The 144,179-nt window shown below is 33.3% G+C and overlaps 1 protein-coding gene and 1 pseudogene across 1 annotated transcript; one reads left to right on the forward strand and one right to left on the reverse strand.

The window, feature by feature from the left end:
- Positions 1–49,912: 49,912 nt before the first annotated feature.
- Positions 49,913–103,311, forward strand: LOC149545067 (uncharacterized). Its single transcript, XM_089796039.1, has 7 exons — positions 49,913–49,977; positions 50,164–50,218; positions 100,488–100,600; positions 100,727–100,802; positions 101,001–101,363; positions 101,567–101,788; positions 103,003–103,311. Exons 1-7 carry the CDS (start codon positions 49,913–49,915, stop codon positions 103,264–103,266), a joined length of 1,158 nt encoding a protein of 385 aa, XP_089652165.1. The 3' UTR covers positions 103,267–103,311.
- Positions 103,312–112,859: 9,548 nt separating this feature from the next.
- Positions 112,860–113,943, reverse strand: LOC149545068 (ATP-dependent zinc metalloprotease FTSH 3, mitochondrial pseudogene; annotated as a pseudogene).
- Positions 113,944–144,179: the final 30,236 nt, after the last annotated feature.

Here is a 144,179-nt window from a genome sequence, read left to right on the forward strand (position 1 = left end):
AATCTTTTTTTTTTGTTCCACTAGGTATACATGTCCACTATAACATAGTTCAAAATTAGACCAAAATGTGATCATTTGCATATTTTTGTTTGGTGGGAACGAAACTCCATATTTTTAGCTTTTTTAAAAAATTAGAAAATATACTTTAAAAATTAAAAAAGTGATAAAATTTTCACTCAATTAAAAAAAAAAAAAATATCACAGGTATAAACTTCATCAAATTTTACACATTTCATTAGTTTACATCATCTTCAAATTCTAAACACAAATGTCCCTTTTTTGTCATTAAAGTTGAATAGTTTAAGTTTTGATATCCTTTTCCTTTGTAAATGGTGACACAGTTTTGCAATTTTGTCCAAGTGTTCAAAGTTGAACTTAACATAAATTGACAGTTTTTTTTTCCTACCAAATATTTTCTATCAAATCTACATATTTAAAAATAAATAAATTACATATTCTTGAAGATGACTCTCTCCTCTAGATGTACACATAAAGTAACTTTTATTTTTTGAACATAACTTACTATTTTTTTCTTTTCTTGAATATACATCTTCTTGAATCTTAAAAGACTTAATTGTAATATTTTATAAATATAACATATTATAAATAATCAAAATACTACAAAATTTCTAAGACTATAATCTTGACTCCGAGATCTACAAAATGGTATTTTTAGTTTTTGAAAAAACTTTGTTTTGTATGGACAAATTAGTATTGAAAGTGAAAAGTTTGGAGAAATTGCATCTTTTTCTTGTGTGGCTCCCACTTAGGATGACACATAGACAATTATAGTAGAAACCCTTTCATCCATAACAGTTTTAGTCGTAACCCCTGTCAGCTCAAAAAACTTGCTAGCAGTTACATTGGTGATTTCATATAAAATAATTTATTTTTTATTTCAATTTATAATACATGTATAGTAAATTGTGAAATTCAAAGGAGAATTTTCAGAAATAAATACTTTTTGAAGTTGTATTCATCAATTGTTTCGTGGAGTTTAATGACAATTACAAAGGATCGTCAATAAGGTATTTTTTCACCTAGTTATTTTTATGTACTATATATTGAAGTATTGAATTACACTTCTAGTGGAATCTAAATTAAAATATTTTCTTGTAGGTCAAAGTATTAAATGGGTAATAAAAAGGCTAGATCGAGGAAATATGATAGAATAAGAGATGACAAAATGAAAGTTCATACAAAACATAATCAAAACCAATCTACTAAAGTTAATGAAGAAGATGAGATTCATGAAGAGGACGAGATTCATGAAGAGGGTGAGATTCAAGAAGATGAACAAATTGGTAGTTCTAATGATAGAAACATATTATTAGGTGTAAGAAATTTGATGGAATTGGATGAGGACCTACTTTTTAGTCAAATTCCATCTACACAAATGGTAAAAGAGAATACTATGAAAAAGAATTGCCAAAAAATGTGGGATGAATATTTCAAAAACAAAAGTATATTTTGAAAGGCACAATTATTTGTCAAGTTATTTAGGAGAAAAGATATGAGGCCTATTTTGGATTTGTTGGGTGTTGATAATAGGAAAAACCATGCGCATAATGTTAATAAAACAATAGTTGAAAATTTGCAAACTGTTTCTAACAAAATTGACAATCCAACTCAAGGAGGTGATTTGAGCATTGGACGTGGAGCATTGATGACTACTATATCTAGTACAAAGTTGACACAAAAAATAAGTACATGAAATTTTTGATTTACTACATATATCTAGAAGAATTGTTCAAAGATACATTAGGAGGAGAAATATGCTAGATGAAAACATTGAGAATAATTGGGTGAATATTTGCAAAGTTCCTCGAAAAGATATAATTTATGGAGATGTAAAAAGATAGGTTATTGAGTTTTGGACCACATCATCTCGTGTTTCTTCTAATAGATTTGATACTATAAAAATTAAAGATCAAGAGACAGGGGTAAAACTTGAATATCCACAACATTTTATAGATATAACACAAAGTAAATTATTTCAAACATTCAAGCAAGAATTCTAAAATGTGAAAATATGTCAAAGAATGTTTGAGAGCCTATCTCCTTCCTTTGTACACATAAATAAGATATGTGAAACTTCTTGTTGTCGAAACCATGTTGAATTTGGTCTATACTTGCAATCATATAAAAACGTTATGGCAGTACTTTATCCAAATTTGGTCATGCCTAGTAGTATGCCACAATTTGTGAAGTCTATATTATGTGATAAATTAGAAGATTCAGATGAGTTCAAAGTAGAATGAATCATAAATCAATGTCTAGATTGTGGAGATTTATGTAAATTTCTACTACAATTTGAGAATGTTGATGAATCAACACCAATTTCATGGATGAGATATGAATATAAGACATACCAAAATAGGACAAGAGTTGAATACAAAAAAATTGTATTGAAGGAGAGTGAATTGTGGTATGATTAGTCCAGAGATATCATACCCTTTGAAACATTTGAAAATATGAGAGTTTTCTGGTGAATGAATAATCATTAGTAAAAACTAACAAGCGGGAAATAAATTTTGAAAATTTCATGACATTTGGAGAGATCACCTATGTTCAGGTCCATAAGTAGTGACAATTCAATTTCCCTATGAAGACCTGCTCTTGCTATGGTTATGGTGGGTTCCCTTAATCAAGCCACTACTATTGACATTATAGTCAAGTTTTTTATTAGTGACACACACACACTTATTCAGCTAGTAAGTAGCTACTAAGCTTATTGTATAGTTAACAATGTTAACCAAGTAATCTAGACTCTATTGAGTTCTATAGTTGCTACTAAGTTCAAGGAATATCATTGAGTTTTCATCGAGTAGCTTCTACCAGGTTGGTGATTATCAGTGTAAATTGAGCTTCTAAGTGTTTACTAAGTTTCTAAGTGTAAATTGAGTTCTATAGTGGTTACCAAGTTCAAAATTACAGTGATGTGAATCGAATGTTGATTGAGCCACACAGTATCAACCAAGTGATTTAGTTTATACTAAGCTCATAGTGATAGCATTGATTGAGATATGTAGTGTGAATCAAGTGATTCAGTTTATATACTAAGTTTCTCAGTATTCACTGAGTCACTAGTGCAGATCAAGTTTAGACTACTTGGAAGTGATTAGTATGGACTGAGCTTCTACATCTACCAAGTGCATGACAATGTTGAGCATTGACAATGGATGTCAAGTATCTCAACCTCATTGAATTTTTCTTTAGAACTTGAGTTCTTGTATTGTAGTCAATTATGATGAACTGTAAATTGGATTGGTATATATGTAATGTATTGTATCACATCCAAAGAACATATAAAGTATTAAGAAGACACACTAAAGAGAAAAAGTGTGAATTAAAAGGCTACAACAGTATCAGGAGAAACAAAGATTTATCTATCACAACAAGGTGATCATTACACTCAAAGGAGTCTCATTGTAGATCAATGATCAACCATTGGTTCATCCTAATAGGTGGAATAGTTAAATCCTTTCACAAGGTAGACTTAACAATCGTTTGTAAATCTCTTTATCAAGTGCATACTTCATTGTATGTTTGTAAATCCTTTTCCAAGGTGGACCTAACAATCCTTATTTCTCCTAATAGGGTAGATCATTAGAAGTGGTCATTTTAAGCCTTAACAGGCCAACTTTACACTGAAGTACTAAAACTTGTGGGTATCATCAATACCCAAGTTTTACTTTCTATTTGGAGGGTTTCTAGGTCAGCATATTGTGTGTCAAAGTGTCATGAATGTTTTAATGTTTCTAGTTTTTCATGCATGCAATTATATCAGAATACACATGAAGGATTGATTGGTAAATAAATATTAAGTTTTATTGGTTATTGATTCACCCCTCCCCTCTCAGTAACTTAGCCTATCATATATTTCCAACAACTACTTATAATTTGCCGACTCATTCTTCAATAGGCATGTGGTCAGCTACTGCTTGATTCAATTTCTGTCAAACAAAACAATTTTCTACATTTCATGTTCGTTGTTTCTTCTAGACAAGTGCATTCATTTTTTATTTTGTTGTTTCTGTCAAACAAGGAATCAAAGCAGGTCAACTCCTCCCACTGCTTAAAAGCATTACAGTTTCATATTCTATTTCAATCCCCATTGGGGGTTCTTTTCACCTTTCCCTCACGGTACTATTTTTCTATCGGTCACCCAGGAGTATTTAGCCTTGCAAGGTGGGTTCTTTTTGATTCACAAGGGATTCCACATGTCCCATCCTACTCGGGTTAGAGCATAATTTATGACCAAGTTCTATCCTTTTATATATCCACATATCCAACATTATCATGGTGCATGATGACAAGCTAAACAATTTTATGATTCAAAAAATTGTTTTCCACCTGGTTGTATTCTTTCAGTTGTAGATTTCTCTGAGAACTATACATTTTCACCTCAAGCAGAGCTTCAAGGGAAATATTTTCATTCTAAACAAGTTGCAATATTTGTGCAAGTGACTTATAGACATGCACAATTTGCGGTGGATGAGATAGAAAGTTTAGTGGAAAATGAACACATTATATCAAGGAGGTTCACTTCTATATTAGTGTTGATAGAGTTCATGATAGGAGCTATGTTGCTCATTGTTTTACAATGTTCTCTAAAGATCTTATAAATCATGGAATAAATGATTTAGAGCAATGGATCTAGTCTGATGGTTGTGCAGGTTAGTGTACATGTGTACATTTTTATTTAACTTTATTTAAAACTTATATTTATTTGTACACGTATTTCAATTTGATGTATATAATTATTTTTAATCTCATTTCATGAACTCATAGGACAATTTAATTCTGTAAAAGCATTTAATTGGTTAGCCATGCAACATGTTAGAAGAAATGTTAGGTTTTTGTGGAACTTCTTTGAAAGTGGACATGGAAAAGGAGAGCGTGATGGAGTAGGAGTATGTATAAAGTGCACACTTCGACAACATGAACTTGTAGGTACATATGTACATACATTTAGTGTCTTCTTGATCTACTTATAACATATATATGTATAGATTCTCTCTAGAGATCCACACACACACACACAGATTTAGTGTATTTTAAATTATATATACATTCATGTTACACATTTAGGTAATAGGATAGAGAGTGTGAATGAAATTATTGAATTGTGCAAAGATCATTTTGCTACTTGAGATACTAAATACAATAAGTGTTATTTCTGGGAAGTGAAAGGTGAATATTATATATATTTGATATAACACACATGTGTACATTCTTATAATTCAAGTTTTTAATTATATATTAATTCTGAAACATGATCATTAATTAAACTATCCATATTTGTAACAGATATAGATCGATCTAATCCTTACAATTGCCAAACAATTTTTGGTCTTAGAAGTTTACATCAAGTGGTGGCTACAAGACACCACAAACCTCCAGTGATTGAAGTACGAGTGAAATCATATTTTTGTGATGATTGCATGAAGGACAATCCAATGAGTGTATGTGAAAATATTGTGAATGGATATGTTTCACATTGGGATTTGAAAGACATAGTCAGAAAGCCTCCTTTTGAAGATGCTGACATTGACATTGATATTCATGATCCTATATATTTAGCCAATTATGAGTGCGTTTCTTATTTAGTTATGGCAAGTTTGTGGCATATGTACATATATATGACACACATTTATATTCATTAAAGTAAAGTTATATATATTTAATTTTTTACTTTATAAACATGTCTATTTTTATATACATGTAGGAGATATTTTTGTTGTCCAAGCCTTAGTATATAATGTAGAAAATGCAGACTATTATCTTCTAAGATGCACAAAATCAAAACACAAGTTGCTAGAAGGAACTATAGATGTTGATGGACAGTCATATCAAATTGGATCAATTGTTGTTGAAGGAACATATTATCAACAAAATAGGATAACCAACAATGGTATTGAATTTATTGAATACATGCCTGGAGAAAAAGTTTTACAATATAGTAACCATGTTATAGCAACAAAGTTTCAATTTGATGCAATACAAAGAAGAGGACATCGTGGAAATTGTCTATTGAAGAACATGAAAATATTCTAGAGATAATAAAAAAGAGAGAGAATCATAATAATACAATGTTTGTGGGGCTCTAGTTTAGCTATTTGTAGTTATTTTCTATACATCTCTCGTACTTTCATATTTACTACATACACATCATTTTGGATATATGTTTTATAAATTTATATACATTTGATCATGGATCTTGGATATATGGTAGAAATTATGAACATGTATTGTTATTTATATTTTGTGTATGGTTTGATGTATATATGTATTTTGGAAGATGTTAAATTTATGCTTTAATATTTAATGTTTTTATGTACATGCTCTGCTAGGACAACCTCTTATGACTTCCCCTTAAGACAACCCCTTAAGACATCCCATTATTACTTCCATTAGGACCTCCCTTTAAGACTTCCCCTTAAGACAACCCCTTAAGACATCCCATTAGAACTTCCCCTTAGGACCTCCCCATAAGACATCCCATTAGGTCTTCCCCCTAGGACATCCCCTTAAGACAACCACTTATGACATCCCATTAGGACAACCCCTTTACTGATTAAATGAACTCTTATTAGATTCTATAGCATGTATTACATTCTTTATGTTCATATGTATTCTTTGTGTTCTTATATGTATTAAATTTAATGATTAAATGTTGTAACACATGTATTCTTTACTAGTACTCTTTATTTTCTTAAATATATACTAAATTTATTGATTAAATGTTGTAACACATGTATTCTTTACTAGTACTCTTTATGTTCTTAAATATGTATTAAATTTATTGATTAAATGTTGTAACACATGCACAAAATAACCCATGATCTATGAAATTAAAATATGAATATTGAAAACATACATACATTCTATTGGAATTACAATAGGAAAGGTAAACTTCTAAGAGGTGGGGGGGTGGGGTTGGGTGAATCAACAGTTAAAACTTGAACCCATAAAACTTTCACTACACATCCATCTCATGCATTCAATAGATAAATTGAAATAACATGTAAAGCACATACATATAAATCATGTAAACACATAAGCAATCACACACATAACACCAGATATGATTACCCAAAAACCCTCCAAGTGAGAAGGTAGAACTGGGGTGGGGATGACACCCACAAATCTTCACTATTGTAGTTGTAAAGTGTATCCAATTTAAGTTACAACGTTTTGACCATGAATCATGATCTACCCTGTGAAAGGTCTGCCCTATTAAAGGATTATAGAGACTGTTAGGTCTCAACTTGTTAGAGGATTTCAACACCCTATTGGAAGTGTGCCTTGTTAGAGGACTTCAACTTACAGCTAAGTAAGGACCCTGTTAAAGGATTTCATACAACTTGCTAGGACTACTCTATTAAGAGATTTGACTGAAATTACCTGTTAAAATGTCTCAGCATAGATCCTGTGATTGGCACTTGTTTGCCTAATGAGAAATCACCTCTAAACACTTATCTTCTTTATCCTTCTCGATTAGATGTCTCAATGTTGTATCCTTCTCTCTATCCTCTGTTCTTTTGTAACTAATTCTACAATTCACTCTTTCTTCATAACTTCTAAGTCTCCATGAATGCTCTATTTTTGCATGCAAACTTCTCTATACTCCCCTTAAATTCCTTACACACTCATTCAACATTCATATGAAGTTTAGGGTTTTTTCCTCCTTAAGAAGACTAGGAGACTTAGGGTTAGGTATGAATATAAGATTGAGAATTATCCATATTGCCATTAAACCTTCCCATTTTCTAGTTGGATGCATGTAATTGCATAAGGAATCCAAATAGAGATTCGTCCTTATCTCGAAAAGATCATAATTTATCCTTAAGTCAACTCAAAAATGGTTTACATAGTTGTTTGTGCCATTACAAACAAATATGTCCAAACTGTGTGACTTGGCATATGAAGTCTTTGATGCTCGACATGCATTGTATTTTTGCTCTGACTTGACACTTGCACTTCTTGGCATCCATTGTTTACTCAGCTCTTGAATCACCTGGCATCCACTGTTCTCAAGATCTGAGAAAGGATTATGACTCACCACTTTGAATTGGCTATTGTCATCTGAGTCAATCTTCTATTCATCAAAATCTGGCTATGCCACATACTTCCTTCTTTGTTTCTTTTGTTCTTGGCCTCCTTGATCTGTTATCTTTTTCTTTTCCTTGACCTTATGAGTAGTTGCTCATGTGTTGGCTCTAGTGGTAGGAGAGTGGGCTTGGCTGGGTGAGATTTTACAATCTTCTTTTCCCTTGCCACTAGCTATGCCTTAGCCTTCCTTTTCTTTGGCTTGGCAGGAGTAGGTGCTTCCTCGACTTCTTCTCCCTCGAAACCTTCAGTTTCATCCTCTTCCTTGCCTTCTCCCATGCCTTCAGTCAATGCAAGAGGTGCCTATGTTTGTGTTTCTTCTTACTCTTCATCCTCTTCTTCTTCTTCCTCTTCCTCCTTGGCACCTTCTCAGAATTTGGCTTTAAGCTTCTTCACTATCTTGTCCTTCTTCTTAATAGCTAATGCAATTTTCACTTCTATGGTAATCTTTGGCTTTACCATCTCATAGTTTCCAAAAACTTTTGCAGTCTTATCTATTTCCTCTACTAGTAGTGTTGTTATAGCTGTTGATGCTTCATCTACATTAATTTCATACCCAAGTGGTCTCAACCATCTTACCCTTGGTGTGGTAGCTTGCACAAAAGTGTAATCAACATCAACAAGAAAATATATATCATTATAATGTTTCTCAACTAAAGAAATAGGTATCCTCATTCTTTCCTTCATTGATTTCTTGAAATCTTCAAAGTAATTTATCATCAAGGTTTCAAATTTTTCTCCCATCTACTCAATGTACTCATTGATCTGCACTACAATTGATCTATAGGTCTTCCATCCTATAGTATCAAATGAGGGCAATGTGTTTTGCACATAAAAGAATATACAAACCAATATAGAACCAAACTTGCATTGTGCACTCTTCCTTTTCCTGATTGTTGCAAGCTTCTCCATCAATTGTTGCAATTATAGCTCTACCAGATCATATGTATGATCTTTCTTTATAATCTTGTACCCAACATCCATAACTATACAGGGTACACTATTCAATCTGCTAGATTGATAGAATTTACGTGAGATTACCCTTATAACAAAGTCTAGCAATGGATCAGTGATTGTGTCTATAGTCATGCCTCTCTTATTCTATTTTGCTTTAGTGTGCTTCTCAATTACTTCCTTGAAATCACTTATGAGTGTCTTTGGCCAATATAGGGTTGGGTAACTAGTAACCCTATGAATTATTCTCTTGGATATTTTGATAGGTCCTCCATCTAGCCATAAGGAACCATCATGAATTTGGCTCAACACAATTTGTATCCACTCAATTTTGAATACATTAGGAAAATCTAGGGCTCATGTTAAACCCTTTCTCTCTACAATTTGGAATTTTTCCTTTAAAACACCATTTACTTTTGGATGTTGATATAATGGAGTTGGTATATGATGCAACTATGTTTTTTGAAGTTAATATATTAGTTTGCTATGTTTTGATTGATAAATGTGAAGATAGGTCTATATTGCAGAGTTTAGAATATGAGATAGAGATCAAGCATTTTGGCCCAAGGAATTGAATTGTCTTGTCAATTAAATTGATTGGCAATGTGGGGATGACATCATAGATGTTAACCCTTAGTTAGCAAGTTTTGGTATTAAGTTTTGGATAAGTGTTTACACCTTTCATCTCTAAGGCCGACTAAATAACATAACTAAAAGGGTATATAATAAGGACAACTTGGTGATGCAAAGTGTCAAGTGTGTATGCACGTGTTATTCAAACTTTATGTATGATGCTATGATGCTATTTTATTGGTCAGATGTGATCAATTGTTGCATCGACAAAATCATATGCAAGATATACAAATGACTAATCAAATATAAAACACATCGGTACAATCATTTTGGTATAGTATCTATTGCTTGTTGTATAGATCTAATATCCTTGTAAGAGTAGTAAGTCCATTGTATTACAACTCCTAAGAGGGTTGAGAACTCTAACAAGGTCTAATCCTTTAACAATGAAATGTATGTAAACACTCCTAAGAGGGTCAAATCTCCTGACATAGAACTTTCAGATTACATTGTTGTAGGTACCATCCCTACCAGAGTTTTCTCTTGGCCAAGGAAAATAAATCATGGGGTTATGAATTTTTTATTGTCGCGTAGCTTACTTTTTAGTTTATTTATTTTTGGATGCATATGATTAAGTCTTGAAATATTTAGTAGTTGTGAAAGTGTTGGATTCCCAAATATTATCTACTTTTTAAAATACACAACTTATATTAATACTAGTCATGTTAAAATACAATTAATTTTTTTAACATATTGATTCAAAATATATTTTTATGCTTAAAATATTTTAACAATCTTAACAATAGTTAATTATGAATTTTGGCTTTAGCTATATAGTCCAATCCTCCAACTCTAATTATTTTAAAACAACTTACTTGCCTTCAACAAATTATATAAATTACAATCAATAACTTAATTACTAAAAATGAATTTATACAAATTTTATATAAAACTATGTAACATATTTTCAAATTTTTGGAAAATTGTCATCTACAAATTTAAAAATTCAAATAATTCACATTTACTGTACTAGTATTCCGGCACCAATTATGCTGTAAGCTTTTGAACGATGTGAGAAGTTTCCGCGGAAACAGATGGTTAATTTGAGGAACATTTTGAAATTTATTAGCTCCGGATTTTTCTTTCTATAGTCGGAGCGCTCTTTTGGGAGACAGCTCTGATTTCCACAGCCGATTTCTATTTTCATTCCGAAAACGGCTACATTTTTTTGGAAACATTTCGGTCAATTTTTTTGGAAAGATGTATAGCTTTAAAGTTCGATTTGAATTTGATCAGGTTCAGTAAACAATTACAATTTGTTTTAAATCTAGTCCGAAAAATTCAGGCGTCTTTGTTTTGTATTCGTAGTATTGTTGAAGCTTTCCGGTTCATCATGGAGAATATTTTGCAGGATTATTTTGACGCGGCTCTGTGGATTTTACTGGTTAGCTTCATTTGTCAAACAAGAAAAAAAAATGGAATTTTATGTTCTTAGGTTTTAGCTTCATATTATTTGCATTTTGAGCCATTTTAAGCCGCATATTTACATGCCCTAGAATAAATCTTGAAGAAGATCATACAGGGTAACACGTTTGTTAATTTTACGTTAGAAAATGACACCAAATTTTTATTTATTTTACAGATGATTGGTAGTGTTGCGGCGATGAGGAAGTTATTTCCGTTGAAAGCAGTCTCTACACAGGGCAAGGTACCTGAAGAAACAGGGAACTTAGCACTTAGGGTTTCTTCTGAAAGATCTTTAAGGTTAAACAGGGGAGAGATGGAATCTCACATAGAGATGTTGGAGAACGAGAAGTATACTTTGCAGGAAGCATTAGAAAAGGAAATAGACAGGCGGTCGAATGAATGGGCGTCTATGCTGGAGAAAATTAGGTCTGAGGAGAGGAGAATGAGAGAGAGGGCCAGAGATCTTGCAAAGAAAAATGTAGAACTGCAAAGAGAAGTTTCATCTCTAAATAACCAGAAAATTCATGTAAAATCTCAGGTGAGGGAATCTCAACAACGTATTTATTTCTCTTGCTGATGCTATAAATTTTGATGATTTGCATTTTTATTTGGAAGTTCACAGATTTTTTAGTGGATGATATAAATCCAACAGTTTTTTCCTGAAAAAATACGTATTGAAATATCTTTTGTATGCATTTACATGCTTTGGTTATCAACTAATATTCTGCATTGCTGTTTCAGAGTGAGGAGGATTTCAAACAAATGCAACAAGAATTTAAAGCCGAAACTTTACTTGTCAAGATTCTACTGGATAAATTAACCTCTAGTGAGGCTGATTTAGAACAACTTGAGGAAGAAGTTGCAGATTTGGTAAGGAGTCAAGATGTTTTGACAAGTAACATTGAAAGTCTACAGGGCAGGCTGAGTAGCTCAAGCCTAAAAGAGAGAGAGTTGGAGCTTCTGGTATGTATCTTTTACATTTTAGGACGTCAAAGTTCAGTTGCAAGATGACATTTACTTTTTGTTTTCGGGATTGCATTGTGTATCAGTAAATGATTCATCAGAAAAATTCAAATTGCAGATTATGTCTTATAAAAGCAATCAAGATAAAAGAAAAATATTTTTTTTAAAATCAAAATTTAGAAAAGAATCCCAATGAGGGAAAATTTTTAAATCAAAATTTAGAAAAGAATCCCAATGAGGAAAAATGAAAAGTTCTAAAATGCATAAAAAAATCATTTTGAAACTCTTCTCATTGGCTCATTGCCTTTTAACTTATTTCCATTGCTTGAATGATTTTTAGTTTTTCTTTTAATTGTATTGATTCTTCTTTTGATTCTATCTTTTAGAAGGCTTAATTTCTCATATTAAGCTGGAGTCCTATGGAAGGCACTTCCTTAAAAATAGAGTGGGTAGCTATTGAGAATTTTAGGAATATTAAAGGGGAATAGTTTCATGTTTTTTCTTAATCTTTTTTAAGCTTAAAAATTTTAGCTCCTAAATTTGAGGAAGCTAGTTGGAATATTATTTGAAGAATTTAAATTTATGATATCATTATTTTATTACTATAATAATTAAATTATTAGAATAATTAATAAATTGTTGACATGTGGCAAAAAAAAATATTTGGTTTAAAAACAGCCCTACTCCATTTTCACCATTTCAAATTGAAATGGGTAAAAAGTCCAAGCTCCTATTTTGTAAGAAATAATTCTAATTAAACCTTTAGCCCCCTCCAAAAAATTATCATGGAAGTACTCGTTGAAATGGAGCCCAAGCCCTTCCCATGGGATCCTTGCTCTATTCTTTCTGTTGATGATCATTAGTATGATTGGAAACTTAGAACAAATAATCATACAAAGTCAAATCCTAAAAGAAATTACATTCTGATTCATAGGTTTAAAAAAAATAATTCTATAGACTATTATTAGTGTTGTCACTTTTGAATTTGATTTCATTAGTGTTGTTACTTTTGAATTTGATTTCATGATTTTTAGATTAATATTTCCAGATTTGATTTCATGACTCTTGCATTAACATTTGCTTTCATATTACAATAGATTTGATTTCGTAATTTTTTAATTAAGATTTTCTTTCAAATCATATTTTATCTACAACTTTATTATATTATTTGTGTTGTGGCTTCTAAATTTGATTTTGCATTAACATTTCCTTTCAAAACACAAGCACTAATGTTATGATATTTATTTTATCTACAGCTTGGAGGGAAGGAGAATACCATCAGATGTCTACAAGCTGACTTACAAGAATGCCTCGAAGAACTGACATTGTTAAGAGTTGAAATGCCCAAAGTTTTAGAAGAAAGGGATGGCTTTCAGCAAGATGCAAAACGACTTTCTCATCAAAACATGAAACTAATTGGTGAAGTGGAAATGCTTAAAATGAGAGCAGAGAAACTTGAAGAGGATTTACTAGTTAGGGAGGGACAGTTATCAATTTTATAGGAAAGCCTTAATACATAATTTTGTAGAAAATATAGTAGTGCCTGGTTTCATCCCTTTTTTTGATATGCATTTTCAACATTCCTGTTACTTCTCCTTATCACAAATGTAACATAGCTGATTCTTTCACATAGTTTTACATGTCAAAGGTGTTGAGCAATTCCAATACAACAATTAAGAAATAATGGAATACACATACAGAAGAAATTATGTGGTTCACCATTGTACGACCACAGAAATAGAAATGTAACACGATGTTTTCAAATAGTTTTACATATCAAAGGTGTGGAGCAATTCAAATACAACAATAAAACTGAACAAGAATTAAGAAATAATGGAATACACAGAAGATATTATGTGGTTCATCATTGTATGGCTATATCAATAAGAAAAATAGCCCAATTTTGTTCAGTAAGTGTTACAACAGATGCATAGTCTTTTTTCATCTCTTATACAAATGCATTTTATTTTTCAAATATGAAGAGACATCAAGTAAACGAAAGAGCAAGGAGAAGAGTAATGGTTCCATATCTGTTGTGGACTTCACACACTTAACAAAAGGGATATAGAGTACAAGTAGTGGGGAATTAATTGACACCTACAAAAAACATTTCCTTGACAGTTTTAAGAGCCATTTTAACAATTTTATCATGTGCTACTCCTGTGATCATTGCATATCATGAGATGAAATACTCCATTTGTATTTTATATGCAATTTAATTGGAGAATCCTAAAATCATAGCATTACATGAGATAGTGCCTCTTGAGGCAAGCTTGTCAAATAGTGCTGCTCTATATCTTTTATTTACTTTCACATTTGTCATGACATTACATAATAGTTATTGAAATGTTTTCAACTATTATCCAATCATTTCTTTGGGTCACTAAGACTTGATTCTTGGTGAGCTATTTGTGAGCTATTCAACTTCACCAGCAGACCAAGGGCCCATTGAGTTTGTTGAAAATTTTGAAAACATTGCTAAAGTTGCTTTGTTTTGCATAGTGACAATTATAATTACACTAATAGACAATAGGCAAGAGCATATGTTATGATGAATATTGTTGTGAAGATTGTGGAATTTTTCTTTTCTATTAGTAATTGCATTCTCTCAAGAAATTTCCAAGTCCTTTTCATTAATACATTCAATGAATATCTTGTAATCATTTCCAAACATAAGATCAAGTTCCCTTCAATGCAATCATATGAATTATGTACACGGATTTTCTAGAATCCTACATTTCTCTCAAGCATTTCAACAAACATCTACATGCCATGTTTGCACTTCACAATTTACATGCATATCTACAATTAAACTTAATCTTTGAGTTTTGAGCAGTATTAATTAAGTACATTTCCAATTCTTTTGTTTGAGTGTTCAATTTTCAAAAATTCAAAATTAGTTTGATTTTGCTGGTTCAAATTTTTAGCATTTCAACCCTTTTGGTTGTGTGTGCTTAATTTTTGAGCATTTCTAACTTAGATATTACAGTTTCAAGATTTTTTAGCTCTTTGATTGGGAGAAGATAACTCCAAGAACTTCAAAACTTTTTCCTAACAAAAACATGTTTAATGTGAAATAATTAAGAATAAAATGCAATTTTTAAAAATTATTTGGAAAACTAGTTTTAATTATTTGTCATTGAAAGCAAATAATCCTTGTTTGAGTGAGCTTAAGGAAAAATAGGAATGTATGAGAACACCTATTATAGAGTTCACAAATGGGCTTTGGGTCATTAATTTGTGTATACACATCACATGCTTTCTAAAATAAGGCTTTAAATTTGGCATAATTTAAAAAAAAAATCAAGTTAATAAAAGTTCGGGCAATACTTTGTTAGTGAAAAAAAATCTAAAAAATAATATTCAAGATATAAATAATGAATCTAATTGTTAACATGTAAAGATAAATGATGGTTTGTTCTTCATGGGTAAGTTCCTTTTTTTTTGGTTGCTTTTAATTTCAAAAACATATAAAGATAAAAATTATGGAACCAAATTATGTCTCTACGATAATAAAAGAAAGCTAATATAAAATGAATATGACATTGAAAAGCCATCATTGAACACATGGAAAACCTAAAAAGTAAGGTGTGTATTGGTATGACCTAAGTTTTCTCACCAAGGAGATATGTAGTTGAAAGTGTAAGAATTTGGCTTACGCTAGAATTCACCCAAGAACTAAGGAACTCAACACAAGCACACAGTAGACTAAAATAGATAGAGTATGATCATAATGATGATATTCATCAATATTCAACATAGCCAACTTGAGAGTGCACTAGGAGTTCCTGTATATAAAGGCCTCAGGAGAGCTTGTAGAATGCATAGAAGTCAACAACATGATAAGTCATACAACCAGGCACATGTCCACTAGATATGGGTTATCCTCCATTGAGCACGAGATTAAGTGTGATGATGTGAGGATAAGCCTACAATGGTGTAGCATGCAAATTAGTGGTGTAGACAACATGTGCTAAATAAGGAGTGCGGATAACTATGTTGTTATCATGAGAATTGAGTGAATGATGCATACTCCTGTGTTGTAGACAACATGTGCATAATTAGAGTTGTGTAACTCAATGAGAGTACACAAACTCCTAAGTGTCTGACCTCAAATAATAATAAAATAATGCAAAATAATTAAATAATGCATTAACTTAAGTAAACTTAAGTAAGTGTAATAAGTAAATACTTATTTACACCAACAAAAAGAATGGATATATAGGCTTCTTTTGGAGATTGTATTATAGATAATGCAATGGACTAGTAATGATGATTATGTTGTGTACTTTTTGGCAAATCATATATATTATTGCAGGGGACAACTTCCACAACCCTAAAAAATTCCAAACAACTCTACCCTCCAGATGATAGGAACTAGAATATAATAATAAAGAAACATAAAAACACAATGATCATTTTATTTTCAATTCAAATGGTCTCTAGTCTATAATATAATCCAAACTACTTTAGATAGTAACATGTCAATTAACAAGGGGATGAGGAGCGCCCATTGCACTTGTCAAAAGCAATGAAGGTTATATCCTCGAATGTCAAAGGCATTAACACCTTTGAAAAATGTGCTTACACCAAGAAACAACTTGATGTTAATGGAGCAGATGTTGGTTTATTGCAAGACTAAATTGTCACAACAAACATTTACTAGCCCAATCGCAAAATGGTAGAGATGGAACTCTTTACATGTACCTTCTTTGGGTGCTTTGGGGGTCTTTCTATTTTATGGAATAAAAAATTTGTCAATCTATCTCTAGTAAAAAGTGAATTAAACTCTGTCATGCCCAAAAATCTAGGCAAAACCACAACAACAATTATTTTTTAAAAGTTAAATAACACAATATTTAACTGATACAAATTTGAATACGCTACAAAATTTTTAAATGGGATAGAAGTGAGTTTCAGTTGTAATTCATCATGATGTAGAGTCAACATTTTGACCCTACTGCACCATGACAAAACCTTAGGTTATGTTGCTACAAGTACACGTAATTTAGGTTACACAATTCGGTTCGATAAAACTCTAGTTAAAGTGTGGCATCATATTTGAGAAAACATTAGGGTTCCATGGTTCCTAAAAGTTGAATTAATATGTTTGACTAATTACATAAGATACATTAGGTTTGTTATGACTCCATATGTTCATTTGTTAAGTCAGACAATTTCCTTAGGTGATCTAGTTATGCACCTCCTAGGAGGTGATTCAAAACTTAAAAACTCGATCTTGTTTAGATTCATACTTTAATTTAACTTATTGATTCATTATTTAATTACTTTTTACATTCATATTATATCTACGAAACATTCTTATTTCACTAACGGGTCACCTACTTAAGACCTCTTCATTTTTCTTTTGATTCCTATGATCTTAACTATTCAAGTTAAATAACCCATAATTAAACATTATAAAATATTAAATAAAATAAGATACTACAATTATTCACCTAATTAACATTATATAACTTCCTTGATAAAATGACTTGCCTAATACTCTAATATAAGAAATATAAATTTAACACCTAAATAATCCTATAAAAAAAACTCTTTAAGTATAATCTCTTTCTTTTATCTCACAACCTATAATAACATTACTAACTTTAATATTTAAAACCTAAACCCACTTAACTATTAACTAAAACCATTTACCTTTATTACAACTAAAATCTATCTAAATATTATAACTAATCCTAAACTACCCCTAACATTACCCACTTGCCAAGTGGGCAAGTGGTTTCACCTACTTATTACACACTACCCTAAGCCCTCCTTGCATTCCCCAAGGTATTCTCATGCTTACCCAAGGAGTATGCACGTTACCTAAGTCTCTCTATCCCATAAAAGGGTGAGGTACACATGAGGTCGAGTAAGGTGGAAAGGGGGAGTAGTAATTTTCTTTAAAAACAAGTAACATTTAACTTTCCCTGCCCTCATGTAAGACATTCGAATATGTTCTTCAAATCAACACTTTAGCTCATGTGGGAAGTGGAAATGGAAGGGAAGGATGGGTGGGGTGGAGTCCACTCATCCCTATTCATGTGTAAGTTAATACATAAATTTTGGGGCATAATTTGATCAATTTGAAATCTTCTTGGTTCTCCATTAATGTTTTAAGTTGACTTTGCCTCTTTCCCATGGAGGGCTGCGTGAGTTTTGGGGGATGATTCAGTGAGTGGAGAGTTGCGTCCAATGCATAGGGATTTGGGGAGTAGTTATGTTATAAAGACTTATAGGTGTGGGTTGTGAGAGAGATGAGTGAAGAATAAATTTGATTTTTATTATTTTATATATATTTTTTTGTATTTACTTTTCTTTTCTTTGAATTTTTTAAAAGAATTTAAGAGAGTATCTTTAAGTAATATTCTTTGTTATTTTTTCTTTGAAAAGATTTTGTCATACAATTTTTCTAGAGAGCATTTTGGTTCTCTTAAATAGATAAAGTTCATAAGTTCTCTTTTCTCCTTCAAAGTGCTAGGTTTCCCATAGGAATTTTAATAGTGGCATAGTTTAATAATGTTTAGTCATATTATTGAGTGGATTTGAAAATGCAATATTGATATAAATTTTATATCAAGTTAGGAGTGAGTTTAGATGGTTTATATATATTACAACATAAGGTAAAATTCATTGATTTGAATAAATTTATACAAGCTAAGGTTTTAAGATGCAATTAAGATGATCGTATCTAAATCGAACATTGATTTTATCACATGATCTAAAGGATGACCTATTGCATCTATCTATTAAATGAATCATATATCCATATTCTATAATAAGAACTTTCAAATACAATGAATTAAAGAAAATATTTCATAATTGAATTTTTAATTTATCAATATTGAAATTATAACATTAAATCCATTTCTTTCATGGTCATTCTCAACTTGGAGATACAATACAACAGGTGGTAGTACAGTGGAGAAACCTCCAATAGCATGACAACAAGAACAACATTAGTGCCCCAAGAGAACTGGGATTGCTCCACCATGAGAACCTATCTTGACAATCTACAAAATACAAAGAATGACCATGGAGAACTCACTTTCAATCCTAGGCCTCAAAAGAGCACCCACTGATCTAGGAAAACCAATAATATGACCAAGTGAAAAATTCAAAATCCAAACACAATGACACAACTCAACATATAATTCCCATCCAAGGTATGCACAACAGGTTTCAAAATGAGCCTATGCCTAGGGAGAAGGTGGTTTTTTTCAGGTAGGAGAGGTCAATCAAGAACACAAATCATATGGCTCTTCCAAGACTACCAAATCACATAAACTTCCATTTATTTCTCTCCCTATTTCCCCAAAACAAACTTAGTTTTGCATTGACAAACAAGGGCCCATAACACGTTGCTTTCTCCCTCTCAACATGAGAAGAGACTTTGCATTGACCTAGAGTCCAACTAAATCCCTTCTCCCATACATGGCCATTTCTTCCCTATTCGAAGGTGAATAATGCCAACACTCTCCCTTCATAGTTTCCCCAAAAAAACAAAGAAAAGAAACATGAAAATAAAGCAAATAAAACTCATAATTGTAAGAAAACTTGCAACAAAGAATATAATTGTTTCCACATAACCAATAATAGATCTGAAATGAATATGCAATTGAAATCCACATACAAGAGAAAAGACAACATATCCACAAAAATGTGACACAAGATATACCCTGGGAAACTTTTATTGAGGGAAAAAACCTAGCCTTCAAAAACATCAATCACCATGTATTATTTAGCAAAAATACCATTTCAATACAACCATGGAAGCCTTAAAAGCCATAGCCATAACCAAGCAATCCATGTGAACAAGCATGAATCGACACATCCCATGTCAAGCTTCCAACCTTCACAAATGCTTCCTTGGGTAAACTATCAATCCTTGTCCTGCTTGACTCTTTCCCTTTTTACCTTCTTTCTTGTCACACCAACAATTACCCATGTGGTTGCTTATGTAGTAGCAAGTCCCACAAAACTACCAAGTGGTATTACATAAGCCATGTGCTACCTAACCCATTGACCCCACATTTAATATTGAAATTTTAATTCTTTTCCCCAATATTAAATAATTACATGAAATATTGTCACAATGTTACAATACAACTCATCGGGTATATCCTATGGGAATCTTTACATTTTGCACATCCATCTAGGTGCAACATTACATAATAAAATAAAATAATACAATATAACAATATTATACAATGTGTGCAACACCCATTATCTCAACAATCTCCCACTTGTTGTATACATTGCATAGAGTCAACTTGTAGCCACATAAATGAACAAGGGAACAATCCCTCCTAGCATATCCACCATCATGGATCAAAGTACACCATGTGCTCCATCCTAGTACCCACAACAAAATCAAAGTATCCAGCATCTCAAACATGAATGATCTCACCTCCTATTATGCCACTACCACCGAACATACATAGAAGCCATACAAAGAGAAAACCACCCAACCCGTCACATTAGAAGATCATAAAATCTTATACCAACTGAAATGCCAAGCACCAAAACTTGATCCAAAGGTAATCACATGTATCCATAGTTATCAAAATATCCATAGCTGAAATAACACCCACAACAAGTGCCAAACCCATCCAACTATCCATGCCTCCAAAGGTATACCAAGTGAATTTCACATCATCAACATATCCAATTTGTAACCTGCAATCATAAGCCTCAAGAGCAATATCTACCACATATATACCAAAAAGCTTCCACTATGAAAGGTAAGGTCAAATCTATAATCAATCCACTCACAAAATCTCAAAGGAGTTGTTAGAAGTTGTAATCTTTCCTTGGTGTATTTATAAACCAAGGTTAGACCTCCTTTATTTATTATTATAATATATTAGGATATAAGCCATGGTATCCTAATATATTTCTTTTTTGTCCTTTTTCCACTACATCTTATTTTGTCATCTAGTGGAATATGTGAGGATAAACATGTATTGTAATTTCTAATTTTAGATTATTCCTCCTTAAGAGGAATCTCACACTTGGCCTCACACACATATGAATGGTGGCATTCATAGACATGGGAGTTAAATTCTAACTCCTCTCTCTCATCTCTATTTAAGAGATGACCCTCTTCTCTTATTTAACAATGAGGTTTCTTCCTCTTCTCAATTATTGTATGAGCAATTGCTCTCTTGCTCTCTCTCTTTTTCTTCTTAGGCTTTTCATGCCTCATTCATAATGTCACAAGGGGTTTTCTTTGCTTTCCCCTTTCCAAATATCTTGTCTCATGGTGTTGGAGCTTGAAGCTTTCTCTCTCCTATTTTATGGTAATATCTTTTCATGCATTTACTCACTTAGATTCTTTCCTGGTGTTGCTTATTTACGGATTTCTTTTTCCATTTCTAACATGGTATCAGAGCAGTTTAATCTTTTTTTTGAGTGTTTACATGAAGGTACGATTCGAAGGAGACTCTTGAGAGAGATTTCACTAGTTTCTTCTTTAATCTTCTTAAGATGGAATAAATTGAATTTTTTTTGAGTTTGGCTGGTTTACCGCCAAACCCGATTAACTTCTGTTTGCTCTAATTTGTGCAGGTTACTTCTTATTTTCTATTAGTTTTCATCTAACTCCTTTGGAAGGCTTGCCGCCAAAGCGTTCACAGTTTGTTTTCTAAAATTTTTTTTTGCTTAAGAAATGGCTCTCTGACTATATATCGTGCTTCTATGTTTTTTTTTGTCTTTTTTTTTTCATGAACTACTCAACTGGATGCTGGTTTTATCTATTTGGAGGAAGCACTAAGCTCGCTTGTGCATTATATTCTAATCTTCATCTCTTCTTGGAATTTAGAATATATCTCTTTTAAAATTAAAAAATTTATTTGAACCATCCGCAAAAAATTTCTACAGAAAGCTTGTTGTTTGTTTCTGTTGGAGGGCTTCTAGTAAATATTGTCGGGTTGGTGTTTTTTTTTTCACAAGGTGCACCATCATGCCCATGGTAGCAGTAGTTGTTCTCATTCTTATGGTAATATCTCTCTCCTATTCTAATATTCTCTCCATCGTGCCTGCCCTCTCCGGAAAATGCATCTCCAATAATATTAGTGGGTTCCGTGCCGAGACCCAAAGCCGAGTTTACGAAGGGAGATTTCACAAGGAGATTCATGCGTTGTTCGAAAGATGAGAAAATCATGTACATTTGTGAATCCAGCATTCTTAGCCAGATGCAATATTGGTCCTGTGACTTCAAGGCCTTGTCCCTTGCACATATGATAGGCCATCTATTTGCACATATGATAGGCCATCTAATCTTACATTGTCTATAAATAATTTGTAGTCCTCATCCTCCATTTCATATTCAACTTTTATTCTAGTACCACATATTTTTGATTGAATGCTTTCAGAGTCAGTTTGAAATATTAATGGAACCTCAAATTCTTTACACTTGGGCCAAACAGTATCGTTGGCATCTCTGCTATATGCATTACGTAAAGGTTGAGCCTCTACTTTCACCACATTTCTAGAACCTAACATAGAAGAATCTACATTAGCCAAGTTCACAGAACCTGAAAAAGTAAAATCCATAATAAGTTCACAGAACCTGAAAAAGTAGAATCCATAATAACTTCAGATTGAGTTTCTACTTTCACTGAATCTATATTCACAGTAGGTAGTGAGTCTGAAAGGGGGCCATTGCCTTTACATTACCTATTTTTTCCTTTTCATTGAGAACTTATGGTAGGTGTTTTTTTTAGCTAGATATGATTTTATTTGGTTTCATCAATCTATTCCTAAAATCTATTATTTTTAGTAACTTTTTCTTGTCTTTTCATGCAAGATTCTTTTTCTTTTTTGAGCTCTTGACAGAGGCATCATTTGCTTTTATCATTGCCTTTTGTCAACCTATTTTTGGCATGAAATCATTCATTGTCAGAAAAGTGCAATATTCTATTTTAAATCTCTCTTACTCATTACAAGCTTTTATTCAAACTTTGTTAAGAAAAGTTTCTTAACTCTTTTTAGCATATTCTTATCTGCCAGATCCTCCTTGCATTCTTCACCCAAAGTAAAAAGGTGATCCAAGAATCAATGCTGTAGGTGCAAATCTTAATAGCTCTTGGTACCAAACCATTTCTGAAACATATGTTACAGGAATATAATCATGAGGATCAGTGCCTAATTTTTCTTGTGCATCCTCCAACTTCTCCTCAAAGGATTCAACACTACCAATATTAAAATAGTACTTATATTGGCCACCAACACCAGAGGTCATTCGGCGAGGATGTATACCACCATCCTGGCTGTCACTTTGCGTAGCGGTATCGACTGAATTTTGAACATAAACCTTTGCAACATACTATTTTGAAACTATAATATGATCCACAAGCCCAGGTTCCAAAAGCTTATTTTTGAATTCTTGAAAGCTTATCTGCTGCTTTTGATCTCGAGGGATCAATGAAAAAGATAGAATTTTTCAAAACTTTTCTTCTTTGGAGCTTCACTACTGAAGAGCCAGACCCTAGATTTCCTTGGCAAGACCTTTGATAAGCAATAATTATGAATTAACATTTCATTTGGCCTTATGCCATGCAAGTATCTCTTTAGAAATTCTGCTTGAAAGAAACTAGCTGAACAAACATTGTAGGAAGCAGGTAATGATTTCGAGGAACACAAAACATGGGATACTTCACCAACCAAGCCAGGATTTGAAAGATGTGATACATCTGTGTAAACATTTTGCAAGCATCTGCCTTGACTTCGCTTTTTTTTTGCAAGGCTATTTCCAATTCTAGCAAGAAGCATCCTTAGTATCTGGTGTGTGTCCCTTGTTGGTCTCCCGCAGTTGGCTTACAATTAAAATCACAATTATACAATATTAGATAATATTATGTGCAGTTATTCGATAATATCTAGGATCAAGGTATCTGACGCATAGAAACGCAATGCGTATATGTCACTTTTCTAAATACATATCGTTCGTCTGCTAGTAGGCGCGCAAGAAATATAAGCCAATATGATGGTTTTGCAGCAGTTTTATTACTATAAGGCTTTGTCATTTCACAAGAATCCTTATTTTGAGGAAATGACAGAAGCCCAATTTTCTCACTAAACCCATACAGGGCAACTTGTGCATATGTCATCTTTGTTACCTTCTCCCTCCCCAACACCTTTACTCTCAAAGCCCTTTTTTGAAATGGTCATAATTGGTTGGCTCACTAGACTTGAATGGTCTCTCTCCAAGCAGTTGAACTAAGTCTTCTTGATATAATACCTCTTTCTCAAGCAGAAATTTTGCCATCTGTTCCACATTTTCCTTGTTCTTTTTGATTAGCTCCAAAGTCGTTCTATATGCTTTATTTACCAGGTCTCTGACTTCATTATCAATTACTAAGTTTTTTTTAGTTTTTTTTCAAATTTTTTTTTTTTGAATCACTTCCAATCTTGAAGGCATAGTATGAGAAAAATGGGGAGATCTTTTCTTTTCCCATGACTTTATGTTCTTATTACTTTGAGGTTATATTTTTGAACCAAGGTAAATATTGTGACTTTCCAAAATATTAAGTATGGAAAGGTGCTTATTTTCTTTAACCAATCCATTTTCGTATATTTATTTGAGTATATATGGGGGCCCACATATATGCCCAGATAAATATATAATTTATGACTATAATATTTCAAAAATTAATATATACCTTTACAAAATGAATTTCATACCCATGTTTACCCTCAATGGTGTTTTATACCTGATATCTATATTTAGTTGATCTTCCTTAAATCATTTTACTTAATTGGATTATGAGTAATCTTACACATTTGCCTTCATTTTGATGTGCATATAGTTGCACTTTTATGCTTTTATAGCATCATTCTATACCCATGTTGGCACTTTATGGTTTTATACCATTGATATACGTGATTTATATGATATTTGTTTTGAGTTGCATAGGGAGCAAATTTTTTCAAGGATAACTATGTAGGTCCCCTTAGTATAACTGATACATAGTTTCCTTATCTTTTCCATGGAGTATCCCTCCATCCTATATTGGTATGCACTCATTTTTTATGGAGTTTCCCTCCATGTTGTTCCATTTTTGCTCCTTAATGAAGAGGATGCTATTATTGGAGTTTCCCCTCCAAATTTAGATAATTTGATCCAATTTGAAGGCAATATGTTGGTATATCCTCATAATCCATTCTTTTGATTATCCTAACAAATCATGATAATTCTAATTTGATCAGCATGTCTCTCTTTTACTTTATTTTCATATATTAATGTGATAATGATCTGCATACTTTATTGCTTAGATCATGAGTCATGCATGTTATGGATTGTTCGCCCATTAACTTGCAGTGGGATGATTCATTAAGTGGACTGTCTATATCCATATGATTGATGCAATGTTGATGCACGTATCATTAGTTGACCTTGTCTGTGGTCATTTGTGCATTAGTATAATATTCTTTTCATGAGAGCATTGATCAAGCTTTTTACTCAATTTGTCCTTGTTGACAATTTTTTGAGCATATAATTTATCTTGATATCAGGTTATCTCCATTTTTTTGTGGTAACATGTTTTACTCATTGTTTCTCTATGAGAATTTTATTATCCTTATTCAAAAGGATTTCTAATTTGACTATAAGATGAAATACTTCTTGTGGATTGTTGTCTTGTTCTCTATTTTTTTTCAGGTGATCCATCAAAGAACCTTCTTGAAGATGTGTCTATGCTTCCACATTCAAAGGACTCATGTGCTTCTCTTGGCCCTAAAAATGTACCATATGGCTTGAAGACAATCAAATTACTTCATATTGAAGATTAAGTTGCACATTTTTGTAAATTATGGGTTTAATACCCTTTGATGTAATTACCCCAAGTAAAGATTAAAGGGGGGTGTTAGAAGTTGTAATCTTTCCTTGGTGTATTTATAAACCAAGGTTAGACCTTATTTATTTATTATTATAATATATTAGGATATAAGCCAAGGTATCCTAATATATTTCTTTTTTGTCCTTTTTCCACTACATCTTATTTTGTCATCTAGTGGAATATGTGAGGATAAATATGTATTGTAATTTCTAATTTTAGATTATTCCTCCTTAAGAGGAATCTCACACTTGGCCTCACACACATATGAATGGTGGCATTCATAGACATGGGAGTTACATTCTAACTCCTCTCTCTCATCTCTATTTAAGAGATGACCCTCTTCTCTCATTTAACAATGAGGTTTCTTCCTCTTCTCAATTATTGTATGAGCAATTGCTCTCTTGCTCTCTCTCTTTTTCTTCTTAGGCTTTTCATTCCTCATTCATAATGTCACAAGGGGTTTTCTTTGCTTTCCCCTTTTCAAATATCTTGTCTCATGGTGTTGGAGCTTGAAGCTTTCTCTCTCCTATTTTATGGTAATATCTTTTCATGAATTTACTCACTTAGATTCTTTCTTGGTGTTGCTTATTTACAGATTTTTTTTTCCATTTCTAACAGAAGTGAATCCATGTATGTTGAGATAATGGGTGTTGCACACATTGCATAATATTGTTATATTTTATTCTTATATTTTATTATGTAATGTTGTGCCTAGATGGACGTGCAACATGTAAAGATTCCCATGGAATATTCTTGATGAGTTGCATTGTAACATTGTGAAAAATATTTCATGTAATTATTTAATATTGTGGAAAAGAATTAAATGCCCAACATTAAATGTGGGTTCAGTGGGTTAGGTAGCACATGGTTTATGTAATACTGCTTAGTGGTTTTGTGGGACTTTCTACTGTATAAGTAGCCACAAGGGTAGTTGTTGTAGAGAAAGAGTGAAAAAGGCAAGAGTCAAGCAGGACAAGGCTTGACAGGTTAGCTAAGGAAGCATTTGTGAAGGTTGGAAGCATGGCATGGGATGTGTGTATTAATGCTTGTTCACATGGATTGCTTGGTGGCGGCTATGGCTATGAAGGCTTCCATGGTTGTATTGCAATGGTGTTTTTTGCTAAATAATACATGGTGATGGATGCTTTTGGAGGCTAGGTTTTTTCCCTCAATGAGGGTTTCCTAGGGTATATGTTGTGTCACAATTTTGTGAGTATGTTGTCTATTCTCTTGCATGTGGATTTGAATTCCATATTTATTTTAAATCTATGAGATGGGTTATGTGGAAATTTTTATTTTTCATGTTGTCAAGTTTCCTTACAAGTGGTATTAGAGCTATGGTTGTGTTGTTGTAACCCTAGATTGAATCCATGGGAATGCAAGAGAGGATAAAAGAAAGGGCAAGATATATGAATGATTTATTGCAAATCAAAGGGTTTTGGATTTGCTGTTATGATGGGATGTTAAAAGATTTGGGCATCTGAAATTTTTTGGACAAAAGGATTTTTTGGATGTTTCATTTAAAATGAGAGTTTTAGGGGGAGCTTGTAGAATGACCTCCTGGGTAAAAATAGACCTCATCATTGGATCTAGGTCGACATTTCCATAAATTTTGATATATAATATGCCCTAGTTTGGCCATGTTCAGAGGAAATGAAAGAGTTTTTTGGTTTCAGCCCATGATGGCCATCATATTTAATCGCGTTGGAACTTTTGTCACAAAAAAAATAAAAAATAAAAAAATCATAGTGAAAATGGAAAAAAGACTGTCTTAGTAAAATGGCCATAACTTTCTCTTAGAATATTGGATTTCAATGTTCTTATAGGCATTGGAAAGCTAATTCATAGCAGTACAACTTGGTGTAAGTTTGGTTCTATGATTTTGATATTTTTCAAGTTTTAAGAGCCATAAAGGAAGATGTTGTTTATTTTGAGCATGGATTAGGGCATAACTTGGGCATACAAAGTTGGATTTTGGATTTCGAGTAGTCAATGGAAAGCTCTTGGAGAGCTCTACACATTGGTTTAGATCTGGTGCAAGTTTGACATGATTTATTTGTTGATATATTTATCTGAACAGTTTATAGATATATTTTGACTATGGTAACATTGTGAGTTTATGGCATTGGAGATTTAAGATTTGATGTCATTGTATACTCAATTCATATTTCAGATTGGTCTCATGATGATATGGTTATTAATGTTTGGTTTGGAAATGTATGATGACTTGTTGGATCTACAAGTTGTGTAGTGTTGTAAGTGGTCCATACCTATAGGTTGCATTTATAGCTTGGTTATGGGTTGTCTTTTCCCATTGATCTTTCATTATTGATGTATATTAAGATTGGTGACTTGGATTTGGGTTGTCTATGGCCTAAGTCACATGATTTACTATTTTCTTCATTTAGAAGGGATGAGATGTTGTTACTAGGTACAATCATGGTAGAGAATTGCGATTGACTATTTTATGCTAATAGGTTAGACATATTGAGAGCCAGATGCTCGGTTCATGGATGTGATCATGGTGTCATAGATTTTGGCATGATATGATTGGATATAGAGGTACTTCTTTGATATTCATTAACTTGGATTTTTTAATTCAGTTATGGTGGTATATCTTCTTGGTTGAGGATCATGGTTATTTGGTTTCTTTTGAGGAGCTCATGATGTGCACTTTGAGTTCTTTGATGGTTTGATGACTTGGTTGATTCTCATGGTTAGAGGATGAATTTTTTCATCATGATGTCATGGATAGCTTGGATATACAGTTTAGTGGGAGTTTGTGACAGTGATAGTGTAGGATTAGTTCCTAGTTTGGTTTGGATCTTCATATAGGAGATGGATTTTATGATGCTATCCGTGACTTGGTACCACGGTTGAGTGGGAGTTGTTGGCATTGATATATTTATTGAGTGGTTGCAGATGTTGGAAGTTTGTCTTAGATGTTGTTGCTATAGAAGCATCTTCGACATTTTCATGGTGCACTTGTTATCTTTATGGTGTGTGGAGATGGTTCTTCCTGGTATGAAGAGATGGTTTTTTTCATGATGTATAGAGATGGTTACATCTTGAGGACTTATGGAGTTCTTGGTAAAGGTGCGATTTATGCTTTTATTCGGCATGTTATCCTTGGTATGAGGATGGTTTCATTATTATGTCATGGTGTACTCTTGATACATTTTTAGAGTTGTGACATGTTATAGTATGTTCATGTGGAGCATGCTATCTCTTTGGTTGACATGGTTAGATCATGTTGTCATGTTTATGTTCTTGAGGCCATGGTTGGAAGTTTGACATTGATCTTAGTTTAGTTTCTTGGTATTAAGTACACTAATCATAAGCTAGATACTTCATGATATTGCTATGTTGCATTTGGAGTTGGCATGGATTGATTGGTTATAGGTGCTTATGGATACTTAGAGACCATGGTGATGCTGATTTATCTTGAATTAGAGAACTATTTGTTGGGATGGTTGATGGTTTCAGCAAGAAGTCCAAGGGATAGTCACCTGATGTGGACTTGAGAGGAGATTGTTCTTAGATGAGTCTTGCTTGGAGACTTGGGTATCTTGATGAGCATTCTCATTCCTCACTCTTGGTCTACTCAGCGGCTTTCTACTTGAGAGGTATAGGCCATTGTTTCTCTCAGTCACATTATATTTATGCTTATCTTTCATGGATATGGATCTTGAGCTATGGTACACGAGTTAGTTTTGGAGGGTTCATTTGAGAGTTGGTTTAGCATTGGTTATCTCCACATGCATATGTTGTTATGTTGGTTGAGTTTGGGAGATGGTTTTATATTGAGCATTTTCCTTGGATTAGGAATGGTTTTATGAGTTTGATCTTCTTGTGAGAGGCTTACATACATGATTAGTGATATGGTATGGTTTGGGTGTTGTTGAGGCTTCTTGTTGGGGTTTTATAGAGGAGATCATACTTGCACAGTTTACATCTAGAGGTGTGTGTAGAAGGACATGATATAGGTTATGATTTGCATGGTTTCTCTAGTCTTGGTTATCTTCTTGGATGTTCAGTTTTGCCTATATTGGATTTGAGATTGGCTAGAGATTGTGATCACTAGTTTGTGCTCATATATGTCATGTGAGAGATGATATGGTTATTCCTTTATCTTTTTCCTCTATTGGTTGTGGAGAATTTTGGAGACTATTGGAGACTTGTTACAAGAGTTGTTCTTGTAGGATATCAGTTTATGTATTGTGGATGTCCTTAATACTACATGGATTCACTTCTTTGAGATGTTGTGAGTGGATTGGTTATAGATTTGACATTATCTTTTGTAGTTGGAGCTTCTTGGTATATATGTGGTAGGTATTTCTCTCGAGGCTTGTGATTGTAGGTTATAGATTAGATATGTAAGTGATATAAAATTCACTTGTTATACCTTTGAGGTATGGATAGTTGGATGGGTTTGGCACTTTGATGTGGGTGCTATTTTAGCTATGGATATTTTGACAACTACAAATACATGTGATTACCTTTAGATTAGGTTATTTGTGCTTGGAATTTCAGTTGGTACAAGATTTTATGATCTTCTAATGTGAAAGGTGAGATCATTCATGTTTGAGATGTTGGATAATTTGTTTTTTTTGTAGGTACCAGGATGGAGCACTTGGTGTATTTTGATCCATGATGGTGGATGTGCTGGGAGGGATTGTTCTCTTGTTCATTTATGTGGCTACAGATTGACCCTATGCAATGTATACAACAAGTGGCAGATTGTTGAGATAATGGGTGTTGCACACATTGCATAATATTGTTATATTTTATTATTTTATTTTATTATGTAATGTTGTGCCTAGATGGATGTGCAACATGTAAAGATTCCCATGGAATATTCTTGATGAGTTGTATTGTAACATTGTGAAAATATTTCATGTAATTATTTAATATTGGAGAAAAGAATTAAATGCCCAATATTAAGTGCGGGGTCAGTGGGTTAGGTAGCACATGGTTTATGTAATACCACTTAGTGGTTTTGTGAGACTTGCTACTATATAAGTAGCCACAAAAGTTGTTGTTGTAGAGAAAGAGTGAAAAAGGCAAGAGTCGAGTGGGACAAGGCTTGATAGGTTAGCTAAGGGAGCATTTGTGAAGGTTGGAAGCATGGCATGGGATGTGTGGATTCATGCTTGTTCACAAGGATTTCTTGGTGGTGGCTATGGCTATGAAGGCTTCCATGGTTCACTAGTACATTGGAGGTCATTTTTCAACCATTATTGGTCAAAATTTTGACCCAATTTTTGACCAAATTTTGACCAAGTTCAACCAACCCATTGGTCAAAATTTTTTTGGTTTGGTCAAAACCTTTCAAAAATGTTGGCACAAGTTCTGCCAAGAATTGGTCAAAATTTTGACCAATTCTTGGTTGAAAACTGTCAAGTATTGGTCAAAATTTTGACCAATGATTGGTTAAAAATTGCCATGCATTGGTCAAAATTTTGACCAATGCTTGGTAGAAAACTACTGGGAATTGGTCCAAAAAAATTTTGAGGCTCACACTTGTTGATGTCTACTTCAGCAATGGCCCTTCCTGTAAAATTGTTCTATAAAACCTTTCTAATGAGATAATGTGTTATGAGCTCTTCATCAGTGGGATGGAATGTGAGTCTAGGAGGCAGTTGTGCATCACCCATATCATGACTGTAACTAAAGTTAAGAGCCTCTATTATTGAATTCTCTTAACTTTAGTTACAGTCATGATATGGGTGATGCACAACTACCTCTTGGATTCACATTCCATCCCACTGATGAAGAGCTCATAACACATTATCTCATTAGAAAGGTTTTACACAAAAAATTCACAGGAAGGGCCATTGTTGAAGTGGACCTCAACAAGTGTGAGCCTCAAGGAGGTTTCAATTCCCTCCTTTATTATTCATTATGTGTATAATCCCACACACCCATTTGATCTTGAATGATTATATGTACTAAGTGCTAAGTGTTTGTGTTGAGTGCTCTAAAATGATCCATTTCATGCCTTCATTTGTACACAATATCTTTCTAGTTTCTTTCTACTCGCACGCCCATTTCATTTCATATGATCATCTAAAAATTGTGCCACTCTAAGCTCTAGTCAACTATTTCCTCTTGATTGATCATCTCATAACTGTTGAATGAGAGCTTTGGGATAAGCTATAGGAATCCATCAAAGCATAAATGATTTTCTCAGATGATGTAGATGAAGTAGTACAAGGATGGGTGACAAGTATTTTGGTAATTCTTTATGTCTTGTTAGATAAAGATGTAATCATGTTTAGCAAACATAAATCCAAAACTAGTAACATACATTGCAAAAACCAAAAATTTCACGTGATGGGAATAAAAGGATCACTAATTTCAATATCCCAATGTTTTTAAGTTCCATTCCATTAGAAGTGAGCTATTTGTGCATAGTAAATAACTTTGCCTTGCCTTAGAGAATCATTTCAATATTATGATACATGTTAACACTATATCCATCGTGACACATATTTGAGGGAAATAAGAATAATTTAAGATACAACATAGATAAATAGTCATTACCAAAACTCTATATTAAATTGATTTTGTATGAGAAACCATGCTATTAATTCACTCCCTAATATGTCCAGTTGTTGTACCCAGCAAAGGAGCTGGCTATTAGCGCATCACAAATTGCATTTTCTCAATCATGTGTAAAAATAATGAGATGATTAGAGGTATGAGAATAAGATAATACCATTGCAATGCAATTTTAATAGGTGTTGTGAGACATGAAGTGAAGATATCAGCTGGAAATTCAGGACTCTGAGGAAGAATCTCATCTACTCCACAAGCTGCAAGTAATATACAATCCTTCATTGCGACTGCAGAAGAAATACCAGAAGCCAAGTCTTGATGCTACACATCAACCAAAGACACTGTCAAGAAATATATTATATATACTCAAACAAATAATTAACTTATAAAGGGGCATATGTATTTCTTTGGATTAAACATAGAAGATTCCATGCACTTCACAATTTATTGAGTAAAACTTATCTCCAAAAATGCATTCACAATCATACGAGTAGTAGAATGATCAACACATAAATTAAGGGTGTCCCAAACCATGATTCTAATTCATAAACTGAGAGGGGAATGTATTGTGTGTAATCCTACACTCAAGAAAAAAGCCTTTAGCCACCTAACTAGATTATAAGAGATACAGAATTATGTTCTACTAAGCACTTAGCATTAAATGTAACCTTGTTAAACAACCATGATACCGACATTCCAAGATGATATGCTCTTAGTATCCTAGCGGTTATTGAAAATTGTAGAGGAGTCAAGTAACAATGAATCTCATCTTTAATTTGCATAAAATAGGAAGGACAGGAAAATTTTCAATAGTTTTCTTCAAATCTTAAATTACACCAAACAAATTTGTATAAAATGCCAAGCAGCCCCACTACTTTAATATCAACATTTTCTCAGCAAAAATCTAGAAAAGCTTACCTCTGCATTCCTTATTCATGATTCTAATGACACAAAGTAGTCTTGTTGTTGGCAGGTATAAACTAAAGTCTGAAGGATACAATGTTGAAGCAGCTTCAAAAAGATCATCCAAAGGACATGATATGCTCAGGCTGAAGGAGCTTTGAGATTCATTACCACAGTCGGGAATTGGCTGATATTCAATCTTTTGAAGATTGAAGATGAGCCCATTCCTGAGTGTAGTAATGAATCTATAAGCTTGAGACCCATCTCTTTGTAGACTTGCACACAGGCTTCAGAATACTGATGACACAATTCATTGTCTATACTATTGGAGCAAAAATACTACTGTAGAATCCAAAAAAGTTAGCCCAAATAGGTAGATTATAGAATCATGAAATTGTGAACCATTACATACACACACAAGAAGAATAGTACCTTGAAGCACTACTAATCAAATCTTCATTAACAGGTGGGCAACTTAAAAAAATCAAGCATGTTGACTTTGAGAGGTCCTGATTAAAGAGGGTTGTTGAACTGCATCCTGGGTGAGCTAAAGCAATAAATATATTGGAGTTAGAATATCCAACATTTGCATATAAAGCAGCTGCAACACCAACTTCGATATCAAACACATGAATAAACTATTGAAATGCTAAAAAGTATATGACCTCATCTCTATGGTAATCATATTATGGTTTTGCTATTTTTTGGAGGACAATAAGACTAAGTCAATGTTAACATATTATAAAGTTTCTTGAGGAACAATGTGCAAATTTTACAATTTATACAACTATACCTCAAAAACCTATTCATATGTCTTTTGTCTATCGGTGATATGGAAAAATGAAGTAGTTCATAATAATAGTAAATAATGGAATCATATTGATAGTAATCATCCACAACACATGGGTTCAAAATAACAAATAGTTCAGATCATCGGCAATTTAGGCAAGAACATCCTTTTATTTGTATCCAAATATGATGGGTGAAGTAATGAAACATACCCTAAGTAACAAGGTCACTAACTTGACCACACAAACTAGGTACAGTAAGAAGGGTTAGTGAAACCATGTCATTCCTTTCCATATACATTCATTAGCCATAAACTTGTATATACATTATACACACTTGAGGTGAAGCATCAAATCTAATAACTGAAATCACAGCCAAACTATCATAATATTGTGAACAGGTGATTGCAATCTAGAAGGCACATATCCATCCTACAATTACATCATATCAGAATGAACTTAATATAAATTTTAATCCTATGGTAGAAATATCAAAGTAGGGTAAGAGTTAACACTTGGGTGGGCACGACATTACATATTTTGCCAACATCAACATGCTCTTTGTGACCACATCTTATGATAATGTTTTGGAATGTATTTGTTGATCATAACTAAAGCTCTTAAATCAAAGAGATTATTTTTCCTTGCCCAGTTGCATAAAATAGTTAGGAAGGAAGAGCATTTGAGGGTCGAATTCTACATAACTTGATGCTATGAAGGAGATGCTAATAAAATATATTTTTCACCTCAAAGCATATCAAAGGTGTGAAAGGAACACAATCAAAAAATTTGTGTTAGGCAATGGCAATATGATTTTTAATAGAAAAGGAATTAAAAAGATTTTTATCACAAGTCAAATGAGACCTTGTTTTTCAAGCTTCTCTCTTTTAATCACATTCCTAATATCATCACTAAAGAAATTAAAAATATTATATTGTCAAATTGTCACCATGAAGGAGGTCAGGGATTTTGTTTTGAACAAGGCTATAAGACAAGACACCTAAACCTGATGAGATCTCAGACTCTTTTAGCCATTAGTTTTTTGAATTCATTGCGGTTGACCTCCAATTGGTTGAAGATGTTCACAAAGTGGTATGGTCATTGAAGCCATCAATTCTGCCTTAGCATTGGTACCTAAAGAAGAGAACACTCTCGCCTTCAATAGGTTCACGTATGTTTCTCTTCGCAATTTATCTGACAAATTCATAACTAAAATCTTAGCCAAGAAAATAAAAAAGATTTAAGTTTTAACATCCTTGAGGAGTAAGGATGATTCATTCTAGATAAATAAATGTATGAAAATATTGTTATTGTTGCACTAGATACCAATAGCAAGGTGATGGTCATTTATCTATGCCAATTCTATTTATCTATCCCAATTCACAACCTTAAAGTAGATGGTCATTTAGCTCTTCCCACTCATATTTATTGTGCCTAGTTGGCTATGTACCTAATTACTATTAATTCTTTAGAAATAGACTTTCCCAACTCTTGTAATGCAGTCACCCATGAAAGGGAAACTGTGGACTTCTAATCTTGCATCATATCCTAAAGATGGATCTCATACATAGTGCTATCCAAGAAAATTTTTCACAATGTTATGAACCATGGAAACTAAATATCTTTAAAAGTAGGTATTGTATGACTAGAAAAAAATAGCCAAAAGGATATTGAGAATAAAATTTGGCACAAAGTGCAAGCTTTTTCAGTCTTCGTTGTTCTTCTGTAGATTTCAAATTTTTACTGTCCTCCAGGCTATCATTAGCTTCATCTCCATATTTCTCTCTCGTCTCAAGATCTTCAAAATCTCCATAGGCAGAGTCATCATCTTCATCACTCTCATCCATTGCTTGACCTTTAAAATAGTGAAAAGGTGTGGCAATAATGCCTATCAAATTGATTTTCCTTGTGATCTTAATTTATTACCCATATTTAATGTATTTGACTTGTATTCTTTTAAATGTGCTATTATAGGTGATGTAGGTACTACAACAAACCTCAAGGAAGAGTTGGGGAAAAACATTCCACCAAAGCCCAAACTGGTTGTGGAAGCCATCCTAGACAAAAGGATTAATAAGTAGACCAGAAGGGGGACTTATTTTGAATATCTTGTATAGTGGAAGGGACAACCAATAGCAAATGCAACATGGATATCAAGAAAGGACCTTAAGGCACATGGTTTTGATCCCTCACTTGACACCACTCCAGAGATTGGAGTTTCTTTTATGCAGGGGAGAATGGTGCAGAACACCTAATCTATTGTTTTTTTTTATGTTTTTTTTTATGCAATGTCATAAGGATTAGGAATAATAAAGGACAACCACCATTGTAACGGACACAAGACCCCAAGTAACAATATGAACCTGGGCATCAATTGGTCCTAGGGTGGAGTTAGATTCATACCTTTTTTTCTAGGTTGTTTTAAGGGTCTAGAGTCTTAGACTAAACATTTGGAAGGTTTAGAACTCGTTTTGTTTGGAGGGTAGTTAAAATATCAAAAGGAAATGCAAAAGTTGCAAAGTTGCATTAGCAACTTTTTGCAAAATTAATAACTCTTAATAGAAACCACTCCCAAATGGCTACAACTGCCATGGGGTGGTTCTACCCACTTTGTACAAGCCTATAAAGGCTCTAAACATCCATTGGATGAAGAGAACCATTGTACTTGCTTTAAAATTAATAAAATCTACTATTTCTAAGCCTTTTTGACTATTTTTTGCATACTGTATGGACTCCTGAAGGTTTTATGGTGGCTGTTTTGCATTGAAAAGTTCGAGGTTGAATTTTATGAAGTTTTGGCATTGGTTTCAAGGAGAGATCTGATTTCATTTGCAAGTTATATATTTTTCTTCCTTGCTGCCTGTGAAACCTTCAAAACAAGGGTTTTGGCCAAAGGAATGGCCCTAGTTTGAATTCCCACCGTTGGAATTTTCTCCAATTTGGTATGGAGAAAACTAGGGCATTGTGTTATCAAATGTCAAAATCCTGGAGCCAAGAGATTGCAACAAGAATTTTTAAGAGCAAGCGCTACGTCTAATAAGACCCATGTATTAGACCTTGTTTTTGCAATTTGATGAGTTAGAGTGATAAAAGGAACTTGGGACTTGGTGTGGAGGCAAGGCATCTTAAGTTTGATCAGGAGGACACATTGAAGTTGAAGAATTGATCCATGCACCCATATTTTTAACCTTTTCATTGTAGACCAAGCCTAAAGTTGCTAATTAGGCCTGTGTGCAAGATTAAGGCTAGGGTATGCTGGAGTGGAGTTAGGTTTTGAAACATTGGAGTCTTTTGCCACTTTGAAAAGGGTGTTTGAATTTTTCTTTTCTTTGCCTAGTCCTTTGTAAACATTTGGAGTTATTGGTGGAAAACAATGCTAAGAAACCTAAGCGCTTATTTGGTTGGTTGCAACACTTTGCTTGGTAAGTGGTTGGCAGGGTTTCCAACCTTTTTTGCACCTTGTTTTGGTCATATAGGAGTTGTTCCAAACTATCCTTGGTGCTTGGGAGTTCTAGAGGATCCAATTGCATTCTTGGTTGTGTGTATGGTATAAGAGTCAAGTGTTGCAATTTAGCTTATGACTGGTAACATCAAATCTACCATATACCTAATTTGTTTTGGGTGTGTTGATGTTTTTTTCAGTTCCCTTGGATGTTAGGAAGGTTGGGGTTGCTTGATCACCTTGTGCCAAGGTTGGTGTATGATGCTTGGGTTGTACAAGTGACAAGAAGAAGAGTTGCAACATTTCATGAAGTGTTGGGTCTATGACTTAAAGCAGCAGCAAAAAACCTCAGTAAGGTCCTTCTTGTAAGGTGAGTCAAACCTTGTATAACCTTGTGGAGGTTGTAGAAGATTTGGTGGTAATTTCAGTTGCTTTTTTGTTCCAACTCTTGCAATGTAGTCACCCATGCAAGGAAACTCTAGACTTCTAATCCTGCATCATATCCTAAGGATGAATTTCATACACAGTGCTATCCACTTGAGAAAATTTTTTCACAATGTTATGAACCATGGAAACTAAATATCTTTAAAAGTAGGCATTGTATGACTGGAAAAGAAAATAGCCAAAAGGATATTGAGAATAAAATTTGGCACGAAGTGCAATCTTTTTTAATATTTGTTGTTCTTCTGTAGACTTCAAATTTTTACTGTCCTCCAGGCTATCATTAGCTTTATCTCCATATTTCTCTCCTATCTCTAGATCTTCAAAATCTCCATAGGCAGAGTCATCATCTTCATCAATCTCATCCATTGCTTCACATAAATCCCATATCACATTTGCATTGTATGTTATGGGCAACAGTAGTCGTGGATCATTTTAGACCAACGACATGCAAAGTGTCCATTTTATGTTAGTTTGAGCTTCACTTGGTTTCAAGAATACTATAATATTCTCTACTTAACAAGGCCAACCACATGAAGGTGGAAGCTCATTTGGCCTCAACCCCCCCTCCCCCTAACATCAATCTAAAGTACCCATTATCATCTAATTACATACTTCATTCATTAATTCATCCATTTATGAACTATAACATTCAATCAATACAATGACATAACATTCATTAATATGATATAAAATTCATTAATACACAATACTAATAAAAACTTCATTAACACATAACAATATTCGTTAACATAAAATAAAAATCTGTATTAATACGCATCATTCATACATAATTACTTTAAAAAAAGTTCTTTCATTATCCAACAAGGTTTATCAAAGAAGATTTTTAAAACATCATTTCTTTTTTTTGTTTTCTGAGCTTTCTTAAGAAAAGTACTCATAGGAGCATCCATAGCTGCATCATTCTCCTCCTCTTCTGGCACATGTAATGTCAAATTATGATGGCTCCTTCTCTTTGGAGGAGCAGGAGTTTGCTGCACTAAAGGGGGCTCTCTTGCAAGAACAAGTGAATGGGATAAATTGGCATACTCTTTTTCTTTTTCTAACTGGTACAAGTTTTTAATTAAGTACAAGTACAACATAAAATGCATTTTTCTTACCTAAAAATGCCACATCATGTATATTAACATTTTGATTTGCCACTGCATCAACATGTTGAACACTTGGAACATGGTCCACTCCTTCAGCATGATGTTCAACATGCTCTGAAATATTCAAAAAAAGGATACACGTGAAATTCAAATTGAAGATGTTAAATTGTATTCATAATTGCATAAATAATTTCTAATAGTAGATTAATACCTCCATCACTATAATTCACGTCATGGCCTTCGTCACAAGTAGGTTCTGTGGTAAGATATGAAGGCTACAGTAAAATGTTATGCACATTGTTATGTAGTCAATTTATGTTTAAAACTAATACCAAAAAAGAATCTTCTCAACTATTTAATTTCATTTACTTTTCATCTGACCAATTTACCTATAAGATATCATTTGGTGCACTTGATTCTTGGGCAAGGCTTATAGATTCTTCATGTAGGTGTGCAACCACAACTTTATAGCCTTCCTTCAAGGCAATTTTTCTATCTTCATCTGTGACCTCCACATTGAAATTTGTGCCCTATGATTTTTTTTTTTGATAATGTTAATTTTCCATGTATGGTTTCATTAAACAAAACTATTTGCAACATTATATTAAAAAAAAAAAATTCATTGCTCTACTTACAAGTTGAGACTAGAGATTCATATAGCCACTAGAGCCAAGTTTGTGTTGGCCAACCTTTTCTACTCTTGCTTTTTTAGCCACAGATGGGTCCTACAATCTATGAACATTTTAAAACATCTTAGATTATATATTTACAAATATCAATAATTAGTGCATGATTACAATGTACTTAATACTATAATGACATACCTCTTTTTGCACTATGCTGCTTCATTATCTCTATCTTCACATAGCCTTTTCTCCTTTGCATCTTCTATTATTTCATTCCACTCCATTAGTGGAATCATAGGAGGATGGTCATACTTTGGGTTATCCTTAAGAGCCCTTCTATATTGATCCATCACAATCTTTATATGCTTTGCTGCTCTTTTCAAAAGTAGGCCAGTGTCAAAAATGTTTTTCCCAAATTTCTCCCCAATAGATGCAATCAACTAATTTTATAATTCCACAGCTTGTAAATTAAACCTTTTTAAAAAAAAATAGATTGTTAGATCAATAACTTTAATATATTACAATAAATAAAAGAAAAGAAAATTTATGTAGCAATGATATGAAACTACGTACCTTTTACATATGGTGGGTCCAAATAGTCTCAATTTCATATGAAAAAGATGTTCAAAGAAAGCATTATTACCTACAACAACATAAAGGATTTATCAGTCCAAAATGAGTAATGTAAAAGTAAACTAAATTTACACTTTAAATAATATCAATTTTAAAGTACCTAGAAGCTTTCGTTCTTTTAATGAAAACATAGTTTTCTTATTCAGCAACAATGTCCCTTCATATGAACCAATACTAATCACATGAATTGCTCCAGAAAATGGATCAGTTTTAGTAGTACTGCTCTCTGTTGGTCTATCGACTGAAATATCATAACAATTAAATGATAATTTTAGTGCTGCTCTCTGTTGGTCTACCTCCCTGCCTATGTCCATGTCTCTCTATGTGTGGGTATATATATATATATATATATATATATATGTATATGTATGTATGTATGTATGTATACATTGTGTGTGTATGCATGTGTTTGTGTGTATGTAGGCTTCTATAGACATCATTTAAGCACTGATATGCTACTTCTTTTCTCATCAACTTGTAGAAAGACATTACAAAATATAGCACATTAAAAAATATAGCCAAACAAGGTTTTACCAATTCTAGTGGGCATAGACAATGATGTTTGCATGGTCCTTATTACTGACAATGCAGCAAACAATAGTGGACCACCAACTGAAGGAGGAGTCTGCACTTCATCATGAGCTAAAGAATACAATATTGTTAGCAAAGACATTTGCAATGGATAAAGATCAAATGGGATACTAGTGAGAAACATCCACAAAAAAAGGTAAGTGTTATAATGTTGATCAAAACAAAGTGTTACTTACACGAAGGTACTGCGCAACAACACTGACGATGTTCACCATGTGATGTCCCAAGTGGCACATATGTCTATACAAGAACACATAAAATTAGACATCATGATCCATAAGATACTATAAATTATTAATATCTATTGAACTTCCATTACTTCTTTAGTCAAATTACTGCTTATCTTCAAAGATTGGATTCTACAGTCCAATTCTATTCTCAATGCCTCATTCTCCTCACTTCTGTCACCCTTGATGATAATATTAACAAGTTCATTAGTGTATCTTTGCATACTTTGTTGGGTGATGAATACAAAGTCAGTACTAAGGCCAATGTCATGTAGATATGACGCTCGTATTTTAGATTTCATTTGATTAGCGATCATTGTAGCTTTTTCCTACCATTTGTGACATCAAATATTCATATACTTTCATCAAAATAACTCCAAAGCCATAAATAAAAGAGCCTAATAATATGATTGGCTCAAATGACCTTGTATTAATCATAGTAAATCCATTATCATGTTCAATAATACTCCTATTTGGATCATTTTGATTCAGTCGTAACCTAAACCATTTGACAACAAATGGAAGTATTTTGAATGAATTAAAGTCACACTCAAGTATATCATCCGAAATGCCATAGTATCAATTTTCAGATTTTTGAGGATTTATGTCAGTTCAAGATGAAATATTGGTGACCGCGAAGACATCACTTATCCTAGAATCACACATTTTCTTCATTTCATCTAACTTTTTTGTGCCAAATTTATAGCCATGGTAGTACATAGCTTTGTGGTGTTTGACCTGCAATTATTCAAACATGTCAAGAATCTTCTCATTGATCTGTGAGTTGATATTAAAATTATGTCTCATGATTAGTAATCTTATGCATACCTCTGTATCTCTTAAGCCATATATTAGATCAAGTACCATTGGCATAACATTGGGATCTCCATTATGATGAGCTTCTTTAACCAATGATGCAACACCATTCCATGTTAATGAGCGACCATTTTCTTCAGTCTGTTCAATCCATACTTTCATCCAATCAAGATTGTTTGCAATATACAAGTGTAGTGCATCCCACTCACAACCAACTATAAAGAAGACAATTAGACCAGTTAGAAACAACTTATATATATTTATGATGGATAAGAATTGTTAAATTACAAAAAAAAGCTTATAATTAGCTCTCACCCTCCTCAATCTACCTTTCCCCATCAGGTACTCCCCTTTGAATTTGTCATTACAGTTAGAATTCCAAATGCAATCTACATGGATACCTGCTGCAAATTTTGAAAGATATTCACTAATATACACCATGGTCTGGTATATCATATATCCCTCTATCATAGAACCCTCAGGATCTGCTCTTTTTCGAACCAAGCCCTTCATAAATTTCAAGTGCCTCTCAACCATCCACATTGATCTAGCTTGTATAGGTCCACACAATTCAATCTCCTCAACTTGATGTATGAGGTAGTATTCTTGAGCATTGAAAAATGTTCGAGGTAAACAATTTTGCATTTCACACATAAGCTGTGGAATTCTTCTCTTCCAATATTTTATATCTTTTTTATCAATTTCTTTAGATGATAACCACCTAAAAGAGATTCAACACTCAAAAATACATAAAGGAGATTTCAAATAAAATTATACAATAGATTTCAGATAAAAAGCTACAAATCTAAGAAAAAAAACTTCTAACCTCATGTATTTTCCAATATCATATATAACTTGTTTAATACTGTTGTCAAACTGTTATGGAAGGGATAGAGGTAGGACAAACTGCAATCATTAAAAAATGGTCATTTTAATATATTATTAAATAATTCAACTGGTACAACATTCAATCTTACAAATATACTGTAAATAGAAAACATGACTTACCTTGAGGAAGGTATGCCGATCATGTGTTTTCAACCCTAGCCCAAAATCACCTTTCTTTTCAATAGAAGAGTTCTTATATTTGCAGTAAATCTTGTTAGAATTTTTTTTTTTTTGATAACTTCTTTTAATGCATCACTTTGTTGCTCCGTTAATAACCAAGGAAGGGCACTTGTGTTTATGCGATCTCCATTGCTATTTGATTCAATGAAAAATTTTAGTGCATGATTGGATTCATGCATGTCAGTACAAATTTTAGCAATTTGTTCTATATCATGCCTTCCATCCAACATTTTCCATAGTGTCTCTGTTACATTCTTTCCAATATGCATAGCATCAAACAAATTCACGATTTGGAGATCCTTGTAGTATGGTAACCTACTACATTGAGTAGGATAAATTTTCATTCCTCTAGAAAGTTGTTCATTGATGCCTTGATGACCTTCATGAGCATCAATTACAGCATTAATAAATATAAGACAATATCAAAATAAAAATTGTAAACTTTAGATGAAAAATATGACATTACCTCAACGATTTAGTCAATCGTATTCCAACTTTCATAAATGAGGTGTCATTCTTTGTGGCCTTGATGATGTCTCTTCTTTCCCATTGAAAAGATTTTTTTTAGCAATTCGATACCTATGATTATTTTGGAGAAAGTGTCTAAACTCATCAAATACCTGCTCTCCTAAACTTCTCAAATGACGACATTTCATCTTCAGACCACAAACTGGACATGCAAATTTTCCCTTTGTCTAAAGACCTAAAAGATCATGTACAATTATTATGCTCAACTTAAGCATTCAATAGTAATGTTTAAGCACTATAACAAACCAAAAATATGCAATCTTAACAATATAACATACCACAAAAATGAGTTACCCCAGGGGCATCATGTATTGTCCATACAAGCATTGCATGGAATTGAAATTTTTGATGTCCTAGCAGTCTAGAGATGTCATACATAGTGATGCCATTCCATAACTTCAACAACTCATCAATTAGGGGCTCAATATACACATTCATATCTTTAACTTGGTACTTACCTAGAAATTGAATGAACATAAACATTACGTAATTATTATAACCATTTTAATGCACTATTTATAAATTAATTTAGATAACAGTAAAATAAAAAATACCTGGCACAATCATTGAAAACATTATGTGCTCCCTCTTTATGGACATCCAAGGAAGAATGTTATTGTTAATAACAAAAATAGGCCATACTGAGTAAACAGATCTCATATCTCCATATAGATTGACACCATCTACCGCCAAAGAAAGTTTCAGATTACGAGGTTCTTCTTTAAAGTGTGACCATGTTTCTTCTATCTCTTTAGATGCAGAACCATCGACAGGCATTTGCATAATGCCATCTTGACTTCTATTGCATGCATGGTAATCCATAAATTGTGCCAAGCTAGCACACCTGAATAATCGTTCAAGACGTGGAATAATGGGAATGTACCAAAAAACCTTGTGAGGCACATTTTTTGTTATTTGATCTGACTAATATCTAATAACATGACAATCAGGGCATTCTATTGCAAATTCATGTTGTTTATGATATAAAATGTGATCATTGGGACATGCATGTATTGTCTAATACTTCATTCCAATTTGATCCATAATGTTAGATAATTCTTAGTATGAATGAGGCAAAATGTTTGATGGTGGTAACAAAAACTCACTAATCAACTTAAAACAACAAATATGCATTGTTAATATAATGAATAGTAATTTTATGCTAACATTGAAGATGACAAAAATGACATACCTTAGCATATGTGACATTGCTACATTGGATATACTATTCATAACCTTTAAGTTCACCAACAACACTATAGCCGATAGTAGAGTTGTTTGGGAGTCTTTGTATAAGGGCTTGTGTGCCTTCTCAAGTAAAGGTATGTCAAGAACATCTTCATCATTATCATCAGATTCACTAGTACCATCATTATGAGCCTCTTCATCACCTACCCGAATACCATCTTCTTCAATAATGTCCTCTGGCACATTATCATCTTCTTCCATGGAAGTGTTATCCTTAGCTTGGATATTCACACCTCCATGTTCCTCCAGTAGGAAATCCACATTCAGCAATGGACAAAAATCATGGCCCCCTTCAACATGACCATATTCCCTACAAAGAATTTGGGCTGTTGTGATTAGAATTCTTTGATTCTTTAAGCCCTTACACTTTTTGCAAGGACAATAACATTTATCAAGTTTTCTTCGAAACTAAGCCCACAATGCAGCCATTGTCTCATTACTTTGTTTTGGGTTCATATTGTTAGGTGTGGTCTTTCTTCATAGGAAAATATACTTGCAAATAAATTGGAACATGAAGATGACTAAAATATTGAAACATATTAATGCAATCTTCAATTAAGAACATGTGAGCTCAAAAGATGGGTAAATCTCAAAAACTCGTGAGCCTAAGATCATTACAATTTCAGCCATGAAATAATTGCAATTGAAATTTGTTGAAAAATAGGCCTAAGTGGGTTGGCCTAAGGGTGAAAAGAAGAATTCGTATTTCACTTAATTACAAATCAATTAGCTTATGCAAGTTTGGCCTCATTGTGGTTGTACAATTTTAAAAATCTTAATCCTTAAACCATTTGGGTTAACATCAAGGGACGTGAATTTAGGACTCAAACATCTATAAATGTTGGATGTTGAAATTATTTGGAACATCAACCCTTCCAAGCACTTCTTGATCCTTACAATGGATCCAAAACCTTCTCTTGGTCCAATCCTAACCTTCTATGCAAGAAAATATACCCCTAATGTGGATGGAATCTCCCAACTCATAACTATCCCATTCACCTAGTGACCCTTAAACAACACCCTGCCACATTTAAAGATCTTTGTCTCTAATCTCCCTTCATTTCTCTGCACAAAATCATATCAAATAGGTGCATAATACATTATCAACCCCTCTTCCATGAGTTACATATACAATACAATGGTAAGAGGGGTCAAATTCATTGAGTTTTCCTTAGAAAGTCAAGTTCTGTCATGTGACAATGACAATCTCTTATTACCTGTGCAAAATCTTTTACAAATGACTTTTCACAAATAAAATCAACTTACAAAATAACCTTCTCAATCATTTTCATATTCAAAGAAAAGCTTTGAAGTGAAATAAAACTTGCACCAATTAAAAACAACCAAATTGCATAGTCATTGTTCTGTGACATTTTTAACAGCGAAATAGAGAGTTTTTTTTATTGATTTTCAAGGGTTATCACATTGAAATCTCCTCAACACCTTTACACATTCATCTATCATGTTCATATAAGATTATTTTTTTCCTTTTTCAAATTTTCTAACACCCTAAAACCAACCAAATTCCCTTTAAATATCTTGGGACAGTTTAGAACAATTTTTAATATCTTTAATAACAATCCTTTATGATAAACTCGAGCTTTAGGACTCAATTCTTGTGACATTTTTGAGACTAATTGACCTTTCTAATGCTTAAAAGACTCATAAACCTTCACTTAATCCCATGACTCTACCATAGTGCCATATGTGGCTTGTTTGGCAACATTTTGTCATATTTCCAAATTACATTGCATTTATTTCCATTTGATATGCATTTTATGACTCTTTGACCCCATTCAACCTAGTACATTCTAGGACTCCCTTTGCCCATGACATTTTACTACATTATATAAATGACCCTTGTCCTTTCATCTTGATGCCAAGAATGGCTTACAACTTGAACTTTAATGATTACAAATATATCAAAAAGGACCTTCACAGGGTCTTATTACATTAAATCCCACATGGTAACCCTGCAATTCTGCAATAAGGCACATAACTTGTTGAAGGTTTTGATTTTTGATTTCAGCTGGGTTTCACTTAATATAAATGGGTATAATACCCTCACTAAAAATTTTTCAAATAGGTAGCAAGCTAAGGGGGCTTGACTAAAGGAAAAATTCAATGGTTTAATATGCTTTAGCCAAAGTGGTAACATGCCAAGAAGTTACAAGGAATGGTTCACAAGACACCATTTGCTAACCCTTCTACAAACAAGGTAGCAAACCAAGTAGTTTTGATTGAGAGAAAAACTCAATGGATATGCATGTTGGTGTGACTTTTCACAATATAGAAATATTCTGATATTTGGGGTAAAAAATCAATTAAGTTTTTTTTTTTAGTCTTGCAGATTAGGGTTTTATTTTGTGAAATCCTGAAAACAATTAGGTTACCCTAACTATGCCCTGTTATGTAAGTTGTATCTTCATTTCAATTTCTTATGTTTTGGCTCTAAATTATCCACAAAAAGGACCTAAGTGCCTGAAAATCCCTTATACCTTTGTTTTGTGTTGCCCTAGTTTTCAAAATTTTCAAAAAGGTTATTGTTTCAAAACCATTTTGGCATGGTATTTTATCTTAAAGATTTGTTTGCATCAGAATACCTTTATTCCTTATGATAAAACTTTTTGCAAAATTTGATTACCAAGCTTCAGGATAAGGTAAATCATTGGACTCATAGATGGCTTTCTATTGCTGCTCGGGTTACTCTTCTTCAAGTTGTTATCCAAGCTCTTCCTACTTATCGAAGCATGGTTCACGCTGCACCTATTTACTTTCTCAAGGAGTTTGATGCTCTTTCTTGACAATTCCTTTGGAGTGGTAATTTGCGTAGTACTAAATGGAGCCTAGTTAATTGGGCAACTATTTGTAGGCCTAAAAAGGAGGGTGGTCTTGGTCTTCGATCTGCTCTATTGAGTAGTCAAGCTTTGGCTGCTAAACTTTATTGGCGATGGTGCTCTGGACAAAATCAACTTTGGGCTTGTATTATCACTCATAAATATTTTCATGGTGCTGATCCTTGCTCTATTTTTCCACTTCCTCTTGAAGGCTGTGGCTCAATGGTTTGGCATACTTTGAAGACAGGTGCAATGTTGGTAAAGAGGGGTCTGTTTTGGATATGTAAAGGAGGTTCTCATGCTTTTTTTTGGTTTGATGCTTGGGATGGATTCCCTTCCATTTTATCCATATATCCTCATCTTTAGCCTCTTTGTGACTCTTTTCTTGCCGCTGGATGGGATAAAGTGGCTCATTACAAGACTCCTTATCAATTGGGACCTGTTGTTGGTTACAGATGGAAGCATTGTTCTGATTGGCCTCCTGGAGATACAGACATGGATCGTCAGGAGCTTTCTCAAATTCTAGCCTCTAGAGAGTGTTCTTCTTTGCTTGCTCCATATGTTTTGGCTTGGGGCGGTACCTTGTCTGGTAAATATTATGTCTCTGCTGGGTATTAGGAGATAACTAGACAATTATTTGGGGATGCTGAGGTCCCTTGGTGGAAGCAAGTTTGGAATAAAGTTTCTTGGTCCAAGTGCAATTTTTTCATGTGGCTAGTGGCTCACAACCATTGTCTTACCTGGGATAATCTTTGTAAACGTGGATTTAAAGGCCCCTCTTATTGTTTTTTGTGTGGTAATGGAGAGGAGTCTATCTCCCATCTATTCTTCCATTGCTCCTATTCTACTCAGATATGGCACCTTTGGTGGAGCGCTTGGGGTTGTTCTTGTTGGCATGCTTCCTCTTTGCCTGAGTTTTGGGCCTGCTTGGGTACTGCTCCCTCCAAGTCTTCTTTTCTCCATGCTGCTTGGATTGTTGGCCCATCTTTCATGCTTTGGCATATTTGGTTGGAGAGGAATCATCGCATATTCCAAGATGTTTAGCTTGGTGTTTTGCATCTTTGGTGGAAAATATCACATTCTCTTCAGGAAACTATTCTTGTGAAGTGTGAGCTTGATGGGGGTATGGATCCAGTTGATCTTGCTATCTGTAATCGCCTCAATTTTCATCTGCAGGATGGAGCTGCATCTCATAGGTTTCCTTCTATGTCCAGGCAGCTTCGCCATCAGAGGAAGGGTCGGGTTAATCGGGATGGGCACTGGACTCCTCCTCCCTGTGGAGTTCTGAAAATTAACACTGATGGTTCTTCCCGTGGGAATCCTGGTCCAGCTGGTATTGACGGAGTGGCTCGTTGTAGTTCTAGGGATGTTAAATTTTTCTTCTCAGTTCATAAGGGTGATTCTACTAACAATCTCATGGAAGCTCAGGTTATTTTATATGCTATGGAACAGAGTTTCTTGCGGGGATGGAGTAAGATTATTTGTGAGTCTGATTCCTAGGTGGTGGTGAACATGCTTTTTTCGCAAGAGCTTGATGATGTTAGTTGGCAGCTGGCCACTGTTGTTAAGATGATTCTTTTCTTCTCTTCCTCTTTTCAGTTCATTAGGTTCACGTATATTCCTTGTGAATGGAATAGAACTGCTGATTGTTTAGCCAAATGGGCATCTAGTCATGATCCGGGTTGGAATATTAGGGATAGGAGGCAACTGTCCTTTGAGATGGTGCAAGAATTTGATGATCTTGTTGCTCAGGATCGAGCTCCTTGTTGAGCTCTCCTTGTTGTATTTCTTTTTGTCTTAATACATTTTTACCCCTCTTTTTGTGAAATTTTTTTCAACACCATTGATTTTAGTTCATATCTACGGTTCCCGCATTCTTGCATTATCAAAGTGCTAGGTTTTTAAATAATGCAGGGAAGCATATTTGTGACACGTAGCCTCGGATAGTTTTTGAGATACAGTGCACCACAAAAGGTCTAGTATGTCAGCATGGGTCAAGACACTTTTGCAAATTTGTCAGATTTGCTAGGACACATTTTATTTTCCTGTATTGTCATTGATGGTCTAAATCAATAAAGCTTCACCTTATGATCAATATGCATAAACTGTGGATCTAGTTCAAATCTACAATTCTCGCATTCTTGCATTATCAAAATGCGTGATCTTTAAATAATGCAAGAAAGCGGGCTCACGATGCGTGGAAATGGTGATATCATGGGCCCACCTTTTGCAAAAAGGTAATTACGGTGTGTCTTCTATGGCAATTGTCAAATGACATGGAATGGATAGAAAACTTTTCATTGATCCATTCAGATTGAATGAATGCAGAGTCATTACATGTTTCTGATCACCATTGATTAAAGCAAGATCAACAGTTCCTACATTCTCGCATTATCAAAATGTGTAATCTTTAAATAATGCAGGCAAGCGGGCATGGTGGGATCGGGACAAAGCTTTAAGAATTATGCTGAGTCAACAGTAATAATAGTGTATGGTTTTTTGGGAAAACCTCATGTGCTACCATTTCATGTGCCATTAAAGATAGGAGTTGTTGAGTTGTTATGGTAGATAGGTACCATAGATGAGAGGGAGTTGACCAGGAAGGACACATTTTTTCCAATTGTCACGGTGGCCCATGATTTTGTTTTTGTGAGGAAAGGTTGGAAACACTTGAAATTTTTTTTAGACAAATATAACATGGCATAATCTCATGCCAGATTTATTGATCCTGAAGGTTTCTATGATAGCTTCAGGGAGAGAATAAAAGCTTCTCACATGGTCCAACAAGTTTATTATCTTGAAGATGTGATTAGAAACATTTTCACCTTACAAGAACAAGAATTGAGAAAAGAAAAGTGAATGATGTTTAGCAAAACTCTTGAATTCATTAATGCTTTTGACCCCTACTATGACCCATTGAAAGAAAAGAAATACCTGGGAGCCAAGATGCAGGCCTTGATGAATAATTTTGCTAAGATAACATAGGCTATGAATGAAAAAAGGGCTACATATATTAAGGCATACCTAGACAAAGCTGCAGAAGTGTAGAAAAGGATTAATAGTAAAAACATAGTAGCTCCTAGCCAATATACCTTGCAAAAATTTGCAGGTATGTAATGATTCAAAGTGTGCAACAAGGTCTTCCTCATCAAGGAAAAAGACCAAGAAGTCCATCTACAACTAGTGCTCCAAAAAGATAGAAATTAGAACAGGGATCTTTTTCTTCTCTGCCAGAACAATATTCCCCAAGCCAATCCCCAATCAGGATAGATGATGAAGCATCTATAGGGGAACAATTAAGAAAAATTGGAGGAGAAGGGGATATAATTGTTACTTCCATAGATCTGGAGATTGGGGAACCACAAGAACCCCTTACAGCTTCCTTGGAGCTTACTGTTGCTGACTATAAAGGTAAGGAAATTGATCCTATAGTTGCCCAAGCCTCTGAGAGGTTTGTAAATGATGAAAACTTTGTGAAGTCTAGAGCATTTGCACAATTTTTGTGGAGACTGAATATAGGCAATTTTGAAAATACTTGTAACAAAATAAAAGCAAAACAACCAGATAAACTAGACTCTGTTATCAAAGAAGAGGTGAAATCTAAATTTTTGAATGATTTTGCCCAATTTACACCTGAGGCTGGGAAGAAATTAGTTAAATAGTCAGGAGTTCTTATCTTACCTGAATGGGATATTGTGAATGCTATGGCTTTTGATTCAATAAGAAAACAAAAGGATGTCCAGTTACAAACTGAAGAAGAAATTTTACAGGCTCATAGAGGAGTTAAATTTAGTGATGATCACCAAGACCTTGTAATTTTGTCAATTAAGGAAAGGGATAAAACTAGGATGCAGGAAATCTCTACTACAGAACATACTAGTACATTGACAGTATATAGGGCTAGTGAAGTAAGCAGCAAGCAAATAATGGGGATGGCCTCAAAAGTGCTGAAATTTGGTGGTGTTGTATCTGGCAAGGAAGAGGATAGATTTACCCAACTCAATGCTAGATTTGAATAAGTTTTAAAAGCATATGAGGAAAGGGGAATATAGATACAGTCACTAGAAAACAAAATGTCTCAAATGGAGAAGATACTTGGGAAGAGAAAAGTAGGAGAATCCAGTGCAAATAGGATGACCTACCCTTCACAATCACTTGTTGGAGCAACCCCTATTGTTGAAATACTAGACACCCATGAAATACCTCAATTCTATAATGCAGAGGACTTTGAAGAAGAAAAAACCAAATTACATGAGTTGCAGGTAGAATTAAAGAATCAATATGAAGGAAAATTGAAGTAGGGTGTGATGTATTTAAGGGATAAAATAAAATGGTCAACTTTCTTTGATCAGTTGACAAGAGTTACAGTTCTCATGGATGAGTTGAGCAGAGATGAGGTTAAATTAACTCCTCTGGCATAGAAGTGGAGGGAGAGAAACAATGATATCACATTCATGTGTATATCTGCTGTCCAAATGCCTTGTGATCAAGTAGAGAAATTTTTTGATTTATTAAATAAGCTAGGAGATTTTGGTGATAAGAGGGATTCTTTGCAAAAAAGATTAACACATTGTTTTTCCAAATATATTGCTAAAAAATTCATTTTATTTCCTTGTGCTTCAGAATCTGTTGACACAATAAAGGAAAAAGAAAAGTGGAAAAAAGAGTTAGACGAAATATTTCATGAAAGGATCAAGAAAATCATGAATGAAACTAGTCACTAGTTTTGGGCAAGAACAAATGAAGAGTTGGTAAAGATACAATCATTCTATAATGCCATCAGAAAAGAGCTTGATGATTTAGAGGAATTGGAAAATTCTTTAGTAATCATATGAAGAGAGGCTCTAAATTTTAATTAGCCAGATGATGTTGTTTATAATGAGTGGAAAAATCAATTTTTAGTACAAATGTCAGAAGATGATGAGGAGGAAGATGCAAAAGTAAAGGTTACCCTCATAATCAGTAATGTAGACATGGAAAATCCCCAGATCAAAGTAAGTTTGTAGGTAGTTGAAGATGATACAACACTTTTTAACCTTATGGCCACTTACTTTGAGGATGAAGAATAAATGAAGAATCGGATCATATTCTTTTGTTTCAACAACTGAGAAGCATAACAAAAAGGGACCCACCAAGGAATGTTTGATGTAATAGCTTTTCTATTGTTTTCTTTTGTCTTTTGTGGTAGACATTTGTTAGTATCTTTTAGAAGACACATGTCACTTTCTTTTAGCCTGAAGCTTGTTGCATCTCACACTATTTAAGTGAGATTTCAAGGCTAAAAAATGGTCTGAATTCTATTTTTCTAAGTAATATGCTTAGTCTATCTTTGGTCCAAAATTTTGAAAGCAAATCCATGATGTATTTTCTGTGTCAATTCTTTGAGAATACATGAATATAGAATGAATTGTGTCTTTTTCTGAAGGTCATTCTGAGTTTATTGTAAATGGTATACCATTTTAAAAGAAAATGAATACAAATTGTGAATTGTCCCCATATCAGTTCTTTTTGAATCTTGTCTCCTTCTAATTACATGGTTATCTTGATATTGTATAAGTAAAGGCTTGTGCAATTGAATGCAATCTAGTTAGGTTGTATATCTATTTATCACTGCTATTAATTCAATGGATTAAATAAAAGCTTTGATGAATGTGATGAGGTTTCTTTAGTAATGGAAAGGATTTTGAATGATGAATTCTGATAAGAATTGCTCATAGAATTTGTTGTAAGGCAATAAATTAGATCTAAGAATTTGCTATAGACTCTGAACCCCAATGGATTAGGCACTGATCAAATTGATTCAGCTGACCAATGGGGGAATTTTTTTTTTGTGACCAATGTGGGAATGATAAAATAAAAAATAAAGAGGATTCATAGCATTTTAAAAAAAAATTTGTAGGAAAATGGATGCAAACGTACTAGTGCCACTACACTTTAAAATAATATGAGATTTTAATAAGGAATACTCCAGTGCTACATTAAAACTAGATCTTAGGTTGTTTGAAATGGTAGTTTGAAGGAAAAATAGGTCATATATTAGGTCTATACATAAAACAAAGTAGGTTACTTTTAAAAGGAAAAGATAAAATAGACGTGAGTTAAATAACATAGATTTACATTGCATCTTGAGTAATCCAGATTCAAAAAGGATGAAGAGGAAATATGTGCCTAAATAAAAATGCAGTCCTAAAAGATCATCAAGAAGGAGTTGAGGATGCTACTAAGAAAAATAGTGCGAACACCCACAATTTTGCCAATTTGCACTAGAATTCTTCATCTCAAGTCCACTTGATTCTAGAAAATAACTATTAGCTACTCCCTACCAGAGATCATGTTCACCAATTACTACAAAATTAAAAAAAAGTTTAGATTTTATTAATGGGGGGCCAAAGCAATGCAAGTTTTTCTTTCTAAACTAGCATTGTTTTATGAAGTTGAATGGCTATTTACTAATTTACAGAAAAAAGATTAGCACCCTAACTAGAATCATTCTAAGGTTCCATCATGCAGATCCATGTTGTCTAGAAAGAAAAGGAAAGCATCAGTGGTGCATCCAATTTGTGTTGAGCTTGTTTTGTAATTCACCTAAAAATGAAAGAATGACACAACCTTGATTGGGAGAAATTTTGTTACCTGTTAGCTGAAAATAAAATCATTTCAGCAAGCAAGGGTGCAAGGCTTGTTAAATTTTTATGTGTTTCTCAAATAGATTATGTGGATTGCCAAGAAAAAGCATCATATATGAGGTCTGAACATGATACAAACTATGCCACTTTTCAAATAAAATATTTAAATCACATAGATCAATATTATATGCAAAGCAATCTAGATCTAGAAAAGATGAAGACAAAAGATATGTCTAATTAATTAACATAGACCTAAAAGATACTAATAGAGGATTTGAAGATGATTTTCGGAAAAATGGTGCAAATGCACATGATTTTTCTAGTGCACACAATAAATCTTATAGTCAGTTATGTTTGAAGTTAGAAAACAACTATCGGCTACTAATTGCTGAAGATAATGTTCACCAATTACTACCACATTGAATCACATGCATTTCTTTTATTAATGAAAACAACACAATTTTTCCTTTCTAAATTAGTATCCTTTCTTAAATTTGGATATCCTGTAATTTTTTGTGAAGACAGAGTTAGTGCCCTTATAGGAACCGATGTGAGTTGCCATCATGCAACCCACTTTGTCTAGAATAAAAGACAAAGCATTTATGCTACATCCAATTTGTGCTCGACTAGTGAAATACACCTCTACCATGGATATAAAGCACAATGAGAATGAGAGAATTTTTTTTACCTGTTACTTGAAAATAAAACCAGTTGAGGAGGCAAGGGTGCATGAGTTGTCAAAACTTCATGTGCTTCTCAAACAATTTCTGTGGATATCAAGAAAAGTCTTCACATACCCTCGTACATTTTAATATTGAAACACAATCAATATTTTTTTGATAGGTAATGTTTAGTAAAATGAAGTAGAGAAAAAGAAACACAGTTACAATAGCACCCTTCTACCAAAAAAACACACCTAGTATACAATAATGGATAAGATCAAGACAACAATAATAATTACTCATTGCTAAAGAATGTGGTATCAAACAGCCACCAAGACAATTGGGTTCAGGGTGTACTAACATCTCCTATTAGCTATATATAAGTGTAATTTATTGGTGACATCATTCTTTCCCAAGATATAGGAAAATTAATTAAAAAGACACTAAAGAGTATGATATGGTTCAGGCCAAGTTTTACATCAAAATGTTGCCTAATTAGGTGTCACAAATCCTATTGTTGTTTACTTAGAGATGTGACTTTTAGGTGTCACAAGGATGGATTGATTCCTCTTCTAGTTATGTGTAACTTGGTATTTGGCAATAAATGCTTGGAGATGCAAAATTTCTCCATAGAAGAATTGCAAATTCAAGCATAAGAATAAAAAGTATGCTCCAAAAGTTATAGAAAATCAAAATATAAAAGTTGAAGAAATCCACAATCAAAGTTTCTGACATAAACATGCTTCATGCTTCACCTTCCCTCATTGCCGTTCTCTTAAATTGCAAATTATTTCTAAGACAAACGAAAAGAACTAAAGCTTTGATTACATATCCAATTGTCAAAAGCATTTTCCTCATCTTCAAATATCAAAGGGCTTAGAAATTAATTCCCTTAGAGTTGAAAGTTAAACTTAATGAATTCTTCCAAGACACTTTATTATATTCACTTCTGTACCATAAATCAATGCTATTGGTGCTGGCTCATCCTAGTCCAAGTTTTTTTTTTGAGCAATAGAACCACCAGAATCTACAAAATTTGCTATGTAGCACAACAGTCCGAGTTGCACTCATGCAGTGATTCTGATTTCAAAATAAGCTTCAATAGAGAAATTATTAAGTGGGATGCTTGATAATTTTTTAGAGGGTTCAATAACATTAACTAATCAGAAATTGACTCAATCAATTTTTTAAGAGATATATGCACCATGAAGGCCTTGGATACAAGACTCATCATATCTGTTAGTATACTTCACACTTTGCTTTTGCTATGTAATTTTGATAGGTAATCAATCTATTGGTATTCTATTTCTATTTTTTCTTTGTATGTAAGCTTAAGGGTAATAACAACAATTACGATATCTAGATAAATATTCAAATAGATAAAGAGTTGTATTGTAAAAACAAGTTTATAAAACAATCTAAAGAAAAATTTGAGGATAGAAGCCACCTATTACTTCAAAATTTCCAGAGCAATCATATCAGACTGAGTGATATGGATTACAAACTTTGACTCTTGTGCTATTTTATTTGCAACAACATGTTTGTTTTACAATATATGTATTGTTTTATTAACATAATTTGTATTACCTTAAGCTTGGTTGGAGGGCAATTCATGAATGCTGACTTGGCTTGAATTCTTAACCCATCTGAGCATCCTCAAATAATAGGCATTTATAATTTCCAGTCCTACCAACACAGTGATTAGTAGGCCTGCAATTAAGAAAAATGGATTGGATCACAAAATAATAACAAAGAACCATATACTCGCTCTATCTAAGAATATATTTTATTATTCAGTCATTGCAACTTTTGTGACAACTTCGTCCCTATCTTTTTCTTGGTAGATACGCTCAAGAAATTGCAAAATATGACCTGCATAATGAATCAGTAACTCTTTTTTGGAGGAGCTTTTGAAACCTTTAAAAATGCCTGAATATGCTTCTAGAATTCCATTACATGCTGATTTGTATACTAAAATCAGTTCATCCTCTTGATCAATAGAATGCATAGACGACTCTGTTGCTCTCTGAAGCATAGGCATCACATAACCTAAATATTTTTCAAAATGTTCCCCAATGGCCAGTGCTATATCTCCAAAGCATGAAAATATTGAGGGTTTTACTGAACAATGTAGCCTATCACTTTAAAAAACAATGTATATGCTACCAGAGGTAACGACATGGACTTACCTCACCTCAAAGAGCTCCCGTGTGTGGTGCACATGTAGATAGACCCTCCTTCAGCTGGTGGCAAAATGACGACAACATTTTTCTTTTTTTGTTATGTGAACCCGAGTTGGTGGAAATTTTGACCAACTCGAGCATAAAAATGAGTTATGTGAACCCGAGTTGGTCAAAGTTTTGACCAGCTCGGGCATAAAAATGAATTTTTTTAATTCAACAAGCATTTTAAGAGCTACATCAAAAATAAAGGTCAAAATTTGATCTAAGATGTACTAGTGGTTGTATTGCAATGGTGTTTTTTGCTGAATAATACATGGTGATGGATTCTTTTGGAGGCTAGGTTTTTTGCCCTCAATGAGGGTTTCCCAGGCTATATCTTGTGTCACAATTTTGTAACTATGTTGTCTATTCTCTTGCATGTGGATTTTAATTCCATATTTATTTTAAATCTATGAGATGGGTTATGTGGAAATAGTTATATTCTGTGTTGTCAAGTTTCCTTACAATGTAGTCTCAAGGACATCCGCAACACATAAACAATTAACCTGCAAGAACAACTCTTAGAAAAAAATAAATCTCCAACAATCTCTTAAGTTCTCCACAACCAACAGAGGAAAGAGATAAAGGAATAACCATGTCATCTCTCACATGACATAAATGAGCACAAACCACTAATCACAATCTCTAACCAATCTCAAATCTAATGTAAGTGAAACCAAACATCCAGGAAGATAACCGAGAGCAAAGAGAAACCATGAAAATCATAACCTGTATCATGTTCGTCTACACACACCTCTAGATATAAACTATGCAAGTATGATCTCCTCCATAAATCCCCAACAAGAAGCCACAACAATACCCAAACCATACCATATAACTAATCATGGATGGAATCCTCTCACAGGAAGGTCAAACTCATAAACCCATTTCTAATCCAAGGAATAACCATTCCTATACCAAGGAATATGCCCAATATAAAACCATCTTCCAAAATCAACCAGCATAACACCAACATATGACAATGGAGATAACCAATGCTAAACTGTCTCTCAAATGAACCCTCTAGAACTAACTCATGTACCATAGCTCAAGATCCATATCCATGAAAGATAAGCATAAACATAATGCACCTAAGAGAAAAAATGCATTATACCTCTCAAGTATCAAACCACCAAGTAGAACAAGAGTGGGGAATGAGAATGCTCATCAAGCTATCCAAGTCTCCAACCAAGACTCATCTAAGAACAATCTCCTCTCAAGTCCATATCAAGTGAATGCCCCTCATACTCTCTTGCTGAAACCATCAACCGTCCCAACAAATACTTCTCTAATCCAAGAGAAAATAACATCACCACCATATCTCAATATCAATAAGAACTTGTAACCAATCAATCCATGGGAACTTAAAATGCAACATAACAATATCATGAAGTATCTAGCTTATGATCAATGTACTCAATGCCAAGAAAATAAACTAAGATCAATGCCAAAATTCCAACCATGGCCTCAAGAACATAAACATGACAACATGATCTAAATCATCTTAACCAAAGAGATAACATGCTCCATATGAACATACTATAACATGTCAAAACTCTAAATATGTATCAAGAGTATACAATGACATAATTATGAAACCATCCTTACACCAAGGATAACATGTCAAATGAAAGCATAAACCACACCTTTACCAAGAACTCCATTAGTCCTCAAGATGCAACCATCTCCACACACCATAAAGAAAACTATCTCCACATATCATGAAGAACCATCTCCATTCACCATGAAGATAACCAAGAACCCCATGAGTCCTCAAGATCTAACCATCTTCACACACCATGAGGATGACAAGTGCACCATGCAAATGTCAAAGATGCTTCTGTAGCAACAGGATCTAAGAAAAATCTCCAACATCTACAAACACTCAATAAATATATCCTCTAGGTCTATACTAACACAACCAAAATGTCAGCAACAAGTGAAACCAAGATCTCCAAAACAAAGAAGATACAAACCAACCTAGGAACTAATCTTGCACTCTCACCTCACTACTGTCATAACAAGCTCCCACTAAATTGTGTATCCAAGCTATCCATGACATCATGATGAAAAACCATCATCCAACCATAAGAATCAACCAATGACATCAAACCATCAAAGAACTCAAAGTGCACATCATGAGCTCCTCAAAAGAAACAAAATAACCATGATCCTCAACCAAGAAAATATACCACCATAACCAAATCAAGAATCCAAGCCAATAAACATCAAGGATGTACTTGTATATCCATTCATGTCATGCCAAAATTCATGGCACCATGATCACATCCATGAACCAGACATCTGACTCTCAATATGTCCAACCTGTCAGCATAAATCAACAGTCCTCTACCATGACTATACCTGGTAATAACATCTAATCCCTTCTACATGAAGAAAAAATCAGCAAACCATGTGACTTAGGGAAGAGACAACCAAAATCCAAGCCACTAATCTAAATATGCATCAACAATAAAAGATTAATGGGCAATGACAACCCATATCCAAGCCATAAATGCATGCAACACCCATTATCTCAACAATAATAGCCATCCCTCACATGATACAAACACATGCATGCTACAATATGCAATAATTTAACACATACAAGCAATAAAGAAGAACATAAACATGGCAATAGAGAACCTACCTTCCTTCTAATTCTATACTTTACTTCTCTAAATATAGAGAATGAGTGAACAACCTTCAACTCTTCAAACGGACTCTAAATAGACTCAAAACTTACCTACCCAAAATAATAGTAACTCCAAATTTGACTTTAACCCTCCTATGGTCTTCCCACTTGTCCCTATCATCAAGACAACCTTTGGAAAGAGTAAAAACTTGAGTAACCTCATGGAGATGATCCATTTTCACAACAAAGGGAAATTGGGATATTTTAGGGGTCATAAATGTTGCTAGGAAGTTCTAGAAGGGTGGAAAAGGTTCCTAACCCATACACATACCACTTGGGAACTGTAATTACATTAAATTTGGCTTCTAGGGTCAATTTATGACCTTTACAAGTGGCCTAAGGATGTAACCTTTTCACTAAATCCTAATTAAGGGGAAGTAATTTAGGTTACAAATTAACCAGTTTTGGATTAATGGGTTACTCTGCCAACCCTAAATTGACACGATGACACACATGCATATAATGAGTGTCAAGTGACACCATAAGATTTAATTTTACATAACATTAAACATGTCACAAAATATAGAATGATACACACATATTCAGATTATGATACAAATTAAACACTTGACAACAAGGTTCAAATCACTTTATTTGATTTAACTTTAGTCTTATAGTTTGCACATAGGGTCGACTAATGATTCTTTGATTAATTCCATGGTTAATTATCCTACACACTCAATCCAAATATCATTAGTTCGATAACATCACATTCATATATTTAAACCAAATTTGCATAATCACATTGATCAAAACATTAAAACTTTCATTTAAATAACCTTTCTCATTTTTGCACACATATTTAATCATCACTAATTGCATAATTAAAATATTTAACATATTCATAATTCTGAATCATTTACTGAAATACACCATCATTATGCATGTCTACACATTAAAATTCAAATAATATGATTAAACATTTTTAAAGTAAAACATCACACATCATAAATAATATAGATAATGTCCAATACATCAAATAATGTCTCAACATATTGAGTCATAATGTGTCAAAATATAATGTATCAAAGGTGATATGATGGATCAGGGAGATGCCTCACATCCTCCCCCACTAGGCATGAACTTCCTCTTATAGTTCATAAAAAAATTATGGGTACTGAGATCTCATCCATGCTACATCTTCCATGAAGCTATGGCATTATCATAAAAATCCCACTGTACCCTAACTTGGTCAAACTCTTGGCCTCAAAGAGCTAGGGTTCGTGGGGCAATAAGATAGATAGACTCTAGTGCTAGTTACCCATTAGAATCCACCTATAAGGCATCCCAATTTATAATGTGAGACTCATTATATATATATATATATATATATATATATATATACACACACATATATATATATATACATATACATATACATACATATACATATGTACATATATACATATACATATACATATATACATATATACATATACATATACATATACATATATATATATGTATATATACATATGTATATGTATATGTATATATGTATATATGTATATGTATATGTATATATATATACATATGTATATGTATATGTATATGTATATGTATATATGTATATGTATATGTATATATATATATATATGTATATATATATATATATATATATATCCTCTAAGTATAGAAACATGGAAGACATAATGGATGTGTGATAGGATAGGTGACAAGGCTAGATGGTAAGCAACTGGTCCTACCCTCTCTAAGATCTCAAATGGTCCAATGAATCAAGATTCCAAATTAGAGCCCTTTCTAAAGTGAATCAGACTCTTGTGCAGCCATACTCTCAAGAAGACTCTGTCTCTGATTCTATACTCTTGATCAATCCTCTTAGCATCATCACACTTCTTCTGCCTATCCTAGGCCTCTCTAAAACACTGTCTAATCAAAGTCACCTGCTACTCCATCTCTCTAACTAACTAAGGACCAATAGATACTGTATCTTTGATTCTGTCCTAACTAAAAGGTGTTCTACATGGTCTACTATACAAGGCTTGATAAGGTGGCATACTTATAGAGGAGTGGTGCCCATTATTATAGGAAAACTCAACAAGATGCAAATATTCCTCCCATTTGACCTAATGATCCATCATGTACATGTACAACATATCCTCCAATACCTCATTCACTCTCTTAGTCTGACCATCGATCTAAGGATGGTATGTTGTACTAAAATTGAGCCTAGTGCCCAATGTTGCTTGCAGCTCTCTCCAAAAGGATGATGTGAACAATGAGTCTCTATCTAAGATGATCTTATGGGGAATGCCATGAAGTTTGTTAATGTCTTGTAAGAAAACCTGAGCTATGTCTCATGCTATTAAAGTAGTACACATGGGTGGGCAACCTTGGTCAACATGTCAACCATCACCAAAATGGCATCAAGGAAGGGAAAAGATATGGGACAATGAACAATAAAATCCATAGAAATAGTGTGCCACTTCCACTATGGGATCTCATGAGGTTGAAGAAGCCCACCAGGATGATAGTTTTTGGCCTTCACCCTCTAGCACTTGAGGCATCTCACAAAAATACTAGCAACTTACACTCTCATGCCTGGCTAATGATATAATTGCCTTAGGTCTGTATGTAGCTTCTTAACATCAAGGTGCACTACATAAGGTGCTTTCTGAGCCTCAAGTACAATGAGATTACACAAACACCCAATGAATACTCTAAATACTTCCCTTTTAAGGGTCTCTAAGAATGCACCAACTAACTAACTTTTTCATATAGCTCATCTTCTAGAAAGTGATGTAGGATACACTCTCTCAAATTGGTGAAAGTAGTCATAGATGAAAGCTCATGATGCGTTCTACTTAAGACATCTACAACCACATTATAAGTTCCCTTGATGTAATGAACATCAAAATCGTACTCACAAAGGAACTCCATCCACCTTCTTTTCCTAGCATTAAGGTTTGGTCATGTGAATATGTACTTCAAGCTCTAATAGTCACAATGAAGCTCGAATCTATCATCGAGAAGGAAGTGTCAGCACCTCACTAAAGCATGTACCATTACTGCCAGCTCTAGATCATGCATAGAGTAATTAATTTCATGAGTCTACAACTTCCTAGACTCTAAGAAATTAGGTTGTCCATTCTGTATAAGTAATGCCCCTATACCATCGAAAGATGCATCTGTGCATACCACAAAATTTACAGAAGGATGTGATTGGGTGTAGCAATCTAGAGAATCTTGCAATAAAGCATCAATAATATCCTACTAGTCCCATAAAACTCCTCACCTCAGTGATACTGGTGGGTGTTGGGAAATCCATGATGGATCTACTGAGACTCCATCACCTAATATAACATGACCTAAATAATGTATTTTAAATCTAAAAAATGCACACTTCAACAATCTACCATAAAACTAGTTTCTCTCAACTTCCACAACACTTGTCTTAGGTGCTCCTCATGATCCTCATCATGAGAATATATCAAAATATCATCTAGGAATATGACTACAAACTATTGACAAGGAGATTGTTAAAATAGATTGATACAAGTATGATAAATGCATTTCAATCATTATTTTGTCACTAATGTCAAACTTTATTTTTTCTGGTAAGACACAACTTATATGATTTAAGTACTATCACCTATTTGATTGATGAGGAGGATTTGATCAAAAGATGTAACAATAGCACCTAGTGGAAATCTTGAGTTATGATATAAAAAAGGAGTATAAGAATCAACTAAGACAATGATATCATAGTGCATTGATAATCTACTTAAGGTTGCAAAGGTTGGTTACACTAAGCAAGTTTAGAAGAACAAGTTAAACAAATTTTGTCTACTGAGCTTGATAAAATGGATAGTAGGTGCCAAGAAAAGTTAGTGCAAGCCGAGAAAAAAATCAATTGGAGCCAAGTAAAATTCTATTTTAGTGTATGCTGAGAAAAATAGTGGATTTTGAGTAAACTTTAGTTCATGCCAAGTGATTTTACGAAGGATATTGAGCAATGGAGTATGTGCTGAGCATCAGAAGAAAATTAATGCCGAGTGCCAACATTATTAGAAAGATCATGAATTTGATGAATCTAAGCTAACAAGTTTGTTTTCTTGGATTGTACGAACTAGGTGGAAGATAACATAAAAATGAGCTAGTGGCACATAATTCATGGTAAATCATTTTGAGGTGAATTCAAAGAGGATTGAAGGAGAAGTGATCTGGAATGAGGGGTAGATTCATTGAATCTTACCTAATTTGTCTTAAACCTCAATTGGATGATGAAGAATGAATGACAAAAGATCTTAATTCTCTATTTATAGGGAAGGCTGGTTAGAAGCAAGGGTTGTCATGTGCGAGAACCTAAGGAAGATAATCAGTCAAGAGTATTGCTTCATTCAATGACATAATTAAGAGTCTGCATTGGCATGTTAAGCAATAAGGCTTAAGGGTATGGATGCTTGAAGGGTGAACAAGCTGTCAAAGTTGAAATGTGTGAAAACCAAGCATAATGGAGGACTAAAACAAAGATCTATAATCTTTAAATGAAGTTGTAAGTTTTTATCAGATCAAGCCTTCTTATTACTCTCTAATAATTGTATTAGTCTAGGGTAAATCCTTTGGACTAAGGTTGAACTAACAGTCATTTGTAAATCCTTTAATGGGGTGACATTCCAAGTGAATGGTCTAAGGTCTTATAACAAGGCTTACTCCTAACAAGGTGACTGAAATCCTTTAGTAGGGTCACATTTAATTGTGTGTATTGTAACCTTTAACAGGGTTGGCCTTTCACAAGGCATCACTTCAGAAGAGTGAAAAAGAGTAGCATGTCATTGGTGGTTTTTTCCAAATTGGGTTTCCATGTAAATCATTGTGTCAAGTATGTTTTTGAATCTATCATGTTTCACATTTACATTTTTGCAAATTGATTTGACAGTAACTTACAAGTTTTAAGAGATTGCATAATCTTATGGATGCATGCATGATGATAAATGTTTTATGGGTTTTCTAAGATGTGAAAAGTTTTATTTATACATCTAGACCTTGGATAACTAATTCTCCCCCCCTCCCAACTTATTCTAAATAATTCCAACACAAACTTATCCAAAAAGGTATGAAAAACTCCATTCATGAGGCTCATGAATATAGATGGAGCATTCATTAGGCCAAATGGTACGATAGTGAACTCGTCATGACTATACCCCATATGGAATATCATCTTATGGATATCACTCTCCATAATCCTCAATTGATGATAATCCAACTTCAAATCTATCTTCAAGAATACTCAGACACCCTATAACAGATCAAAGAAATCATCAATCTTAGGAAGTGAGTATTTGTTCTTAATGGTTACTTTGTTCAATTCCCGATAATCAATGCACAACCTAAGTGGTCCATTCTTCTTCACGAAGATCACTGGTGCACCCCAAGGTGACACACTAGGTTGAATATGCCCTTTCTTGAAGAATATCTCCAGCTAGGTCTTTAGCACACTAAGCTCATGGGTAATCATCCTATATGGTTCTCTCAATACTGGCTTGAATCTTGGCACAAGATCTATGTGAAAATCCACTACTCTAGGTGGAAGCATACCAGGGAGCTCTCAAGGAAAATATGCAAACTCCTATATAATAGGAAAATCATTAAGTTATTGCTCCCCCTCTAAATCCTCCTCTTTGTCATTAATGGTGATAGCAAACAACTAACATCCCTTTTGCATGCACCATCTAAGATGCACAACAAAATTATATGAAGAGATATTGGTCTCTTAACTCTAAAGATCACTTGAGAAATCTCATACTCATCCACACATTCTACCCTCTTTTGTTGATAATCCATCTTGGTACTGTGGGAATAAATCTAATCCATGCCAAGGAGAACATCATATGAACCTAGAGGGGTAATGTGGAGATCAAACATCATGGACATGTCTCCAATCTAGATCTGACAATTTTGTACCATGGAACTAACAGAAACCCTAGCTCCTGACACTGGCTCTACCTCATAACTGACATCTTGTCTATCTACCACTAGACTACAATGCTCCGCTGTATATGGAAAGATAAAGGAGTTAGTATCTTCAAAATAAAATAAAATAGTAATCATACTGCCTCGTATAATCCCTATGGTCTCAATAATTGTGGCTTGATGCTCAGCGTGGTGGTTATCAACCACTGCAAACACTCTGTGGGATCTACTGATATCACCAACTGTAGGTTCTGAGGTAGCCAATCTCTTACCACCAAATGACTCTCCCTATAGACACTCTCTATATAGGTGACCCATGCCACCACAAGTGTAGCATGGTCCCTGGGTATAAGCTTGTAAACCCTAAAATCTAGACCACTATAATCACTCCTAGAGGACTACAGAGTCTTCTCTAGCTATGACTATGGGGCCTACATCCTTTGATCTTGTTTAGGACCCTATGAATTCCATTGCTTGAGCTTAGAGCCCTGATATCCCTATGATAGTTTCTTCCAAGACTATTGTTGAAACTATTGGCCCTTGAGGACCTTGCTGAGTTGTTCTAATTCCCTTTCCAAGAGGGTCTTTGTTGTCCTGACTGATGGGTAGAGTTTCAATTTTGAGACTGATCCTGAGACTCCCATCTACCTCAAGTATCCTAAGCAACTAGTGCTTGTTCAACTACACATTTGAAAGTAGTAGGGAATCCCAACTAGACTGCACCCTAAAGAGAGAAATTAAGACACATAATGAAATAGTGGATCCATAGTTTCTCTTCCTTCATGTATTCAACATAAGGAATGATCTCAAGAAACTGAATATCATATTGGTCTATTGTGAGGCTCGTGTGTTGTAGATAATGAAATTTATCTATCTGCTTCTATTTAAAGAGCTCAAAAAGATACCTCTCATGAAATCTGACAAAAAATGTCTCCCATGTGAGGGTGTCAATCCTCACTCTTCTTATGGACTCTTCCTACTGCCACTAGTTGGAGGCATTCTCCCATAGTAGATGGACTATAAGTTATCCCTTTAGAGTGCTCCCATAAGGACATAATCCAAAGCATCATTGCAGACTCTATAACTAAGCCTCTGCTACTACCGCATGTATGGAACCCAAAAATAATGGTGGCTGGACTCATATAACCTCCCTGATCTCATCTCCTATATATCTAGGAGGTCTATTTGGTGATGGCTCTAACTGATGCATTGAATCACCCTCATGATTGTCCTGTCCCTCAACCTACCTTGGTGGGGGACCCCTACTCCTCTCTCTATCATCTGCCCCACCTCCTCTTGGTACCTATGCGTCCCCTTTAGGAATTTTCCACTTGGGCTATACTATGGGTGGTAGCCTTTATTGGACTACTCCAATCAAGGTTTAAAGGGCATCAAAAATATCCTAATTAGGATTCTATGGTGGTGGTGGTGGAGGTGGTGGTCCTTTCCCTTATTTTTCCCCAACACCTGCAACTCTATGACCTCTGCCTTGTCAGACATTTCTTGTAATAGGAGGCATCCTACATAAAAGTTTAAAGTTTGAATAAGTTGAAATATAATGGATTTAGGTTCCTAGTGTTGAAACTACACTCTGATAACAAACTGTCATGCCCAAAAATTGGGACAAAAACACAAAAAAAAAATTTTTAACGAAAAAGTTAAATAACACCATGTTTAACACATGCAAATTTGTATAAGTTATGGAAAGTTTAAATCAAATAGAAGTGAGTTTTAGTTGGAATTCATCATGATGCAAATTTAGGTTGCTTCAGGTACACCTAATTTAGGTTACATAATTTAGTTCGATAAAACTCTAGTTAAAGTGTGACATCATATTTGAGAAAAAAATAGGGTTTCATGGTGATCCAGAACATAAATGCTCAATCTCGTTTTGATTCATACTTTAATTTAACAAATTGATTCATTATTTAATTACTTTCAACATTCATTTTATATCTACGACACCTTTCTATTTCACTAATGGGTCACCTACCTAAGACCTCTCCATTTTGCTTTTGATTCCTATTATCGTAGCATTTTGAGTTAAATAACCCATAATTAAACATTATAAAATATTAAATACTCCTATGTACTCCTTTTCCATATCATAACTCAACCTTTCCTCTATGTGCTATTGTTACCTCATTTGATCAAATCATCTTCATTAATCAAACAAATGATATTACTTAAATCATATAAGCAATTGTCTTACCAACAAGTAGCAGGTTTTACATTAGTGACAAAATAATTATTAAAACACATTTATCATACTTGTATTAATCTATTTTCAACAATCTCCCTCTTTGGCATTGATGATAAAACAAACTGACCAAACTTAATCAGTATAATCAACAAAATACCAAAAAAAGAAAATATTTCCTTGTATTGAAATCTCTCCCTTTATCAACAACTTTCATTCTTTGAATAGGTTACAAAATTTTGTTATGATCAACATACAATCAACTCATCCTTATGACTCCCTCTTGATCACTTCTTGTATCTCCCACAAAATTATCTCCCTCTTACTAGGTAGATGTAATGAGAAGGTACACTTTCTCCCTCAGCAGTTAGGATTAGGCAAATCAAGATTTCTCCTTCATCTCCCTCAATTTTCATGAAACTCAATACACTTTCTCCCTCTTTGACAACAATGCCAAAGAAATACCATATTCATATGCAAAGATGAATATTTTCATTTTCTCCCTCTATCACCTTGATTGTGATTGATTTGTAGTTCCAGGTCTTTGATTACTTTAGGTCGCTCCTAAAGTAAGATCCACTGCATCAATGTGTAACATATGTCAATCAAGCTTGTTTGATGCAGGCCACTCCTCATGATTCTTAGATAGCCTTTGATAGGGGTATCACCCCTATTTCACCTCTTAGATACTCATAAGCATCCTTAGGTAGTGCTTTTGTAAATATATCATAAATTTTCTTTTTGGTGTTAACATATTCCATCTTCATCTCTTTATCTTGAACTAATTCTCTAATGATACTTAATTGCAATCTACTTAGTCTTTGTATGCATCACAAGATTATTTGATATATTTATAGCACTTGTATTATCACAATAAAGTATCATAGGTTCTCTAATTTCTTCCTTCATACCTTTGAGTAGCTGGTTGATCCATACAATGTTTGTACAATTTACTTCTGCAACAACATATTTAGTTTCAATAGTAGATTGAGAAATTTAGTTTTGCTTCTTTCTAGTCCATGTAACCAGCCTTTTGCCTAAGAAAAATGCTCCTCCACTAGTGCTCTTTTGATCATTAATATTTCCAACCCAATCAGCATCAGTATAGGCTCTCAATTCAAATTTCTCATTTTTCTTGTAGTATAGACCATAGTCCTCTGTTCCTTTTAGATATCTCATTATGATCTTAACATACATCAAATGATTCTCCCTAGGATTAGTAGAAAATCTTGCAACTATCCCTACAGATAATGCAATTTCAAGTCTACTGTGTACTGCATATTTAATTTTTCCAATCATAGACCTACATAATGTTTGATTCGCCTCAACTAAATCATCATTCTTTGACAATTTATGTCCTATCACCATAGGTGTACTTACTCACTTGAAATCCTCCAATCCAAAAGTTTTCAGTATCTCCTTAACATACCTTGACTAAGTTATGTATATACCATATTTCATCTAATGTACCTACAAACCCACAAAGAACTTGATCTCTCCAAACATAGACATCTCAAATTCTTGCTTCATTTCATTTGCAAAAGCCTTAAATAAAGTATCTTGACCTCCAAATATGATATCATCAACAAAAATTTTAGATAACAAAATACCTTTGGCTTTCTCTATCTTCAAGTATAGATTGTTTTTATCACTGATCCTCTCAAATCCAATCTTCACAAGATAATTATGTAGCCTCTCATACCATGCTCTTGGTGCTTGCTTCAAACCATATAAAACTTTGTGTAGTATACATACCATGCTTTTTTTGTTAGCATCAACAAATCTTTCTGGTTGTTCAATATAAACCTCTTCCTCCAATATACCATTTATAAGTGCAAACTTAACATCCATTTGATATACTTTGAAGCCTTTATATGCTGAGTAAGAAAGAAGAGTTCTTACTCCTTCCAATGTTGTAATAGGGGAAGATGTTTCTCGATAGTAAATCCCTTCTTCCTGTGCATATCCTTTACAAACTAATCTTGTCTTATTCCTTGTGACTTCACCATTTTTATCTAACTTGTTTCTGTATACCCACTTGGTACCAATCACATTTTTTTCTTTTGGTCTAGGAACTAGAGTTTATGTTGTATTTTTCTCAATTTGTCCAATCTCTTATTCCATGGCTTTTCTCTAGTTCACATATTCTAAGGTATCTTTCACTATTTTGGGTTCTTGCGTGCTCAAAAAATATGTATCATTTCTCAACTTGTTCATTTTCATTGGTCTAAAATCTTTATCTCCAATGATTTGTGCAGCAGGGTGATGTCTCTTGACATACTTAGACAATCTTGGTTCTCTTCTATTTTCTTCATTTGGTCTTTTAACTTCTGAATCACCATGTGCATCTCTGTTAGGAAGTTTAACATCTCTTTCATGTACATCTCAGAATCATAATGTGTCTCAACTTCATTCTATAACTCGACACTTGAATATAGCTTGGTTCTTGAATGCAACTTGACATTCATAGTATGTGACTTGACAGTCAATAAAACTTGTTGTTGGTTTGCAACTTGATTTACAACATCTTCTTATGTAGGCATACCTTCATAAACCTATACAAATGATTTTTATTCTTCTAGTTCCTTTATAGGTTCAGCCTCATATACTTTTGTATATTCATCAAATTTCACATTTGTACCTTCCACAACTTTGTTAGTGTTAGTATTTAAACACTTATAAGCTTTACTTCTTGTGAAATAATCAAGGAATATACCTTCTTCACTTTTTACCATTCCTAAAATCTTTGGGAATATAACATTTTCTTCCAAATACCTTTAAATATTTTTCATTGGGTGAGTATCCATACCACAGTTCAGAAGGTGTTGAATGAGTACCTTTCTTGACTTGCACATGGTTCAAGGTATAGACAAATTTACTTACAACTTCTCCAGTATTTCAAAGCAACATTCTTCTCCATCACTAGTGTCCTAGCATAGTCCATTACAAACTTGTTTCTCCTTTCAACAATTCCATTTTTTGGAGGGTTTTGGGAGAAGATGTCCATTTTTTGATTCCTTTATCATTACAAAACATCTCAAACTCATTAGATGTAAATTATCTTCCTCTGTTAGATACCAAACATTTCAAACTTTTACCTACTTCTTTCTTAACTCTTGCTAAGTACCACTTAAACATTTTAAAAACATCAAATTTCTATTTTAGAAACATAACTATCATCATTCTAGAATAATCATCAAAAAATAACATAATGTACTTATCTCCTTTGTAGCTTTGCACTTCATTTGGTCTACACAAGTCAGTCTGAACAATCTCAAGTATTCCTTTAGAGGTATGAGTCTTACTCTTAAAACTTGACTTTGTCATTTTGCCTAATTGACATTATTTGCAAATTATATTGTCAAGTTTCTTCAACTTAGGAAAACCTCTAACTCTTCTCATGTTATTGATACTAACCAAGTTATCAAAATTAACATGACATAACCTCTTGTGACATAGCCACACATCATCAAATTCTAGAATTAGACAAGTAGCATCCTCTATATCAAGGTAGAATACATTACCTCTAGTTTGATCACATTTTCCAATTAGTTTTCGATTAGTATCATATATCTTAGAAATTTTGTTCTTAAACTCAACCTTACATCTTGAATTATTCAGTTGTGACATACTCAACAAATTATAGTTAAGTCCTTCCACATAATAAGCATTGTCACATGAAATCTTTTATGTGAGTTTGATAGAACCTTTTCCTTTTATCAGACATGGTGCTTCATTACCAAACCTTACACTATTTCCATCATAACAAGTCAAGGTAATGAACTTACTTTTATCTCCATTCATGTGATGTGAACACCCACTGTCAATTATCCATTTGTCATTCTTGTTCACACAAGACACTAGTGCAGTTGCCTTATCCTCATCGGATTTATCCTTCATTGCAACATACACCACTTCATCATCATGATCATCATATTCACCTTTTGTTTCCTCTTCAACAATGTAGCAAGACTTCTTGCCTTTATCTTTGTAATCTTTGATGTCTTCATCTCTTCTACTTTTGTACTTGTCATCACCTTTGCAGTTCTTCTTCTCTAGACATCTAGCAACAATATGACCAACCTCATTGCAATTGAAACACATGATGGGTAAATTACCTTTTAACTTGCCTTTATCTTTTTGAAAATTCCTTGCTATTAGTGCTTCAAGTTGATCTACATCTTCCTCATTTGTATCACTGTTACTAGACACATATTTAAACTTTTTTTTCTTCTTCTTATTAGGTTCCTTCAATGACATCTTAGCTTTGAAAGCAGATTTAACATTTTCCAGTTTGTAATTATCAAAATTAGATAGCTCAAAATAAATGATAGTACCTACTAGAGCTTTAAGAGTGACATCATTCCCAGGCATACATCTTAGTTCTTGTATTGCAAAAAATCTAATAGCATAGATGGGCAACAATGTTCTCAAAACTTTTCTTAGTATAGTATCATCATCTATTTTACCAGTAGCTTCTCTTATTACATTAACAACATATTTTATCCTAGAAAAATATTGAACAACATTCTAACTTTCTTTCATTCTCATATCATCGGAGTTACCTCTAAGACTTTCAAGTTTGGCTCTTGGAATATTCTTGTCACCTCCATAGATGGTGTGTAGAGCATCTCACATTTTCTTTGCACTATCACAATCCTTGATATCATCAAACTTGACATAACTTAGGGTAGAGACAATCTCCAACATTGTTTGGTTTTGTTCTTTCTTCTTTTTCAAATCTTCAATAGTTAGGACTCTAGTAGGATCAACATACTCAACAACAATGGTAGATTGTGCATGATCTCTAAGTCTTCCTAGGTGTAGCTTCATTATAATTTTCCATGAAGAAAGGTATCTCTATTGGGCTTGGGCACCTCTCTTTTTGACATATTGATCTTGTTGGTTCTAGTACCTTCAAACTAGCCCTCTTAACCAAATGGCTCTGATACCAATTGTTGGAATTCCTTTAGCATAATTGGGGGGGGGTGGGGGGGGGGGGTGGGTTTGAATTAGTTATCCAAGGTCCAGATGTACAATTAAATTTTTTCAGAACTTAGTGAACCCATATCCATAAAAACATTTTCATCATGCATGCATCTATTATATTATGCAATAACTTAAACTTGTAGGTTACTATCAAATCAATTTATAGAAATGCAAACATGAAATATAATAGATTCAATGACACATTTGACAAAATGATTTAATGTGGAAACCTAACTTGGGAAAAAAAACCAATAACATGCTATTCATTCTCACTCTTCTGAAGTGATGCCCTATGAAAGGCCAACCCTGTTAAATGTTACAATAAACAATATTAAATGTGACACACAAATTTGTATAAGTTATGGAAAGTTTAAATTAGATAGAAGTAAGTTTTATTTTTAATTCATCATGATGCAAATTTAGGTTGCTTCAGGTACACCTAATTTAGGTTACATAATTTAGTTCGATAAAACTCTAGTTAAAGTGTGACATCATCTTTGAGAAAAAATTAGGGTTTCATGGTGATCCAGAACATAAATGCTCAATCTCATTTTGATTCATACTTTAATTTAACAAATTGATTCACTATTTAATTACTTTCAACATTCATTTTATATCTACGACACCTTTCTATTTCACTAATGGGTCACCTACCTAAGACCTCTCCAATTTGCTTTTGATTCCTATGATCTTAGCATTTTGAGTTAAATAACCCATAATTAAACATTATAAAATATTAAATACTCCTATGTACTCCTTTTCCATATCATAACTCAACCTTTCCTCTATGTGCTATTGTTACCTCATTTGATCAAATCATCTTCATTAATCAAACAAATGTTATTACTTAAATCATATAAGCAATTGTCTTACCAACAAGTAGCAGGTTTGACATTAGTGACAAAAAAATTATTAAAACACATTTATCATACTTGTATTAATCTATTTTCAACAATCTCCCTCTTTGGCATTGATGACAAAACAAACTGACCAAACTTAATCAGTATAATCAACAAAATACCAAAAAAAGAAAATATTTCCTTGTATTGAAATCTCTCCCTTTAACAACAACTTTCATTCTTTGAATAGGTTACAAAATTTTGTTATGATCAACATACAATCAACTCATCCTTATGACTTCCTCTTGATCACTTCTTGTATCTCCCACGAAATTATCTCCCTCTTACTAGGTAGATTTATTGAGAAGGTACACTTTCTCCCTCAGCAGTTAGGATTAGGAAAATAAAGATTTCTCCTTCATCTCCCTCAACTTTCATGAAACTCAATACACTTTCTCCCTCTTTGACAACAATGCCAAAGACATACCATATTCATATGCAAAGATGAATATTTTCATTTTCTCCCTCTATCACCTTGATTGTGATTGATTTGTAGTTCCAGGTCTTTGATTACTTTAGGTCGCTCCTAAAGTAAGATCCACTGCATCAATGTGTAACATATGTCAATCAAGCTTGTTTGATGCAGGCCACTCCTCATGATTGTTAGATAGCCTTTGATAGGGGTATCACTCCTATTTCATCTCTTAGATACTCAGAAGCATCCTTAGGTAGTGCTTTTGTAAATATATCATAAATTTTCTTTTTGGTGTTAACATATTCCATCTTCACCTCTTTATCTTGAACTAATTCTCTAATGATACTTAATTGCAATCTACTTAGTCTTTGTATGCATCACAAGACTATTTGATATATTTATAGCACTTGTATTATCTCAATAAAGTATCATAGGTTCTCTAATTTCTTCCTTCATACCTTTTAGTAGTTGTTTGATCCATACAATGTTTGTACAATTTACTTCAGCAACAACATATTTAGTTTCAATAGTAGATTGAGAAATTTAGTTTTTCTTCTTTCTAGTCCATGTAACCAGCCTTTTGCCTAAGAAAAATGCTCCTCCACTAGTGCTCTTTTTATCATTAATATTTCCAACCCAATCAGCATCAATATAGGCTCTCAATTCAAATTTCTCATTTTTATTGTAGTACAGACCATAGTCCTCTGTTCCTTTTAGATATCTCATTATGATCTTAACATACATCAAATGATTCTCCCTAGGATTAGTAGAGAATCCCTTCTTCCTGTGCATATCCTTTACAAACTAATCTTGTCTTATTCCTTTTGACTTCACCATTTTTATCTAACTTGTTTCTGTATACCCACTTGGTACCAATCACATTTTTTTCTTTTGGTCTAGGAACTAGAGTTTATGTTGTATTTTTCTCAATTTGTCCAATCTCTTATTCCATGGCTTTTCTCTAGTTCACATATTCTAAGGTATCTTTCACTATTTTGGGTTCTTGCGTGCTCAAAAAATATGTATCATTTCTCAACTTGTTCATTGTCATTGGTCTAAAATCTTTATCTCCAATGATTTGTGCAGGGGTGATGTCTCTCGACATACTTAGACAATCTTGGTTCTCTTCTATTTTCTTGATTTGGTCTTTTAACTTCTGAATCACCATGTGCATCTCTATTAGGTAGTTTAACATCTCTTTCATGTACATCTCAGAATCATAATGTGTCTCAACTTCATTTTGTAACTCGACACTTGAATATAGCTTGGTTCTTGAATGCAACTTGACATTCATAGTATGTGACTTGACAGTCAGTAAAACTTTTTGTTGGTTTGCAACTTGATTTACAACATCTTCTTCAGTAGGCATACCTTCATAAAACTATACAAATGATTTTTATTCTTCTAGTTCCTTTATAGGTTCAGCCTCATATACTTTTGTATATTCATCAAATTTCACATTTGTACCTTCCACAACTTTGTTAGTGTTAGTATTTAAACACTTATAAGCTTTACTTCTTGTGAAATAATCAAGGAATATACCTTCTTCACCTTTTACCATTCCTAAAATCTTTGGGAATATAACATTTTCTTCCAAATACCTTTAAATATTTTTCATTGGGTGAGTATCCATACCACAGTTCAGAAGGTGTTGAATGAGTACCTTTCTTGACTTGCACATGGTTCAAGGTATAGACAACTATACTTACAACTTCTCCAGTATTTCAAAGCAACATTCTTCTCCATCACTAGTGTCCTAGCATAGTCCATTACGAACTTGTTTCTCCTTTCAACAATTCCATTTTTAGGAGGGTTTTGGGAGCAGATGTCCATTTTTTGATTCCTTTATCATTACAAAACATCTCAAACTCATTAGATGTAAATTATCTTCCTCTGTTAGATCTCAAACATTTCAAACTTTTACCTACTTCTTTCTTAACTCTTGCTAAGTACCACTTAAGCATTTTTAAAACATGAAATTTCTATTTTAGAAACATAACTATCATCATTCTAGAATAATCATCAAAAAATAACATAATGTACTTATCTCCTTTGTAGCTTTGCACTTCATTTGGTCTACACAAGTCAGTCTGAACAATCTCATGTATTCCTTTAGAGGTATGAGTCTTACTCTTAAAACTTGACTTTGTCATTTTTCCTAATTGGCATTATTTGCAAATTATATTAACAATTTTCTTCAACTTAAGCAAACCTCTAACTCTTCTCATGTTATTGATACTAACCAAGTTATCAAAATTAACATGACATAACCTCTTGTGACATAGCCATACATCATCAAATTCTAGAATTAGACAAGTAGCATCCTCTTTATCAAGGTAGAATACATTACCTCTAGTTTGATCACATTTTCCAATTAGTTTTTGATTAGTATCATATATCTTAAAATATTTGTTCTTAAACTCAACCTTACATCTTGAATTATTCAGTTGTGACATACTCAAAAAATTATAGTTAAGTCCTTCCACATAATAAGCATTGTCACATGAAATCTTTTATGTGAGTTTGATAGAACCTTTTCCTTTTATCAGACATGGTGCTTCATTACCAAACCTTACACTATTTCCATCATAACAATTCAAGGTAATGAACTTACTTTTATCTCCATTCATGTGATGTGAACACCCACTGTCAATTATCCATTTGTCATTCTTGTTCACACAAGACACTAGTGCAGTTGCCTTATCCTCATCAAATTTATCCTTCATTGCAACATACACCACTTCATCATCATGATCATCAGATTCACCTTTTTTTTCCTCTTCAACAATGTAGCAAGACTTCTTGCCTTTATCTTCATAATCTTTGTTGTCTTCATCTCTTCTACTTTTGTACTTGTCATCACCTTTGCAGTTCTTCTTCTCTAGACATCTAGCAACAATATGACCAACCTCATTGCAATTGAAACACATGATGGGTAAATTACCTTTTAACTTTCTTTTATCTTTGCAAAAATTCCTTGCTATTAGTGCTTCAAGTTGATCTACATCTTCCTCATTTGTATCACTGTCACTAGACACATATTTTAACTTTTTCTTCTTCTTCTTATTGGGTTCCTTCAATGAAACTTAGCTTTGAAAGAAGATTCAATATTTTCCAGTTTATAATTATCAAAATTAGATAGCTCAAAATAAATGATAGTACCTACTAGACCTTTAAGAGTGACATCATTCCCAGGCATACATCTTAGTTCTTGTATTGTAAAAAATCTAATAGCATAGATGGGTAACAATGTTCTCAAAACTTTTCTTAGTACAGTATCATCATCTATTTTACCAGTAGCTTCTCTTATTACATTAACAACATATTTTATCCTAGAAAAATATTGAATAACATTCTCACTTTCTTTCATTCTCATATCATCGAAGTTATCTCTAAGACTTTCAAGTTTGGCTGTTAGAATATTCTTGTCACCTCTATAGAGGGTGTGTAGAGGATCTCACATTTTCTTTGCACTATCACAATCCTTGATATCATCAAACTTGACATAACTTAGGGTAGAGAAAAACTCCAACATTGTTTGGTTGTGTTCTTTCTTCTTTTTCAAATCTTCAATAGTTAGGGCTCTAGTAGGATCAACATACTCAACAACAGTGGTAGATTGTGCATGATCTATAAGTCCTACTAGGTGTAGCTTCATCATAATTTTCCATGAAGAAAGGTATCTCTATTGGGCTTGGGTACCTCTCTTTTTGACATATTGATCTTGTTGGTTCTAGTACCTTCAAACTAGCCCTCTTAAGCAAATGGCTCTAATACCAATTGTTGGAATTCCTTTAGCATAATTGGGGGGGGGGGATGGATGCGAGGGGCGGGGGGGGGGTTGAATTAGTTATCCAAGGTCCAGATGTACAATTAAATTTTTTCAAAACTTAGTGAACCCATATCCATAAAAACGTTTAGGTTACTATTATATTATATTATGCAATAACTTAAACTTGTAGGTTACTATCAAATCAATTTACAGAAATGTAAACATGAAACATAATAGATTCAATGACACATTTGACAAAATGATTTAATGTGGAAACCTAACTTGGGAAAAAACACCAGTAACATGCTATTCATTCTCACTCTTTTGAAGTGACGCCCTATGAAAGGCCAACCCTGTTAAATGTTACAATACACAATATTAAATGTGACCTAGTTAAAGGATTTCAATCACCTTATTAGGAGTGAGCCTTGTTAGAGGAGTTTAGATCATTCACTTGGAATGTCACCTAGTTAAAGGATTTAAAAATGATTGTTAGGTCAACCTTAATCCAAACTGTTTACTATAGATTGATACAATGATTGGAAAGTAACAACAAGGCTTGATCTGGTAACAACTTACAACACACTTGCAGATTACAAATCTATGTTTTGGTCCTCCATTCTACTTGGCTTTCACACACTTCAGCTCTAATAGCTTTCTTACCCTTCAAGCATCCATACCCTTAAGCCTTCTTGTTTTTCTTTCCAATGTAGTCTCTTCTCTTAGTTCATTGAATGAAGCAATTCCATAGACTCCTTGTCTTCATTAGGTTCTCACACATGACAACACTTGCTTTTGACCAGCCATCTCTATAAATAGATAATTAATTTATTTTACCATTCATCCTCCAACTTCCATTTTAGGGTTAGGTTATATTATGTAGGATTCAATGAATCTACCCCTTTATTTCATTTCATTTCCTTCTATAAAGTATTCCTTCAATACCCTTTGAATTTGCCTCAAAATGGTTCACCATGAATTCTATGCCACCAACTCATCAACCTTATCTTCCACACGGTTCACACAATCCAAGAAATCAAACTTGTTAGCTCAGATTCATGAAATTCTTGATCTTTCTCATAATGTTGACACTCACCATTAATTTTCTTCTGAAGCTCGACAAATACTACATTCCACGACATCCACTATCAAATCACTCAACACAAACTAAAGTTTACTAGTGCTCAACATCAACTAAACTTTACTTGGCTTATAGTAAAATGGACTTTGGTCAGCTCCAATTAATGTTCTACTCAGCTTGCACTAGCTTTGCTCAGCACCTACTGTGCAAATAGTCAAGCTTGGCAGGAAAACTTTGTTTAACTTATTCTTCTAAACTTAATCAGTGTATCCAACCTTTGCAACCATAAGTAGATTATTTAGCCACTATAATATCATTGTCTTAACTTATTCTTGTACTCCTTTTCCATATCACAACTCAACATTTCCTCTAGGTGCTACTGTTACCTCATTTTATCAAATCCTCTTCATCAATCAAACAAATGATAGTACTTAAATCATATAAGCAATTGTCTTACCAACAAGTAGTAGGTTTGACATTAGTGACAAAAAAATTATTAAAACACATTTATCATACTTGTATTTATCTATTTTCAACACCGATGTGAAGACACATAAGAAAAAATGCTACAGACATGTCATATAAATTCTTCTTTTTGATTTGTCAAAATAGAGGTGTTATGCAACTATTTGTGACAAACTCCAATACTTCTAATGATTGTACAAATATTTAATACAATAGTAAAAAAAGCTCTATCATAATTCACACAACAAATTCATGAAGATGGATATTCAATAAGTATTAAATAGATAGAGAATAAGAGAACTAAATTGAATACACTTTATTTCATAAAATATCAGCCCATAATGTATGTTACTATATGGTTTATATAGGAAACCCTATTCAAAATAATTTTTTTAGAGGTAGGGTTTTTCCAATGAAAAAAGTGTGTAAAAATATATATTTCTACCTTATTATATGGAAAACTAAGTCCTAATATGATGTTAAGTAGGTCAACACTTTTATTTTTCATTAATATAATGTGCATGGACCTTTACAGGTTGTGAAACCTCTAAACTAAGAAGAAGAGAAGAAGAAGAAGGTATTATAATAAAGTGGACTTAAAAATTTCTCTGCAAAAGCCTCTTAAAATATAATCTTCCTTCACTTTGGTGGCATCATGTGATTAATTCCCATCAAACTCAAAAAACATGAAATCACACTAATAAAGTCTCTAATTTTGGATCTAATAGTGGAATCATGCAAATTCATGACAAAGTTTAGAATCGTTGGATGTTGGCACATGATTCAAAAAAGATGCACATTTACTAAGTTGCAAAGTGACAATTTTTGGGCCTATGGATTGACTTCAAAGTTGTGCACCTACAGAGTTGACTAGGCCAAAATTGCAAAAACACTTCTAAGTCAAACTTCAAAGAAATGAAGATTTGGGTTTTGTTACATATTACTTCAAAATGTTTCTTAGGTATGTTGATTTGAACCTTTCAAAAATTTCCATGACATCAAAGTTATCCATTTTCTTTAGTGCTTCCTCAACCTTAAATACTTTTCTTAAGTCATTCTTAGTAAATACAATCTCCATTAAGGCACAAAATTGTTGCACCATCGTTGTGACTAGAAATAAGTCTCTTCTAGAGTTATCACCGAAAATCTCTAGACTTTCTCTGCTAAGAAATCTATTGACCTCAACAATTTTATTGATTTCCCTCTCTCCAACATTTTGGATTTCTGAAAACATCTCAACCATCTTCTTTCTCTTGGTGTCTATCTTTAGATCCATTCATTAATCTTATCAAGTTTGGCTCCAGACAAATTTGTCAACAACTACTTATAACTCTTGTTTTTCATCTTTCATAGTGCCAACCTTATAGTCTGTTAGTCATGCATCTAGTCTAATATACTATTCTAGCCTTCAACCATGTTTTCTAATTTAGACACATTATTAGAAATAGAATATAATAGCCACATTATCTACTCTATACACTCTCCACCAATCTCTTCAAAATTGTGTCACCATATATAGCACACATTTAAGAAAGAATCTCTCCATAAAGGGCGTAGGGCTTTCATTTTGATGTAGCGCAAGGTAGGAGAATCCACAAAGGAGATGTCCTAACCCCCATAAAATAGCCATACATTAGAAACACAACACAAGATTTCATACCAATCTCAATTATTTATTCATAAAATAACTAATTACATGTAATGTGTTGGGCTGTAAGGCCTTCGCAGTTATTACTGAATGCAAAGAAAGTAATAGTTCTGCAAGATCCCTCCAGATCTAATGCTAAACCCTAGCTAGCCTAAATCTATAACACAACAACATTTTGGTAGAAATCTCCAACAAGATCTAAGCTTGTGCTCACAAGCTAATAAGAAATCTCCTCATTTCACAAGACCCAACTACTAGCTCTACTAAAAAATTTGCAACTTCAAATCCAAAACATGAATCTCTTCTCCTACACCATTGATTAAATGCCTACAGCTCTACCCACACCCTCCTTAAATACTTGCATGACCACAAGTTGGTTTGTTGTAAATAGAACACTCTAGAACCAAACTAAACATAAAATTCTAGAAGTTGGCTTACATCAATCATTAAATACACAAAGGACAAATAAACAAGATCCAAATAGGTCCACACACATCCTCATGCTTGATCCACATCATGATCACACACTGTACATATTAAATGCAACAAGTCGGCCAATCCAATTTGCAAGAACTCTATACGATGTGCTAGACTACCAAGAATTAGGAAAAATCCAACCATCATCGAGAAATAATACATTCTAAGCATGTAACACAAGCCAAAAAATGTAGAATAAGATGAGAAGAAAATATTTTCTAATCTCCCTCAGTTAATAGAGAAACTTTAGCAATCAATCTTCTTCAATGATTGAGCTCCTCGATCAATACTGCATCAAGGAACTACCCAATAATGATATAGCATCTCCTCTCCTACGATCATGTCGTCAAACTCCAAGGTCAAAAAAATCCCATCATGCAAGACTTCAAACTTCCTTAGGATGCTCCTACTTTACTCACCCCAGGTGTGACAAGATGTTCTTAGAGGTTTGAAGAACATCTTGTGGAATTCAACACATACATTCCAAATTGGCTGTTCACATACATATCCTCCAAGTTATCAAATTGTACACTCTTCCCTTTATTCCACTTCTACCAATCCTTTCTAGCAACAGTCACATGGTTGCTCTACTTTGGTACATCCGTTCTTGGTGTATGTTGGTGTATGTTGGTTAACAGTTTGCTCTACTTTGGTACATCCATTCTTGGTGTATTTTTGGTTAACAGTATATTATTTGAAGAATTTAAATTTATGATATCATTATTTTATGACTATAATAACTAAATTATTAAAATAATTGATAGATTGTTGACATGTGGCAAAAAGAAATTGGTTTAAAAACAATCCCACCCAAATTTCACCTTTCAAATTGAAAGAGCTAAAAAGTCCAAGCTCCTATTTTGTAAGAAATAATTCTAATTAAACCTTCAGCCCCCTCCAAAAAATTACCACAGAGTACCTGCTTCATAAAAATAGAGCCCAAGCCTCTCCAATAAGACCCCTACCCTATTCTTTCTGTTGATGATCACTAGTATGGTTGTAAAACTTGGAGCAAATAATCATACACAGTCAAATCCTAAAAGGAATTACATTCTGATTCATAGGTTTTAAAAAATTAATTCTATGGACTATTATTAATGTTGTTACTTTTGAATTTGATTTCATTAGTGATGTTTTTGAATTAAAAGTAGCCAAAACTAGGGGCTGACCCTTAAATTAACATTTCCAGATTTGATTTCATGACTTTTGCATTAATATTTGTTTTCACATTATAACAGAGTTGATTTTGTAATATTTTCATTAACATTTTCTTTCAAATCATATTTTATCTATAACTTTATTATATTATTTTTGTTGTGGCTTCTAAATTTGGCTTTGCATATATCTACAGCTTGGAGGGAAGGAGAATACAAATAGATGTTTACAAGCTAACTTACAAAAATGGCTTGAAGAACTAAAATTGTTAAGATTTGAAATGCCCAAAGTTTCAGAAGAAAGGGATGGCTTTCAACAAGATGCAGAACAACTTTCTAACCAAAACATGAAACTAATTGATGAAATGGAAGCGCTTAAAATGAGAGCAAAGAAACTTCAAGAGGATTTACTAGTTAGGGAGGGACAATTATCAATTTTACAGGAAAGCCTAAATACATAGTTTTGTAGAAAATAGTACTAGTGTCTAATTTCATCCCTTTTTCTGATGATATACATTTTCAACATTCCTGTTGCTTTTGCTTATCCCAAATGTAACATAGCTGATTCTTTCACATAGTTTTACATTGCAAAGGTGTTAAGCAATTCCAATTCCAATACAACAATTAAGAAATAATGGAATACACATACAGAAGAAATTATGTGGTTCACCATTGTACGGCTACAAAAATAGAAATGTAACATAGCTAATATTTTCAAATAGCTTTACCTGTCAAAGGTGTGGAGCATTTCAAATGCAACAACAAACATAAAAAAGTATTAATAAATAATGGAATACACAGAAGATATTAGGTGGTTCATCTTTGTATGGCTATATCAACAAGAAAAATAGGGTAATATTGTTTATTAACTGTTACAACAGACGCATAGAATTTTTTCATCTCTTATACAAATGCATTTTATTTTTGAAATATGAAGAGACATCAGGTAAACGAAAGAGGCAAGGAGAGTAATGATTCCTTATCTTTTGTGGACTTCACACACTTAACAAAAGGGATATATAGTACAAGTAGTGGGGATTGAATTTACACCTACAAAAGACATTTTCTTGACAGTTTTAAAAGCCATTTTAACAATTTTATCATGTGCTGCTCCTACGATCATTGCATATCATGAGATGAAATAATCCATTTGTATTTTATATGCATATCAATTGGAGAATCCTAAAATCATAGCATTACATGAAATAGACAATAGCATATGTTATGATGAATATTGTTGCATTGTTCCAAGCCTTCCATCTTGAATGTAGGTGGGAAGGACAATAGCAAAGATTGTGGAATTTGTATTTTTTCTTAATGAATGCATTCTCTCAAAAAATTTCCAAGCCCTTTTCATTAATACATTCAATGAATATTTTTTAGTCATTTCAACCCATAAGATTGAGTTCCCTTCAATGCAATCATATGAATTATGCATAATTTTTTTCTAGACTCCCACATTTCTTTCAAGCATTTCAACAAACATCTACATTTCATGTTTGCACTTCACAATTTAGATGCATATCTACCATTAAACTTGATCTTTGAGTTTTGAGCATTATTAATTACGTACATTTTCAATCCTTTTGTTTAAGTGTTCAATTTTTGAACATTCAAAATTATAAGTTCGATTTTGGTTGTTCAATATTTTAGCATTTTGAACCCTTTTGGCTGTGTGCTCAATTTTTGAGCATTTCTAACTTCTAGATGTTAAAGTTTTAAGATTTTTGAGCACTTTGATTGGAAGACGATATCTCGAGGAACTTTAAAATATTTTCTTGCCCAAAAAGAACATGTTTAATGTGAAATAATTAAAAATAATATGTAAAAATATAAAAATAATTTGGAATATTAGTTTTGGTTATTTGTCATTAAAAACAAATAATCTTTGTTCGAGTGAGCTTAAAGGAAAATTAGGAATGTATGAAAACATCTATGATAGAGTTCACAAATGGGCTTCAGGTCATTAACATGTGTACACACATCACATGCTTTCTAAAATAAGGCTTTGAATTTGACATAATTTTTTAAAATTCAAGTTAATAAAAGTTTGGGCAATACTTTGTTAGTGAAAAAATTCTAAAAAAATAATATTCAAGATACAAATAATGAATCTAATTGTTAAGATGTGAAGATAAATAATGGTTTGTTCTTCATGGATTAGTTCGTTTGTTTTGGTTGCTTTTAATTTCAATAACATGTAAAGATAAAGATAAAGTTAAATATGGACCCAGATTATGGCTCTACAATAATACAAGAAAGCTAATAGAAAATTAATATGATGTTGAAAGATCATCATTGAACACATGAAAACGTAAAAGGTACGGTGTGTAGTGGTATGACCTAAGTTTGTTCACCAAGGAGATATGTAGTTGAAAGAATGAATACATAGGCTTGTTTTGGAGATTGTGCTATAGCTAATGCAATTGTCTAGTAATGATGATTAATAATAATGAAACATAATAAATAACATAAAAACACAATGATCATTTTATTTTCAATTCAAATGGTCCCTAGTCTATAATGTAATCCAAACTAATATAGATAGTAACATGCCAATTAACAAGAGGATGAGGAGTGCCAATTGCACTCATCAAAAGCAATGAAGGTTATATCCTAGAATGTCATAGGCATTAATGCCTTTGGAAAATGTGCTTACATCAAGAAACAACTTGATGTGAGCCGAGCACATGTGGTTTTATTGCAAGAGACTAAATTGTCACAACAATCATTTACTAGCCCAATTGCAAAATGGTAGAGATGGAACTCTTTACATGTACCTTCTTTGGGTGCTTTAGGAGGTCTTTGCATTTTATGGAATCCAAAATCTGCCAATATTTGTAGTAAAAAGTGAATTGAATTGGAAACAAGTAAACTATCTAGTTTTGATCTCAGCTTCTATTTGCTTAATGTCTGTGGTTCATGTTCAAGCAATGACAAGGCAACTCTATGGGATTCTTTATCCTCAATAATATTTTTGGTAACTAAAAAAAAAATCCTTTTAGCAAGGGATTTTAAGGCCATTCGATTTCCTAGTGAGAAGCGTGGAGGTATTCTTCTGCCCCCTAAAACTATGACATATTTTGTGGACTTTACAAATAATCATGCATTGTTTGATATTCCTCCTAAAAATGCTTCTTTTACATGGACAAATCAGATAAGGGATTTTTTTGATTTATGTAGTCACATTGGCACGTGAACAAGAAAATGGCAATGACTAAAGGTTAACATCACAAGTATTTTGAATAAGACTTTGAGTGTTGTCATTGATATACAATCAGTTGTAGAAGATGAATATGTTACAAGTAAGTGCAACCACTAGTAGAATAGTGTACTATCTAAGACGAGTATGGTGACTTAGTTGAAGTCATGGCATGTTAATGTTAGAAATAGGAAACACTGGGGGGAAGGGGGGTGAATCAATATTTCACAAATTTTTCCCAACTATGGATATCTTTTATAATCATAAAACATGGATATTTGAATAAACTGAAAAATAAACATAAGAGTAATACAATGCAACTCATAACACCATTATTTTAACTAGGGAAACCTTGGCTGAGGGAAAACCCCAGTGGGGATGATATCCACAAAATGATCCACTAATCAAAAGTATCTTGTGAAAGATATTGACCTTGTTAGGAGTCTATTACATTGGTATATTATCTCAGTCCTTGTTAGATGACTAGGCCTTATTAGAAGCCTCAACCCTATTAGGAGTTGTTATTACAATTATACAATGTATGCAAGATGAGCCCACTACCCAAACATGCAATATATAATAATATTCAGTACACAAAAGGTAGTTGGATACAAAAACCTCTTGCCAAAGCTAATATCTTCAATATTTGAATTGACCTTTGTAGCTCACAATACAACCTTTGCATTTACTACCTCTTAATACGCTCAACATCAAACTAGCATCACATAACACTAACATAACCATCACAAAAGCATTACAAAATTTTGCATCCAAAGATTTGTCCTTTATACCATATTTTTATATTATGTTGGCCTTCATACCTTCACATGATGCAATGAGAAGGGAGATCCAAGAATAATCAACTCAACTTAAACCTACAAACATCTCCTACTTAAAGTTACACATAGAAGTAACATTCAAATAAGGAAAAACATGAAGTACATGAGGCTGTTGAAATCTGACTCAAAAGATCAATTGTTAAGAAGGAGATTGTTGAAATAGGTTATGTGTTTCGATCATTATTTTGTCACCGATGTGAAACCTGCTATTTTCTGGTAAGACAATTTCTTATAAGATTCAAGTACTATCACTTAGTTGATTGATGAAGAGGATTTGATCAATAAGAGGTAACAATAGTACCTAGAGGAAAGGTTGATTTATGATTATGTAATGAAGTACAAGGATCAGTTAAGATAGTAGTAACATGATGCATTGATTATCTACTTAAGGTTACAAATGTTGGCTACACTAAGAAAGTTTAGAAGAACATGTGATACAAAGTTTTTCTGCCAAGCTTGACAAGTGGACAATAGGTGTCGAGCAAAGTTAGTGAAAGCCAAGAAAAAAATCAGTTGGAGCTAAGTAAATCAAAATTCTAGTGGATTTCAGTCAAGATAGTTTATGTTGAGTAAAGATTAGTAGTTGCAAAGCACCAGTAAACTTTAGTTGATGCCAAGTGATTTCATAGAGGATGTCGAGTGACATAGTGTGTACCGAGCATTAGAAGTTTAATAATGCCAAGCTACTGCATTATTTTAAAGATTGTGAATTTGATGAATCTAAGTTGACACATTTTTTTTCTTGGATTTTTTGAACCAGGTGAAAGATAAGAATGATGAGCTGGAGGCACAAAATTCTAGGTAAATTGTTTTGAGGAAAATTCAAAGTGGATTCTAGAGGAAGTTTCTAGAATAGATATGGAATATGGGGTAGATACATTGTATCTTACCTAACCCATCTTAACCCTAATTTGGATGATGAAGAATGAGTGAAAAAATATCTTAATTTCCTATTTATAGAAATGTTTGGTCATGAAGCAAGATTGTTATGTGTGAGAACCTAAGGGAGATAAGAGGTCAAAGGGTTTTGGTTAATCAATTGACCTAAGAGAAGACTTTGTAATCACATGTTAAGCAAGAAGGCTTAAGGAGATGAATTCTTGAAGGGTAGAAAAGCTACCAGAGTTTCAAAGAATGAAGGCCAAGTAGAATGGAGGACTAAATAGAGATCTATAATCTACAAGAGAAGTTGTAAGTTGTATTAGATCAAAGCTCTACTATTACTTTCTAACAATTGTATCAGTCTAGGGTAAATCCTTTCGATTAAGGTTGACTTAATAGCCATTTGTAAATCCTTTAACAGTGTGGCATTCCAAGTGAATGGCCTAAACTCCTCTAACAAGACTCACTTCTAACAGGGTGATTGAAATCCTTTAATAGGGTCATATTTAATAGTGTGTATTGTAACTTTAATAGGGTTGGCCTTTCACAGGGCATCACTTTAGAAGAGTGAAAATGGAGTAGCATGTTACTGGTAGTTTTTTCCAAATTGGATTTCCAGGTAAATAATTTTGTTATGTGTTTTGATGAATTTGTTATGTTTGATGCTTTACATTTCTACAAATTGATTTGATAGCAAGCTGCACATTTTAAGTGATTGCATATTCATTTGGATGTATGCATGAGTATGAATATTTTATGGGTTCACTAAGTTGTGAAAAGTTTTATTTGTACATCTAGACCTTGGATAACTGATTCAACCCCCCCCCCCCCCCCCCCCCACTCCCAGTTATTCTAAAGTAATTCCAACAGAGGCTACATCACTGGCAACCACACTGATGTAATTATTAAAGATTTGAAAACATGCCCAACTATGAAGCCTTTTGGGTTATGACCATATACAATGAAATTATGAAATTAGAATCCAAGTCCACATTCTATCTTCTCTCTAAGCTTCTCCTATTCTTCTATCATCAGGCTTTTATGTTTCCACAGCTAAAAAGGCTTCTTATATAGATGGCTAAGACAAAAGTTGGCTAGTCAAACATTTAATTACATTATAGGTCCAACCTTGGAGGTGTAAACCAAAACTTAAGCAAATAGAAACATGAAGCAATTCACACTTAATGGGAGGTTCACACTTGTCTTGGGAATCAGCTTCTAACTTCACAGCATGCCAAGTCAACATAGGAAACCACGCCATTGAAAACATTGCATGAAAAAGGAACCACAAAGAATAAAAAATAACTCAAGAAAAACCAACAAACAAGGTTTGCACACTTAGGAGGATCCAAGATAGGTCCTTTGCATGACATTAATTGCATATAGAACAAAATTGAAAGAAACAATGACTACTTTAAGAACAGCATACTCGTATAGAAACAAGAAATATTTTTGGTTGATGCAAGATTGCTCCAAGATCCAAGATGCTCCCACATCAAACACCTCGGGTTAATAAAGGACATATGTCCATATCAAGCACTACTCATGTTCTGACCCAAATCATTAAGATCCAACTCATCTTGTGTAATGCACGAGTTATCTTCAACTGGTTTATCTTTCCACTGAAGTAGGTATCAATGTAGCCTTTTCCTCTTGTACTCTTGCTTATTCTACTATTTAGGATTCTATCAATGTCGTCTTTTTATTTCTTAAGATAATCTAGGTTATCTTCAATCTCATCATTGTACTCATAGTACTCAAAGATATTTATAATGTTGAATATCTATAACTTGAAACACATAAGTCCAAAATCTTTTTTTTTTTTGTTCCACTAGGTATACATGTCCACTATAACATAGTTCAAAATTAGACCAAAATGTGATCATTTGCATATTTTTGTTTGGTGGGAACGAAACTCTATATTTTTAGCATTTTTAAAAAATTAGAAAATATACTTTAAAAATTAAAAAAGTGATAAAATTTTCACTCAATTAAAAAAAAAAAAAAAATCACAGGTATAAACTTCATCAAATTTTAGACATTTCATTAGTTTACATCATCTTCAAATTCTAAACACAAATGTCCCTTTTTTGTCATTAAAGTTGAATAGTTTAAGTTTTGATATCCTTTTCCTTTGTAAATGGTGACACAGTTTTGCAATTTTGTCCAAGTGTTCAAAGTCGAACTTAACATAAATTGACAGTTTTTTTTTCCTGCCAAATGTTTTCTATCAAATCTACATATTTAAAAATAAATAAATTACATATTCTTGAAGATGACTCTCTCCTCTAGATGTACACATAAAGTAACTTTTATTTTTTGAACATGACTAACTATTTTTTTCTTTTCTTGAATATACATCTTCTTGAATCTTAAAAGACTTAATTGTAATATTTTATAAATATAACATATTATAAATAATCAAAATACTACAAAATTTCTAAGACTATAATCTTGACTCCGAGATCTACAAAAGGGTATTTTTAGTTTTTGAAAAAACTTTGTTTTGTATGGACAAATTAGTATTGAAAGTGAAAAGTTTGGAGAAATTGCATCTTTTTCTTGTGTGGCTGCCACTTAGGATGACACATAGACAATTATAGTAGAAACCCTTTCGTCCATAACAGTTTCAGTCGTAACCCCTGTCAGCTCAAAAAACTTGCTAGCAGTTACATTGGTGATTTCATATAAAATAATTTATTTTTTATTTCAATTTATAATACGTGTATAGTAAATTGTGAAATTCAAAGGAGAATTTTCAAAAATAAATACTTTTTGAAGTTGTATTCATCAATTGTTTCGTGGAGTTTAATGACAATTACAAAGGATCGTCAATAAGGTATTTTTTCACCTAGTTATTTTTATGTACTATATATTGAAGTATTGAATTACACTTCTAGTGGAATCTAAATTAAAATATTTTCTTGTAGGTCAAAGTATTAAATGGGTAATAAAAAGGCTAGATCGAGGAAATATGATAGAATAAGAGATGACAAAATGAAAGTTCATACAAAACATAATCAAAACCAATCTACTAAAGTTAATGAAGAAGATGAGATTCATGAAGAGGACGAGATTCATGAAGAGGGTGAGATTCAAGAAGATGAACAAATTGGTAGTTCTAATGATAGAAACATATTATTAGGTGTAAGAAATTTGATGGAATTGGATGAGGACCTACTTTTTAGTCAAATTCCATCTACACAAATGGTAAAAGAGAATACTATGAAAAAGAATTGCCAAAAAATGTGGGATGAATATTTCAAAAACAAAAGTATATTTTGAAAGGCACAATTATTTGTCAAGTTATTTAGGAGAAAAGATATGACGCCTATTTTGGATTTGTTGGGTGTTGATAATAGGAAAAACCATGCGCATAATGTTAATAAAACAATAGTTGAAAATTTGCAAACTGTTTCTAACAAAATTGACAATCCAACTCAAGGAGGCGATTTGAGCATTGGACGTAGAGCATTGATGACTACTATATCTAGTACAAAGTTGACACAAAAAATAAGTACATGCAATTTTTGATTTACTACATATATCTAGAAGAATTGTTCAAAGATACATTAGGAGGAGAAATATGCTAGATGAAAACATTGAGAATAATTGGGTGAATATTTGCAAAGTTCCTCGAAAAGATATAATTTATGGAGATGTAAAAAGATAGGTTATTGAGTTTTGGACCACATCATCTCGTGTTTCTTCTAATAGATTTGATACTATAAAAATTAAAGATCAAGAGACAGGGGTAAAAATTGAATATCCACAACATTTTATAGATATAACACAAAGTAAATTATTTCAAACATTCAAGCAAGAATTCTAAAATGTGAAAATATGTCAAAGAATGTTTGAGAGCCTATCTCCTTCCTTTGTACACATAAATAAGATATGTGAAACTTCTTGTTGTCGAAACCATGTTGAATTTGGTCTATACTTGCAATCATATAAAAACGTTATGGCAGTACTTTATCCAAATTTGGTCATGCCTAGTAGTATGCCACAATTTGTGAAGTCTATATTATGTGATAAATTAGAAGATTCAGATGAGTTCAAAGTAGAATGAATCATAAATCAATGTCTAGATTGTGGAGATTTATGTAAATTTCTACTACAATTTGAGAATGTTGATGAATCAACACCAATTTCATGGATGAGATATGAATATAAGACATACCAAAATAGGACAAGAGTTGAATACAAAAAAATTGTATTGAAGGAGAGTGAATTGTGGTATGATTAGTCCAGAGATATCATACCCTTTGAAACATTTGAAAAATATGAGAGTTTTCTGGTGAATGAATAATCATTAGTAAAAACTAACAAGCGGGAAATAAATTTTGAAAATTTCATGACATTTGGAGAGATCACCTATGTTCAGGTCCATAAGTAGTGACAATTCAATTGCCCTATGAAGACCTGCTCTTGCTATGGTTATGGTGGGTTCCCTTAATCAAGCCACTACTATTGACATTATAGTCAAGTTTTTTTATTAGTGACACACACACACTTATTCAGCTAGTAAGTAGCTACTAAGCTTATTGTATAGTTAACAATGTTAACCAAGTAATCTAGACTCTATTGAGTTCTATAGTTGCTACTGAGTTCAAGGAATATCATTGAGTTTGCATCGAGTAGCTTCTACCAGGTTGGTGATTATCAGTGTAAATTGAGCTTCTAAGTGTTTACTAAGTTTCTAAGTGCAAATTGAGTTCTATAGTGGTTACCAAGTTCAAAATTACAGTGATGTGAATCGAATGTTGATTGAGCCACACAGTATCAACCAAGTGATTTAGTTTATACTAAGCTCATAGTGATAGCATTGATTGAGATATGTAGTGTGAATCAAGTGATTCAGTTTATATACTAAGTTTCTCAGTATTCACTGAGTCACTAGTGCAGATCAAGTTTAGACTACTTGGAAGTGATTAGTATAGACTGAGCTTCTACATCTACCAAGTGCATGACAATGTTGAGCATTGACAATGGATGTCAAGTATCTCAACCTCATTGAATTTTTCTTTAGAACTTGAGTTCTTGTATTGTAGTCAATTATGATGAACTGTAAATTGGATTGGTATATATGTAATGTATTGTATCACATCCAAAGAACATATAAAGTATTAAGAAGACACACTAAAGAGAAAAAGTGTGAATTAAAAGGCTACAACAGTATTAGGAGAAACAAAGACTTATCTATCACAACAAGGTGATCATTACACTCAAAGGAGTCTCATTGTAGATCAATGATCAACCATTGGTTCATCCTAATAGGTGGAATAGTTAAATCCTTTCACAAGGTAGACTTAACAATCGTTTGTAAATCTCTTTATCAAGTGCATACTTCATTGTATGTTTGTAAATCCTTTTCCAAGGTGGACCTAACAATCCTTATTTCTCCTAATAGGGCAGATCATTAGAAGTGGTCATTTTAAGCCTTAACAGGCCAACTTTACACTGAAGTACTAAAACTTGTGGGTATCATCAACACCCAAATTTTACTTTCTATTTGGAGGGTTTCTAGGTCAGCATATTGTGTGTCAAAGTGTCATGAATGTTTTAATGTTTCTAGTTTTTCATGCATGCAATTATATCAGAATACACATGAAGGATTGATTGGTAAATAAATATTAAGTTTTATTGGTTATTGATTCACCCCTCCCCTCTCAGTAACTTAGCCTATCATATATTTCCAACAACTACTTATAATTTTCTGACTCATTCTTCAATAGGCATGTGGTCAGCTACTGCTTGATTCAATTTCTGTCAAACAAAACAATTTTCTACATTTCATGTTCGTTGTTTCTTCTAGACAAGTGCATTCATTTTTTATTTTGTTGTTTCTGTCAAACAAGGAATCAAAGCAGGTCAACTCCTCCCACTGCTTAAAAGCATTACAGTTTCATATTCTATTTCAATCCCCATTGGGGGTTCTTTTCACCTTTCCCTCATGGTACTATTTTTCTATCGGTCACCCAGGAGTATTTAGCCTTGCAAGGTGGGTTCTTTTTGATTCACAAGGGATTCCACATGTCCCATCCTACTCGGGTTAGAGCATAATTTATGACCAAGTTCTATCCTTTTATATATCCACATATCCAACATTATCATGGTGCATGATGACAAGCTAAACAATTTTATGATTCAAAAAATTGTTTTCCACCTGGTTGTATTCTTTCAGTTGTAGATTTCTCTGAGAACTATACATTTTCACCTCAAGCAGAGCTTCAAGGGAAATATTTTCATTCTGAACAAGTTGCAATATTTGTGCAAGTGACTTATAGACATGCACAATTTGCGGTGGATGAGATAGAAAGTTTAGTGGAAAATGAACACATTATATCAAGGAGGTTCACTTCTATATTAGTGTTGATAGAGTTCATGATAGGAGCTATGTTGCTCATTGTTTTACAATGTTCTCTAAAGATCTTAGAAATCGTGGAATAAATGATTTAGAGCAATGGATCTAGTCTGATGGTTGTGCAGGTTAGTGTACATGTGTACATTTTTATTTAACTTTATTTAAAACTTATATTTATTTGTACACGTATTTCAATTTGATGTATATAATTATTTTTAATCTCATTTCATGAACTCATAGGACAATTTAATTCTGTAAAAGCATTTAATTGGTTAGCCATGCAACATGTTAGAAGAAATGTTAGGTTTTTGTGGAACTTCTTTGAAAGTGGACATGGAAAAGGAGAGCGTGATGGAGTAGGAGCATGTATAAAGTGCACACTTCGACAACATGAACTTGCAGGTACATATGTACATACATTTAGTGTCTTCTTGATCTACTTATAACATATATATGTATAGATTCTCTCTAGAGATCCACACACACACACACAGATTTAGTGTATTTTAAATTATATATACATTCATGTTACACATTTAGGTAATAGGATAGCGAGTGTGAATGAAATTATTGAATGGTGCAAAGATCATTTTGCTACTTGAGATACTAAATACAATAAGTGTTATTTTTGGGAAGTGAAAGGTGAATATTATATATATTTGATATAACACACATGTGTACATTCTTATAATTCAAGTTTTTAATTATATATTAATTCTGAAACATGATCATTAATTAAATTATCCATATTTGTAACAGATATAGATCGATCTAATCCTTACAATTGCCAAACAATTTTTGGTCTTAGAAGTTTACATCAAGTGGTGGCTACAAGACACCACAAACCTCCAGTGATTGAAGTACGAGTGAAATCATATTTTTGTGATGATTGCATGAAGGACAATCCAATGAGTGTATGTGAAAATATTGTGAATGGATATGTTTCACATTGGGATTTGAAAGACATAGTCAGAAAGCCTCCTTTTGAAGATGCTGACATTGACATTGATATTCATGATCCTATATATTTAGCCAATTATGAGTGCGTTTCTTATTTAGTTATGGCAAGTTTGTGGCATATGTACATATATATGACACACATTTATATTCATTAAAGTAAAGTTATATATATTTAATTTTTTACTTTATAAACATGTCTATTTTTATATACATGTAGGAGATATTTTTGTTGTCCAAGCCTTAGTATATAATGTAGAAAATGCAGACTATTATCTTCTAAGATGCACAAAATCAAAACACAAGTTGCTAGAAGGAACTATAGATGTTGATGGACAGTCATATCAAATTGGATCAATTGTTGTTGAAGGAACATATTATCAACAAAATAGGATAACCAACAGTGGTATTGAATTTATTGAATACATGCCTGGAGAAAAGGTTTTACAATATAGTAACCATGTTATAGCAACAAAGTTTCAATTTGATGCAATACAAAGAAGAGGACATCGTGGAAATTGTCTATTGAAGAACATGAAAATATTCTAGAGATAATAAAAAAGAGAGAGAATCATAATAATACAATGTTTGTGGGGCTCTAGTTTAGCTATTTGTAGTTATTTTCTATACGTCTCTCGTACTTTCATATTTACTACATACACATCATTTTGGATATATGTTTTATAAATTTATATACATTTGATCATGGATCTTGGATATATGGTAGAAATTATGAACATGTATTGTTATTTATATTTTGTGTATGGTTTGATGTATATATGTATTTTGGAAGATGTTAAATTTATGCTTTAATATTTAATGTTTTTATGTACATGCTCTGCTAGGACAACCTCTTAGGACTTCCCCTTAAGACAACCCCTTAAGACATCCCATTATTACTTCGCTTAGGACCTCCCTTTAAGACTTCCCCTTAAGACAACCCCTTAAGACATCCCATTAGAACTTCCCCTTAGGACCTCCCCTTAAGACATCCCATTAGGTCTTCCCCCTAGGACATCCCCTTAAGACAACCACTTATGACATCCCATTAGGACAACCCCTTTACTGATTAAATGAACTCTTATTAGATTCTATAGCATGTATTACATTCTTTATGTTCATATGTATTCTTTGTGTTCTTATATGTATTAAATTTAATGATTAAATGTTGTAACACATGTATTCTTTACTAGTACTCTTTATTTTCTTAAATATATACTAAATTTATTGATTAAATGTTGTAACACATGTATTCTTTACTAGTACTCTTTATGTTCTTAAATATGTATTAAATTTATTGATTAAATGTTGTAACACATGCACAAAATAACCCATGATCTATGAAATTAAAATATGAATATTGAAAACATACATACATTCTATTGGAATTACAATAGGAAAGGTAAACTTCTAAGAGGTGGGGGGGTGGGGTTGGGTGAATCAACAGTTAAAACTTGAACCCATAAAACTTTCACTACACATCCATCTCATGCATTCAATAGATAAACTGAAATAACATGTAAAGCACATACATATAAATCATGTAAACACATAAGCAATCACACACATAACACCAGATATGATTACCCAAAAACCCTCCAAGTGAGAAGGTAGAACTGGGGTGGGGATGACACCCACAAATCTTCACTATTGTAGTTGTAAAGTGTATCCAATTTAAGTTACAACGTTTTGACCATGAATCATGATCTACCCTGTGAAAGGTCTGCCCTATTAAAGGCTTATAGAGACTGTTAGGTCTCAACTTGTTAGAGGATTTCAACACCCTATTGGAAGTGTGCCTTGTTAGAGGACTTCAACTTACAGCTAAGTAAGGACCCTGTTAAAGGATTTCATACAACTTGCTAGGACTACTCTATTAAGAGATTTGACTGAAATTACCTGTTAAAATGTCTCAGCATAGATCCTGTGATTGGCACTTGCTTGCCTAATGAGAAATCACCTCTAAACACTTATCTTCTTTATCCTTCTCGATTAGATGTCTCAATGTTGTATCCTTCTCTCTATCCTCTGTTCTTTTGTAACTAATTCTACAATTCACTCTTTCTTCATAACTTCTAAGTCTCCATGAATGCTCTATTTTTGCATGCAAACTTCTCTATACTCCCCTTCAATTCCTTACACACTCATTCAACATTCATATGAAGTTTAGGGTTTTGTCCTCCTTAAGAAGACTAGGAGACTTAGGGTTAGGTATGAATATAAGATTGAGAATTATCCATATTGCCATTTAAACCTTCCCATTTTCTAGTTGGATGCATGTAATTGCATAAGGAATCCAAATAGAGATTCGTCCTTATCTCGAAAAGATCATAATTTATCCTTAAGTCAACTCAAAAATGGTTTACATAGTTGTTTGTGCCATTACAAACAAATATGTCCAAACTGTGTGACTTGGCATATGAAGTCTTTGATGCTCGACATGCATTGTATTTTTTCTCTGACTTGACACTTGCACTTCTTGGCATCCATTGTTTACTCAGCTCTTGAATCACCTGGCATCCACTGTTCTCAAGATCTGAGAAAGGATTATGACTCACCACTTTGAATTGGCTATTGTCATCTGAGTCAATCTTCTGTTCATCAAAATCTGGCTATGCCACATACTTCCTTCTTTGTTTCTTTTGTTCTTGGCCTCCTTGATCTGTTATCTTTTTCTTTTCCTTGACCTTATGAGTAGTTGCTCATGTGTTGGCTCTAGTGGTAGGAGAGTGGGCTTGGCTGGGTGAGATTTTACAATCTTCTTTTCCCTTGCCACTAGCTGTGCCTTAGCCTTCCTTTTCTTTGGCTTGGCAGGAGTAGGTGCTTCCTCGACTTCTTCTCCCTCGAAACCTTCAGTTTCATCCTCTTCCTTGCCTTCTCCCATGCCTTCAGTCAATGCAAGAGGTGCCTGTGTTTGTGTTTCTTCTTACTCTTCATCCTCTTCTTCTTCTTCCTCTTCCTCCTTGGCACCTTCTCAGAATTTGGCTTTAAGCTTCTTCACTATCTTGTCCTTCTTCTTAATAGCTAATGCAATTTTCACTTCTATGGTAATCTTTGGCTTTACCATCTCATAGTTTCCAAAAACTTTTGCAGTCTTATCTATTTCCTCTACTAGTAGTGTTGTTATAGCTGTTGATGCTTCATCTACATTAATTTCATACCCAAGTGGTCTCAACCATCTTACCCTTGGTGTGGTAGCTTGCACAAAAGTGTAATCAACATCAACAAGAAAATATATATCATTATAATGTTTCTCAACTAAAGAAATAGGTATCCTCATTCTTTCCTTCATTGATTTCTTGAAATCTTCAAAGTAATTTATCATCAAGGTTTCAAATTTTTCTCCCATCTACTCAATGTACTCATTGATCTGCACTACAATTGATCTATAGGTCTTCCATCCTATAGTATCAAATGAGGGCAATGTGTTTTGCACATAAAAGAATATACAAACCAATATAGAACCAAACTTGCATTGTGCACTCTTCCTTTTCCTGATTGTTGCAAGCTTCTCCATCAATTGTTGCAATTATAGCTCTACCAGATCATATGTATGATCTTTCTTTATAATCTTGTACCCAACATCCATAACTATACAGGGTACACTATTCAATCTGCTAGATTGATAGAATTTATGTGAGATTACCCTTATAACAAAGTCTAGCAATGGATCAGTGATTGTGTCTATAGTCATGCCTCTCTTATTCTATTTTGCTTTAGTGTGCTTCTCAATTACTTCCTTGAAATCACTTATGAGTGTCTTTGGCCAATATAGGGTTGGGTAACTAGTAACCCTATGAATTATTCTCTTGGATATTTTGATAGGTCCTCCATCTAGCCATAAGGAACCATCATGAATTTGGCTCAACACAATTTGTATCCACTCAATTTTGAATACATTAGGAAAATCTAGGGCTCATGTTAAACCCTTTCTCTCTACAATTTGGAATTTTTCCTTTAAAACACCATTTACTTTTGGATGTTGATATAATGGAGTTGGTATATGATGCAACTATGTTTTTTGAAGTTAATATATTAGTTTGCTATGTTTTGATTGATAAATGTGAAGATAGGTCTATATTGCAGAGTTTAGAATATGAGATAGAGATCAAGCATTTTGGCCCAAGGAATTGAATTGTCTTGTCAATTAAATTGATTGGCAATGTGGGGATGACATCATAGATGTTAACCCTTAGTTAGCAAGTTTTGGTATTAAGTTTTGGATAAGTGTTTACACCTTTCATCTCTAAGGCCGACTAAATAACATAACTAAAAGGGTATATAATAAGGACAACTTGGTGATGCAAAGTGTCAAGTGTGTATGCACGTGTTATTCAAACTTTATGTATGATGCTATGATGCTATTTTATTGGTCAGATGTGATCAATTGTTGCATCGGCAAAATCATATGCAAGATATACAAATGACTAATCAAATATAAAAGACATCGGTACAATCATTTTGGTATAGTATCTATTGCTTGTTGTATAGATCTAATATCCTTGTAAGAGTAGTAAGTCCATTGTATTACAACTCCTAAGAGGGTTGAGAACTCTAACAAGGTCTAATCCTTTAACAATGAAATGTATGTAAACACTCCTAAGAGGGTCAAATCTCCTAACATAGAACTTTCAGATTACATTGTTGTAGGTACCATCCCTACCAGAGTTTTCTCTTGGCCAGGGAAAATAAATCATGGAGTTATGAATTTTTTATTGTCGCGTACCTTACTTTTTAGTTTATTTATTTTTGGATGCATATGATTAAGTCTTGAAATATTTAGTAGTTGTGAAAGTGTTGGATTCCCAAATATTATCTACTTTTTAAAATACACAACTTATATTAATACTAGTCATGTTAAAATACAATTAATTTTTTTAACATATTGATTCAAAATATATTTTTATGCTTAAAATATTTTAACAATCTTAACAATAGTTAATTATGAATTTTGGCTTTAGCTATATAGTCCAATCCTCCAACTCTAATTATTTTAAAACAACTTACTTGCCTTCAACAAATTATATAAATTACAATCAATAACTTAATTACTAAAAATGAATTTATACAAATTTTATATAAAACTATGTAACATATTTTCAAATTTTTGGAAAATTGTCATCTACAAATTTAAAAATTCAAATAATTCACATTTACTGTACTACTATTCCGGCACCAATTATGCTGTAAGCTTTTGAACGATGTGAGAAGTTTCCGCGGAAACAGATGGTTAATTTGAGGAACATTTTGAAATTTATTAGCTCCGGATTTTTCTTTCTATAGTCGGAGCGCTCTTTTGGGAGACAGCTCTGATTTCCACAGCCGATTTCTATTTTCGTTCCGAAAACGGCTACATTTTTTTGGAAACATTTCGGTCAATTTTTTTGGAAAGATGTATAGCTTTAAAGTTCGATTTGAATTTGATCAGGTTCAGTAAACAATTACAATTTGTTTTAAATCTAGTCCGAAAAATTCAGGCGTCTTTGTTTTGTATTCGTAGTATTGTTGAAGCTTTCCGGTTCATCATGGAGAATATTTTGCAGGATTATTTTGACGCGGCTCTGTGGATTTTACTGGTTAGCTTCATTTGTCAAACAAGAAAAAAAAAAGGAATTTTATGTTCTTAGGTTTTAGCTTCATATTATTTGCATTTTGAGCCATTTTAAGCCGCATATTTACATGCCCTAGCATAAATCTTGAAGAAGATCATACAGGGTAACACGTTTGTTAAATTTACGTTAGAAAATGACACCAAATTTTTATTTATTTTACAGATGATTGGTAGTGTTGCGGCGATGCGGAAGTTATTTCCGTTGAAAGCAGTCTCTACACAGGGCAAGGTATCTGAAGAAACAGGGAACTTAGCACTTAGGGTTTCTTCTGAAAGATCTTTAAGGTTAAACAGGGGAGAGATGGAATCTCGCATAGAGATGTTGGAGAACGAGAAGTATACTTTGCAGGAAGCATTAGAAAAGGAAATAGACAGGCGGTCGAATGAATGGGCGTCTATGCTGGAGAAAATTAGGTCTGAGGAGAGGAGAATGAGAGAGAGGGCCAGAGATCTTGCAAAGAAAAATGTAGAACTGCAAAGAGAAGTTTCATCTCTAAATAACCAGAAAATTCATGTAAAATCTCAGGTGAGGGAATCTCAACAACGTATTTATTTCTCTTGCTGATGCTATAAATTTTGACGATTTGCATTTTTATTTGGAAGTTCACAGATTTTTTAGTGGATGATATAAATCCAACAGTTTTTTCCTGAAAAAATACGTATTGAAATATCTTCTGTATGCATTTACATGCTTTGGTTATCAACTAATATTCTGCATTGCTGTTTCAGAGTGAGGAGGATTTCAAACAAATGCAACAAGAATTTAAAGCCGAAACTTTACTTGTCAAGATTCTACTGGATAAATTAACCTCTAGTGAGGCTGATTTAGAACAACTTGAGGAAGAAGTTGCAGATTTGGTAAGGAGTCAAGATGTTTTGACAAGTAACATTGAAAGTCTACAGGGCAGGCTGAGTAGCTCAAGCTTAAAAGAGAGAGAGTTGGAGCTTCTGGTATGTATCTTTTACATTTTAGGACGTCAAAGTTCAGTTGCAAGATGACATTTACTTTTTGTTTTCGGGATTGCATTGTGTATCAGTAAATGATTCATCAGAAAAATTCAAATTGCAGATTATGTCTTATAAAAGCAATCAAGATAAAAGAAAAATATTTTTTTTTAAATCAAAATTTAGAAAAGAATCCCAATGAGGAAAAATGAAAAGTTCTAAAATGCATAAAAAAATCATTTTGAAACTCTTCTCATTGGCTCATTGCCTTTTAACTTATTTCCATTGCTTGAATGATTTTTAGTTTTTCTTTTAATTGTATTGATTCTTCTTTTGATTCTATCTTTTAGAAGGCTTAATTTCTCATATTAAGCTGGAGTCCTATGGAAGGCACTTCCTTAAAAATAGAGTGGGTAGCTATTGAGAATTTTAGGAATATTAAAGGGGAATAGTTTCATGTTTTTTCTTAATCTTTTTTAAGCTTAAAAATTTTAGCTCCTAAATTTGAGGAAGCTAGTTGGAATATTATTTGAAGAATTTAAATTTATGATATCATTATTTTATTACTATAATAATTAAATTATTAGAATAATTAATAAATTGTTGACATGTGGCAAAGAAAAATATTTGGTTTAAAAACAGCCCCACTCCATTTTCACCATTTCAAATTGAAATGGGTAAAAAGTCCAAGCTCCTATTTTGTAAGAAATAATTCTAATTAAACCTTTAGCCCCCTCCAAAAAATTATCATGGAAGTACCCGTTGAAATGGAGCCCAAGCCCTTCCCATGGGATCCTTGCTCTATTCTTTCTGTTGATGATCATTAGTATGATTGGAAACTTAGAACAAATAATCATACAAAGTCAAATCCTAAAAGAAATTACATTCTGATTCATAGGTTTAAAAAAATTAATTCTATAGACTATTATTAGTGTTGTCACTTTTGAATTTGATTTCATTAGTGTTGTTACTTTTGAATTTGATTTCATGATTTTTAGATTAATATTTCCAGATTTGATTTCATGACTCTTGCATTAACATTTGCTTTCATATTACAATAGATTTGATTTCGTAATTTTTTAATTAAGATTTTCTTTCAAATCATATTTTATCTACAACTTTATTATATTATTTGTGTTGTGGCTTCTAAATTTGATTTTGCATTAACATTTCCTTTCAAAACACAAGCACTAATGTTATGATATTTATTTTATCTACAGCTTGGAGGGAAGGAGAATACCATCAGATGTCTACAAGCTGACTTACAAGAATGCCTCGAAGAACTGACATTGTTAAGAGTTGAAATGCCCAAAGTTTTAGAAGAAAGGGATGGCTTTCAGCAAGATGCAAAACGACTTTCTCATCAAAACATGAAACTAATTGGTGAAGTGGAAATGCTTAAAATGAGAGCAGAGAAACTTGAAGAGGATTTACTAGTTAGGGAGGGACAGTTATCAATTTTACAGGAAAGCCTTAATACATAATTTTGTAGAAAATATAGTAGTGCCTGGTTTCATCCCTTTTTTTGATATGCATTTTCAACATTCCTGTTACTTCTCCTTATCACAAATGTAACATAGCTGATGCTTTCACATAGTTTTACATGTCAAAGGTGTTGAGCAATTCCAATACAACAATTAAGAAATAATGGAATACACATACAGAAGAAATTATGTGGTTCACCATTGTACGACCATAGAAATAGAAATGTAACACGATGTTTTCAAATAGTTTTACATATCAAAGGTGTGGAGAAATTCAAATACAACAATAAAACTGAACAAGAATTAAGAAATAATGGAATACACAGAAGATATTATGTGGTTCATCATTGTATGGCTATATCAATAAGAAAAATAGCCCAATTTTGTTCAGTAAGTGTTACAACAGATGCATAGTCTTTTTTCATCTCTTATACAAATGCATTTTATTTTTCAAATATGAAGAGACATCAAGTAAACGAAAGAGCAAGGAGAAGAGTAATGGTTCCATATCTGTTGTGGACTTCACACACTTAACAAAAGGGATATAGAGTACAAGTAGTGGGGAATTAATTGACACCTACAAAAAACATTTCCTTGACAGTTTTAAGAGCCATTTTAACAATTTTATCATGTGCTGCTCCTGTGATCATTGCATATCATGAGATGAAATACTCCATTTATATTTTATATGCAATTTAATTGGAGAATCCTAAAATCATAGCATTACATGAGATAGTGCCTCTTGAGGCAAGCTTGTCAAATAGTGCTGCTCTATATCTTTTATTTACTTTCACATTTGTCATGACATTACATAATAGTTATTGAAATGTTTTCAACTATTATCCAATCATTTCTTTGGGTCACTAAGACTTGATTCTTGGTGAGCTCTTTGTGAGCTATTCAACTTCACCAGCAGACCAAGGGCCCATTGAGTTTGTTGAAAATTTTGAAAACATTGCTAAAGTTGCTTTGTTTTGCATAGTGACAATTATAATTACACTAATAGACAATAGGCAAGAGCATATGTTATGATGAATATTGTTGCGAAGATTGTGGAATTTTTCTTTTCTATTAGTAATTGCATTCTCTCAAGAAATTTCCAAGTCCTTTTCATAAATACATTCAATGAATATCTTGTAATCATTTCCAAACATAAGATCAAGTTCCCTTCAATGCAATCATATGAATTATGTACACGGATTTTCTAGAATCCTACATTTCTCTCAAGCATTTCAACAAACATCTACATGCCATGTTTGCACTTCACAATTTACATGCATATCTACAATTAAACTTAATCTTTGAGTTTTGAGCAGTATTAATTAAGTACATTTCCAATCCTTTTGTTTGAGTGTTCAATTTTCAAAAATTCAAAATTAGTTTGATTTTGCTGGTTCAAATTTTTAGCATTTCAACCCTTTTGGTTGTGTGTGCTTAATTTTTGAGCATTTCTAACTTAGATATTACAGTTTCAAGATTTTTTAGCTCTTTGATTAGGAGAAGATAACTCCAAGAACTTCAAAACTTTTTCCTAACAAAAACATGTTTAATGTGAAATAATTAAGAATAAAATGCAATTTTTAAAAATTATTTGGAAAACTAGTTTTAATTATTTGTCATTGAAAGCAAATAATCCTTGTTTGAGTGAGCTTAAGGAAAAATAGGAATGTATGAGAACACCTATTATAGAGTTCACAAATGGGCTTTGGGTCATTAATTTGTGTATACACATCACATGCTTTATAAAATAAGGCTTTAAATTTGGCATAATTTAAAAAAAAATCAAGTTAATAAAAGTTCGGGCAATACTTTGTTAGTGAAAAAAAATCTAAAAAATAATATTCAAGATATAAATAACGAATCTAATTGTTAACATGTAAAGATAAATGATGGTTTGTTCTTCATGGGTAAGTTCCTTTTTTTTTGGTTGCTTTTAATTTCAAAAACATATAAAGATAAAAATTATGGAACCAAATTATGTCTCTACGATAATAAAAGAAAGCTAATATAAAATGAATATGACATTGAAAAGCCATCATTGAACACATGGAAAACCTAAAAAGTAAGGTGTGTATTGGTATGACCTAAGTTTTCTCACCAAGGAGATATGTAGTTGAAAGTGTAAGAATTTGGCTTACGCTAGAATTCACCCAAGAACTAAGGAACTCAACATAAGCACACAGTAGACTAAAATAGATAGAGTATGATCAGAATGATGATATTCATCAATATTCAACATAGCCAACTTGAGAGTGCACTAGGAGTGCCTGTATATAAAGGCCTCAGGAGAGCTTGTAGAATGCATAGAAGTCAGCAACATGATAAGTCATACAACCAGGCACATGTCCACTAGATATGGGTTATCCTCCATTGAGCACGAGATTAAGTGTGATGATGTGAGGATAAGCCTACAATGGTGTAGCATGCAAATTAGTGGTGTAGACAACATGTGCTAAATAAGGAGTGCGGATAACTATGTTGTTATCATGAGAATTGAGTGAATGATGCATACTCCTGTGTTGTAGACAACATGTGCATAATTAGAGTTGTGTAACTCAATGAGAGTACACAAACTCCTAAGTGTCTGACCTCAAATAATAATAAAATAATGCAAAATAATTAAATAATGCATTAACTTAAGTAAACTTAAGTAAGTGTAATAAGTAAATACTTATTTACACCAACAAAAAGAATGGATATATAGGCTTCTTTTGGAGATTGTATTATAGATAATGCAATGGACTAGTAATGATGATTATGTTGTGTACTTTTTGGCAAATCATATATATTATTGCAGGGGACAACTTCCACAACCCTAACAAATTCCAAACAACTCTACCCTCCAGATGATACAAACTAGAATATAATAATAAAGAAACATAAAAACACAATGATCATTTTATTTTCAATTCAAATGGTCTCTAGTCTATAATATAATCCAAACTACTTTAGATAGTAACATGTCAATTAACAAGAGGATGAGGAGCGCCAATTGCACTTGTCAAAAGCAATGAAGGTTATATCCTCGAATGTCAGAGGCATTAACACCTTTGAAAAATGTGCTCACACCAAGAAACAACTTGATGTTAATGGAGCAGATGTTGGTTTATTGCAAGACTAAATTGTCACAACAAACATTTACTAGCCCAATCGCAAAATGGTAGAGATGGAACTCTTTACATGTACCTTCTTTGGGTGCTTTGGGGGTCTTTCTATTTTATGGAATCAAAAATTTGTCAATCTATCTCTAGTAAAAAGTGAATTAAACTCTGTCATGCCCAAAAATCTAGGCAAAACCACAACAACAATTATTTTTTAAAAGTTAAATAACACAATATTTAACTGATACAAATTTGAATACGCTTCAAAAATTTTAAATGGGATAGAAGTGAGTTTCATTTGTAATTCATCATGATGTAGAGTCAACATTTTGACCCTACTGCACCATGACAAAACCTTAGGTTATGTTGCTACAGGTACACCTAATTTAGGTTACACAATTCGGTTCGATAAAACTCTAGTTAAAGTGTGGCATCATATTTGAGAAAACATTAGGGTTCCATGGTTCCTAAAAGTTGAATTAATATGTTTGACTAATTACATAAGATACATTAGGTTTGTTATGACTCCATATGTTCATTTGTTAAGTCAGACAATTTCCTTAGGTGATCTAGTTATGTACCTCCTAGGAGGTGATTCAAAACTTAAAAACTCGATCTTGTTTAGATTCATACTTTAATTTAACTTATTGATTCATTATTTAATTACTTTTTACATTCATATTATATCTACGAAACATTCTTATTTCACTAACGGGTCACCTACTTAAGACCTCTTCATTTTTCTTTTGATTCCTATGATCTTAACTATTCAAGTTAAATAACCCATAATTAAACATTATAAAATATTAAATAAAATAAGATACTACAATTATTCACCTAATTAACATTATATACCTTCCTTGATAAAATGACTTGCCTAATACTCTAATATAAGAAATATAAATTTAACACCTAAATAATCCTATAAAAAAAACTCTTTAAGTATAATCTCTTTCTTTTATCTCACAACCTATAATAACATTACTAACTTTAATATTTAAAACCTAAACCCACTTAACTATTAACTAAAACCATTTACCTTTATTACAACTAAAATCTATCTAAATATTATAACTAATCCTAAACTACCCCTAACATTACCCACTTGCCAAGTGGGCAAGTGGTTTCACCTACTTATTACACACTACCCTAAGCCCTCCTTGCATTCCCCAAGGTATTCTCATGCTTACCCAAGGAGTATGCACGTTACCCAAGTCTCCCTATCCCATAAAAGGGTGAGGTACACATGAGGTCAAGTAAGGTGGAAAGGGGGAGTAGTAATTTTCTTTAAAAACAAGTAACATTTAACTTTCCCTGCCCTCATGTAAGACATTCGAATATGTTCTTCAGATCAACACTTTAGCTCATGTGGGAAGTGGAAATGGAAGGGAAGGATGGGTGGGGTGGAGTCCACTCATCCCTATTCATGTGTAAGTTAATACATAAATTTTGGGGCATAATTTGATCAATTTGAAATCTTCTTGGTTCTCCATTAATGTTTTAAGTTGACTTTGCCTCTTTCCCATGGAGGGCTGCGTGAGTTTTGGGGGATGATTCAGTGAGTGGAGAGTTGCGTCCAATGCATAGGGATTTGGGGAGTAGTTATGTTATAAAGACTTATAGGTGTGGGTTGTGAGAGAGATGAGTGAAGAATAAATTTGATTTTTATTATTATATATATATTTTTTTGTATTTACTTTTCTTTTCTTTGAATTTTTTAAAAGAATTTAAGAGAGTATCTTTAAGTAATATTCTTTGTTATTTTTTCTTTGAAAAGATTTTGTCATACAATTTTTCTAGAGAGAATTTTGGTTCTCTTAAATAGATAAAGTTCATAAGTTCTCTTTTCTCCTTCAAAGTGCTAGGTTTCCCATAGGAATTTTAATAGTGGCATAGTTTAATAATGTTTAGTCATATTATTGAGTGGATTTGAAAATGCAATATTGATATAAATTTTATATCAAGTTAGGAGTGAGTTTAGATGGTTTATATATATTACAACATAAGGTAAAATTCATTGATTTGAATAAATTTATACAATCTAAGGTTTTAAGATGCAATTAAGATGATCGTATCTAAATCGAACATTGATTTTATCACATGATCTAAAGGATGACCTATTGCATCTATCTATTAAATGAATCATATATCCATATTCTATAATAAGAACTTTCAAATACAATGAATTAAAGCAAAGATTTCATGGAGAAGATAGAGAGTTTTCAACTCAAACTTTTTGTAAATCAATATAATTGAAAGTAAGGTATGATTTAAAATTTAATAACACTTGATCACATAAATTTCTTATTTCACACAATAATTGAATTTTTAATTTATCAATATTGAAATTACAACATTAAATCCATTTCTTTCATGGTCATTCTCAACTTGGAGATACAATACAACAGGTGGTAGTACAGTGGAGAAACCTCCAATAGCATGACAACAAGAACAACATTAGTGCCCCAAGAGAACTAGGATTGCTCCACCATGAGAACCTATCTTGACAATCTACAAAATACAAAGAATGACCATGGAGAACTCACTTTCAATCCTAGGCCTCAAAAGAGCACCCACTGATCTAGGAAAACCAATAATATGACCAAGTGAAAAATTCAAAATCCAAACACAATGACACAACTCAACATATAATTCCCATCCAAGGTATGCACAACAGGTTTCAAAATGAGCCTATGCCTAGGGAGAAGGTGGCTTTTTTCAGGTAGGAGAGGTCAATCAAGAACACAAATCATATGGCTCTTCCAAGACTACCAAATCACATAAACTTCCATTTATTTCTCTCCCTATTTCCCCAAAACAAACTCAGTTTTGCATTGACAAACAAGGGCCCATAACACGTTGCTTTCTCCCTCTCAACATGAGAAGAGACTTTGCATTGACCTAGAGTCCAACTAAATCCCTTCTCCCATACATGGCCATTTCTTCCCTATTCGAAGGTGAATAATGCCAACACTCTCCCTTCATAGTTTCCCCAAAAAAACAAAGAAAAGAAACATGAAAATAAAGAAAATAAAACTCATAATTGTAAGAAAACTTGCAACAAAGAATATAATTGTTTCCACATAACCAATAATAGATCTGAAATGAATATGCAATTGAAATCCACATACAAGAGAAAAGACAACATATCCACAAAAATGTGACACAAGATATACCCTGGGAAACCTTTATTGAGGGAAAAAACCTAGCCTTCAAAAATATCAATCACCATGTATTATTCAGCAAAAATACCATTTCAATACAACCATGGAAGCCTTAAAAGCCATAGCCATAACCAAGCAATCCATGTGAACAAGCATGAATCGACACATCCCATGTCAAGCTTCCAACCTTCACAAATGCTTCCTTGGGTAAACTATCAATCCTTGTCCTGCTTGACTCTTTCCCTTTTTACCTTCTTTCTTGTCACACCAACAACTACCCATGTGGTTGCTTATGTAGTAGCAAGTCCCACAAAACTACCAAGTGGTATTACATAAGCCATGTGCTACCTAACCCATTTACCCCACATTTAATATTGAAATTTTAATTCTTTTCCCCAATATTAAATAATTACATGAAATATTGTCACAATGTTACAATACAACTCATCGGGTATATCCTATGGGAATCTTTACATTTTGCACATCCATCTAGGTGCAACATTACATAATAAAATAAAATAATACAATATAACAATATTATACACTGTGTGCAACACCCATTATCTCAACAATCTCCCAGTTGTTGTATACATTGCATAGAGTCAACTTGTAGCCACATAAATGAACAAGGGAACAATCCCTCCTAGCATATCCACCATCATGGATCAAAGTACACCATGTGCTCCATCCTAGTACCCACAACAAAATCAAAGTATCCAACATCTCAAACATGAATGATCTCACCTCCTATTATGCCACTACCACCGAACATACATAGAAGCCATACAAAGAGAAAACCACCCAACCCGTCACATTAGAAGATCATAAAATCTTATACCAACTGAAATGCCAAGCACCAAAACCTGATCCAAAGGTAATCACATGTATCCATAGTTATCAAAATATCGATAGCTTAAATAACACCCACAACAAGTGCCAAACCCATCCAACTATCCATACCTCCAAAGGTATACCAAGTGAATTTCACATCATCAACATATCCAATTTGTAACCTGCAATCATAAGCCTCAAGAGCAATATCTACCACATATATACCAAAAAGCTTCCACTATGAAAGGTAAGGTCAAATCTATAATCAATCCACTCAAAAAATCTCAAAGGAGTTGTTACAAGTTGTAATCTTTCCTTGGTGTATTTATAAACCAAGGTTAGACCTCCTTTATTTATTATTATAATATATTAGGATATAAGCCATGGTATCCTAATATATTTCTTTTTTGTCCTTTTTCCACTACATCTTATTTGGTCATCTAGTGGAATATGTGAGGATAAATATGTATTGTAATTTCTAATATTAGATTATTCCTCCTTAAGAGGAATCTCACACTTGGCCTCACACACATATGAATGGTGGCATTCATAGACATGGGAGTTACATTCTAACTCCTCTCTCTCATCTCTATTTAAGAGATGACCCTCTTCTCTCATTTAACAATGAGGTTTCTTCCTCTTCTCAATTATTGTATGAGCAATTGCTCTCTTGCTCTCTCTCTTTTTCTTCTTAGGCTTTTCATGCCTCATTCATAATGTCACAAGGGGTTTTCTTTGCTTTCCCCTTTCCAAATATCTTGTCTCATGGTGTTGGAGCTTGAAGCTTTCTCTCTCCTATTTTATGGTAATATCTTTTCATGCATTTACTCACTTAGATTCTTTCCTGGTGTTGCTTATTTACGGATTTCTTTTTCCATTTCTAACATGGTATCAGAGCAGTTTAATCTTTTTTTTGAGTGTTTGCATGAAGGTACGATTCGAAGGAGACTCTTGAGATAGATTTCACTAGTTTCTTCTTTAATCTTCTTAAGATGGAATAAATTGAATTTTTTTTGAGTTTGGTTGGTTTACCGCCAAACCCGATTAACTTCTGTTTGCTCTAATTTGTGCAGGTTACTTCTTATTTTCTATTAGTTTTCATCTAACTCCTTTGGAAGGCTTGCCGCCAAAGCATTCACAGTTTGTTTTCTAATTTTTTTTTTTGCTTAAGAAATGGCTCTCTGACTATATATCGTGCTTCTATGTTTTTTTTGTCTTTTTTTTTTCCATGAACTATTCAATTGGATGCTGGTTTTATCTATTTGGAGGAAGCACTAAGCTCGCTTGTGCATTATATTCTAATCTTCATCTCTTCTTGGAATTTAGAATATATCTCTTTTAAAATTAAAAAATTTATTTGAACCATCCGCAAGAAATTTCTACAGAAAGCTTGTTGTTTGTTTCTGTTGGAGGGCTTCTAGTAAATATTGTCGGGTTGGTGTTTTTTTTTTCACAAGGTGCACCATCATGCCCATGGTAGTAGTAGTTGTTATCATTCTTATGGTAATATCTCTCTCCTATTCTAATATTCTCTCCATTGCGCCTGCCCTCTCCGGAAAATGCATCTCCAATAATATCAGTGGGTTCCGTGCCGAGACCCAGAGCCGAGTTTACGAAGGGAGATTTCACGAGGAGATTCATGCGTTGTTCGAAAGATGAGAAAATCATGTACATTTGTGAATCCAGCATTCTTAGCCAGATGCAATATTGGTCCTGTGACTTCAAGGCCTTGTCCCTTGCACATATGATAGGCCATCTATTTGCACATATGATAGGCCATCTAATCTTACATTGTCTATAAAGAATTTGTAGTCCTCATCCTCCATTTCATATTCAACTTTGATTCTAGTACCACATATTTTTGATTGAATGCTTTCAGAGTTAGTTTGAAATATTAATGGAACCTCAAATTCTTTACACTTGGGCCAAACAGTATTGTTGGCATGTCTGCTATATGCATTACGTAAAGGTTGAGCCTCTACTTTCACCACATTTCTAGAACCTAACATAGAAGAATCTACATTAGCCAAGTTCACAGAACCTGAAAAAGTAGAATCCATAATAACTTCAGATTGAGTTTCTACTTTCACTGAATCTATATTCACAGCAGGTAGTGAGTCTGAAAGGGGGCCATTGCCTTTACATTACCTATTTTTTCCTTTTCGTTGAGAACTTATGGCAGGTGTTTTTTTTAGCTAGATATGATTTTATTTGGTTTCATCAATCTATTCCTGAAATCTGTTATTTTTAGTAACGTTTTCTTGTCTTTTCATGCAAGATTCTTTTTCTTTTTTGAGCTCTTGACAGAGGCATCATTTTCTTTTAACATTGCCTTTTGTCAACCTATTTTTGGCATGAAATCATTCATTGTCAGACAAGTGCAATATTCTATTTTAAATCTCTCTTACTCATTACAAGCTTTTATTCAAACTTTTTTAAGAAAAGTTTCTTAACTCTTTTTAGCATATTCTTATCTGCCAGATCCTCCTTGCATTCTTCACCCAAAGTAAAAAGGTGATCCAAGAATCAATGCTGTAGGTGCAAATCTTAATAGCTCTTGGTACCAAACCATTTCTGAAACATATGTTACAGGAATATAATCATGAGGATCAGTGCCTAATTTTTCTTGTGCATCCTCCAACTTCTCCTCAAAGTATTCAACACTACCAATATTAAAATAGTACTTATATTGGCCACCAACACCAGAGGTCATTCGACGAGGATGTATATCACCATCCTGGCTGTCACTTTGCGTAGCGGTATCGACTGAATTTCGAACATAAACCTTTGCAACAGACTTGTTTGAAACTATAATATGATCCACAGGCCCAGGTTCCAAAAGCTTATTTTTGAATTCTTGAAAGCTTATCTGCTGCTTTTGATCTCGAGGGATCAATGAAAAAGATAGAATTTTTCAAAACTTTTCTTCTTTGGAGCTTCACTACTGAAGAGCCAGACCCCAGATTTCCTTGGCAAGACCTTTGATAAGCAATAATTATAAATTAACATTTCATTTGGCCTTATGCCATGCAAGTATCTCTTTAGAAATTCCGCTTGAAAGAAACTAGCTGAACAAACATTGTAGGAAGCAGGTAATGATTTCGAGGAACACAAAACATGGGATACTTCACCAACCAAGCCAAGATTTGAAAGATGTGATACATCTGTGTAAACATTTTGCAAGCATCTGCCTTGACTTCGCTTTTTTTTTGCAAGGCTATTTCCAATTCTAGCAAGAAGCATCCTTAGTATTTGGTGTGTGTCCCTTGTTGCTCTCCCGCAGTTGGCTTACAATTAAAATCACAATTATACAATATTAGATAATATTATGTGCAGTTATTTGATAATATCTAGGATCAAGGTATCTGAGGCATAGAAACGCAATGCGTATATGTCACTTTTCTAAATACATATCGTTCGTCTGCTAGTAGGCGCGCAAGAAATATAAGCCAATATGATGGTTTTGCAGCAGTTTTATTACTATAAGGCTTTGTCATTTCACAAGAATCCTTATTTTGAGGAAATGACAGAAGCCCAATTTTCTCACTAAACCCATACAGGGCAACTTGTGCATATGTCATCTTTGTTACCTTCTCCCTCCCCAACACCTTTACTCTCAAAGCCCTTTTTTGAAATGGTCATAATTGGTTGGCTCACTAGACTTGAATGGTCTCTCTCCAAGCAGTTGAACTAAGTCTTCTTGATATAATACCTCTTTCTCAAGAAGAAATTTTGCCATCTGTTCCACATTTTCCTTGTTCTTTTTTATTAGCTCCAAAGTCCTTCTATATGCTTTATTTACCAGGTCTCTGACTTCATTATCAATTACTAAGTTTTTTTTAGTTTTTTTTCAAATTTTTTTTTTTGAATCACTTCCAATCTTGAAGGCATAGTATGAGAAAAATGGGGAGATCTTTTCTTTCCCCATGACTTTATGTTCTTATTACTTTGAGGTTATATTTTTGAACCAAGGTAAATATTGTGACTTTCCAAAATATTAAGTATGGAAAGGTGCTTATTTTCTTTAACCAATCTATTTTCATATATTTATTTGAGTATATATGGGGGCCCACATATATGCCCAGATAAATATATAATTTATGACTATAATATTTCAAAAATTAATATATACCTTTGCAAAATGAATTTCATACCCATCTTTACCCTCAATGGTGTTTTATACCTGATATCTATATTTAGTTGATCTTCCTTAAATCATTTTACTTAATTGGATTATGAGTAATCTTACACATTTTCCTTCATTTTGATGTGCATATAGTTGCACTTTTATGCTTTTATAGCATCATTCTATACCCATGTTGGCACTTTATGGTTTTATACCATTGATATACATGATTTATATGATATTTGTTTTGAGTTGCATAGGGAGCAAATTTTTTCAAGGATAACTATGTAGGTCCCCTCAGTATAACTGATACATAGTTTCCTTATCTTTTCAATGGAGTATCCCTCCATCCTATATTGGTATGCACTCATTTTTTATGGAGTTTCCCTCCATGTTGTTCCATTTTTGCTCCTCAATGAAGAGGATGCTATTATTGGAGTTTCCCCTCCAAATTCAGATAATTTGATCCAATTTAAAGGCAATATGTTGTTATATCCTCATAATCCATTCTTTTGATTATCCTAACAAATCATGATAATTCTAATTTGATCAGCATGTCTCTCTTTTACTTTATTTTCATATATTAATGTGATAATGATCTGCATACTTTATTGCTTAGATCATGAGTCATGCATGTTATGGATTGTTCGCCCATTAACTTGCAGTGGGATGATTCATTAAGTGGACTGTCTATATCCATGTGATTGATGCAATGTTGATGCACGTATCATTAGTTGACCTTGTCTGTGGTCATTTGTGCATTAGTATAATATTCTTTTCATGAGAGCATTGATCAAGCTTTTTACTCAATTTGTCCTTGTTGACAATTTTTTGAGCATATAATTTATCTTGATATCAGGTTATCTCCATTTTTTTGTGGTAACATGTTTTACTCATTGTTTCTCTATGAGAATTTTATTATCCTTATTCAAAAGGATTTCTAATTTGACTATAAGATGAAATACTTCTTGTGGATTGTTGTCTTGTTCTCTATTTTTTTTCAGGTGATCCATCAAAGAACCTTCTTGAAGATGTGTCTATGCTTCCACATTCAAAGGACTCATGTGCTTCTCTTGGCCCTAAAAATGTACCATATGGCTTGAAGACAATCAAATTACTTCATATTGAAGATTAAGTTGCACATTTTTGTAAATTATGGGTTTAATACCCTTTGATGTAATTACCCCAAGTAAAGATTAAAGGGGGGTGTTAGAAGTTGTAATCTTTCCTTGGTGTATTTATAAACCAAGGTTAGACCTTATTTATTTATTATTATAATATATTAGGATATAAGCCAAGGTATCCTAATATATTTCTTTTTTGTCCTTTTTCCACTACATCTTATGTTGTCATCTAGTGGAATATGTGAGGATAAATATGTATTGTAATTTCTAATTTTAGATTATTCCTCCTTAAGAGGAATCTCACACTTGGCCTCACACACATATGAATGGTGGCATTCATAGACATGGGAGTTACATTCTAACTCCTCTCTCTCATCTCTATTTAAGAGATGACCCTCTTCTCTCATTTAACAATGAGGTTTCTTCCTCTTCTCAATTATTGTATGAGCAATTGCTCTCTTGCTCTCTCTCTTTTTCTTCTTAGGCTTTTCATTCCTCATTCATAATGTCACAAGGGGTTTTCTTTGCTTTCCCCTTTTCAAATATCTTGTCTCATGGTGTTGGAGCTTGAAGCTTTCTCTCTCCTATTTTATGGTAGTATCTTTTCATGCATTTACTCACTTAGATTCTTTCTTGGTGTTGCTTATTTACAGATTTTTTTTTCCATTTCTAACAGAAGTGAATCCATGTATGTTAAGATAATGGGTGTTGCACACATTGCATAATATTGTTATATTTTATTCTTATATTTTATTATGTAATGTTGTGCCTAGATGGACGTGCAACATGTAAAGATTCACATGGAATATTCTTGATGAGTTGCATTGTAACATTGTGAAAAATATTTCATGTAATTATTTAATATTGTGGAAAAGAATTAAATGCCCAACACTAAATGTGGGTTCAACGGGTTAGGTAGCACATGGTTTATGTAATACCGCTTAGTGGTTTTGTGGGACTTTCTACTGTATAAGTAGCCACAAGGGTAGTTGTTGTAGAGAAAGAGTGAAAAAGGCAAGAGTCAAGCAGGACAAGGCTTGACAGGTTAGCTAAGGAAGCATTTGTGAAGGTTGGAAGCATGGCATGGGATGTGTGTATTCATGCTTGTTCACATGGATTGCTTGGTGGCGGCTATGGCTATGAAGGCTTCCATGGTTGTATTGCAATGGTGTTTTTTGCTAAATAATACATGGTGATGGATGCTTTTGGAGGCTAGGTTTTTTCCCTCAATGAGGGTTTCCTAGGGTATATGTTGTGTCACAATTTTGTGAGTATGTTGTCTATTCTCTTGCATGTGGATTTGAATTCCATATTTATTTTAAATCTATGAGATGGGTTATGTGGAAATTTTTATTTTTCATGTTGTCAAGTTTCCTTACAAGTGGTATTAGAGCTATGGTTGTGTTGTTGTAACCCTAGATTGAATCCATGGGAATGCAAGAGAGGATAAAAGAAAGGGCAAGATATATGAATGATTTATTGCAGATCAAAGGGTTTTGGATTTGCTGTTATGATGGGATGTTAAAAGATTTGTGCATCTGAAATTTTTTGGACAAAAGGATTTTTTGGATGTTTCATTTAAAATGATAGTTTTAGGGGGAGCTTGTAGAATGACCTCCTGGGTAAAAATAGACCTCAACATCAACATTTCCATAAATTTTGATATATAATATGCCCTAGTTTGGCCATGTTCAGAGGAAATGAAAGAGTTTTTTGGTTTCAGCCCATGATGGCCATCATATTTAATCACGTTGGAACTTTTGTCACAAAAAAAATAAAAAATAAAAAAATCATAGTGAAAATGGTAAAAAGACTGTCTTAGTAAAATGGCCATAACTTTCTCTTAGAATATTGGATTTCAAAGTTCTTATAGGCATTGGAAAGCTAATTCATAGCAGTACAACTTGGTGTAAGTTTGGTTCTATGATTTTGATATTTTTCAAGTTTTAAGAGCCATAAAGGAAGATGTTGTTTATTTTGAGCATGGATTAGGGCATAACTTGGGCATACAGAGTTGGATTTTGGATTTCGAGTAGTCAATGGAAAGCTCTTGGAGAGCTCTACACATTGGTTTAGATCTGGTGCAAGTTTGACATCATTTATTTGTTGATATATTTATCTGAACAGTTTATAGATATATTTTGACTATGGTAACATTGTGAGTTTATGGCATTGGAGATTTAAGATTTGATGTCATTGTATACTCAATTCATATTTCAGATTGGTCTCATGATGATATGGTTATTAATGTTTGGTTTGAAAATGTATGATGACTCGTTGGATCTACAAGTTGTGTAGTGTTGTAAGCGGTCCATACCTATAGGTTGCATTTATAGCTTGGTTATGGGTTGTCTTTTCCCATTGATCTTTCATTATTGATGTATATTAAGATTGGTGACTTGGATTTGGGTTGTCTATGGCCTAGGTCACATGATTTACTATTTTCTTCATGTAGAAGGAATGAGATGTTGTTACTAGGTACAATCATGGTAGAGAATTGCGATTGACTATTTTATGCTAATAGGTTAGACATATTGAGAGCCAGATGCTCGGTTCATGGATGTGATCATGGTGTCATAGATTTTGGCATGATATGATTGGATATAGAGGTACTTCTTTGATATTCATTAACTTGGATTTTTTAATTCAGTTATGGTGGTATATCTTCTTGGTTGAGGATCATGGTTATTTGGTTTCTTTTGAGGAGCTCATGATGTGCACTTTGAGTTCTTTGATGGTTTGATGACTTGGTTGATTCTCATGGTTAGAGGATGAATTTTTTCATCATGATTTCATGGATAGCTTGGATACACAGTTTAGTGGGAGTTTGTGACAGTGATAGTGTAGGATTAGTTCCTAGTTTGGTTTGGATCTTTATATAGGAGATGGATTTTATGATGCTATCCGTGACTTGGTACCACAGTTGAGTGAGAGTTGTTGGCATTGATATATTTATTGAGTGGTTGTAGATGTTGGAAGTTTGACTTAGATGTTGTTGCTATAGAAGCATCTTCGACATTTTCATGGTGCACTTGTTATCTTTATAGTGTGTGGAGATGGTTCTTTTTGGTATGTAGAGATGGTTTTTTTCATGATGTATAGAGATGGTTGCATCTTGAGGACTTATGGAGTTCTTGGTAAAGGTGCGATTTATGCTTTTATTCGGCATGTTATCCTTGGTATGAGGATGGTTTCATTATTATGTCATGGTGTACTCTTGATACATTTTTAGAGTTGTGACATGTTATAGTATGTTCATGTGGAGCATGCTATCTCTTTGGTTGACATGGTTAGATCATGTTGTCATGTTTATGTTCTTGAGGCCATGGTTGGAAGTTTGACATTGATCTTGGTTTAGTTTCTTGGTATTAAGTACACTAATCATAAGCTAGATACTTCATGATATTGCTATGTCGCATTTGGAGTTGGCATGGATTGATTGGTTATAGGTGCTTATGGATACTTAGAGACCATGGTGATGCTGATTTATCTTGAATTAGAGAAGTATTTGTTGGGATGGTTGATGGTTTCAGCAAGAAGTCCAAGGGATAGTCACCTGATGTGGACTTGAGAGGAGATTGTTCTTAGATGAGTCTTGCTTGGAGACTTGGGTATCTTGATGAGCATTCTCATTCCTCACTCTTGGTCTACTCAGCGGTTTTCTACTTGAGAGGTATAGGCCATTGTTTCTCTCAGTCACATTATATTTATGCTTATCTTTCATGGATATGAATCGTGAGCTATGGTACACGAGTTAGTTTTGGAGGGTTCATTTGAGAGTTGGTTTAGCATTGGTTATCTCCACATGCATATGTTGTTATGTTGGTTGAGTTTGGGAGATGGTTTTATATTGAGCATTTTCCTTGGATTAGGAATGGTTATTCCTTTGTTTAGGAATGGTTTTATGAGTTTGATCTTCTTGTGAGAGGCTTACATACATGATTAGTGATATGGTATGGTTTGGGTTTTGTTGAGGCTTCTTGTTGGGGTTTTATAGAGGAGATCATACTTGCACAGTTTACATCTAGAGGTGTGTGTAGAAGGACATGATATAGGTTATGATTTGCATGGTTTCTCTAGTCTTGGTTATCTTCTTGGATGTTCAGTTTTGCCTATATTGGATTTGAGATTGGCTAGAGATTGTGATCACTAGTTTGTGCTCATATATGTCATGTGAGAGATGATATGGTTATTCCTTTATCTCTTTCCTCTATTGGTTGTGGAGAATTTTGGAGACTATTGGAGACTTGTTACAACAGTTGTTCTTGTAGGATATCAGTTTATGTATTGTGGATGTGCTTAATACTACATGGATTCACTTCTTTGAGATGTTGTGAGTGGATTGGTTATAGATTTGACATTATCTTTTGCAGTTGGAGCTTCTTGGTATATATGTGGTAGGTATTTCTCTCGAGGCTTGTGATTGTAGGTTATAGATTAGATATGTAAGTGATATAAAATTCACTTGTTATACCTTTGAGGTATGGATAGTTGGATGGGTTTGGCACTTTGATGTGGGTGCTATTTTAGCTATGGATATTTTGACAACTACAAATACATGTGATTACCTTTAGATTAGGTTATTTGTGCTTGGAATTTCAGTTGGTACAAGATTTTATGATCTTCTAATGTGCCAGGTGAGATCATTCATGTTTGAGATGTTGGATAATTTGATTTTTTTGTAGGTACCAGGATGGAGCACTTGGTGTATTTTGATCCATGATGGTGGATGTGTTGGGAGGGATTGTTCTCTTGTTCATTTATGTGGCTACAGATTGACCCTATGCAATGTATACAACAAGTGGCAGATTGTTGAGATAATGGGTGTTGCACACATTGCATAATATTGTTATATTTTATTATTTTATTTTATTATGTAATGTTGTGCCTAGATGGATGTGCAACATGTAAAGATTCCCATGGAATATTCTTGATGAGTTGTATTGTAACATTTTGAAAATATTTCATGTAATTATTTAATATTGGAGAAAAGAATTAAATGCCCAATATTAAGTGCGGGGTCAGTGGGTTAGGTAGCACATGGTTTATGTAATACCACTTAGCGGTTTTGTGAGACTTGCTACTATATAAGTAGCCACAAAAGTTGTTGTTGTAGAGAAAGAGTGAAAAAGGCAAGAGTCGAGTGGGACAAGGCTTCATAGGTTAGCTAAGGGAGCATTTGTGAAGGTGGGAAGCATGGCATGGGATGTGTGGATTCATGCTTGTTCACATGGATTTCTTGGTGGTGGCTATGGCTATGAAGGCTTCCATGGTTCACTAGTACATTGGAGGTCATTTTTCAACCATTATTGGTCAAAATTTTGACCCAATTTTCGACCAAATCTTGACCAAGTTCAACCAACCCATTGGTCAAAATTTTTTTGGTCTGGTCAAAACCTTTCAAAAATGTTGGCACAAGTTCTGCCAAGAATTGGTCAAAATTTTGACCAATTCTTGGTTGAAAACTGTCAAGTATTGGTCAAAATTTTGACCAATGATTGGTTAAAAATTGCCATGCATTGGTCAAAATTTTGACCAATGCTTGGTAGAAAACTACTGGGAATTGGTCCAAAAAAATTTTGAGGCTCACACTTGTTGAGGTCCACTTCAGCAATGGCCCTTCCTGTAAAATTGTTCTGTAAAACCTTTCTAATGAGATAATGTGTTATGAGCTCTTCATTAGTGGGATGGAATGTGAGTCTAGGAGGAAGTTGTGCATCACCCATATCATGACTGTAACTAAAGTTAAGAGCCTCTATTATTGAATTCTCTTAACTTTAGTTACAGTCATGATATGGGTGATGCCAACTACCTCTTGGATTCACATTCCATCCCACTGATGAAGAGCTCATAACACATTATCCCATTAGAAAGGTTTTACACAAAAAATTCACAGGAAGGGCCATTGTTGAAGTGGACCTCAACAAGTGTGAGCCTCAAGGAGGTTTCAATTCCCTCCTTTATTATTCACTATGCGTATAATCCCACACACCCATTTGATCTTGAATGATTATATGTACTAAGTGCTAAGTGTTTGTGTTGAGTGTTCCAAAATGATCCATTTCATGCCTTCATTTGTACACAATATCTTTCTAGTTTCTTTCTACTCGCACGCCCATTTCATTTCATATGATCATCTAAAAATTGTGCCACTCTAAGCTCTAGTCAACTATTTCCTCTTGATTGATCATCTCATAACTGTTGAATGAGAGCTTTGGGATAAGCTATAGGAATCCATCAAAGCATAAATGATTTTCTCAGATGATGTAGATGAAGTAGTACAAGGATGGGTGACAAGTATTTTGGTAATTATTTATGTCTTGTTAGATAAAGATGTAATCATGTTTAGCAAACATAAATCCAAAACTAGTAACATACATTGCAAAAACCAAAAATTTCACGTGATGGGAATAAAAGGATCACTAATTTCAATATCCCAATGTTTTTAAGTTCCATTCCATTAGAAGTGAGCTATTTGTGCATAGTAAATAACTTTTCCTTGCCTTAGAGAATCATTTCAATATTATGATACATGTTAACACTATATCCATCGTGACACATATTTGAGGGAAATAAGAATAATTTAAGATACAACATAGATAAATAGTCATTACCAAAACTCTATATTAAATTGATTTTGTATGAGAAACCATGCTATTAATTCACTCCCTAATATGTCCAGTTGTTGTACCCAGCAAAGGAGCTGGCTATTAGCGCATCACAAATTGCATTTTCTCAATCATGTGTAAAAATAATGAGATGATTAGAGGTATGAGAATAAGATAATACCATTGCAATGAAATTTTAATAGGTGTTGTGAGACATGAAGTGAAGATATCAGCTGGAAATTCAGGACTCTGAGGAAGAATCTCATCTACTCCACAAGCTGCAAGTAATATACAATCCTTCATTGCGACTGCAGAAGAAATACCAGAAGCCAAGTCTTGATGCTGCACATCAACCAAAGACACTGTCAAGAAATATATTATATATACTCAAACAAATAATTAACTTATAAAGGGGCATATGTATTTCTTTGGATTAAACATAGAAGATTCCATGCACTTCACAATTTATTGAGTAAAACTTATCTCCAAAAATGCATTCACAATCATACGAGTAGTAGAATGATCAACACATAAATTAAGGGTGTCCCAAACCATGATTCTAATTCATAAACTGATAGGGGAATGTATTGTGTGTAATCCTACACTCAAGAAAAAAGCCTTTAGCCACCTAACTAGATTATAAGAGATACAAAATTATGTTCTACTAAGCACTTAGCATTAAATGTAACCTTGTTAAACAACCATGATACCGACATTCCAAGATGATATGCTCTTAGTATCCCAGCGGTTATTGAAAATTGTAGAGGAGTCAAGTAACAATGAATCTCATCTTTAATTTGCATAAAATAGGAAGGAAAGGAAAATTTTCAATAGTTTTCTTCAAATCTTAAATTACACCAAACAAATTTGTATAAAATGCCAAGCAGCCCCACTACTTTAATATCAACATTTTCTCAGCAAAAATCTAGAAAAGCTTACCTCTGCATTCCTTATTCATGATTCTAATGACACAAAGTAGTCTTGTTGTTGGCAGGTATAAACTAAAGTCTGAAGGATACAATGTTGAAGCAGCTTCAAAAAGATCATCCGAAGGACATGATATGCTCAGGTTGAAGGAGCTTTGAGATTCATTACCACAGTCGGGAATTGGCTGATATTCAATCTTTTGAAGATTGAAGATGAGCCCATTCCTGAGTGTAGTAATGAATCTATAAGCTTGAGACCCATCTCTTTGTAGACTTGCACACAGGCTTCAGAATACTGATGACACAATTCATTGTCTATACTATTGGAGCAAAAATACTACTGTAGAATCCAAAAAAGTTAGCCCAAATAGGTAGATTATAGAATCATGAAATTGTGAACCATTACACACACACACAAGAAGAATAGTACCTTGAAGCACTACTAATCAAATCTTCATTAACAGGTGGGCAACTTAAAAAAATCAAGCATGTTGACTTTGAGAGGTCCTGATTAAAGAGGGTTGTTGAACTGCATCCTGGGTGAGCTAAAGCAATAAATATATTGGAGTTAGAATATCCAACATTTGCATATAAAGCAGCTGCAACACCAACTTCGATATCAAACACATGAATAAACTATTGAAATGCTAAAAAGTATATGACCTCATCTCTATGGTAATCATATTATGGTTTTGCTATTTTTTGGAGGACAATAAGACTAAGTCAATGTTAACATATTATAAAGTTTCTTGAGGAACAATGTGCAAATTTTACAATTTATACAACTATACCTCAAAAACCTATTCATATGTCTTTTTTCTATCGGTGATATGGAAAAATGAAGTAGTTCATAATAATAGTAAATAATGGAATCATATTCATAGTAATCATCCACAACACATGGGTTCAAAATAACAAATAGTTCAGATTATCGGCAATTTAGGCAAGAACATCCTTTTATTTGTATCCAAATATGATGGGTGAAGTAATGAAACATACCCTAAGTAACAAGGTCACTAACTTGACCACACAAACTAGGTACAGTAAGAAGGGTTAGTGAAACCATGTCATTCCTTTCCATATACATTCATTAGCCATAAACTTGTATATACATTATACACACTTGAGGTGAAGCATCAAATCTAATAACTGAAATCACAGCCAAACTATCATAATATTGTGAACAGGTGATTGCAATCTAGAAGGCACATATCCATCCTACAATTACATCATATCAGAATGAACTTAATATAAATTTTAATCCTATGGTAGAAATATCAAAGTAGGGTAAGAGTTAACACTTGGGTGGGTACGACATTACATATTTTGCCAACATCAACATGCTCTTTGTGACCACATCTTATGATAATGTTTTGGAATGTATTTGTTGATCATAACTAAAGCTCTTAAATCAAAGAGATTATTTTTCCTTGCCTAGTTGCATAAAATAGTTAGGAAGGAAGAGCATTTGAGGGTCAAATTCTACATAACTTGATGCTATGAAGGAGATGCTAATAAAATATATTTTTCACCTCAAAGCATATCAAAGGTGTGAAAGGAACACGATCAAAAAATTTGTGTTAGGCAATGGCAATATGATTTTTAATAGAAAAGGAATTAAAAAGATTTTTATCACAAGTCAAATGAGACCTTGTTGTTCAAGCTTCTCTCTTTTAATCACATTCCTAATATCATCACTAAAGAAATTAAAAATATTATATTGTCAAATTGTCACCATGAAGGAGGTCAGGGATTTTGTTTTGAACAAGGCTATAAGACAAGACACCTAAACCTGATGAGATCTCAGACTCTTTTAGCCATTAGTTTTTTGAATTCATTGTGGTTGACCTCCAACTGGTTGAAGATGTTCACAAAGTGGTATGGTCATTGAAGCCATCAATTCTGCCTTAGCATTGGTACCTAAAGAAGAGAACACTCTCACCTTCAATAGGTTCACGTATGTTTCTCTTCGCAATTTATCTGACAAATTCATAACTAAAATCTTAGCCAAGAAAATAAAAAAGATTTAAGTTTTAACATCCTTGAGGAGTAAGGATGATTCATTCTAGGTAAATAAATGTATGAAAATATTGTTATTGTTGCACTAGATACCAATAGCAAGGTGATGGTCATTTATCTATGCCAATTCTATTTATCTATCCCAATTCACAACCTTAAAGTAGATGGTCATTTAGCTCTTCCCACTCATATTTATTGTGCCTAGTTGGCTGTGTACCTAATTACTATTAATTCTTTAGAAATAGACTTTCCCAACTCTTGTAATGCAGTCACCCATGAAAGGGAAACTGTGGACTTCTAATCCTGCATCATATCCTAAAGATGGATCTCATACATAGTGCTATCCAAGAAAAATTTTCACAATGTTATGAACCATGGAAACTAAATATCTTTAAAAGTAGGTATTGTATGACTAGAAAAAAATAGCCAAAAGGATATTGAGAATAAAATTTGGCACAAAGTGCAAGCTTTTTTAGTCTTCGTTGTTCTTCTGTAGATTTCAAATTTTTACTGTCCTCCAGGCTATCATTAGCTTCATCTCCATATTTCTCTCTCGTCTCAAGATCTTCAAAATCTCCATAGGCAGAGTCATCATCTTCATCACTCTCATCCATTGCTTGACCTTTAAAATAGTGAAAAAGTGTGGCAATAATGCCTATCAAATTGATTTTCCTTGTGATCTTAATTTATTACCCATCTTTAATGTATTTGACTTGTATTCTTTTAAATGTGCTATTATAGGTGATGTAGGTACTACAACAAACCTCAAGGAAGAGTTGGGGAAAAACATTCCACCAAAGCCCAAACTGGTTGTGGAAGCCATCCTAGACAAAAGGATTAATAAGTAGACCAGAAGGGGGACTTATTTTGAATATCTTGTATAGTGGAAGGGACAACCAATAGCAAATGCAACATGGATATCAAGAAAGGACCTTAAGGCACATGGTTTTGATCCCTCACTTGACACCACTCCAGAGATTGGAGTTTCTTTTATGCAGGGGAGAATGGTGCAGAACACCTAATCTATTGTTTTTTTTTATGTTTTTTTTTATGCAATGTCATAAGGCCTAGGAATAATAAAGGACAACCACCATTGTAACGGACACAAGACCCCAAGTAACAATGTGAACCTGGGCATCAATTGGTCCTAGGGTGGAGTTAGATTCATACCTTTTTTTCTAGGTTGTTTTAGGGGTCTAGAGTCTTAGAATAAACATTTGGAAGGTTTAGAACTTGTTTTGTTTGGAGGGTAGTTAAAATATCAAAAGGAAATGCAAAAGTTGCAAAGTTGCATTAGCAACTTTTTGCAAAATTAATAACTCTTAATAGAAACCACTCCCAAATGGCTACAACTGCCATGGGGTGGTTCTACCCACTTTGTACAAGCCTATAAAGGCTCTAAACATCCATTGGATGAAGAGAACCATTTTACTTGCTTTGAAATTAATAAAATCTACTATTTCTAAGCCTTTTTGACTATTTTTTGCATACTGTATGGACTCCTGAAGGTTTTATGGTGGCTGTTTTGCATTGAAAAGTTGGAGGTTGAATTTTATGAAGTTTTGGCATTGGTTTCAAGGAGAGATCTGATTTCATTTGCAAGTTATATATTTGTCTTCCTTGCTGCCTGTGAAACCTTCAAAACAAGGGTTTTGGCCAAAGGAATGGCCCTAGTTTGAATTCCCACTGTTGGAATTTTCTCCAATTTGGTATGGAGAAAACTAGGGCATTGTGTTATCAAATGTCAAAATCCTAGAGCCAAGAGATTGCAACAAGAATTTTTAAGAGCAAGCGCTACATCTAATAAGACCCATGTATTAGACCTTGTTTTTGCAATTTGATGAGTTAGAGTGATAAAAGGAACTTGGGACTTGGTGTGGAGGCAAGGCATCTTAAGTTTGATCAGGAGGACACATTGAAGTTGAAGAATTGATCCATGCACCCATATTTTTAACCTTTTCATTGTAGACCAAGCCTAAAGTTGCTAATTAGGCCTGTGTGCAAGATTAAGGCTAGGGTATGCTGGAGTGGAGTTAGGTTTTGAAACATTGGAGTCTTTTGCCACTTTGAAAAGGGTGTTTGAATTTTTCTTTTCTTTGCCTAGTCCTTTGTAAACATTTTGAGTTATTGGTGGAAAACAATGCTAAGAAACCTAAGCGCTTATTTGGTTGGTTGCAACACTTTGCTTGGTAAGTGGTTGGCAGGGTTTCCAACCTTTTTTGCACCTTTTTTTGGTCATATAGGAGTTGTTCCAAACTATCCTTTGTGCTTGGGAGTTCTGGAGGATCCAATTGCATTCTTGGTTGTGTGTATGGTATAAGAGTCAAGTGTTGCAATTTAGCTTATGACTGGTAACATCAAATCTACCATATACCTAATTTGTTTTGGGTGTGTTGATGTTTTTTTCAGTTCCCTTGGATGTTAGGAAGGTTGGGGTTGCTTGATCACCTTGTGCCAAGGTTGGTGTATGATGCTTGGGTTGTACAAGTGACAAGAAGAAGAGTTGCAACATTTCATGAAGTGTTGGGTCTATGACTTAAAGTAGCAGCAAAAAACCTCAGTAAGGTCCTTCTTGTAAGGTGAGTCAAACCTTGTATAACCTTGTGGAGGTTGTAGAAGATTTGGTGGTAATTTTAGTTGCTTTTTTGTTCCAACTCTTGCAATGTAGTCACCCATGCAAGGAAACTCTAGACTTCTAATCCTGCATCATATCCTAAGGATGAATTTCATACACAGTGCTATCCACTTGAGAAATTTTTTTCACAATGTTATGAGCCATGGAAACTAAATATCTTTAAAAGTAGGCATTGTATGACTGGAAAAGAAAATAGCCAAAAGGATATTGAGAATAAAATTTGGCACGAAGTGCAATCTTTTTTAATATTTGTTGTTCTTCTGTAGACTTCAAATTTTTACTGTCCTCCAGGCTATCATTAGCTTTATCTCCATATTTCTCTCCTATCTCTAGATCTTCAAAATCTCCATAGGAAGAGTCATCATCTTCATCAATCTCATCCATTGCTTCACATAAATCCCATATCACATTTGCATTGTATGTTATGGGAAACAGTAGTCGTGGATCATTTTAGACCAACGACATGCAAAGTGTCCATTTTATGTTAGTTTGAGCTTCACTTGGTTTCAAGAATACTATAATATTCTCTACTTAACAAGGCCAACCACATGAAGGTGGAAGCTCATTTGGCCTCAACCCCCCCTCCCCCTAACATCAATCTAAAGTACCCATTATCATCTAATTACATACTTCATTCATTAATTCATCCATTTATGAACTATAACATTCAATCAATACAATGACATAACATTCATTAATATGATATAAAATTCATTAATACACAATGCTAATAAAAACTTCATTTATCATAACAATATTCGTTAACATAAAATAAAAATTTGTATTAATACGCGTCATTCATACATAATTACTTAAAAAAAAGTTCTTTCATTATCCAACAAGGTTTATCAAAGAAGATTTTTAAAACATCATTTATTTTTTTTGTTTTCTGAGCTTTCTTAAGAAAAGTGCTCATAGGAGCATCCATATCTGCATCATTCTCCTCCTCTTCTGGCACATGTAATGTCAAATTATGATGGCTCCTTCTCTTTGGAGGAGCAGGAGTTTGCTGCACTAAAGGGGGCTCTCTTGCAAGAACAAGTGAATGGGATAAATTGGCATACTCTTTTTCTTTTTCTAACTATTACAAGTTTTTAATTAAGTACAAGTACAACATAAAATGCATTTTTCTTACCTAAAAAGGCCACATCATGTATATTAACATTTTGATTTGCCACTGCATCAACATGTTGAACACTTGGAACATGGTCCACTCCTTCAGCATGATGTTCGACATGCTCTGAAATATTCAAAAAAAGGATACACGTCAAATTCAAATTGAAGATGTTAAATTGTATTCATAATTGCATAAATAATTTCCAATAGTAGATTAATACCTCCATCACTATAATTCACGTCATGGCCTTCGTCACAAGTAGGTTCTGTGGTAAGATATGAAGGCTATAGTAAAATGTTATGCACATTGTTATGTAGTCAATTTATGTTTAAAACTAATACCAAAAAAGAATCTTCTCAACTATTTAATTTCATTTACTTTTCATTTGACCAATTTACCTATGAGATATCATTTGGTGCACTTGATTCTTGGGCAAGGCTTATAGATTCTTCATGTAGGTGTGCAACCACAACTTTATAGCCTTCCTTCAAGGCAATTTTTCTATCTTCATCTGTGACCTCCACATTGAAATTTGTGCCCTGTGGTTTTTTTTTTTGATAATGTTAATTTTCCATGTATGGTTTCATTAAACAAAACTATTTGCAACATTATATTAAAAAAAAAAAATTCATTGCTCTACTTACAAGTTGAGACTAGAGATTCATATAGCCACCAGAGCCAAGTTTGTGTTGGCCAACCTTTTCTACTCTTGCTTTTGTAGCCACAGATGGGTCCTACAATCTATGAACATTTTAAAACATCTTAGATTATATATTTACAAATATCAATAATTAGTGCATGATTACAATGTACTTAATACTATAATGACATACCTCTTTTTGCACTATGCTGCTTCATTATCTCTATCTTCACATAGCCTTTTCTCCTTTGCATCTTCTATTATTTCATTCCACTCCATTAGTGGAATCATAGGAGGATGGTCATACTTTGGGTTATCCTTAAGAGCCCTTCTATATTGATCCATCACAATCTTTATATGCTTTGCTGCTCTTTTCAAAAGTAGGCCAGTGTCAAAAATGTTTTTCCCAAATTTCTCCCCAATAGATGCAATCAACTAATTTTATAATTCCACAGCTTGTAAATTCCACCTTTTTAAAAAAAAATAGATTGTTAGATCAATAACTTTAATATATTACAATAAATAAAAGAAAAGAAAATTTATGTAGCAATGATATGAAACTACGTACCTTTTACATATGGTGGGTCCAAATAGTCTCAATTTCATATGAAAAAGATGTTCAAAGAAAGCATTATTACCTACAACAACATAAAGGATTTATCAGTCCAAAATGAGTAATGTAAAAGTAAACTAAATTTACACTTTAAATAATATCAATTTTAAAGTACCTAGAAGCTTTCGTTCTTTTAATGAAAAAATAGTTTTCTTATTCAGCAACAATGTCCCTTCATATGAACCAATACTAATCACATGAATTGCTCCAGAAAATGGATCAGTTTTAGTAGTACTGCTCTCTGTTGGTCTATCGACTGAAATATCATAACAATTAAATGACAATTTTAGTGCTGCTCTCTGTTGGTCTACCTCCCTGCCTATGTCCATGTCTCTCTATGTGTGGGTATATATATATATATATATATATATATATATATATATGTATATGTATATGTATATGTATATGTATATGTATATGTATATGTATATGTATATGTATATGTATATGTATATGTATATGTATATGTATATGTATATGTATGTATGTATGTATGTATACATTGTGTGTGTATGCATGTGTTTGTGTGTATGCAGGCTTCTATAGACATCATTTAAGCACTGATATGCTACTTCTTTGCTCATCAACTTGTAGAAAGACATTACAAAATATAGCACATTAAAAAATATATCCAAACAAGGTTTTACCAATTCTAGTGGGCATAGACAATGATGTTTGCATGGTCCTTATTACTGACAATGCAGCAGACAATAGTGGACCACCAACTGAAGGAGGAGTCTGCACTTCATCATGAGCTGAAGAATACAATATTGTTAGCAAAGACATTTGCAATGGATAAAGATCAAATGGGATACTAGTGAGAAACATCCACAAAAAAAGGTAAGTGTTATAATGTTGATCAAAACAAAGTGTTACTTACACGAAGGTACTGCGCAACAACACTGACGATGTTCACCATGTGATGTCCCAAGTGGCACATATGTCTATACAAGAACACATAAAATTAGACATCATGATCCATAAGATACTATAAATTATTAATATCTATTGAACTTCCATTACTTCTTTAGTCAAATTACTGCTTATCTTCAAAGATTGGATTCTACAGTCCAATTCTATTCTCAATGCCTCATTCTCCTCACTTCTGTCACCCTTGATGATAATATTAACAAGTTCATCAGTGTATCTTTGCATACTTTGTTGGGTGATGAATACAAAGTCAGTACTAAGGCCAATGTCATGTAGATATGACGCTCGTATTTTAGATTTCATTTGATTAGCGATCATTGTAGCTTTTTCCTACCATTTGTGGCATCAAATATTCATATACTTTCATCAAAATAACTCCAAAGCCATAAATAAAAGAGCATAATAATATGATTGGCTCAAATGACCTTGTATTAATCATAGTAAATCCATTATCATGTTCAATAATACTCCTATTTGGATCATTTTGATTCAGTCATAACCTAAACCATTTGACAACAAATGGAAGTATTTTGAATGAATTAAAGTCACACTCAAGTATATCATCCGAAATGCCATAGTATCAATTTTCAGATTTTTGAGGATTTATGTCAGTTCAAGATGAAATATTGGTGACCGCGAAGACATCACTTATCCTAGAATCACACATTTTCTTCATTTCATCTAACTTTTTTGTGCCAAATTTATAGCCATGGTAATACATAGCTTTGTGGTGTTTGACCTGCAATTATTCAAACATGTCAGGAATCTTCTCATTGATCTGTGAGTTGATATTAAAATTATGTCTCATGATTAGTAATCTTATGCATACCTCTGTATCTCTTAAGCCATATATTAGATCAAGTACCATTGGCATAACATTGGGATCTCCATTATGATGAGCTTCTTTAACCAATGATGCAACACCATTCCATGTTAATGAGCGACCATTTTCTTCAGTCTGTTCAATCCATACTTTCATCCAATCAAGATTGTTTGCAATATACAAGTGTAGTGCATCCCACTCACAACCAACTATAAAGAAGACAATTAGACCAGTTAGAAACAACTTATATATATTTATGATGGATAAAAATTGTTAAATTACAAAAAAAAGCTTATAATTACCTCTCACCCTCCTCAATCTACCTTTCCCCATCAGGTACTCCCCTTTGAATTTGTCATTACAGTTAGAATTCCAAATGCAATCTACATGGATACCTGCTGCAAATTTTGAATGATATTCACTAATATACACCATGGTCTAGTATATCATATATCCATCTATCATAGAACCCTCAGGATCTACTCTTTTTCGAACCAAGCCCTTCATAAATTTCAAGTGCCTCTCAACCATCCATATTGATCTAGCTTGTATAGGTCCACACAATTCAATCTCCTCAACTTGATGTATGAGGTAGTATTCTTGAGCATTGAAAAATGTTGGAGGTAAACAATTTTGCATTTCACACATAAGCTGTGGAATTCTTCTCTTCCAATATTTTATATCTTTTTTATCAATTTCTTTAGATGATAACCACCTAAAAGAGATTCAACACTCAAAAATACATAAAGGAGATTTCAAATAAAATTATACAATAGATTTCAGATAAAAAGCTACAAATCTAAGAAAAAAAACTTCTAACCTCATGTATTTTCCAATATCATATATAACTTGTTTAATACTGTTGTCAAACTGTTATGGAAGGGATAGAGGTAGGACAAACTGTAATCATTAAAAAATGATCATTTTAATATATTATTAAATAATGCAACTGGTACAACATTCAATCTTACAAATATACTGTAAATAGAAAACATGACTTACCTTGAGGAAGGTATGCCGATCATGTGTTTTCAACCCTAGCCCAAAATCACCTTTCTTTTCAATAGAAGAGTTCTTATATTTGCAGTAAATCTTGTTAGAATTTTTTTTTTTTGATAACTTCTTTTAATGCATCACTTTGTTGCTCCGTTAATAACCAAGGAAGGGCACTTGTGTTTATGTGATCTCCATTGCTATTTGATTCAATGAAAATTTTTAGTGCATGATTGGATTCATGAATGTCAGTACAAATTTTAGCAATTTGTTCTCTATCATGCCTTCCATCCAACATTTTCCATAGTGTCTCTGTTACATTCTTTCCAATATGCATAGCATCAAACAAATTCACGATTTGGAGATCCTTGTAGTATGGTAACCTACTACATTGAGTAGGATAAATTTTCATTCCTCTAGAAAGTTGTTCATTGATGCCTTGATGACCTTCATGAGCATCAATTACAGCATTAATAAATATAAGACAATATCAAAATAAAAATTGTAAACTTTAGATGAAAAATATGACATTACCTCAATGATTTAGTCGATCGTATTCCAACTTTCATAAATGAGGTGTCATTCTTTGTGGCCTTGATGATGTCTCTTCTTTCCCATTGAAAAGATGTTTTTTAGCAATTTGATACCTATGATTATTTTGGAGAAAGTGTCTAAACTCATCAAATACCTGCTCTCCTAAACTTCTCAAATGACGACATTTCATCTTCAGACCACAAACTGGACATGCAAATTTTCCCTTTGTCTAAAGACCTAAAAGATCATGTACAATTATTATGCTCAACTTAAGCATTCAATAGTAATGTTTAAGCACTATAACAAACCAAAAATATGCAATCTTAACAATATAACATACCGCAAAAATGAGTTACCCCAGGGGCATCATGTATTGTCCATACAAGCATTGCATGGAATTGAAATTGTTGATGTCCTAGCAGTCTAGAGATGTCATACATAGTGATGCCATTCCATAACTTCAACAACTCATCAATTAGGGGATCAATATACACATTCATATCTTTAACTTGGTACTTACCTAGAAATTGAATGAACATAAACATTACGTAATTATTATAACCATTTTAATGCACTATTTATAAATTAATTTAGATAACAGTAAAATAAGAAAATACCTGGCACAATCATTGACAACATTATGTGCTCCCTCTTTATGGACATCTAAGGAAGAATGTTATTGTTAATAACAAAAATAGGCCATACTGAGTAAACAGATCTCATATCTCCATATAGATTGACACCATCTGCCGCCAATGAAAGTTTCAGATTACGAGGTTCTTCTTTAAAGTGTGACCATGTTTCTTCTATCTCTTTAAATGCAGAACCATCGACAGGCATTTGCATAATGCCATCTTGACTTCTATTGCATGCATGGTAATCCATAAATTGTGCCAAGCTAGCACACCTGAATAATCATTCAAGATGTGGAATAATGGGAATGTACCAAAAAACCTTGTGAGGCACATTTTTTGTTATTTGATCTGACTAATATCTAATAACATGACAATCAGGGCATTCTATTGCAAATTCATGTTGTTTATGATATAAAATGTGATCATTGGGACATGCATGTATTGTCTAATACTTCATTCCAATCTGATCCATAATGTTAGATAATTCTTAGTATGAATGAGGCAAAATGTTTGATGGTGGTAACAAAAACTCACTAATCAACCTAAAACAACAAATATGCATTGTTAATATAATGAATAGTAATTTTATGCTAACATTGAAGATGACAAAAATGACATACCTTAGCATACGTGACATTGCTACATTGGATATACTATTCATAACCTTTAAGTTCACCAACAACACTATACCCGATAGTAGAGTTGTTTGGGAGTCTTTGTATAAGGGCTTGTGTGCCTTCTCAAGTAAAGGTATGTCAAGAACATCTTCATCATTATCATCAGATTCACTAGTACCATCATTATGAGCCTCTTCATCACCTACCCGAATACCATCTTCTTCAATAATGTCCTCTGGCACATTATCATCTTCTTCCATGGAAGTGTTATCCTTAGCTTGGATATTCACACCTCCATGTTCCTCCAGTAGGAAATCCACATTCAGCAATGGACAAAAATTGTGGCCCCCTTCAACATGACCATATTCCCTACAAAGAATTTGGGCTGTTGTGATTAGAATTCTTTGATTCTTTAAGCCCTTACACTTTTTGCAAGGACAATAACATTTATCAAGTTTTCTTCGAAACTAAGCCCACAATGCAGCCATTGTCTCATTACTTTGTTTTGGGTTCATATTGTTAGGTGTGGTCTTTCTTCATAGGAAAATATACTTGCAAATAAATTGGAACATGAAGATGACTAAAATATTGAAACATATTAGTGCAATCTTCAATTAAGAACATGTGAGATCAAAATATGGGTAAATCTCAAAAACTCGTGAGCCTAAGATCATTACAATTTCAGCCATGAAATAATTGCAATTGAAATTTGTTGAAAAATAGGCCTAAGTGGGTTGGCCTAAGGGTGAAAAGAAGAATTCATATTTCACTTAATTACAAATCAATTAGCTTATGCAAGTTTGGCCTCATGGTGTTTGTACAATTTTAAAAAACTTAATCCTTAAACCATTTGGGTTAACATCAAGGGATGTGAATTTAGGACTCAAACATCTATCAATGTTGGATGTTGAAATTATTTGGAAAATCAACCCTTCCAAGCACTTCTTGATCCTTACAATGGATCCAACACCTTCTCTTGGTCCAATCCTAACCTTCTATGCAAGAAAATATACCCCTAATGTGGATGGAATCTCCCAACTCATAACTATCCCATTCACCTAGTGACCCTTAAACAACACCCTGCCACATTTAAAGATCTTTGTCTCTAATCTCCCTTCATTTCTCTGCACAAAATCATATCAAATAGGTGCATAATACATTATCAACCCCTCTTCCATGAGTTACATATACAATACAATGGTAAGAGGGGTCAAATTCATTGAGTTTTCCTTAGAAAGTCAAGTTCTGTCATGTGACAATGACAATCTCTTATTACCTGTGCAAAATCTTTTACAAATGACTTTTCACAAATAAAATCAACTTACAAAATAACCTTCTCAATCATTTTCATATTCAAAGAAAAGCTTTGAAGTGAAATAAAAATTGCACCAATTAAAAACAACCAAATTGCATAGTCATTGTTCTGTGACATTTTTAACAGCGAAATAGAGAGTTTTTTTTATTGATTTTCAAGGGCTATCACATTGAAATCTCCTCAACACCTTTACACATTCATCTATCATGTTCATATAAGATTATTTTTTTCCTTTTTCAAATTTCCTAACACCCTAAAACCAACCAAATTCCCTTTAACTATCTTGGGACAGTTTAGAACAATTTTTAATATCTTTAATAACAGTCCTTTATGATAACCTCGAGCTTTAGGACTCAATTCTTGTGACATTTTTGAGACTAATTGACCTTTCTAATGCTTAAAAGACTCATAAACCTTCACTTAATCCCATGACTCTACCATAGTGCCATATGTGGCTTGTTTGGCAACATTTTGTCATATTTCCAAATTACATTGCATTTATTTCCATTTGATATGCATTTTATGACTCTTTGACCCCATTCAACCTAGTACATTTTAGGACTCCCTTTGCCCATGACATTTTACTACATTATATAAATGACCCTTTTACTTTCATCTTGATGCCAAGAATGGCTTACAACTTGAACTTTAATGATTACAAATATATCAAAAAGGACCTTCACAGGGTCTTATTACATCAAATCCCACATGGTAACCCTGCAATTCTGCAATAAGGCACATAACTTGTTGAAGGTTTTGATTTTTGGTTTCAGCTGGGTTTCACTTAATATAAATGGGTATAACACCCTCACTAAAAATTTTACAAATAGGTAGCAAGCTAAGGGGGCTTGACTAAAGGAAAAATTCAATGGTTTAATATCCTTTAGCCAAAGTGGTAACATGCCAAGAAGTTACAAGGAATGGTTCACAAGACACCATTTGCTAACCCTTCTACAAACAAGGTAGCAAACCAAGTAGTTTTGATTGAGAGAAAAACTCAATGGATATGCATGTTGGTGTGACTTTTCACAATATAGAAATATTCTGATATTTGGGGTAAAAAATCAATTAAGTTTTTTTTTTTAGTCTTGCAGATTAGGGTTTTATTTTGTGAAATCTTGAAAACAATTAGGTTACCCTAACTATGCCCTGTTATGTAAGTTGTATCTTCATTTCAATTTCTTATGGTTTGGCTCTAAATTATCCACAAAAAGGACCTAAGTGCCTGAAAATCCCTTATACCTTTGTTTTGTGTTGCCCTAGTTTTCAAAATTTTCAAAAAGGTTATTGTTTCAAAACCATTTTGGCACGGTATTTTATCTTAAAGATTTGTTTGCATCAGAATACCTTTATTCTTTATGATAAAAATTTTTGCAAAATTTGATTACCAGGCTTCAGGATAAGGTAAATCATTGGACTCATAGATGGCTTTCTATTGCTGCCCGGGTTACTCTTCTTCAAGTTGTTATCCAAGCTCTTCCTACTTATCGAAGCATGGTTCACGCTGCACCTATTTACTTTCTCAAGGAGTTTGATGCTCTTTCTTGACAATTCCTTTGGAGTGGTAATTTGCGTAGTACTAAATGGAGCCTAGTTAATTGGGCAACTATTTGTAGGCCTAAAAAGGAGGGTGGTCTTGGTCTTCGATCTACTCTATTGAGTAGTCAAGCTTTGGTCTAAATTGTTTTTGATTTTTTTTCTACCATGACTTATTATCTTCTAGTGGGGTAGGATTTTTTATGGTTACATCATTGTGCGCATGTCATTGTGAGCTCATCCCCCATACATGGTTCCCCCATAGCTTCTTTAATGTGTGGACAAAGGCAATGGAAATGGATTCTTAGCCTGTGAAGTGAAACTTCATGATTCCATTCACTTGCCTCTACTCTACTAGACTAAAATAGTAGTGCTTGGAGGAGAGCGTCAATGTGTTCCAAATCTCTTATAGTTACATGGCACGTGCATTCATTGAGTTTGAACCCGATCCTCTGTTGCAATTATAACTAGATAAAAGTGCAAGAGGATTTCTTCATTCATCACTTTCCCTTAACCTGTCTGGATATATGAGTCATTCAATTTTAATAAAACAATTATTTTTGTAATTAGACATACTATGTTTTATGCCTTCATTCTTATTTCCTTATATACTAAGTTGTTCCCACTATCCACAAATAGAATATTGGTGATAGATGATTGAGACTCCAAGCCATAATGATGAAAAGATACCATGGTTGTGCACTGCTTTGTTGTTTGAAATGATTCATAACTAACAATAATAGATCTATGTTATATAGATTCCTCAGCTCCTTCTGGTGAGTGATTAGTGAACTGGGTTTTTTTTGAATTTATATTGCCTAAAGTATAGCTATTTTTTTTGGGTTGTTGGGCAGGGGATGTACCGTGTCCATTAGTTTAATAAGGTTGAAATGTTTGTGATATGTCATCCAAAGGAAAGTAAATTACTCCTTGAGGAGCTAATTAGCATTGAGGAAGATCTCTTTTCTTCACTTGGATTACACTTCAAGTGAGTTGGAAATATTTGGCTATTTAATTGATTATACAACATTATTTTTTTATTTTTTTATTTTACAATTTTTTTATTTTAAGCAGGACTCTAGACATGCCTTCTGAAGACTTAGGTGCACCAACATACCACAAGTATGATGTGGAGGCATGGATGCTAGGTCTAGGGTGGTATGGTGAGGTATACCCTAAACTGTAATGCCATTCAGCAAGGACAATATTTGATTGGTAGATAGGAAAAAAAAATGCCTCTACAAATATCCATAATAATTATACAAATTTTCTTATTTTCAGATATCCAGTGCATCAAACTACACAGGTTACCAAAGTCATCGACTTAATATTCAGTTTCGACCTATAAGTGCAGAATCAACTCTTTTAGTGGCTATCAAGCCCAAGAAAGGGAAAACCCTATTGCCACCATTGCAGTTCGTACATACGTTAAATGCAACAGCTTGTGCTGTACCTAGAATGATTATATCCATACTTGAAAATTTTCAGTAGGAAGATGGGGCTGTAATTGTTCCAAATTTTTTGAAACCATTCATGGGTGGTGTTGAAGTCATATATGCAAAGTCGAAACAATAAAGCAATTTCCTAGATGTGAAGATAATTTTGTGATAGTTTTTTGAACCATTATTTCTGAGCAGGACCTCAGATCTAGCTACTGAGTGTATGAAATTTTTTCCAGCTCATACATTTTAGCACTCATCTTTCTTGACCTTAGTAATCCTCAAATGGTAGGTTGACTATACATTTATTGGGATAAGTTTTAGGTAGGTGTCTTAAATACATTTTTGCATTGCTTACTTGATCTGTTGGTAACTTAAATATCCAAAAAGGTGTAAAATGGTGTTCTTTCAACATTCATTTTGTTCAAATGAAATTTAGAGGGGAGATTATCCCAATACTACAAACTATAAATAAGAGAAGATGTAAATACAATATGCTGTGTACTACATCACACTTTGAAAAGGGAGGGCATTCTTCTTCAAAAGATCATATTGATAATGATATAGTAGATCGCACAAACAACATGAGGATATTTAACAGTAGCAAGTTCTCATTTATTTTTTAATTTTTTTTACATTGGGGTGTCCCCGTGACCTTAGCCCAATGATGACTAGTGACCGGTGTGAGCTTAGGGTGAGACTAGCCCCCCATAGGTGTAGAGTAGCCATAGGCAAGCCACTCTCACCATTTGAACCTAGAGGTGGAATCAAACTCAAGACCATGAGGGTGACCCATGACTTCAAGCCTATCTGTCTACTATGTGCACTAGGGGTCACCCCTTACAAGTTCTCATTTATTATGAAGAAAGTCAACAAACTACTTCCATAAATATTCTTGATTCATATGGAAGGAAAAATAATTTGAGGAGGCCATTTTACTGTAATAGGTGTTTTTCTGGTAAGAAATAATTATAGTTTGAGACAAAAGAATTTGAAACAAGATCAAGGGAGAGTTGGTAGTATTTTTTTTAAAGAGTCTCATGAAAATGCCAAGAATCCTAATGATGTCAAAATGATGGCAGTGAAAAACAACAAAATGTCCAAAGGTACAATCAAATAATGTCAAATCAAAACAGAAAATTGCTCTTGGAATAAGAGGCAATCCTGTGAATAACACTATATTTGCAAGAATAATGCAGGTGCACATATGTTAAATTCACATTGGAATGGTTAGGATTTTATTTGTGATCTTGATAGTAATTTTTAACAATGGAGTTCAAGAGATTGGACTACTCATTCTCTGTTTAGTATGCACTATTCTCAAGAACTGGTCAAGTTATTTATCAAGGAAGCTTATGAAAAGTCCATTTCTTGTTAAATATTCAAAGAGTGACTGTTGAGTGACCTTAATAGTTAATTGTTTTTGTGTTTGCTAATTATAGAAAGGGTGATTATCAATACCAACACATGTTATCAAAGGGTCCAAAAGAACAATATGATAAGAATATGTTTGAAATGAGCTAGATACATATTTGAAACATTGATAAAAGCAACTGACAACTGTTTGGTATTATGCTAGTGTTTAGGAAATGTATAAAAAAGTATATTTACAAACTATGTTGTAGGATGGTATGTTCACTTGATTATGTAGTTTTAATTAATCTGGATGACTGAAGGACATCATAAATTAGAAAGTATAAAAAGAGCTCCTTGTCTTCCAACTATGCATACCTTATCCAACAAGCCCATGCCAAAGCCTCAGTTGTTTTATGTTGAATAATGATCTTTGATGGCTCATGAATGCTTAACTAGGTCAGTAAGAGTGATGTGCCATAAAAATATAAAATTTCTCCTTTAAGACAAAGGACCCACTTTTCAATATCACCTGGTAAACCCTATAATAATCAATTTACAAACACCCATTAAGTTAAGCTCTCTTCAACTACTATTCTAGATTGCTACTTCTAATTTAGGAAAACAATCTTGTTTGTTTGCATCTGATTCAAGAACTTATTGACCAAATCAACTTTATGAATTATGTTTATAGTCTTTGAACTATCTTGAAGCAACTTATCCAGCTTTATATACAATATTGGAAGAGTTTATGTCAGAACTTCTTTAAGTTAAATAGACTACTTCCAAACAAGGAGTTTTCACATTAAATGGATGATTTAAACACAACAACTATACTATTTTACCTTTTAATAAAAGCAGAAGTAGATGCAATACTCTTGTATGCGAATCGGAAAGGGCCTCTATATGAGAAAAGAATGCCCAATGGCCTAATTCATTCTCATTCGGAAGAAAATGCATTGCAGCTTGACGACCAGTTATCCTAATCTCATGTGTGCTATGTTGATGAGAATGAGAAACAAGTATTTGACATAGGCTATGGTCAACCACCTGAATGCTATTCACTCTCACCAGTCGGTCATAGCTGGTATTGAAAGAATGGTTCCACACTAGGCCAAGTCGACATAAGACACCTGTAAGAAAAAGTTTTCATGGGCAAACCCTATGAGAAATGCCAATCTGATATCTGCACTCACCAAACTCTAGAAAACATGAGCAAAAAAGACACAATTTCATCCTGCCTTCCCAACCATATCCAAGATCAAAAAATGTGGGCAAACACATTTGGCATGCACTCACCAAAGTTTAGAAAACACAGGCAAATAGTTGGCATTTCTAGTCTTTGCATCGACTTTGTGTAATTTGATGTTGGTCAAAATTTTGATTAAAGGGGGGGGGGGGGGGGGAATTTTTTTTTTGTGACCAATGTGGGAATGATAAAATAAAAAATAAAGAGGATTCATAGCATTTTAAAAAAAAATTGTAGGAAAATGGATGCAAATGTACTAGTGCCACTACACTTTAAAACAATATGAGATTTTAATAAGGAATACTCCAGTGCTACATTAAAACTAGATCTTAGGTTGTTTGAAATGGTAGTTTGAAGGAAAAATAGGTCATATATTAGGTCTATACATAAAACAAAGTAGGTTACTTTTAAAAGGAAAAGATAAAATAGACGTGAGTTAAATAACATAGATTTACATTGCATCTTGAGTAATCCAGATTCAAAAAGGATGAAGAGGAAATATGTCCCTAAATAAAAATGCAGTCCTAAAAGATCATCAAGAAGGAGTTGAGGATGCTACTAAGAAAAATAGTGCGAACACCCACAATTTTGCCAATTTGCACTAGAATTCTTCATCTCAGGTCCACTTGATTCTAGAAAATAACTATTAGCTACTCCCTACCAGAGATCATGTTCACCAATTACTACAAAATTAAAAAAAAGTTTAGATTTTATTAATGGGGGGCCAAAGCAATGCAAGTTTTTCTTTCTAAACTAGCATTGTTTTATGAAGTTGAATGGCTATTTACTAATTTACGGAAAAAATATTAGCACCCTAACTAGAATCATTCTAAGGTTCCATCATGCAGATCCATGTTGTCTAGAAGGAAAAGGAAAGCATCAGTGGTGCATCCAATTTGTGTTGAGCTTGTTTTGTAATTCACCTAAAAATGAAAGAATGACACAACCTTGATTGGGAGAAATTTTGTTACCTGTTAGCTGAAAATAAAATCATTTCAGCAAGCAAGGGTGCAAGGCTTGTTAAATTTTTATGTGTTTCTCGAATAGATTATGTGGATTGCCAAGCAAAAGCATCATATATGAGGTCTGAACATGATACAAACTATGCCACTTTTCAAAGAAAATATTTAAATCACACAGATCAATATTATATGCAAAGCAATCTAGATCCAGAAAAGATGAAGACAAAAGATATGTCTAATTAATTAACATAGACCTAAAAGATACTAATAGAGGATTTGAAGATGATTTTCCAAAAAATGGTGCAAATGCACATGATTTTTCTAGTGCACACAATAAATCTTATAGTCAGTTATGTTTGAAGTTAGAAAACAACTATCGGCTACTAATTGCTGAAGATAATGTTCACCAATTACTACCACATTGAATCACATGCTTTTCTTTTATTAATGAAAACAACACAATTTTTCCTTTCTAAATTATTATCTTTTCTTAAATTTGGATATCCTGTAATTTTTTGTGAAGACAGAGTTAGTGCCCTTATAGGAACCGATGTGAGTTGCCATCATGCAACCCACTTTGTCTAGAATAAAAGACAAAGCATTTATGCTACATCCAATTTGTGCTCGACTAGTGAAATACACCTCTACCATGGATATAAAGCACAATGAGAACGAGAGAAATTTTTTTACCTGTTACTTGAAAATAAAACCAGTTGAGGAGGCAAGGGTGCATGAGTTGTCAAAACTTCATGTGCTTCTCAAACAATTTCTGTGGATATCAAGAAAAGTCTTCACATACCCTCGTACATTTTAATATTGAAACACAATCAATATTTTTTTGATAGGTAATGTTTAGTAAAATGAAGCAGAGAAAAAGAAACACAGTTACAATAGCACCCTTCTACCAAAAAAACACACCTAGTATACAATAATGGATAAGATCAAGACAACAATAATAATTACTCATTGCTAAAGAATGTGGTATCAAACAGCCACCAAGACAATTGGGTTCAGGGTGTACTAACATCTCCTAGTAGCTATATATAAGTGTAATTTATTGGTGACATCATTCTTTCCCAAGATATAGGAAAATTAATTAAAAAGACACTAAAGAGTATGATATGGTTCAGGCCAAGTTTTACATCAAAATGTTGCCTTATTAGGTGTCGCAAATCCTATTGTTGTTTACTTAGAGATGTGACTTTTAGGTGTCACAAGGATGGATTGATTCCTCTTCTAGTTATGTGTAACTTGGTATTTGGCAATAAATGCTTGGAGATGCAAAATTTCTCCATAGAAGAATTGCAAATTCAAGCATAAGAATAAAAAGTATGCTCCAAAAGTTATAGAAAATCAAAATATAAAAGTTGAAGAAATCCACAATCAAAGTTTTTGACATAAACATGCTTCATGCTTCACCTTCCCTCATTGCCGTTCTCTTAAATTGCAAATTATTTCTAAGACAAACAAAAAGAACTAAAGCTTTGATTACATATCCAATTTTCAAAAGCATTTTCCTCATCTTCAAATATCAAAGGGCTTAGAAATTAATTCCCTTAGAGTTGAAAGTTAAACTTAATGAATTCTTCCAAGACACTTTATTATATTCACTTTTGTACCATA

The sequence above is a fragment of the Cupressus sempervirens genome, chromosome 8, assembly GCF_028749045.1.
Source record: "Cupressus sempervirens isolate cs-2001-9-10 chromosome 8, ASM2874904v1, whole genome shotgun sequence".
Taxonomy (NCBI): domain Eukaryota; kingdom Viridiplantae; phylum Streptophyta; class Pinopsida; order Cupressales; family Cupressaceae; genus Cupressus; species Cupressus sempervirens.

Coding starts and splice junctions, on each gene's coding strand:
- LOC149545067 (XM_089796039.1), top strand. CDS start 49,913: ATGCAAGAAAGCGGGCTCACGATGCGTGGAAATGGTGATATCATGGGC. Junction 50,219..100,487: donor AGAATTATGCTGAGTCAACA/GTAATAATAGTG, acceptor GAAATTTATTAG/CTCCGGATTTTTCTTTCTAT. Junction 101,789..103,002: donor AGAGAGAGTTGGAGCTTCTG/GTATGTATCTTT, acceptor TTTTATCTACAG/CTTGGAGGGAAGGAGAATAC.